General features: G+C 46.8%; 2 protein-coding genes across 11 annotated transcripts; one reads left to right on the top strand and one right to left on the bottom strand.

Annotated features, from left to right (window-relative positions):
- Positions 1-24,867: 24,867 nt before the first annotated feature.
- LOC119977118 (neurite extension and migration factor-like) lies at positions 24,868-48,992 on the bottom strand. Of its 7 annotated transcripts, none has more exons than XM_038817734.1 (3): positions 48,519-48,992; positions 46,642-47,219; positions 24,868-29,743 (listed from the first exon to the last, which is right to left on the bottom strand). In XM_038817734.1, the coding sequence occupies exon 3, from the start codon at positions 29,547-29,549 to the stop codon at positions 26,232-26,234; it is 3,318 nt and encodes a 1,105-aa protein (XP_038673662.1). In that variant the 5' UTR covers positions 29,550-29,743; positions 46,642-47,219; positions 48,519-48,992; the 3' UTR covers positions 24,868-26,231. The 7 variants fall into 7 exon arrangements, with proteins under 7 accessions (XP_038673662.1, XP_038673664.1, XP_038673660.1 ...); XM_038817736.1 differs by lacking the exon at positions 46,642-47,219 and adding an exon at positions 37,678-37,758; XM_038817732.1 differs by lacking the exon at positions 46,642-47,219 and adding an exon at positions 32,608-32,903.
- A 3,237-nt stretch (positions 48,993-52,229) lies between these two features.
- Positions 52,230-136,180, top strand: angptl5 (angiopoietin-like 5). 4 transcript variants are annotated; one of them, XM_038819150.1, is made up of 9 exons: positions 52,230-53,093; positions 68,817-68,860; positions 69,605-69,788; positions 87,280-87,383; positions 87,960-88,053; positions 108,119-108,219; positions 114,919-115,039; positions 123,685-123,870; positions 135,772-136,180. In XM_038819150.1, exons 2-9 carry the CDS (start codon positions 68,828-68,830, stop codon positions 136,083-136,085), a joined length of 1,137 nt encoding a protein of 378 aa, XP_038675078.1. In that variant the 5' UTR covers positions 52,230-53,093; positions 68,817-68,827; the 3' UTR covers positions 136,086-136,180. The 4 variants fall into 4 exon arrangements, with proteins under 4 accessions (XP_038675078.1, XP_038675079.1, XP_038675080.1 ...); XM_038819151.1 differs by having other exon boundaries at positions 52,230-53,097; XM_038819152.1 differs by lacking the exon at positions 68,817-68,860.
- The last annotated feature ends 7,528 nt before the right edge of the window (positions 136,181-143,708 follow it).

Raw genomic sequence — 143,708 nt, 5'->3', positions numbered from 1 at the left:
ATACTGATGATCAGGACTGAAGAAGCCATAATGATGAACAAAAGCCAAAATTGAGGTAGAAACAAAAGCAGGGAGGGCACTAACAAGATGGAGGGAACTTGGAATAGAATTTGGAGTGGTGGCAGGAGCAAAGTGGTTGAATGAACAGCTGCTACCGATGGAGCAGTGCTAATTAAATGCAAGGGGATAAAAATTGGTAAGATCTGACAATTGGTACAGAGATTGTCGTGCATGATTAACCTATGCCCTTTCATTGATTGGCAAGCCTGCTTCGTGTTGCCTGCTGATTTCCATAATTGCTGCATGCAACTAGCTTCCTGAAAGTGGGAAATGTAAAAAGCATTTAAATTGTGTGTTTTGAATAAAATAATTTCATTTTTATTAGGGGTAACAAAAGGAGTCCACACCGAGTTGTAGAGAAAACAAAACTTCTTTTATTTAACACGATGTGGAGATGCCGGCGTTGGACTGGGGTGGGCACAGTAAGAAGTCTTACAATACCAGGTTAAAGTCCAACAAGTTTGTTTCGGATCACTAGCTTTCGGAGCACAGCTCCTTCCTCACGTGAATGAAGAGGTGGGTTCCACAAACACATATACAGACAAATTCAATGGTGCAAGATGATACTTTGAATGAGAGTGTTTGCAGGTAATTAAGTCTTTACAGGTCCAGACGGTACGACTGGAGATAATCACAGGTTAAAGAGGTGTGAATTGTCTCAAGACAGGACAGTTGGTAGGAATTTGCAAGCCCAGGCCAGATGGTGGTGGGCGAATGTAATGAGACATGAATCCAAGGTCCTGTTTGAGGCCATACTCATGCATGTGGAACCTGCCTGTCAGTTTCTGCTCAGCGATTCTGCGTTGTAGCGCTTCCTGATTTATTTAACATGTTAACTATTATCTACAGCTCCAGTAGTTCCCTACTGGATCTTCTCTACTTGGTGCCTAACTAGCCGACTCTATTTATACAAAGGCACATGAACGGTGTTAAGGAATCCCATCCCCTTATTGGGGGAGCCTGTATTCTGCAAGTTCCACGGGGTAGAGGATCATCCTTAACCCGTGAGACCTGTGCAGGTTATAACGTTAATCTTACATTTTAATCTATCAGATTGTATTATTTTACCAGCAGATCTTTTACTTTGAGAACAAATTTGAGAGGGTGAAGCAAAATCAAATTTGTTGGAAATTCATGGCTTGCTTTTGGCCACCAAGTTTGGTTCATGATAGGACCTTCATTTATTTTATACAAAAGCGACCAGCCTGGCAAGGAGAATCATAGAATTGTTATAGCTAGTCCCATTTCCCCACCTTTTCCCCAGAGCTTTCCCTGCAATTTCTATTTAATTTTCAGATAGTTAACCAATTTGTTTTTGAAAGCCACAGTTTGATCTGCCACCACCACACTCTGAGGCAGCACATTCCAGATCCTAACCAATCACTATGTAAAAACCTTTTCCTCATGTTGTATCTGTAGTTGTGTCTGTTTAAATTAAAGAACAGTGCCAAAGCTGTGGTCTGTAATAATAAACCAGCTCTGCACTGTTCACTGGCTGCACACAGCAGCATGGTCCTGATTTAGCAAGTTGATTTAGCTAATTAAAAACAGTCCCCATCTTTTTAAAGGGGAGATGCACATGGCCCCTGGATGTGATTTCAGAAAGTTAATTACTTTTGAAATATTTTTCAAGTTGGCTGAACATTTGAGAGAGAATGCACCAATGTTTTAGACATAGGCGTAGAATTTACAGTGCAGAAGGAGGCCATTTGGCCCATCAAGTCTGCACCGACCCTTGGAAAGAACACCCCAAACCTTCACCCTATCCCCGTAACCCAGTAACCCCACCAAACCTTTTTGGATACTAAGGGCAATTTAGCGTGGCCAATTCACCTAACCTGCGCATCTTTGGACTGTGGGAGGAAACCGGAGCACCCGGAGGAAACCCACGCAAACACGGGGAGACTGTGCAGACTCCGCACAGACAGTGACTCAAGCCGGGAACCGATTATTATTTTGTGATAATAAAATGGAGGCCTTGGTGCAAGACATGGAAAGGAGGAGAAATTTATTGGATCTTTACCAGTAAGAGGAGGAAGAGGAAGAAGGCAGTCAAAATTAAGTGATATTGACACCCGATCTTACACCTGTAGCCACCATTTCCAAGATTGACACTGGTGGATAGGATAAAGGAGGGTTTAACAAGTGATGAAGTATCAGGCGCAAGTGTGTGGAAGCCAGGATGGTGGGGTAAAGGATACCATTAGTGGCGGCTCACCATAGGGCAGCACGCCAATTTTGCTGCAAAGTATTCAAATGAGACTTACAGAAGGAAGTTGATGGGTGTAAATATCTAAATCAGACTTGTCCAAGCTTTTCACATTGCTGGAAGGGGGGGCACTACATTTCAAAATTTTCCTCACTCAAGAAGCCAACGAACAAATTTCAGAAAGATAAATTTTAGCACAACGCTAAACATGAATTTCAAAACGAAACTCAGGTTCGAAAAGAAACAACTCGATGAGCAAAAAAAAAAGAGTTAATAAGTAAAGTTGAGTATTAGAGTTTAATAACATGAGAGAATGCATTTTCCGGACACTCCCAGGCTCAGAGTGCTTACTTAGTCACCCTCACCCACAGTTTGGAATGTTCCAGTCCTTCATGCTGATTAAACAGATATTTCAATATCTTACTGGCCCTGCCACGGGGGTTCTCCCAGTTGTAAAATGGCAGTCATGGTTTCAAATCAGTATTGCACACTGATTCAACATGATCACATTGCAGTTCTACTTGTCATTGTGCTTGTGCGCACAACGAATATGGCATTATGCACACTTCCCATGAGAAGTGTGTGCACATCTTGGCTCCCATTTTCAAGTCTGATTTAGCCACTTAGCACTTAAAACATGCCCGAACAGGCGCTGAAATGTGGCGACTGAGGGGCTTTTCACGGTAACTTCATTGCAGTGTTAATGTAAGCTTACTTGTGACAATAAAGATTATTATTATCGTATGCTGCTTAATTAATTCCCAAGATGTTCCAGCCCAGGAACTTAGTGAGTCAAAGCAGATTCCTAAGGTAGGATAGTGTCAACAGAGGTGCAAAATCAAAGATAAGAATAAAAATCAAAGGTAAGAACCTCAAATTCAATATGCTAGAATATGGGGAACCATTGGAGCTTGGAAATGGGGTTCACAAATATGATGGATTGTTGGGTTGTGAAGGCTCCAGACTCAACCTTGCTGCATCCTCCATGGAAATCTGGCCCATTGAGTAAACAAACATAAAGTTATGGTGAACGTTTATACAAATCTGGTTCAGCTTCAATTGGAGTCTTGTACCAATTCTGGACACCACATGAAGGATATGAAGGCTTCAGAAAGGGTGCAGAAAAAAATAGAATTGTTCCAGGAATGAGTGACTTCAGTTATGTGGATAGATTGGAGGAGTTCAAAATCCTAAGTGATCTAATGAGAGTCGATCGAGAGAAACTGTTCCCATAGGCAGAAGGGTCAAGAGCCAGAGGTCACCAACTGAAGGAGATTGGCAAAAGAACCAACAGTGGCATAATGATTTTTTTTTTTACACAGTGAATGACGAGAGTCTGGAGTGCACTGCCTGAGAATGTGATGGTTGCCTGATGAAGGAGCAGCACTCCGAAGACCAGTGATTCGAAACAAACCTGTTGTGACTTTAATCTGGTGTTGTAAGACTTCTAACTGTGCCCACCCCTGTCCAAGCCAGCATCTCCACATCATGAGAATGTGATGGAGGTGGATCAAATCATGGCTTTTGAATGGTAATTAGATAAGTACCCGAAAATTTAAAAAAATGCAGGGATTATAGGAAAGCAGTGGGACAGTGGGAGAGAGCTGGCGCAGGTCCAAATGGCTGCCATCTGGGCTGTAACCATTCTATAATTTTGTTCCCATTGTCATGTGCCCAATCTCCATTTTCCTCTTATGGCCCTCTATACATCCCAGTTAGCCAAGAATTGGAGAGCATATGGCTGTAAATCACTGAGGCATGGAGCCACCAAGGCAAAGCTTTGCTCCATCCTGTGTAAGCTGGTCTGGAGCAGCACAAACTGAGTGCCCTGCTCTGTCTTATTTTCCATGCAGACTGCCACACTTTCCATGGGTGATCATCAACACAAATACCTGAGACATCATGGCACTCAAGCATACAAATTAGGACAAGGGGTAGGCCACTAGGCCCTTCAAGTTTGCTCTGCCATTCAATAAGATGAAGGCTGATCTAATTGTAACCTTAACTCCACAGTCCCACTTATCCCCGATAACTCTTCTTGCTTACCAATAATCCATGTAACTCTGCCTTAAAAATATTCAAAGGCTGTTTCCACTGCCTTTTGAGGAAGAGTTCCAAAGGCTCACAATCCTCTGAGAGAAGAAAAATTCTTTTCATCTCGGTCTTAAATGGGCAACCCCTTATTTTTAAGAGTAGCCCCTAGTTCTAGATTCTTCGCCAAGAAAAATAAACATCTTTTCCACATTCACCTGTCTATAATTATCAGGATCGTATATGTTACAATTAAGTCGCCTAATTTCTAACTCCAGCTGATACAAGCTGTCTTTACACTTTAGACACTTCGACCAGCTACCTTAAAACCAGTTTACTCAGTTGTCCTTAACTTATGAGCCAAACAATGCCAAGAGTGGATTTGCGGTTCAGCCAATTGTATTACTGAATCTTTCAACAACAAACTCTAAATCCTTAAGGACTCTTCGCTGAGCTCTGCAGATTCCGATGAACTTGCTTCTGAACTCAGAAACTCAGGACCTTCTCCACAAAGGTGGTTTTGCATGCCCTCGCCTCTAGTTGCTGGGTCTTCATTTTGCTGGGGTGGTGTTGAGGCACCATTGATGCTGATCGATACTGGACCTGAGGTGCCTGCGAGTCTGGTCGATACTAGCCAATACACAAAATACTGACCTTATTTGGCCAAGGTCGATCACCTCCAGTCCCAGCTTCCAGGACTAGTTAAGACATGGCCTTATTCATCTCTGATCAGTGTCTGTTTTTATTAGGCCTGTCCGAATTCCCATCAGGTCTGCAGTTCAAGCTGTTAGCTGCTGTTTAATTTAGATTGTCCAATTCTGTATCTCGCCTAGCTTTCTAGGCTGTTATCCATTTTGTCACACTAGCCTATCCAATCTTTCCTCAAAAGGTAACCCATTCATTTGAGGTATTAGTCTAGTAAACCATCTCTGAACAGCTTCCAACACATTTATACCCTTTCTCAAATAAGTATACCAATACTGCACACAGTATTCCAGATGTTGGCTCATCAATGGGTTGATAACTGAAATATTCCTACTTTTGTGTTCAATTTCCTTTGCATTAAATAATAATATTCTATTAGATATCCTAATTACTTGCTGTAGCTGCATACTAAACTTTAGAGATTCATTCATTAGAACACCCAGATCCCTCTGCATGTCAGATCTCTGCAATCCCCCATTTAGATAATATGCTTATTTTTTATTCTTCCTGTCAAAGTGGACAATTTCACTTTTTCTCACATTATACACCATTTGCCAGATCTTTGCCAACTCATTTAATCTATCTATTTTCCTTTGTAGCCTCCTTATGTCCTCTTCACAACTTACTTTCCCACCTACCTTTGTGTTAGTGTTAGACTTCTCCAAGTTCTCTCCATGCTGAAGGATGCACATTTTCCATTGCAGCTCCACAAGTTCCCACCTCCTAGATGACCCCTGAGGTTCAGTATTTACATCCAGCTAAGTAGAGCCTGGAGTGATTTTCTGGATTCGGGGAGGTGGTAAGGACAAAATAAACTTTTTCAGCATTTGGGAGCGATTGATATCCTATGCATTTAGATTGCACTGGGCTGTAGAGCGTTCAAGATCTTTGGGGATTAGGATCGGTGTCAGGGATAGATCTGCATCTTGGAGAATGGGCAATGAAGGTTGGGAAGCATTTGGAATTTTGATCAGGGATCAGCTCCATTATAACTGAATGTGGGCAAACTGAAGTAGTTCCCCTTTTATTTTTAATGTCAAGTAGCCCTATGAAGTTAAAATTTCCTGCTTACTTTCTCTTTCATTGCTGTTGTTTTCATTTTCCAAATTTTTGCTCTGTTCACTTCTAAATTTTAAATGTATTGAAATCTGGCTGTCGCACTATAAACCACTGGGCCAGTTCTACCAGCCACATTGCACCTGACCGGGAGTGTGACGTGACCGGAAGATGTTGCATCAGGCCTCCCTCGGGCTTCCTGGCAGCTCGTGGGACCTACCCAAATCTTGCAAGGCAGTGTGACCAGATTCCCATCCACAATGGGCAGGACCAAGCCTCGTTCACTTAAGTAGATTTTAAACCTACAAAGACCTACTCATCCAGGATCTACGGCCTCTCAGCATCTAACGGCCTCCCGAGGGAGTCCCTAATCGGGTGCCGTTTAGTACTGGACCACACAAACATGGACCAGACTGAAGGGCATGCGGGGCCTCCCGGGCCATCTGAGGCCTCCAGAGTAGCCAGGGCTAGAGCATGATGGTCCCCTGGCTCTCCATCTGGAAAGTAGGCATCTTGGCACTGCCAAGGTGCTGGGTGGCACTACAAAGCCAAAAGAAGCACTCACAGGGTTTTAGGGTGGTGGTGCTAGGTTTCCCAGGTGCCAGGGTGGCACTACTTGGGGTCAGGGCCTGAGGGGGCCAAGCCCATGAAAGGAGGGTGTGGGGGGCGGGGGGGGGGGGGGGTTGCTGAGTGGATATGAGGGGGCCTCTGGAAGGTTGGGAGGGGTGAAGGGAGGGAGGCCTGAAAAGGGGTGTGGGAAGACCTAAATATGGAGGGCACACCGTGACCCCATAGCGGGGTGTCCTCACTTGAGGTGTGAGGCACTTCCCATGTATGAGGGGGGATGACATTGCCCATGGGTGGGGGGTGCACACACTCATTTAGAGATCGGGGCACCAGTCTGGCCAATGAGTTCAACTCCCCAGTGATGAAAATAATTCTAAGTGTGGGCTAAACTGGTGAGAAGCTCCCCAGAGCCCAAAAAAGTGACGGATGGTTAGATAGCTGTGGGAAACTTGCCGACAGGAAACCTGCAGCAAAACCCACCACGAATTACACTTAGAAACATTTCCATTAGACCACACCCAGTATCTCACAATGGGCAATTGTTACAATATTCAAGTCTATTTTAGATATTCTTGAGTATAAAAGTTCAGGGCAATCACTTGAACGGCCACCGGGAGCGTGTGTCCTCCTTCATACCCCCGTGGTGCTAGTGTGCCACTATCTGGCACATGTGGCACGCAGTCTCCTTGGTGAACTGGAGTTGGTGTCAGTACAGGCAGTCTGGCAGCTCCTCAAAGGACAGGCACTGATGGTATAGATGTGCCCTGATGAGCGCCTCCTTCACACCTCCTCCTCGGCCTGTTGGATAATCGGTGCTTCAGCCTTACTGAGTGGCCTCTGCTCTTCTGGGGCAGGCTCCTCCCTGAGCTGGCCCTAAGCCTCCAATCCCCATCCGTCCACAATGGAAGCAAAGCTCAGGTAAATAGCGAGCGTAGCTGGCTGGACTCTGCTAGGGGGATGGAGAGACAGAGAATGTTAGCAACATGAGGATCACTTGACCAACCAAAGCAACCATGTTACATGGTCACCTTGAGTTTTACTGCTGCACCATCCCCAACACGTCCTTACCCGGCCCCCTCGATATGCTGTTGTCCGCACTGCACTGCTATCCCCACCAGTGAGTGGCAACTGGTCTGCAATGTGGTGATCCTCTATCATCACCATCCGTCCACGTAGCCTCAGTCCTGTTTCCCCGTGGGGTCCACTGTTTATCTTCTCACTAGGTAGGCCATGTTATACTGTCAGTAGGGTGGCAACTGGTTGTGTGGTGGAGATGATCAATGTGTGCGGCCAATTGCCTCCACGCTTCGAGGCTTGCATGTGGGCATTTCCTACAGTTGGGGTTGAGCGAGGGAAGTGTGTGTTTGCCGGAACCTTAGCTGCAATGTGATGTGGGGCCTGGGTACAGCACACAAGTTGTGACAAAGAGATAGTCAGTTTTTCTAGTCGGGCAGGGTAGGTGGGAGCAGATGCACAGTGACATGCAGCAATTGGAGACATCACGTTGATCCTGAGAGGTGAGCTAGCTGATAGTGTCACTGGTGAGGCTTCTACTCTGAGAGGGGCTGTGTGACAGGGAGGGTGCAGAAGTCATGAGATATGTGCCCATTGTTTGGGGTGAGTTCTGCCAGTCCCCTCCTTCCTGTGCTGCAGGACTGCGCTTCTGAGAAGTGCCAACACTTGGTGAGCCAGTAATTGAGCATGGCCACGTCCATCCCGTTGATGCATTCCAGTGGGACAGGCTTAGTGAGTTCCCAAATGACCAAAGGCTCTCTAAGCATCTACAGGATATAGTGAGCAGTTATCAATGTGATTAGCCAGGAGCCTGTAAATTGCACCAAGTGGTGCGTTTAAATTAGATACTGCAGCAATGGCGGCCTGAGCCAGGCTACTGGCCAGCAGGGGACCAGAGCATCATGTCAGAATCGGCACTGGGTGCAAATTCCAATTTTTGCTTCACCCAGTATTCCCCGTTGGATTGCAATTCTTGCTGTGGTGGACAGCGGAGAATCCAACTCTTTATTTTTGAACTCAACAAGTTATGATGATCTGGAATACATTGCCTGAAAGGATATTGATGTGGAGATGCCGGCGTTGGACTGGGGTGAGCACAGTAGGAAGTCTTACAACACCAGGTTAAAGTCCAACAGGTTTGTTTCAAACACTAGCTTTTGGAGCACTGCTCCTTCCTCAGGTGAATGAGGAAAGAGCAGTGCTCCGAAAGCTAGTGTTTGAAACAAACCTGTTGGACTTTAACCTGGTGCTGTAAGACTTCTTACTGAAAGAATATTGGCAGCAGATTTAATAGTGAACTTTGCAAGCAGATTGAATCTCTACTTGAAATGGAATATTTGCAGGGCTATGGGGAAACAGCAAAGGAGTGGGATTAATTCAGTAGCTCTTTCAAAGAGAACAATGGCTGAATGAACAATTCCTTCAGGTGTTATATGATTTAATGAGGGAATGCAATTCAAACTTATTTTTAAAATAAATACTGCAAAAATGTAATGCTTGCAAATGGTTTACTGCTATTTTCTATTAATATGGAACTGCCACAGCACATAAAATTTGCTAACTTGGTAATTAGTACCTTACAAAACTTCGAGGAGAGAATGTACACACCTGCAGACAGAATATTGATCCAAATTTTGTGGTCAGGGCAAATGAATGGTACTTGCTGTTCATTACATTTATATATATCATGGAGCCAACCAGAGAAGAGGTTATCTTAGATCTGGTAATGAGGCAGGTTTAATAAAATACCGCAGAGTAAAAGATCCCCAAGGAAGTAGCGATCATAACATGATAGAATTTTCTATTCAGTTTGAGGGTGAGAAACTTGGGTCAGAAACAACTGTGTTTAACATAAACATAGGGAATTACAATGAAGTGAGGATATAGTTAGCTAAAGTGAACTGAGTGGATAGATTAGCAGGAAAGACAGTAAACAAGCAGTGGCAGATATTTAAGGAGGTAATCTTGACTCTCAACAAAAATATATCCAAGTAAGGAGAAAAGATTCTAAGCGAGGGATAAGCCAACCTTGGCTAACCAAGGATGTCAAGGAGAGAATTAAGTTCAAAGAAGAAGCATATAAGGAGGCAAAAGTCAATGATAGCCACCAAAACTGGGATAAATTCAGAATCCAGCAAAGGAGCACGAAAAAAAAGAGAAAATAAGCTGCAAGGTGTTATGGGCCAGGGTTTAGAGAACCCCAAAGTGTAGCATGGAGTTCACCTGACCCACAACTTTTAATAGATTGTGGTATGGGGAGCACACGGCCTATTCTACAGGTGTGGTACAGCAGAAATGGAAAAGTATTTTTTAAAGCAAAACAATGTATGAACTCAAGTTAACCTTTTCAAAACATACAGTGAGCATCTTAGCAACCATCAATTCAAATACAACTCCCAAAGAATACAACACTAAGTAATCCTTAATAACTTCCCAAACAACATCCAGAAGTCAAAAGAAACACCTTTTAACAGAATCACATTGGGCGGAATTCTCCGCAAGGCCCGACGCCGTCGTGAAACCTGGAGAGGTTCACGACGGCATCGGAAGCCTCTCCCAGCCCCCTATTTTCCCCTCCCCGGGGGGGATAGGAGGGCCGCCGGGCCTTGTCCCTGGCTTCAAGGCCCGGCGCGCCAAGAATGACGCCGCGGCGGCGCCTAATGACGTCAGCCGCGCATGCGCAGGTTGGGCAGCTCAAACCCACGCATGCGCGGTTGCCGTCTTTCCCCTCAGCCGCCCCGCAAGATATGGCGGCTTGATCTTGCGGGGCGACGGAGGGGAAAGAGTGCGTCCCCTTGAGACGCCGGCCCGACGATCGGTGGGCACCGATCGTGGGCCTGTCACCTCCCGAGCACGGTCGTGGTGCCCGATCCCCGATCCGCCCCCCACAGGCCCCCACACTTACCTGGCGCACCATGTTCACGATGGCAGCGACCAGGTGTGGTTGCCGCCGTCGTCGTGAACAGGTCGGGAACGGCAGGCCGCTCGGCCCATCCGGGCCGGAGAATTGCGGGCCGCCGTGAAAAATGGCGGCCCGCGTTTCTCCGAGTGGCGTGTCGCAAAACCGGACACGCCATTTTGGGGGGGGGTGGGAGAATAGCGGGAGGTGCGGGGGCGGACCTCCCGCTATTCTCCCACCCATCGTGGTTGATGAGAATCGCGCCCATTAGGTTTACATTTACTACTGAGAACATTTATAATTCTGAATTCACCAAATGATCAAGAGATAGTATTTTATGGCAGAGAGATCAACAGTGCAACTGATCTGTCTGGCTTCAGCTCCAATACTGAAAACAAAACTAAAACACACCCTGCAGCAAACAGCCTAAAACAAAAGTAAAAAACTGACAGACAGCCCAGCTCCATCCACACTCTGACATCACTGATAAACACCCATTTCTTAAAGGTACATTTCTTAAACACCCATTTCCTAAAGGTACTTTCACATGACAGAGGGCAAACTAGCAAGGAATATAAATTGACAATATGATCCTGTTTAAATATATAAAAAGGAAAGAGAGATTAAAGTGACCATTAGGCACCTCATAAACTTAACCTGAGCAGATACCAACGGGGAACAAGGAAATGGCAGAGGAGTTGAACAGATATTTTGCATTGGCCTTTACAGTGGAAGATACCTCGAACATCCCATTAATACTAAAGTATACAGGAGAGCACTTAAATACCATCACCATCACTAGAGAAGTAGTATGAAACAAACAAATGCGGATAAAGGCAGATAAGTTCCTTGGCTCTGATGGCTTGCATCCTAGGATCCTAAAAGAGTAGCGACAGAGATAGTGAATGCATTGGTTGTAAATTTCCAAAAATCCTTGTATTCTGGAGAAGTGCCGGAGGATTAGAAACTGCCAATGTAACAGCCTATTCAAAAAGGGAGGGAGGCAAACAACTGGTTAATCGGCCTATAGCTACCCAACATCTATTGTTGGAAAATTTTGGAATCAATTATTAAGGATGTAATAGCAGCACATTAAGAAAATCATAATCTAATCAAGCAGAGTGAGTATGGCTTCATGAAAGGGAAACAGTGTCCGACTAATCTATTTGAGTTTTTGAGGAGTCTCAATCAGAGTGGATAGAGGTGAAGCAGTAGATGTGTTGTATTTGAACTTCCAGAAGACATTCAACAAGGTACCTCACAAAAGGTTAAGTCATAAGATAAGAGCCCATGGTATGGGTAGAGAATTGGGTAATGGGCAGGAAACAACGAGTTGGTATAATGGGTTCTTTTTAAAGTTGGCAACCTGTAACCAGTGGGGTTCCACAGGGATCAGTGCTGGGAACGCAACTGTTTGCAATATGTTTTGACTTGCAGGAGGGAAGCAAATGTACTGTAGCCAAATTTGCAGACGACACAAAAATAGGTGGAAAGGCAAGTTGTGAGTGGGATAGAAACAATTTGCAAAGAGTTATTGATAGGACAAATGGACAAAATGGACAAAAAGTTGGCAAAATGGAGAATAATGTGGGAAAATGTGAAGGTGTCCATTTTGGAAGGAAGAGCAAATGAACAGTATTATTTAAATGGAGAAAAATTGCAGAAAACTGCAACATAAAGGGACTTTGGGGTACTTCTGCACAAAACACAGAAAGTTAACAAACAGGTGCAGTAAGGAATCAGAAAGGCTAATGAAATGTTGGTACTTATTTCATGGGTTTGGAATATGAGTAAGAATTCTTTCTGCAACTGTGCAAGGAACTGGTGAGACCGCATAAAAAGTACTGTGAGCAGTTTTGGTTCCCTTCTTTAAGATATGGGGCGTGATTCAGCCACTGCATTGCATGGGTGAATTTCAGGAGAGGCCCAAATTCAGCTTTGCACTGATTGCAAGTCACTTGGCTCGCTATATTTAAATGACCATTAGGAGTTACCGGCCTTACCAGCAAAGCCTCAATCGGATGCCGATTAGTGCTGGTTTCCACAGCCAGTTGGGATGGCGACTCGGGATGGGGTGATGGTGGGGGGGTGCGGGGGGGGGGGGGGGGGGGGAGATATCGGAGGCTACTGGAGTCCCTGGGTGGTCAGGAACAGAGCATGGTAGTACCATGGCAGTGCCAACCTGGCATTGCCAGGCACCAGGTTGGCACTGACAAAGGTCAGAGTCTGAGAGGGGTATTGTCAATGAAAGGGGGGTGGGGTTATGAAGGGGCTTCAAAGGTTGTGGGAGTGAACGGGAGGTGTCCTGAAAGGGGAGTGTTGGGGGCCTGAACAGGGGGCCCCTCAGTGACCCCATAGCGGGGTGTCCTCACTTGGGAGGGGGAGGTGTAATGCCCAAATCTGTGGGGGGTGGCATTGCCCGTGTGGGGGTGGGGGCTTAAAGTCACTTAGAGTTCAGTGGGTTCAGCTGCGCACTGCAGAAAAAAATTCTAAGTGTGGGCTGGACCGGGGAGAAACTCCCCAACGACCATAAAAATGACAGTGTGAGTGAATACTGGTCTGGATCTCACCCAAAAAGCCAGCAGGAAATACTCTGCCAAACTCGCCCAAAACTTCAAAATCTTTTGATTGAATCGCACCCTTTATTTCATTGGAGGTAGTTCAGAGGCGTTTCACTAGGATGATACCTGGTATGGAGGGATTGTCTTATGAGCAAAGGATAGACAGGTTTGGACTCTCCTCGTGGAATTTAGGAGAGGTGATCTCATTGAAACATATAGGATTCCTAAGGGGCATGACAGGGTAAATGCTGAGAGGATGTTACCCCTTACGGGAGAGTCCAGAACTAGAGGGAATGGTCTCAGAATAAAGGAATGCCAATTTAAGACTGAGATGCAGAGGAATTTCTTCTCTCAGAGTTGAGACTGTTTGGAACTCCTTGCGAAAGTGCTGTGGGGGCAGAGTCCTTGGCGGGTTTCTCCTTCGGCCGACACCCGTATCGCGGCCAGCCAAAAATGGAGGTAGATGCCTGGTTACCAATGGAATGCCATGCCCGGGCATCTCCATAGCGGTGTGAATGTGGTCCACGCTGTGCCAGCCTGGCATGCAAAACGAACAGTAGCATGCATCAACATCTCATTAATGGGCCCAACCCGGTTGTCCCTTGCTTCCCTGTGATGCTCCGCCTCCGCCAGGTTCTATGTGACGACGACGCAGTTCAGTTTTGGTATTTATACATTCGGGAAACTGGCGCCATGGCTGCTGAGGGAGAGAGAGGAGGTAGATAATGTCCCCAAAAGCACAATGGTGGGCTCACAGTTGTGCCCCCCTGCTGGTGGGGTATCATCAAGGGAGCCCCCCCCCCCCCCCCCCGCCCCCCCCTGCCCCCCCCCCCCAGTAATAATAATCTTTATTATTGTCACAAGTAGGCTTACATTAACACCGCAATGAAGCTACGTGAAAATCCCCTGGTCGTCACACTTCGGCGCCTGTTCGGGTACACAGAGGGAGAATTTAGAATGTCCACTTCACCTAACAAGCACGTCATTTGGGACTTGTGGGAGGAATCCGGGGCACCCGGACGAAACCGAAGCAGACACAGGGAGAACGTGCAGACTCCGCACAGACAGTGACCCAAGCAGGAATCGAACCTGGGACCCTGGCGCTGTGAAGCAACAGTGCTAACCGCTGTGCTACCGTGCCACCTCAGAACATGCAGGAGGGTGCATGATAGGGTCCGCAGAGCATATAGCTGGCATGGGTACCCCTGCCAGCAGGTATGGGTGGCGTGGTTCGAGACCCACCGGTGCCAGGCATCAACAGGACCAGGGGTACGGTGCGGACGGCAAAGTGTTGCGAGAACGGAAGGGGATGGGAATGGGAGCAGGGCACGTGGGAGCAGGGGCTGCAGTGCTAGCCAGAGCCACCAGGCAGCCTGTTGGATCTAGTTTAGCACACGGGAGTACTCATAATGCTAACATATCCATCCTTCACCCCCTACAGATAATTGAGTTCAGTATCTAACCAGGAATGGTTGGAATCTGCTGGTAGCCACAGCATAGGCGGACACACTGCGGCTTCACGAGCAGGAGCTGCTGGGGGAGGGCCCAACAGAACTGGAGCCTCCCCAGAGGAGCAGGAGGCAGCCAATGAGGATGGAGATCCAGCTTTCCAAAAGGCAGAGGAGGAGGTTGTAAGGTGTCACATCAGGCCCCATGTATACCGGCAGATTGGCAGCACGGTGGTGCAGTGGTTAGCATTGCAGTCTCAATGGTTCGATTCCGGCTCTGGGTCACTGTCTGCGTGAAGTTTGCACACTCTCCCCATGTTTGCGTGTGTTTCACCCCCACAACCCAAAAGATGTGCAGGGTAGTTGGATTAGGCACGCTAAAGTGCCCCCTAATTGGAAAAAATGAATTAGGAACTCTAAATATTTATAAAAATGTATACCGGCAGCATTTCTCTTTCGAGGACCTGCCAGACTATGCGTGTCATCAAAGATTTTGGCTAGCCAGGGAGATTGTGCGGCATATCTGCCAGATCATGGAGCATATTGCACCATGTGGGTATCGGGGGAAATACACCCACTACCGGTGGCCGTTAAGGTGACAGATGCGCTGAACGTTTATGACATGGCGCCCTTCCAAGCGCCAAACGAGAAGCTGTCTGGGAACCGCCAGACCTCTGTGCACAGATGCATCCATGCCTTAACAGAGGCCTTATATGCCCGGGTGGAACAATATATCAATCTGAATATGGACCAAGTCCAGCAGGTTGCCTGGCAGCGGGATTCTCCGCCATCACTGGGATGCCCCAGGTCCAGAGGATGATCGATGAGTCACATGTCCACCTACAAGCACCGCTGCATGAGGGGATGCCCTTCAAAAACCAGAAGGGATTCCACTCCTTCAATGTGCAGTTGGTGTGTGACCACCGGCTGCACATCATGCACGTCTGTGCCCAATATCCGGGCAGCGTGCATGATTCCTTCATTCTGGTGCACTCAATAGTTCCCAACACCTTTGAGGCACTCCTTTAGGTGAACGGTTAGCTCCTGGATGACAGGTTATCCGCTGCGGTTGTGGCTGATGACACCTATGCGGAGGCCTCAGACCAATGCAGAGGACCGCTATAATGATGCCCATGCAGTGACCAGGAGCATCATCGAGTGGTGCATCGGCATCCTCAAGATACGATTCAAGTGCCTGGACTGTTCAAGTGCCCCAAGGAGGGGTGAACAGAGTATAGCCTGCTGCATACTCTACTATGCCGTGCAGCAGAGGGCAACATACTAGAGGAGGAGGATGAACGGCAGGCCTCGTCCGACGTGGAAGGTGTGGAGGAGGGACAGGATGGGCAGGGCATGGGGCTCGAGCAGCCACAGGAGGCTGCATGACGTGTGCACTGCGCACGAGTCAATCTAAACACCTGAGTCACTGACTAGGCAGCCTGGCCACCGGAAGGCCAAAAGTCTCATCCCACCCCACGTCCAACCACTCCCTCCCCACGTCCACCTCCCTCCCTGCACTCCAACACCCCCCCCCCCCCCCCCGCCCCCCACAGCACTTGCACCCCTCCCACCCACGCTTCCCACCTGCTGCACTCCAGGGTGTTCGCCAAGGGTTGCAGTGTCAGCGGGTCTGGTCCATGGGATGGAGGATGATGGCAACGTGCTGCGCAATGAGCTCTGGTGCTCCGCCTCATTTGACGAAATCTGGCCCCTGCCTCAGTGGCATATTCCACTGTCTGCCCGGGTGATCCCTGCATGCAGCCTGGCCATTCCATCTCACGGTTCCATCGAACCCTTGGGGTGGCGGGGGACATTGATGGGTCAATCACAGGGTAGACCCTATTACACATCGCCCTCACATATCTGGCCCCATCCCCTGCCGCCTCCAAGGACAACCCCGGGGGTAACCTCCAACTTCCCTGGGGGCCCTGACCCGTGTCCTCCTCCAACACCGCCCTCTAACCAAAACCTCCCCCGTCCCCCATAACCCGCCCACTCTCACCCGGCACACCCTTTGCTCCCAGCTCAGCCCAGCCCATCCCTCGCACTCATCAGAGGACCGAGGCAGTTCGGAACGTCAGTGAACAGGCATTTATTGTGATATGCACAATTATTGTGCCCTAACCCAATTCACTAACCTATGTGCTTCACTGACGTCATCTTAACTGGTGTCAGGGCAGCATGGTGGCACAGTGGTTAGCATTGCTGCCTACGGCGCGTAGGACCCGGGATCGAATCCCGACCCTGGGTCACAGTCCATGTGGAGTTTGCACATTCTCCCTGTGTCTGCGTGGGTTTCACCCCCACAACCCAAAGATGTGCAGGATAGGCGGATTGACCACGCTAAATTGCCCCTTAATTGGAAAAAATAATTGGACACTCTAAATTTACGAAAAAAATAAAAATAAAACTTAACTGGTGTCTACCTTTCTAATCATGCGTGTCGTGGCGCTCCTTCTAGGTGGTGTAGCCACCTAAGATGGACACTGGGCTAACAAAATGGAGAACTGCTAAGACTGCAGGGAGAAAGCAGTTTAGCCAAGACAAGCAGTCTGCAAAGACTGATTAGCATTTTGCACACAGCAAAACTAGTTTCTGGCCAGGTGGAAGATCTCAACCAAAGGTGTTAATAGCAAAACGCTTTGCATATTAATGAGGCAATCCAGATCTGGGCACACACAATAGCAACATTTGGTTTTGAATAGATACTTTAAGTGAAGGCCCAGACAAAACGGCACCAGAAGTATCCATCTCAAAAGACCCTAGAGACCGCCCCACACATCGAGAAGGGACCCTCAGATTGGGGAATTAGTGAGACATCGATTGGGAATTGATCCAATCAATGCATGGAAGGTAAAGCCCGCCCCGAAAAGGCACGGACATTGGGGACCACTATAAAGATAGACCCCCACACATGGTCCTGTCTGTTTTGCTCCGGCTCCGCTGTTTTGTTACTCCGGCTTGCTGTTTCGACTTCGACTCCAGTCTCCAGATCCTGTCTTCCATCACCAGCCGTTGAGCACCAGCCATCGCTCAGTAAGTCCCAAAACGACGCTCGCTACGTGAACTTATACAGTACTCTTCTAAGAACGAACAGAAGGTGCAGCTAAGAAAGGACCAAAGGCCTTGTCCCCTGACCTTGCTGGTTTCCACTTAGATAAGTATTTAGTCGTTTAATAGTAGAAATAGGTATTAGTCTTTAGCGTGTGCATGCGTATTTATTATATTTGTATAATAAATATTGATCGTTGGAACTTACTAATCGGTGTATAGTTTTATTACTTTGAACCTGACCTTGGAATATTTGTGAGGTGTTTATACGACACCTGGCGACTCCCGAGCTGAAAATTACACATACAGAGCCTAGCAGTGTTAAGCACACGGCCTTTAAACGGAGGCGTGTTAATACACTCCAATAAACACGTATTACACTCAAGTAAAACGTGCAACAGTGGGTCCCCAGGCTGTACATCAGAAGCAGAGGCGGCCTGCTGTGTATATTGACCTGCAACAAGACCTGGGTCCCCTTTGGTAATCATCTTGTGAAGAAACCAGGCCAGTGTTACTAGTTTCACAGGGGGCGTGGTGCTACCCTGTTTTGCACACTACCCATTGGATGCGCCAGGGCCAGATAGGGGAGGAGAATTCAAGGGCGCCGAGGTGTTCCAGCACCTCCCCTTCGGGTGTCACCAGCACAGACCCCATCACTTCTACTCCCTTGGGGTGCCCAATGGCCCCGGGGCTACTCGTAAGTACGGGGGTGCAGCAGAACAAGCTCGGGTGGCTCCCCACCATCTGCCGCTGCCAGTCCTGGAAGCCCGCTCCTGTCTTGACTAGGATCTCAATGCACACGGCCATGGAGCACAGTGACTGTGGGACTGTGCCACATCCCTCTAGAACTGTGCCACGTCACCCAGGGACTGTGCCACATCACCCAGGGTCCGGTTCAGGTCAGCCAGTGCCAGGCCAATGTTCGTAATGCTCACAGCCATGACCCGTTGTGACTTGGCCAGGTTCTGGGGCGCAGCTACAATGTCCATGTGGCCCTGGTGCATGGCTACCTGTGACATGGCCATTGCCTCAGTCACCGCCCAGACAGAGTGCTCCAGCCCTTAGACATCTTGACCCATGGCCAATACCTTTGAATTCTAGGTCTCCACCACGGAAACCACCCGTTCAGTGTTGGCCTGGGTAAAACGATGGTTGGCACCGTCTCCTGCTCCTCCAGGCAGTTGGGACTCATCCAACTGCATTAATCTTGCGTGTCCTAGTGCTGGATGGTTGCTGACCGCCCCTCTTGTCGTCCCCAACTCTGCGCCTGCATCTCCGACATTGATGGGACTGCCCTTTCCAGATGCCGAAGGCCCGTCTGGATGGCAGCTAGTCCCTGGGGTCAGGCCGCCTTTCGACCGTCCGCCCCCTCGGGGGCTACTACCTCTACCTGATGTGCCGCTGTGTTTGTGTGGTTCGCACCAGATAGTGCCCCAGGAGCCTCTTCTAATTTGTCAAGTATATTCAGGAAGAATTCCTCATTCAATATGTGGATGGCCCGACTCGAGAGAGGGCAAAACTTGACCTCCTCTTGGGGAATAAAGAAGGACAGGTGACAAAAGTGTTAGTGAGGGATCACTTTGGAACCAGTGACCATAATTCCATTAGTTTTAAGATAGCTATGGAGAATGATAGTTCTGGCCCAAAAGTTAAAATTCTAAATTTCGAGGGTATTAGGCGGGAACTTTCAAAAGTTGATTGGGGGAGCCTGTTTACAGGCAAGGGGACAGCTGGTTAGTGTGAGTCTTTCAAAAAGGTGTTAACTAGGGTTCAGGATGAGCACATTCCTCTTAAGATTGAAGGGTAAGGCTGGTAGAAGGAGGGAACCCTGGATGACTCGGGATACTGAAGCCATGATCAAAAGAAAGAAGACGGCATATGACGTGCGTAGGCAGCTGGGATCAAGTGGATCCCTTGAAGAGTATAGGGCTTGTCAGAGTAGAGTTCAGAGAGAAATCAGCAGGGTAAAATGACGACATGAGATTATAGAACATAGAACATAGAACAGTACAGCACAGAACAGGCCCTTCGGCCCTCGATGTTGTGCCGAGCAATGATCACCCTACTCAAACCGACGTATCCACCCTATACTCGTAACTCAACAACCCCACCTTAACCTTAAATTTTAGGACACTACGGGCAATTTAGCATGGCCAATCCACCTAACCCGCACATCTTTGGACTGTGGGAGGAAACCGGAGCACCCGGAGGAAACCCACGCACACACAGGGAGGACGTGCAGACTCCGCACAGACAGTGACCCAGCCGGGAATCGAACCTGGGACCCTGGAGCTGTGAAGCATTTATGCTAACCACCATGCTACCGTGCTGCCCTATCTTGGCAGATAAGGCAAAGGAAAACCCAAAGAGCTTTTACAGATACATAAAAGGTAAAAGATAAAAGGTAAAAGGGTGACTAGGGAGAGGGTAGGGCCTGTTCAGGATAAACAAGGTTATCTATGTGCAGATCCACAAGGGATGGGAGAGGTCCTAAATGAATATTTCTCATTTGTATTTACTGGTGAGAAAGGCACTAATGTTAGGGAAATTGTGGAAATAAAAAGTGATGTCTTGAGGAGTGTACATATTACAGAGAAGGAGGTGCGGGAGGTATTAAAGCGCATCAAGCTAGATAAATTCCCGGGACCTGATGAAATGTATGTCAGGACGTTGTGGGAGGTTAGGGAGGAAATTGCCGGCCCTCTAGCTGAGCTATTTGAATCATCGACAGCCACAGGAGAGGTGCCTGAAGATTGGAGAGTAGTAAAGGTTGTGCCCTTGTTTAAGGGCTGTAGGGATAAGCCTGGGAACTACAGACTGGTTAGCCTTACTTCTGTAGTGGGTAAACTGTGAGAAGGTATTCTGAGGGACAGGATCTACAGGCAATTAGACAGGCAAGGGCTAAGTAGGGAAAGTCAGCATGGCTTTGTAAGGGGAAAGCCATGTCTCCCGAATTTGGCTTGGCAACCTTGGTTGCGGAGTGTTGTTTTTCAAACTGGAGGCCTGTGACCAGCAGTGTGTCTCAGGGATCAGTGCTGGGTCCACTGTTATTTATTATATATATTAATAAATTGGATGAGAATGTAGGAGGCATGGTTAGTAAGTTTGCAGATGACACCAAGATTGGTGCCATAATGGATAGTGAAGAAGGTTATACAAGATTGCAGCATTATCTTGACCAATTGGGCCAGTGGGCCGATGAATCGCAGATAAAAGTTTAATTTGGATAAATGTGAGGTGATGCATTTTGATAGATCAAATCAGTGCAGGACCTTTCCTGGAGAGAGTTACAAAACAAAGAGATCTAGGGGTACAGGTTCATAACCCCTTGAAGGTGGTGTCACAGGTGGACGGGGTAGTGAAGAAGGCATTCAGCATGCTAGGTTTTATTGGTCAGAATATTGAATACAGGAATTGGGACGTCTTGTTAAAGTTGTACAAGACATTGGTAAGACCACACATGGAATACCGTGTTCAGTTCTGGTCACCCTGTTACAGAAGGATATTGTTAAACTAGAAAAAGTGCAGAAGAGATTTACGAGGATGCTACCAGGACTTGATGGTCTGAGTTACAAGGAGAGGCTGGATAGGCTGGTACATTTTTTCCCTGGAGCGTAGGAGGCTTAAGGGTCATCTGGAAGATGGAATTGATGGCACGGTTGCTAAGTTTGCAGATGATAAAGATCTGTAGAGGGGCAAGGTGAGGAAGCAGGGGGGCTTCAGAAGAACTTGGACAGGCTAGGAGAGTGGGCAAAGAAGTGGCAGATGGAATACAATGTGGAAAAGTGTGAGGTTATGCACTTTGGAAGTAGAAATGGAGGCATAGACTATTTTCTAAATGGGAAGATGCTTAACAAATCAGAAGCACAAAGGTACTTGGGAGTCCTTGTTTACGATTCCCTTAAGGTTAACATGCAGGTTCAGTCGGCAGTTAGGAAGGCAAATGCAATGTTAGCATTCAGGTCGAGAGGGCTAGAATACAAAACCAGGGATGTACTTCTGAGGCTATATAAGGCTCTGGTCTGACCCCATTTGGAGTACTGAGAGCAGTTTTGGGCCCCGTATCTAAGGACGGATGTGCTGGCCTTGGAAAGGGTCCAGAGGTTCACAAGAATGATCTCTGGAATGAAGAGCTTGTCGTATGAGGAACGGTTGGGGGATCTGGGTCTTTACTCGTTTGGAGTTTAGAAGGATGAGGGGGGGGGGGGGGGGGGGGAATCTCATTGAAACTTACAGGATACTGCGTGGCCTGGATAGAGTGGACGTGGAATGTTTCCACTTGTCTAGATTGTCTCAGTGAGACTGGGAGTCAATCTGGTGGAGGCCCGACAGGATTGAGGCAACCTCGTAAGGGGTGGGGGGGGGGGGGGGGGGGGGGGGGGCGTTGTTATCAGAGTTAAAAGTTAGTTACTTTCCAGAGAGAATTCTGTCTGCAGACTCTAGTTGAAGACCACCATTAGGAAACCCCAGTAGCACAGTGGTTAGTACAGTTGCTTTCCAGCTCCAGAGTCCCAGGTTCCATTCCCGACCTGGGTCACTGTCTGTGCAGAATCTGCACGATCTCCCCGTGTCTGCGGGGTTTCCTCTGGGTACTCCGGTTTCCTTCCAAAGATCTGCAGCTTAGGTGAATTGGCCATGCTAAATTGCCCTTAGTGTCCAAAAAAAAGGTTAGGTGGGGTTATGAGGTTACAGGGATAGGGTGGAGGTGTGGGCTTAAGTGGGGTGCTCTTTCCAAGGGCCGGTGCAGACACAATGGGCTGAATGGCCTCCTTCTGCACTGCAAATTCTGTGATTCTATGATTACAAGATCATTGACTACAAAGATCACAACCTTAGCAGCAAAGTGACTCACCTCCCGTTCCCCAGCTTAATCCGTTGTTTTGATCCTTTCCTACCTCTCACCTTGCACCTGTCTTGTGCGTGTCTGGGGAGGTGGGACAGGTTTGGGGAATAGTTAGATTCACAGATCTTTGTTTCATTCTTACCATTACACGTTCATCTTTTACTCATTACAAATAAAGTATTGTTATTATTTTACTAACAATTATGGTGCCTTTAACTCATTGGAGCAGTCAAGGGTCAAATATCTCAGGAAAATACATAAATTATTTGTTAATTCACTTATATTGAGACTCCAGGTTTTGTGGGGCTGGAATTGACCGCCAACGTGCCCAGGGTGTCGTAACAAAAGGGTTGTCACAATTCATTGGGGGCTCACTTGGATCTCTGATGCCGACATCCGTCTCTCCAACCCCACCGACCAGATCCGTCGCCCTCTACTCTACAATGGTGAGGGGCCGCATGTGCAGGGGGCCCCCTCCAGTCTTCTCCCTCTCCCTGTGGTTGTGGGCCGCCTTCTCCTGGGGAGGGCGGGAAACAGATAATGCAGTGTAAGACACTCGGAGGCAGACAGCGCAGAGGGTCTGCAGCCAGTATGTGCACGGCACGCAGCCATGGCGGGCAGTATAGGTGTTAGCATGTGGTGTGAGTTGAGAGTGTGGTTCAATTGCTTTAGGTGAAGGGGGTTGGCTACGGGTGTGTGTGAAGGGGCTTGGAGCCAGGGACACAATGGTTGAGGGGACATACCCTGGTGGGCCTGCCCATTCTCACCCAGTACTGCCTACTGGTGAGGGCCACTCAGGGTGGGAGGAGGAGGGTGATGGGTGTGGGGAGTGTGTGTGTGTGGGGGAGGGGGGGGGGTGGGTGGTACCAGTGGCATGGTGGTAGTGGTGACTCATCCCGAGGTTATGCAGCTTCTCCCTGCACTGCTGCCCGGTCTAGGCAGTGGGGCCCATGATGCTCATGGTCTCTGCCACCTGCACTCGGGCCCAGTTGACATTGGTGGGTGACAGTCTCCTTCCCATTCCCGGACAATATGTCCCATCTATCCTCAATGGCATCCAGTAGTGGCTCCAGCTCTGCGTCGGTGCCGCTCTTCATTTGGCATCTTCATGGCTGATGTCATGGGAATGTCCCTTTAAGAAAAGATTTTGTCTCATCACATGGCTTCAGTGATGTCATTTTTGTGGGTGGAGCTGAGCTGTGGCTAAGAGTTTTGCTTTCGCTTTCACATTTGGCTCCTGTGGGTTCAGAGAACAGAAGTGTTTTCACCTGTCTCGCTATTGTCATTTGAAAGAGTTGTTCCAAGGAAAAATCCATTCATTATAGCTATCTACTGTTTTAGTAACTTAAAAGATAATAGTTTGCTTTCCGAAAGGGTTTAAACCTGATGAGACGTGGTCAGAATCTCAGGAGAAGCCAGGCTTATTCAAATGAGAATGCAGAGTGCTGAGCCATGCCCTTATAAAGTGTTTTTTGGTTTATGGGATTTTGCTTTTGAATTGGAACAGTTAAGGGGGAATTCATTAACGGTTATACATAGATTACTGTAGCTGTGTGCGGTCTTTTTGCTTGTAATTGATAAAAAATTTCTTGTTGTGGGTGTTTATACAAATTTTAACTAAATTCTTAGAATAAAGCTTGTTTTCGATTAAAGTGTCTGGGAAGACTGTTGAATAATACGTGAAGGGTAGGCTCTTGTGCTCACCCTAGCCATATTCAACATAAAAAGTTACAGATCAGGTGAACTCCATAATATACTTTGGAGTTTCTAAACTCTGGCCCATAACACTGGAATGAGGGTGTATGGGGAATGGTGTTCTAAATGTGGCTTCAGCTGGTCAGACCCTCGAGCGCCAAGCCTGACTCAGTGAATCACACACCAGCATGCGTCGGAATCACACTAGTTCCATGTGGCGCTGGCCCATTAACGCTTCCTAATGGCTCCCGAACCGCGATTCAGTCCCGGCATCAGCACTCTGAAATGGAGAATTCCGCCACTTGTGTATACTTGAGGCTGAGATAGACAATATTCTTGATCAGTAAAAGAATCAAGGGTTATGGGAAAGGGCACGAATATGGACATGAGGAATGCCAGATTAGCCATGCTCCTATTGATTGTTGGAGTAAGCCAAGGGCGTCGAACAGTCTACTCCTGTTCGTATTTCTATGGTCTCACATAGGATTGCCACTGGAGTGAATCTGCACGCTGCTGAGCAATGTATTTAATATTAACCATTAACTGCCTCATTATTAGACTTTTACCAATGTCTGGATAGAGCGTACAACGAAATGGGAAATCATTTATATATCAATGCTGTACATACCACAACTCAAATAAACCGACTGAGTTATTGCATCACTCACTAGGTTAAATTATGCTTTCAATTAAGACAGACAAAGAAAGAATCATGAAGGAGTGATAAGGCTGTAAAAGTTGATTTTGTTTTTTATTTTACAAGTGAAAGTAATGGCATAGATCATGTTTGATGAACTGTAATTCTTTTTACTGAGCTTCAAGTGAAATTAAATTGTATGAAATGCTGCTACATGCAATATTCAGCACCAGAAGTGCAGTGGAGAGATTTACTGTGACTGTAAAAAGTTAATTTTGAACTCAAAACTACTTCCCCTGGCAAATTGAATTTCTGCCAATGTCTTGAGGTTTATCTACATACATTCACAGCCTATGGTCAGTAAGGAAAATTCCCTAAACCCATTTACAACCATAACTATTTAGTACTTGTTTTATTAGAATTTATTTTCATGCTACATGTTAGACAAAAGAAGAATTTTCTATGGGATTTAACAAGGACAGTAATTCACATTGGCCAAGTAAATCTTTGTAAGAAGTTTTTTTTCAAATAAATCAAAATATCAAAACTTATAAATTTATATGGGTTTCAGCACAAAAACATTGAGAACAAAAACATATTGCACAATTTTTTCACAATTTAAGTTCTTAAAGTATGTACAATTTTATTGTTGGTTACCTTCTAAAATTAATATTTTGGTCAAAATGCTCCTGATTAAATTGAAATATTTTGGTAAGTTTGACAACAAAAGACAGACTACAACTTGATTCTTAAAAGTTGCATAGAAGAGCAGATTAGACAACGGGATCATACTACAATAGGTGAGACACATAAATCAGGGTCATTTAATTTACAGTAAAGCGAGACAGTGATAGCTTGACTATTAAAAAGGTGTCCTTTTTCAATAATAATCATTCCAAATACACAAGTTCAATAGTAAATACATTAAAATATGTATCCCTTAGTTACATATATATTAAACAGTCTGTATTAGCGTTGAGCTAAATGCAAATCTGATTGACAATACCTTCAAAAACATGTCCTAAATTTCTCCAAGGCGTGGTATTCCCTCAAGCAAAGCATAAAGGCAGACTTTTCAAAGAGCGATATATCCCAAAACAAACTCTGCAATTCTTGTCCAATATCTTGTACCAACATTGTACATTTTAGTCAGCAAGGTTTCAAAACACTCAGTACACTGAACTGTACTATAAAGGGACCAATGCTGAGTAACAGCAAATCAGTTAAGAGTTCCAAGTGTATAAACAAGACATCATTGTCATAAGTAGAAGTAAAAAAAATAAGTTCACATTATATATTTTTCTTCGTTATTCACAAAATGTATTGCTTGGACAGTCGCAGTCAGATATTTGTGTAGAACTAAACACACTTTGAACATAGCAAGAAGCAAAGTGAATTACAGGGTAAGTATTGAGACTCACATTGCTTGGGTTACATTCAGAAACACACTATGGCTTATTTTTTCAGATCTTTTGTACCAATGTGCAATATCTGCAATGGTTTGGGTTTCCATTTGGAACTATTTTGCACTTCCAAAGGCTGATTTATAGCAGAGAGAGCAATTTCCCCATGATTCACTATTGGTTCCACTGAAGCCATTATAAACTGATTAACTGCTGCCATTCCAGAAACTATATTGGAAAGGATATTAACAGGTTCCTCAAATTCTCTCTGACCACCATTTAATAATCTACTTTCTCTAGTAACGTCGCAAGAAATATCATCATAGGACTTTGCAGATGTAACTGAGTATTTACCTTTTCCATTCAGTTTTGCTTCCTTTCTCGGAAGTTTGTTTCTTGCATTCATCAAGCCCTTCTTCACAAACTTTCCACACCTTTCTAAACCTTTATTAGTAAACCTTTTTACAGGTTCATAAGTTTTTTCAGATTGGCATATTTGATTTCCATATAATGCATCCAAAGAGTTCCCTTGAACTTCAATGGTTTCATAATTTTCTGGTGATGCACTGTCCTTTTTAATATTCTCTACTTTTATAGTTTTGATCTCAGTTTTGCAATTCTGGTACTTCTGAAGAGCTTTTTTGTCCCAATGACCTCCATCTGATTTTGCAAGTCTTTTTCTTGCAATATTTATTGCCTTATTAATTTTGGAATGATTACTTGAATTCACATGATCAGAAGTCTGTAAATGGACAGAAGATTGTGCACATTGTGAAAATGAAACACATGTTGGATCACTGTTGGCACGGTAGGCATGAATATTTGTACTGTACAGTTCACTACAAACCTGCCACTGCTTTACACACAAATTTGGTGATGTAGCCTTGCTGGAAAGCTGATCATGGCTACATTGCTCCAAATATTTATTAGACTTGCTAGTTTTGGAGAGGATTTTTGGTGCATATTCCTGTGAAAATTCAGAACCAGGGCCCTGTTTTACTTTTGCTGGTGTAAAGTTTGAAATGTCTAAAATACATGGAGAATCTTTTGACGGAAACTGTTGCTTTGTTTCTTCATTCAACATTTTTTGACTGAAGTTGGCATTTATTTCATATTGACCACTGTACATCTTCGAGACACACTGACTTACATTACTGCTTACAGATGATCGATCCACATCTCCAATCTGCACCACTGTTTCATTTTGAGAGTCAACTGTGTACGAGAGAAATGGATCTTTTCCCATTACATTATGTGGATGTTCATTATGACCAGTCTCTACATTCCAAACTTCCTGGATGCTTGGTTTTTCTGCCAAATGAAGCACATTTGATTTATTATGGTTGCGCTTTGTGGAGGCTTCATCACTTTGTTTGTGCAGTGAAGAAATAAGTGTGTTTTCTGTTACAACTTCGTTGGCACAGGAATGATGGACGTTTTCGTTAACTGAAGAATCATCCCCATCCAGCAGAGACCGGAAATATCCTCCAAGAATTTCTGGAGCCGACCGTGTATTGTAAGCAGATGGTATAGACCAGTCTGAGCGACTAGCAGCTTGAACTGGAGAAGGTAAACCACTATCTGTTTCTACTTTGCCATTGAACGTTGGGGAATGTAAGCTAGCAGTGTTGAAATTAAGTAAAGAAGTAGAAGCAGAATTCCAGTGACCTGGAATTTTGTGCATATCTGCATTTGAAACTTGAGGCATTTCATTTGCACCTTCTAAAGAATTACGATCACAGATACCTTTACCATCCTGACCATTTGCTCTGCTTTTCTGTGACAGTATGTTGTGTTTCTTCTTTAGCTTTTGTAATGAAGAGTCTTCTTGCATAACTCTTAACTGATTGGCCTTACTCACAGTCCGAATGGTGATGCGCTTTAGTTCTATTTCATCTGTAAATTCATAAACCGACTTATCGTATTTTGGTACTTTCTTGGGTACTTCTGTATTTGTAGCATCTGTTTCAATGACACGGTCTTTTTGGTGACTCAAAGTACATCCTATTTTAATTGATGACATTCCATTAGCTAGTGTTTGTTGTTTTTTATTTTTAGAAGCAAAGAACATATAAGACATTCCAGCACCAGAACAGACTTTTAGTTTTCGATCAAGTTTTTCTTGGTTATGACGCATTTTACAATCATTAGGAATTGGAGACCAGAATTCCTTAAGTGGTGAAAGCTTTTTATATTTTTTTACTACTTCATCAGTCAGTAATACTTGTCTCTCTGTGCAATCTAATCTACTGATTTTTACATGCATATTTTTGTGGCCCTTAAACCGATTGACAATTATATATTTGATAATAACAGGTGGTTCTTTTTTACCAGCTTTTCTCCTTTTCCGAGGGCACCAGTCATCATCATCTTCTCGTACAGCATCAATTAGGTGATCTTTTTTGCTGAAATTTTTCATGGTCTCTAAAGAATCAACATCATATAAATAATCATCACTATACCGTATTTGCCGCTTTGCCCTCAAGGTATAATTGGTTTGATTTGAATACCTTTCAGCGCTTTTCCTTAATAGCTTCCAATTTCCTCTATCCTCATTGAGAATGGACGATAAACAGACCGAATCTACTGCATTCTCACCATCTTTCCAGTTATCCATAAAAACATCTGACAGAAGGCATTTGTTACTTTCTAATTCATACAATGTGCTAAGTTCTGGACAATCATGTTCCCCTCTCTCTTCCTGAACAGTAGCAGAATTCTTTTTCATGGGGCTTTTCATACCTTTTTTGGTTCCATTGCATCGGGTACTGGGAAAAAAATGAAGCTGAGCATCATCTTGAACAGCATTTGTTTTCTCTCTCACATTGTCTTGAAAAGATTCATATCTTATCTTCAGTGAACAGATATCACTACTTAGTGTTGATTCATCATCAAACAAAAAACTGTCACTGTCTTCTTCACTAATTAGGTTAGTTGAAAAGTCATTTGTTGCACAGAGATCTAAAAATTCTTCTTTGTTTTCATTTATGAAAGATTCAAAGTAACTCCAGTTCTGGCTTGGAATAGGTAGTAATGCATCATCTCCATTAAATTTTTCTGTGAACAAACTCTCGTGAACATTGGTAGTGGTACCTGATTCATCAACCTTTGCACAATCAAATTTGTCTTCACATGTTATTCCATTCAAAGAAAAATTCAACATTTGATCGGAAATAGCGTCTTCCGGCTGAAAAACTGAAAAGTGTGTTTCAGGAACCATCATGTTTTCCTTGCTCAGTTTATTTTTGCATATTCTCCATTTGGCTCCAAATTCACAGCATTCAATTTCATCTGCCTCAGAAATACCTTCAGCTCTTCTATGAAGTTCACAGGGTTTTTCATAAACACAAGAAAAGTCCTTAGCTTCCATAATAAATTCTGCAAAATATTTTGCTACATGTAAAGGGATGTGTAGAGAAACATTATACTGGCTGAAGAAAGAAGGATTTTGATAAGACAGCACCAGTCTTTAACATCAATTTTCTTTAGCTGCTGTCATAGCAATGTTGCTGATCACTCTATATACCACAGAGTAGTTATCCAGCATTTAATATGAGTAAACCCCTAAAATAAAAGAGAGAAAAAAGCAGTCAAAAGAGTTTATGCCTTTGCAACGACATCTAGGTTGCTCAAATATGTTTCTGCAGCTTTTACAACAAAATCTTTCAAATACCATAAGTATAACAAATATTAAAAGGGAAATTATACCAACAGATAATATTACAATCCTTAAAATTACTTTTGGTGACAGTTTTAAACAGGTGAAGATGCATGTGATAAGTTCCATTGCTTTTTAGTAAAGGTCGGTCACTGGTAAATACATTTGTTCATTGTTTTGGCTGAAATTTTATGAAACATTCTTTGGTATAAGGTCCTGAAGTCTCAAATGAGATGCATCTTTTGGACACCTAGGCAAAAATTAATGCATGCCTACTGGAAAACCTCTTATAAACCAAAATCAAATATGCAAATACCAGATCTGCATTGATTTTCTTGGGTAATAGCAAAGTTTTCTTATTTAATTTGTAATTTACAGTTACAGGGGAAGGAAATCACAGAATACGACAGTGCAAAAGAGGCCCTTCGGCCATCGAGTCTTCACCAACACATGAAAGGCCCACCTAGTGCCACTTGCCAGCAATTGGCCCATAGCCTTGAATGTTAAGACATGCCAAGTACTCATCCAGGTACTTTTTAAAAGACACGAGGCATCCCGCCTCTACCACCCTCCCAGGCAGTGCTCTCTATCCACCTGTCCATGCCCCTCATAATCTTGTACACCTCAATCAGATCACCCCTGTCTTCTTTGTTCCAGGGAAAACAACCCAAGCCTATCCAACCTCTCTTTGTAACTTAAATGCTCCATCCCAGGCAACATTCTGGTGAATCTTCTCTGCACCCCCTCCAGTGCAATTACATCCATTCCATAATGTGGCGACCATTAATGTAGTATTTACAAGAGCAGAAAGTATTTTATAAAACAAAGTGATAAATTATTGAAAACTTTATCATTAACCTGCCTCCACATAGGCAGCTCAAATGAGACCTCCCTCCCTGTTGGGCCAAGAGTCACTCAAGGAAAACCGTTGGTTCAAGGGATGAGGGGCCTTCAGTTAGAGTTACATGGACAGATTGGAAAAGTTGAAGTTGCTTTTCTTAGAGATGACTGACAGATTCACTAGAGGTGTTCAAAATCATGAAGGATCAAGACAGAGTAGATAAGGAGAAACAGTTCCAATTGGTCAAAGGGTCAAGAACCAGAAAACATAGATTTTAAATAATTGTCAAAAAAAATCAAAAGTCGACAAAGAAAACCACTTTGACCGAGATTCAGTGGCCTAATTTCACCCAACTTGGTAGTAGGATAAGGCCGCCTCTCGCGGGGGCGCGGGGTGCAGGCCATTAGAGACCCCAGGTGGTTGGGGACATGGCAAGGTGGCACCCTTGCATTCCCTCTGGCACCCTGGCAGTGCCACCTCAACACTGGCAGCTGGCACCTCCAGGGATCAGGCCCAGGTGGGCCTTACCAGGTGGCGAAAAGGTGTTCCGAGGTGCCTACCCAAGGTTGGGAAGCTTGGGTCTGCCTTCCAAAATGGTGCCTCATCTGCGAGGAGTCTTTCCTGCTCAGTTGACCAACAGAAAATGACTTCAGTGCGACCTTGCTGCCATTGAATAGCGAATTGTTTCTCAGCACTGCAGAAACCAAGAAACACCCTGCTACATGCACCCAAAACTGGACATAATTTGTTTTATGGTTGAATGGTGCCCTTTATCTGCAAATTATCATCTTGAATGCAATCAATGCCTGAAAGAATGGTGTAGAAAGATTCAATCTTAGCCATCAAAATGAAAGTGGATGAATGTCTGAAAAGAAAAGTGCATGGTTTATGGGAAAGGGACATGGGAGTAGAAGTTAAATTGCTCTTGCAGAGTTGCCATAGGCTTGATGGGCCTCTGTGCTGTAACCATTCTATGATGATTCTAAAGCGTTTTCTTGCAAATAGCTTGGAGCACACAGTGGCACACTTCAAGCTTGCTTAAAGATCAGTATGGGGGCAGCACGGTGGCACAGTGGTTAGCATTGCTGCCTACGGCGCTGAGGACCCGGGTTCGAATCCCGGCCCTGGGTCACTGTCCGTGTGGAGTTTGCACATTCTCCCCGTGTCTGCGTGGGTTTCGCCCCCACAATCCAAAGATGTGCAGGTTAGGTGAATTGGCCACGCTAAACTGCCCCTTAATTGGAAAAAATAATTGGGTACTCTAAATTTATTTTAAAAAAAAGATCAGTATGGACCCATCCAACCCCTGTAAGCGCTAAGATATACATTCCCCATCTGTAGGTGGATTCCTCTTCCTGTGTAGCTTTGGAGAGGATTTCCGGTCACTTTCTCTCAGCCTTAGAGAGAAAAGTGACTGCAATTGTATAAGAAAAGAACTTTGATTTTGGTGCTATTTTTGATGAGCTCAGGCTCACATGGAATAAACCTAGAATATTATTACATAAACGTCTGTGGTTGTATAAGCCATGAAGGGTTTGATGTTACATAATAATTTGGTGTAGGGAATTGGATTCTTTACATTAGCCTCATTTGCTGCACAAAATTTCACCCTGACCGACATTTAAATCTTTTCTAAGTTCGCTACAGAAAAGTATTTTGAGAATAATTGCGAGTAGTCTCCCACCACTGACAAGTGGGCACAGGTCCACAGTATAAACTACCACAAGTCAACACAAATTAAAAACAAACATCTTAAGAATAATTAATGGGAGAAATGTAAATATATTAATGCTGGTGCAGTAGAAGTTTCTCTTTTGAGAGTGAATTTAAGACATTTCAATCTACGGTTTAAAAAGAACTTTGTATTCATTCCCTGGCTTAACTACCCAATAATTATTTTCTCTTTAAAACTATGGAAGTTTGATTCACCTTGTTTCTGGGAAGTGGGATCAGTCCTTAGACTCTAGATCGCTAATGTTCCTTTCTCAGGCACCATTTCCGGGCCTCTCCTTGGTGTTGGGTATCCTTGAATTGAATTGTCTCCCTTCAATCAGGAGATTTCTCCAAGGTCTCTTCTGAGCAAGGGTCTCCCAGGCATTGACAAGTACAAGATGGTTATCCTCCCAACTCTTCTATACAGAAGAAACTTGGACTATGTACAGATGTCACCTCAGGGCCTTGGAGATTTATCATCAAAGTTGTCCGAAACGGATTCTCCTCATCAGCTGGAAGGACAGGCATATTAACATCAGTATCTTTGAAGGAGCCAAGAGCACCAGCAGGAGGCCATGATCATCTGAAATCAACTCCGCTGGACTGGCCATGTGCTTAGGATGTCACACTCACTACTTTCAAAGCAAATCTTTGCCCAGCCCAAGGAAGGCTTCCAAACAAGAGGATGACAAAGGAAGTGCTTCAAAGAAACTCTGAAGGCTTACCTCAAGAAATGCAATACTCATCGGTTTCAGCCAAACTCTCCATATTCCCTGTGATACTCAGTCAAGCTCCTCTCCACCACCACCTCCAACAAACATTGTAATCAGTCCCTCTTGCACCACCCATAGCCCCTCTTCCCAAACCCTTACCTACTCAATCAACAGCCCGTTTCCTGCTCCTCCAGGCCCTTATTCTCTCAGCAGCCCCTCTCCCCAGACACACCCCGTCCCTCACTCACTCATACCCCTATTCCTAAATCTCTCTGACTCAAAAGCCGCCTCTCCACCATTAACCCAGCAGACCCACCTCCTGCTGAACTCCATGGAGACTCAGGGGCCCCCGCTACTATCCCCATTGAGCCCCCATGAGTCTACTAAGCGGCCAGGAGGGCAGTAGCCACCTTCCATTGGAATGCGCGATTGCAGCTGGGTCCGGGCCAGCACAACGCTGAGGAGAGGCCTCCTCCGTGTTCTGCACCCTCCCCCAGACCCCCCCCCCCCCCCCCCGACTTTGTTACTAACAGAGATTTCCCAGGCTGAGACCCTTTGCTTCCAGCTTTGGCTGCAATAGAGGCAGTGGTAGCCAAGGGGACTGGGAAAAAATGACAAGGCCAAAACTCCATTATTCAAAGTCGGAATTCCACTAAATCACTTTTTCTCAATCCTGAAAATATCTGGCCAGGATTTTGAGGACAGTCTGGAAGAACAGGTCATACAAGACTGAACAAGCACATGGGGGGCAACTTTTGCATTAGAAGTATCGCAGTCAAAGAAAAACACAAATGGCTAAATTAATTTCTTGATATCGAGCAGTACTTTTAAACTCATTCGACACTTGAGTAAAGACACAACCATACTGTCAATTTCACCAAATATAATTCAGATTCCCATCTTAATGCTGCTGTGTGATTAAATGCTCCTAACTACAGCAAAATAAATATAAGCATAGAGTTCTGTGTCAAAATAATGCACTCACTGTTATTTAAACTTAGATGGCACAGCAATAAGGGAGAAGGTACTGGATTTAACATGAATATCTAAAAGTTGCTGTCGAAGTTGGACTGTTCCGCTGTTTAGGTTTCCGAAAATAGCATCTTGCTCTTTACTTCAGTATTGGATACATTTAGTGGAAAAATTCCTATAGTAGATACTGTGTAGGGTGTAGATACAAACTACACTTGCCATAGACTTGAAATAACAAACTGTAACCTTCTAAGGTACCCTTAAATTACACAATAATTACCTGTGAATGAAGATCTCTACCAAAATCACTAGCTGTGGTGCCTCATTCCCGTAAATATTATTTGCTGTTCCGAGATTTTTTTAAAATGCAATTCTTAAAAATCTTTTACTTTTGTCTTTTTCAATCTCAATCTAATTTTTCTTTCTTTCAATTATTTCTCTCTACCTGATTTGTCATAGAATTCACCTCCTGGGTAGGTTCAGGGCCCCCCTCCTTGTGGTAGGTAGGTGTTGTGCCACTGGCCAGACCTGCCTTTGGGTAGTTAGGAGTTAGAAACATACCCATCTTCTTGCCCTAGTCACTCAGGTCCTTATTCTTTTGTTGCTACTTCATCAACTTGCACATTCAGCAACATGCCAAATTTTAAAAAATGATTAAAAACCTAAACATGCAGGGAAAGACGAAGAGCATGTGGCACCAGATACCATGCCACAGCAAATTATGGCCTCGAACATTGTTAACAGTTCCCCTTCTTTTGGCACTTTCCCTCAAAACAATTCAGAAAGTCAACTGGTGAAAGATAAGAGCAGAGGCCAACCGTTACCCTTTTTGAAACATTTTACAGAGATACACACCTCCTAATCCAACAACCACAGTTTTGGTTTGCTCCTATTAATTGGGGCACAAGTGAATCACCAGTTAATGCCCACCACCTTATTAAAATTAATATACAAATTAATACCCTTTACATTGCCAAAGTTCCTTCTTCAGCCTCTTTTCAATAAAACTTCTATCCAATTATTGGCCTTGATCTAACTTTACTTTCTCCGAGGCATTTGAACATTTTACTGTGTTCCAACTTTTGTGCCTACTTATTCTGTAACTCTATTCAAAACCATCCAATTTGACTTTCACATCTCGTAGCAGAAAGCTCAAATTGGAATCTGTGATTATGGTACATTGTCTATTCTTACCCTATTTGCCCTCTTCAAATATTTCACATTATTAATAATGTAGTTTTTCTTACTACCCATGGAATCTAATCCCTACAGTGCAGGAGGTCATTCAGCCCATCTAGTCTGCACCGACTCTCCAAAAGAGCACCCTACCTCGGCCCAATCCCCCGTTCTTTGCCCACATAACCATTGTGCACTTAGGCGCAATTTAGTATGGCGACTCCACCTGACCTGCTCATCTTTGGACTCTTAAGCAACTTTATGGGATTGCCCTTGGATAATCCATTCCTGCCTATTTGGATATTACATCTCCAGCAATTGCATTTCCTCCCTCTCCTACACCATAACCTCTCGGAATTTAAAGATCTACCCTTGGTTCTCCTTCTCTTTATCTGCATATAATCGGTCAGTGGTATTTGTCATGTGTGTGCTGATATATCTACCCAACATTAGGTATTTAATGAGTTGCAACTTCTTTTAATTGATTATCAGTAAAGTTTAGACCACTAGGTTTGGTTTAAATGGGATATGCAACCTTACCACCACTGATTTTACTCCTCTGGTGATTCACCTTTGTGACAGAGTTTTACCCACAGCTGAGTTTCATATCCTAAACTCTCGCATCATTACAATAGTTTACTTCCATATTTTTCTCCAGCATCTGCCTGGGAATTTGGGGGCACATCTTCAAGAAGCACTTCCTGTGGTCACAGATCAGCTGGGCAATCATTAAGTAGAAACCTTTTCTGTTTGGGAATCTAGTTGGCTTGTTTATAAGCGCCTTGATAACTTAGTGAATATAACTGATAATCCCCTGGACCCGAAAAAATCCACAGCTGATGGCAAACTCCAATGCCACCTGAGCCCATCCAGGCCCAGCTGTTCAAAATGGATATTTTCTCCCGACTTCTGGAAGAGCACATCTGTGAATTGTCTGATGAGCTGCAAACTCCCTCACCTGCTGCTCATTGATTTGCCAAGGCTTCCTCTACCATCTATGATGCCCAAGTGATGCCAGCAACTTCACACTTATCTTCAATCATACCAGTCACTGTTCACAAAAGCAGGTTTTTCGGCATGATCAATGTCAATTCTGTGCTATTGGTTGAGCATCTGAGTTTAAGTCTCCCATTCCTTTCAACTGTTCAGCAATGCATCCATTAACCATCGTAGCTCCCTTCGGTGTTCCCCAAACTGTACCCTAATTGTCCTAGACTCTCCATCTTCCCCACGCCCCTCAATTGAAATTCACAAACTGTTGCTACAAAGATTGTTAATGAGCTCCATGAATTGAACAGGGTGTCAGTTGGGAGGCCTGTGGGATGCCAGCTCCTTTGAAAAAAAAATCAGTGTTCTGGAGGTATTATAACCTTTAATGCCACCAGAGGTTGCAATTTAAAAAAAATAAAATTTAGAGTACCCAATTCATTTTTTCCAATTAAGGGCCGATTTAGAGTGGCCAATTCACCTAGCCTGCACGTCTATAGGTTGTGGGGGCGAAGCCCACGAACACACGAGGAGAATGTGCAAACTCCACATGGACAGTGACCCAGAGTCGGGATCAAACCTGGGACCTTGGCACCGTGAGGCAGCAGTGCTAACCACCGAGTCACCTTGCTGCCTTCGAGATTGCAATTTTGTACATGTGGCATCACCCAACCTAGTGGACAACTGAAAATCCAGTCCCAATTACTGATTCTTCTATTATCCACTATCTATACACACAATTGCCAAAAATGCAATACCCTGTACTACATTAAACACTTGTTACATTCCCCGTCAAGACCAATAACTTTTAAACGGTAATACAGATTTCCCAGAGACCAATACAAAGAATTCTATGACAAGATTTCACGTTTTAAGACTTTTACTGCAACAAACTAAAAGCAGACGAAAAATCACTTTGTAAGAAACTAATACACTAAACTACAGAAAAAGTATTCTCCATTACCTTTACACAACCGAAAGCCTGATGCCACATTTATACATTACAACACACTATCAGCAGAAACGTAGTCTTGTATACAAATTCCAAAGCTCCTCCATTATCTCTGTCCCTCCTGTCCCATGAGGACGAATTTTAAAGTGCGTTTTTAAAGTCCCTCACTCAATCTTCTGAGTACAATCGAATCAACTTCAGTAGCAAAGCACCCTCTGGCAACTCATTCGTCTTTTATTCTCCACAAGCCTCGCTTCTTCAAATTGGATATGTCCTCACCAGCACCATGCTTGATGGTTAACCCCAAAAAAAACTTTTCCCCTGCCTGGAACAGCAGAACCTATTTTCAGTCGGCTTCTCCAAAACTCTCTGACTGACTCGAATCTTGAATTTGTATGCAGCAAGACCACCTGCCTCCTTTGTGCTCAGGTATTAAACCTTGCACCTTACTTTCAATAAATTTGACTTGAATTTCTGTCTCCATACCAAGCAGGTCACATGGGTTTGTCTTCCAGCAGATTTAGTTATGAGGTCACATTGGCTTGTTTCCAAACTATTCCATTTTACCTTGAATTAAAGAAGACATTTTAAAACATAACTGTCTTATAAAGTTCTACACACTGCAACTCATTTAGCAATAGGTCCTTGTCTCCCAATGCCTCTTTGTCACCATTTTCCCAGAGATTACAATTTTTTTTGACAATACCTTGTCAAGTCTAAAATGATGAAGCTGAAGAGATCTTAATAAAGTCACATGAAAATGGTGCAATTCTATTTTTAAACTTAAAAGTACTTTCATTTCTAAAGTCATTTAAGCAAAATTTCTACTATAGCCCCCTTGCCAAAAAAAGTTAAATAAGTCAATCAGCTTGTTGGAGGTGAAGGTGGAAAGGGCAGATGAAAGGGGTTTCCACTGGCAGGATCAGATGGGTCGATGATTGGTGAGGTGAATGGGACAAAGAAGTTTGCAACATTAACAGCCAGCAGGTGCGCTGGATGGGAAAGTCAATGAGATAGAAGGATGTGAGAATTGTTGCTCACAAGGAGGCAATGCTTGTGATTTGATGGGCCTTTGGGGGATGTTCAAGAGGGGTACAGAGGACAGTCCCTTCAATTTTTTAAATCACCTGAATATTTGACCAATTCATATTGAGCTTTTGATACCAAATTAGTTTGAAAAATTAGAAAGAGCATTAGCCCCAATACAGAGTCCTCAAGCACTTCACTCAGTGCCCACCACTCCCTCCATATTTTGGCATTACTCTCCACATGCACTGTTTATTTAACATTTAACAAATTTCCTATTTGCATTCAATTTTTGGCTAGAATTCCCACCGTTGAAATGAAATGAAAATCGCTTATTGTCATGAGTAGGCTTCAATGAAGTTACTGTGAAAAGCCCCTAGTCGCCACATTCCGGCGCCTGTTCGGGGAGGCTGGTAACCTTTCATTACGATCGTTATTAAAATATGTTTTGGAGTTTGAATTACATAATTACATAACGTCATGGAGTTTAACACACTTAATTTGGATTGTAACTTTCTCAAAGAATCGAGGATCTTCAAATTGGATTAAAGGAAAAATGAAATACTCTATTGTGTTACTGTTCTGTAATAGATTTTGTACATATAATCCTCAGCTCAATACTGATAATCAGAATTCCATTACTTTAAGCAAGATTGTAGATGTACATATCCATTTTGTCGGCAATTTAAAAATATACATTTCATTTTTCCAATAGTGGTGCATCTTCAAGTATACATATCTCAAAAATTTCCCTGGGACAAACAACATATTTGTATATATTTATTTTAAACCTTTCAACTTGTCTAGTTCGTCCAATAGATCTATATTCAAGCCCTGAATTTTGTTACGCTTTTTTTTTTGAACTAAAGGATGTTCTTCCCATATTATATCCATTGTGAAATAAGTTGTTCCAAACCTTACCCTCAGCTTCTGGCTCACAAGCATATTTTAATGTCCTCAATTCTCCTGACTGTCCTCTTGCTAAAGTAATTTTGGAAGAATATTCTACTGTTATGTTTTGCTTCTGCACCTTGTTTTGCTACTATTTACCTTGTTGAACCAAAGTTTGATGCTGTATAACCTCATTACATAAAACACAGGTAGCATTCTCTCGCCGTGAATTTAAATATTCCTAATGTAAATCTTTTGTGGAAAAGAGTACAAATACCTTCTAGCAAACTTCAAGGACTTTTGACATATGACTATATACTTCTATAAAGCATAAATGAGTCACATTACAAGATCAACTTGTATCTTAAATTGGTTGCTAGTGCAGCTTTTTGCACACTCAGGATTGTTTAGCAAGTGCTGCCCAATCGCAGAACCACATTCAACAGATTTTTTTGTTTTGGGTTTTGCAAGTGTAGGCTGGTTGAATGCTGTCTGTACTCTGCCTATTACAAGCAACAAAACAATTGGGCAGCACTTCTGAATAATTCTAAGAGTGCTAAAAGCTACACTAACAACAAAATTAAGATAATCAGTTGAGTTAATTTACTCTTTGTAGAACTGACTGATATTCTTATGTGGGGCCATGATCTCTGCAAACAAAAGGAATAGATCCAACCCCTTTTTGAATTACCCAGGAGTTTGGAGTCTATAGTTCCCCGTTGCTTTCTGCACAACACACAGCCAGATTCAGCTTGTCAAGCAATTAACACCTTTTTCTCCTGTAGTGAATTATTGTGGTCATTTGAAGTTCTTGCATTTGTCCTTAGGAGTGCAAGATGAAAGGTTTTGGCAACACGTCTCACCTTTCAGCAACAATTCAATACTATCAAGCGACATTGAAAGGAGTTGAAAATTTCACTGCTTGTTAGTTTATGGATGAAATCCAGACATATTTCACATATCACTTCCTGCCCTTTTCCACTGTTCAACTGCTACAAAACCCATGGATCTCAAACACCCAATATTCCTACACTTTTGGGGGGAAAGGAAGAGGAGAGGATGCAATAAAGGAGAACACTTACCAGTCATCAACTGAAGTCACAATGTCAGTAGCAGGCAGCACTAGAGGGGGGGGGGGGGTCTTGTCAGCCATCCAGTGACAAGAACTAACAACCTGAAGGTCAGAGGCAATGCCAGAGAAGACTGAGGCAGTCCCAGCAATTGATCACCAAAATATGTAGGATTATGCAGCAAGATCTGCAGTCACGTGGATTTAGCATATACCAATAGTCCTCAAGGTGACTGTCTCTTTCAATTTTTTCCACTACTGGGTGCTTTCTAGGGTTCCATGAGTGACAGATCACAGGCTGCCACACACCAGTGCATAAAAAATTCTAACCAATATCTTCTTACATCGTACAAGTGAAATCATCAACTTTTTAATCATAACTGGGTTGTTAGTGCAGCTTTTAGCACACTCAGGATTGTTCAGCAAGTGCTACCCAATCACAGAACCTCATTCAACAGTAGATTTTTGGTTTTGCAAGTGTAGGCTGGATGAATTCTGTCTGTACTCTGCATATTACAAGCAGCAAAACGGTTGAGAACAGCTGGACAGCAATGGTATTGGGCTTCAGGGCCCCGTTCATTTCCCTACAATGCAAGGAAGGGGTCAACTGCAATCCTGTGGCCATTAGAACTGCCTGTGACCAACCGGCAATATTTGCGAAGGGCAAGGGCTTTCGCTCTTTGCCCGTGTAACCAGTCTCCATTCATAGGCAAATAATCATGCATGTCTGTGCTCAATTCCTAGGGAGTTCGCATGCAGGTCCTAGAACTTTCGCAGGTGCCATTCCAGGTTGACAGTTGGATCTTGGGTGACAAGAGCTATTCCCGCTGAACCTGGTTGATGACATCAGTGAGGCATCGCAGAGTGCAACACAATACCACCACAACGCAGCCCAGTCCTCCACCAACGCTATCATCAACAAACCACTAGTTTGCTGAAAATGTGCTTTTGTAACATTGACTGATCTGGAGGAGCTCTGTAGTATGCACCACTGAGAATAATAAATAAATGGTCTTGCAACGTGGGGAACTGGTGAAACAGGAACATAAGAACTAGGAGCAGGAGTAGGCCATCTGGTCCCTCAAGCCTGCTCCACCATTCAATGAGATCATGGCTGATCTTTTGTGGACTCAGCTCCACTTTCCGGCCTGAACACCAGAACCCTTAATCCCTTTATTCTTCAAAAAACTATCTATCTTTAGCTTAAAAACATTTAATGAAGGAGACTGCTTCACTGGGCAAGGAATTCCATAGATTCACAACCCTTTGGGTGAAGAAGTTCCTCCTAAACTCAGTCCTAAATCTACTTCCCCTTATTCTGAGGCTATGCCCCCTAGTTCTGCTTTCACCCGCCAGTGGAAACAACCTGCCCGCATCTATCCTATCTATTCCCTTCATAATTTTATGTTTCCATAAGATCCCCCCTCACCTTTCTAAATTCCAACGAGTAGAGTCCCAGTCTACTCAACCTCTCCTCATAATCCAACCCCTTCAGCTCTGGGATTAACCTTGTGAATCTCCTCTGCACACCCCACAGTGCCAGTATGTCCTTTCTCAAGTAAGGAGACCAAAACTGAACACAATAATCCAGGTGTGGCCTCACTAACACCTTATACAATTGCAGCACAACCTCCTAGTCTTAAACTCCATCCCTCTAGCAATGAAGGACAACATTCCATTTGCCTTCTTAATCACCTGTTGCACCAGTAAACCAACTTTTTGCGACTCATGCACTAGCACACCCAGATCTCTCTGCACAGCAGCATGCTTTAATATTTTATCATTTAAATAATAATTTGTTTGCTGTTATTCCTACCAAAATGGATAACCTCACATATGTCAACATTGTATTCCATCTGCCAGACCCTAGCCCATTCACATAACCTATCCAAATCCCTCTGCAGACTTCCAGTATCTCTGCACTTTTTGCTTTACCACTCATCTTAGTGTCATCTGCAAACTTGGACACATTGCCCTTAGTCCCCAACTCCAAATCATCTCTGTAAATTGTGAACAATTGTGGGCCCAACACTGATCCCTGAGGGACACCACTAGCTACTGATTGCCAACCAGAGAAACACCCATTAATCCCCACTCTTTGCTTTCTATTAATTAACCAATCCTCTATCCATGCTATTTTACCCTTAATGCCATGCATCTTTATCTTATGAAGCAACCTTTTGTGTGGCACCTTGTCAAAGGCTTTCTGGAAATCCAGATATACCACATCCATTGGCCAACGTATCTACTGCCCTGGTAATGTCCTCAAAAATTCCACTAAATTAGTTAGGCACGACCTGCCCTTTATGGACCCATGTTGCGTCTGCCCAATGGGACAATTTCTATCCAGATGCCTCGCTATTTCTTCCTTGATGATAGATTCCAGCATCTTCCCTACTACTGAAGTTAAGCTCACTGGCCTATAATTACCCGCTCTCTGCCTACCTCCTTTTTTAAACAGTGGTGTCACGTTTGCTAATTTCCAATCCACTGGGACCACCCCAGAGTCTAGTGAATTTTGGTAAATTATCACTAGTGCATTTGCAATTTCCCTAGCCATCTCTTTTAGCACTTTGGGATGCATTCCATCAAGGCCAGGAGACTTGTCTACCTTTAGCCCCATTAGCTTGCCCATCACTACCTCCTTAGTGATAACAATCTTCTCAAGGTCCTCACCTATTATAGCCTAATTTCTATCAGTCACTGGCATGTTATTTGTGTCTTCCACTGTGAAGACCGACCCAAAAAACCTGTTCAGTTCCTCAGCCATTTCCTCATCTCCCATTATTAAAATGCCCTTCGCATCCTCTAAAGGACCAATATTTACCTTAGCCATTCTTTTTTGTTTTATATATTTGTAGAAACTTTTATTATGTTTTTATATTCTGAGCAAGTTTACTCTCATAATCTATCTTACTCTTCTTTATAGCTTTTTTTGTAGCTTTCTAAATGGAAGGATGACCGTGGAAGCAGCACTCCTCAAATGCAGGTGAAATGAATGTGCCAGAGGAGCAAGCCATGAATGTGCAGGAGTTTTTATGCGTGTGCCTTTGCTCCAGAAGCCAAATCACTGAGTGTCTTTAAGACAGAGATAGATAGGTTCTTGATTAATGAGGGGATCAGGGTTTATGGGGAGAAGGCAGGAGAATGGAATGAGAAACATATCAGCCATGATTGAACGGCAGAGCAGACTCGATGGGAAGAGTGGCCTCATTTTGCTCCTGTCTTATGGCCATTGAGAGAAGTGCACAGGATACAAGGAGAACAGCAAACATCCACCAGTTTGCCCAAGAGTGAAAACCTACATGACCATGGTCCCATCACAAGAACTCCATTGCCCAACTTGAGATGCAGGCCAATCCCTGCCAGCATCTCTGAAGGAGCTACTTCTAACCTGCTTTCTCTACCACCTATAAGACTATGGGGTGGAGCTTTGTCATACACATATGAATACTGGTGTCAATAATATGTCGTACATGAACATACGTCAAACAGCTGACATGACCAAGAAATCTGATCCTGCGCCATCCTTAAAGGACCGTGAGTGCAGCTACACCATTTCAAATATCCCCGCTGAGAGTGACCTTGGACAATCTCCATTACAATGCATAGGGTAGAGGCCCAGCTGAGCCTGCAATTTCAGACATGTTCCACAAACTGATAAGTACAAAACTGGACACCAACATGATCATTAAATAGAGTGAACGCAAGCACACACCATTTCCACAATAAAGTCTCTCCATCTCCCTGGTAAACATCAATGCATGCAAACCACAGGCATGTCAGTATATTTAGCTTTCTGATTAAGCTATTGTCAACAAATGACAAGGATGTACACATGAAAAGTGAAAGCAATGTAATATGAAATATTTAGAAATCTGAAAAAAAACCCTGCCATCTTTGTTCTCTCAATAACTTATATGTTCAAGCTTACAGCCCTATGTCTTTGTGCATCCCAAACATCAACTGTGGAGCTTGAGGCAACATGTTGTACTGTTCCCTTTGCTGACTATAGCACAGGTCCTCTGGGGAATCCAAGGACATAAGGATTTTGGCCGTACAGCTGTCTCCTGCACTGATGCAAAGGCATCCTCCTTGGCCTCATCAAGTGGAGGCAATGGTGTCGATGACTGCGGATAAAATCTTGCCAGTGATCTTGGTGGTGCCTTGAGAAAGGGCAGGGTACCAATTGGCAAGGCCAGGGTACCAATTGGCACATAATCCATTTGGGTCTGCAATGGCATCTCCCTGTTCCCAGCGAAGGGGCACCTGAAGGGAGGTCCATGTAACTTGTTCCTCCTCTTGCCCAGCCACTATTTGCCTAGCCACTATTGCACTGAGCCCACGGCTTGAGCAATGAAATGTAGGTTAGAGTGCATATGGATCAAGTACTTGACCGGATCTCATGGTTGCTAACCTCTCCCTAGGGGAAGCAATGTGAATGTAGGCATTTCAGATATATTGCATTATATTTATCTATAAGTTCAAAAGATATAGGTACAGAATTAGCCATTTGGCCCATCAAGTCTGCTCCGCCATTTGATCATGGCTGATATATTCCTCATCCCATTCTCCCTGGAACCCCTGATCTTTATATTAAGCAAGAAATCCACTTATTGATCATGAACATTTAGTGCAGTAATGGTTAAAAGCCTGGGTTAGTGTGTGTATGACTGCTGCAGTAGTGTATTTAATACAAAATCCTGGTTAGCAAGTCAGCTAAGCTTTTTGGAGCCAGAGGTGCAATTAAAGCATCATAAAAACTTTGGGTTAATTTGTATTAAGGGGATTTCCCACAGAATAATTCATTAGACATTGTGTTCAGCTTAGCAAGATGTAGTTAATGGGAGGGTGAAGCAGTCAAGTGTTGAGGTTCACAGTTTTAGTTTGTGGCTGGAAGGCAAGTTGAGAAGCTTCTGAAGAAATACAGCCAGAGGTTCTGCATTGTTCTGACAGGGTTCAGGTTGATCTTTTCAAACAGTCTTAAAAGACATCTCTGTACAGTAAGTATTCGTGAGTGCTACCTATATTTAAAAGTAGATTGTAACCCAAGATGGTTCAGTTGTTTGAGTGGAAGTAAAAATAGCAGTTGGGTTATTGTGTCACTGTGTTTATTAGCATTGTAATTATAAACTATTTTCTTGCGTGAAGTTAAAGATATTTTAATACTGTGTTAGTAATAAAGTTTGTTTTAAGATACCATATCCCTATTTTGTGTGAAATCACTCCTGGAGGGAGGTATTCTTTTCTCAGTCTTACAAAATTAAAATATTGGGGTTTCTGTCCAGTATCCTAGCCACTGTCTAGGGTCTAGTCCAGGATTGTAATAAAGCTATCCGCTCACATGCCCGAGCCACGGAAGACCTTCTGGCTTGCATGAGCCTCTCCTATTTCCAATACAAAGTTGTGCATAACCTCTGGCCATATGTTACACTGCATCTCCAGCAGGCTTCTTGTGGCTACAACCAAAGGCACATCATCGGCAGAGGCCTGTTACCCAGCAGTCCTCAAGAGTATCAAAGGAGTTAGCAGTCACATTCTTAATCAGTTGCAGGGTGGTGTCTATGCTTGATCACCAGAATGTGATATCAATTCTAAATGCATGCCTCCGCAACCCATGTTGGTAAACTGTGCTGGTAGAGGAAGTGGGTGCTGCATCCTCTGGGACAGTGGTGTCTTTGTCCCAGAGGTGGAATCTTCAGGTTCCTGCTTTGCTGTAGCCTAGCCTTGGGATCATGAGGACCTGTATTGGAGAGCAAAAGGAACCACATTAAGGATCATCAGAGTATGAGCACAGTGTATGTGCTTGCGTGCCCATATACAAGCACAAGGTTGGATGCATTTTTACACTTAGGCTTGATCATTCCAGCCTCTCTTTCTGTGATCACTTGTCCTCCCTCCTCTCCTGCAAACTCCTCTGCGGGGGCGACAACCTTTATTTCAGAACACCACCTCCGGTTGTTCATCTCTCCTTCACGATGTTGGTCTGTTTGTCCTGCATGACAACGTGCAGAGTTAGTGACATGCCAAGTGACACCTTATTCTTCTCTGCAGGCATTCCCATGACATAGATACTGGCTTGTCAGTTGCACATTGCATCCAAGGGCACATATAATCTGAATTTCACATGCTTTAGCCTCAATTGTCATACTGCACTGAGGCTGATCAAAAATTCAGCTACTTGACACGAAAATGAAATAAAAATCGCTTATTGTCACAGGTAGGCTGCAAATGAAGTTACTGTGAAAAGCCCCTAGTCGCCACATTCCGGCACCTGTTCAGGGAGGCTGGTACAGGAATTGTACCATGCTGCTGGCCTGCCTTGGTCTGCTTTCAAAGCCAGCGATTTAGACCTGTGCTGAACTAGCCCCTGGCTAAACCAGACATTGCTGCCCACTGACAAATATAAACTAATGGATGACCCCACAAGAGACCCTTTAGAAAGATGCAACTCTGACACTTACCCTGGCTGATTGGAGCAGATCAGTGACCCGTTTCTTTCATCAGACCAAGGTTCTGGAATGGGTCCTCTGGTTGCTTACTTTCTCTGTGGTCAGACAGGAGGATCCTCTGCTGCCATCCATTATAAAGAGCACCTCCCGTCTTTTCCTGACTGCCTGAGGGAGAACTTGCAAGGAGGTATAGCTAAATCGTGGGGCCCGTCACTGTCTAGCCTCAGACATTAGAGGGCTTGGGTGTGATGCGGGGCTGTTGATTGACATGATATATTGACAGGAGTGATAAGGGAAGTTTATCCCAAAATTACAGAAGTGTTCTAGCAAGAGTTGAGTAGGAAAGTTGCCATGATGCAGTAGACCCTCCATTTGTCTAGGAGGCTCCTTATAGCCTGCCCAATGAAGAGCTTCCTTTGCCATGTGATAAATGGATCTCTGTGCTTGCTGCCAGCAGGAATTGCATGGTAGCCACCCCCAGTAGGAGGGGAAGTGCTCTCCATTTCTGTTTCCACTGTCAGGAATGGTGCGCCTTCGATAAAATACCACCCATGAACTCTTTGTGTATTTCCAGCATTTTCTGTTAAAAGCTGTTAAAGAAATGATAATCTTTTATTATTGTCACAAGTAGGCTTACATTAACACAGCAATTAAGTTACTGTGCAAAGACCCTAGTCGCCACATTCCAGCACCTGTTTGGGTACACAGAGGGAGAATTCAGAATGTCCAATTTACCTAAGAGCACATCTTTTGGGACTTATGTAGAGAATTCTAGTGACCCATGCAATTTCAGTATTAAAAACTAAATACCTTCTTAATTTAAGTAAATTCATGCATTTTTAAATTACTTTCTACTTTGCAAATTATCTATTAAATGTTATAGATCCGATCATATAAAGCAGGTAGTCAACCTCATCCATAAAAATACAGTTGAATAAATGTCACTGACACAGATTGCATCCATACTCACTGCACGTTTTTTCTTCATAGAGCACTTTACTCTGTAACTGCTTTGTCAAATTTCCAGAGGTGCTGCCGCATCTTTCACTTGGGTACCACACAAACTATTGGGAGTACATACACATTTGGGTACCCAAAGGGGTGTTATCGGTAATGAGGAAGAACAGAAAATGAATCTGTTGCTCAGATCGACACCCTCGAAAAAAAAAGTTTACTTCAACTGACCCATCGGGCTCCATTTAACTATCGAAAGGAAATATTCCCCAAAGGCCGTAAAAACCATTGGCCCATCAGCAAAATCGCATGCGACTTAAAATGTTCCAAATTCTGTGAAAATATATATTATTCTTCCGAGCAATGTGCGCGCCGGAGATCCTTGCGACCTTGGTTGAACTATTCAAATGTTGGTACCAACCAACCATTAAAATTAAATCAACTCATTCCAAGGACGGTGAAAACAAGCGGGCGTGGAAAATCAATCGTCTCCAGTGGCGGTCCTTAAAACTTTCGCGATAAAAATTAAAACTTATCGCTGCTTGCCAAGGGAAACGGATTCCCTCCAGGGCGAACCGCCGTTGCAGAAACTACCTCCTCTTTCCGAACACACTTTGCAGAATTTTAAACTTCATTGTGCATCGAAGTGGCCTTGCAGGAGTTCCTTCAGGTCCCGTCCCCCCCGCCCACCAAACAGGCTGGATGTGGGGAAGGGGCGCGGGTTGCTGCAACAACAGCAGCACTCCCCCTCCCACACTCTGCCAGCCTCCCCCTCCCCCTCACTGCGGACCCTGAACTGCAGCAGCCCTCCAGCGAAGCGAGAGTCGCCGTCCATCACAGCGACACACAAAGAACTGCTGCCGCCTCCCCTCCCCTCCGAGATCAGCCCCCGCCCGCATCGTTTGCCTCTCACCGCCACTCGAGCGCGACCTCACCTCAGCTCGCGCCTCCCGCGCACCAACCGCCGGTGATTTGAAAAATGTGCTCGCGCTCAGTCCTGGTTCTCTGTCCGACACACCGAGCCCGGGCTATACCGGGCAGGCGAGGGTCCGGGGGGAGGGGGTGTGCGTGTGTATGTGTGTGTGGAGGATGGACCAAAGTGGCCAGGGGCGGGGAAGAGGAGGCGGAGGCACATTTGCCAAAAGGAGATGAGGACGCTTTGCATTTCGGAAGCTGCAGTTGTTTTGGTTCAGCTCTGCAGACTCTCCTGTTTATTGCCAGACTACAAATCCCAGAGGGTGCGCGCGTCGAGAAGAGAGCCATCTATTATGTCCACTTGTGCTTCACATTATTTAAAGAGTCTGCTCACAGGGTGGCTGGCGGCGGTGGTGAAATTCGTGCACAAATTGAACATATTTTCAGTTGCTTCAGTTGACTGAAAACGGATGCATTAGAAATGTTAAGTTCCATCTTTCTTTAATAATCAACAATATACTCACCCCCTGCCTGTAGTTTGAAGATCAAGACTGGTCGACTGAGTGAAGAGCAGGAAGTTCCCATAAAACACAATACTGGGGATGCTGGAAATTAGATAGGGAAATGCAGGAAACTCAGTAGGTCAGGCAGTGTCTGTGGAGAAAGTTAACATTTTAGGTCGATAACGGATAATCAATCATCACAAACGAGTAGGCGGAGGGAAGGAAAGAACAAAAGGGAAAGTTTGTGACAGGCTTCCCTTCCCACGACGCTTTCACCGTCTCATTTTCCAACCTCCAAACGTTCTTTCCGGATGAAATAGCAATTTAGCTCCCCTTCGGACTTGAAAAATCAAGGTTCTCATTCTTGTGCAGTTCTACGCAGGGAGTGCTGCACTGTTGGAATCTGCCGCCTTTGAAATTAGACATTTAAATCGAAGTCCCGCCTGGCCTCTCAAGTGGACATAAACGACCCTTTGCACTATTTCGAAGAGGAAGACGGGGTTTATCCGAATAATCATCTCAATCAACATCACAAAAGGAGATTATCTGGCTAGTATTTTGTTTGTGGGTGTTTGCCCTCTGCAGTTGGCTACCCAATTCTTTCCTGCCTTACAAGTAACAACTGGACTTTAAAAAAAGTACTTTGTTGACTGTAAAGCACTTTGAGACATCCAGGGGCTGTGAAATATGCTATATAAATACAGTTTTTGCTGTTCAGAATGTGATCTCCTCTACATTGGGAAGACCAAAAAAAGTTGTTGGCCCTCAGCCTTACACAGTATTCCAAGTGTGGCCTTACTAATGTCTTGCACAACTTGGACCAGGCGTCCCAATTCCTGTATTCAATGTTCTGACCAATGAAACCAAGCATGCCAATTACCTTCACCATCCTTTCCAACTGTGATTCCACTTTCAAGCGGTTATGAACCTGTACCCCAGATCTTTTTGTTCTATAACTCTCCCCAACACCCCACCATTAACAGTGTAGGTCCTACCTCGATTCGATTTACCAAAATGCATCACCTCACATTTATCTAAATTAAACTCCATCTGCCATTCATCGGCCCACTGGCCCAATTGATCAAGATCCTGTTGCAATCCTGGATAACATTCTTCACTGTCCACTATTCCACCAATCTTGGTGTCATCTGCAAATTTACTGACCGTGCCCCCTAAATTCTCATCCAAATCGTTAATATAAATAACAAATAACAGTGGACCCAGCACTGATTCCTGAGGCACACCGCTGGTCACAGGCCTCCAGTTTGAAAAACAGCCCTCTACAACCACCTGTCATCAAACCGATTTTGTATCCAATTGGCTACCTTATCCTGGATACTGTGAGATTTAACCTTATGCAACAACCTTGTCAAAGGCCTTGCTAAAGTCCATGTAGACAATGTCGACTGCACTGCCTTCATCTACCTTCTTTGTTACCCCTTCAAAAATCTCATTCACAAAACAATGCTGACTATCCAAAAGTCTGTTGATGCTGTCTCTCAGAATACCATTTTTTAGAAAATATTTTATTGAGGCATTTATAATTTTAACATTTTCATATTTTAAACAACAACAGAGAGATTCAACACACAGAAAACCCCCCACAATAACATACCCAACTCCCCCAGCCCTAAACCATGACTACCCATACATTAGATTCCCTGCCCTTATTCATCACTTCCATGCCCCCACCCCTGCTCATGGTCAATTCTTCTTGAAGAAGTCGATGAACGGCTGCCACCTCCGAGCGAACCCCTGTACTGAACCCCTTAAGGCATACTTAATTTTTCCTAGCCTAGAAAACCCTGCCATGTCACTAACCCAAACCACCAACTTTGGAGGCTCCGAGTCCCTCCATCCCAGCAAAATCTGTCTCTGGACCACCAGGGAGGCAAAGGCCAAAATGTCGGCCTCTCTACCCCCTGGGTTCCCGGATCTTGCAACACTCCAAATAATGCCACCTCTGGACTCAGAGTGACACATCTATAAATCCCTGCCATAATCCCCTCAGCCTCAGACATGCACAAAACAGTTCTTCCACCACACCGCCCACACCTGTCCTCCACCTCCTCAAAAATCCTACTCATCCGGGCCACAGTTATATGAGCCCTGTGGACCACCTTGAACTGAATTAGGCTAAGCCTGGCACACAACGATCATGCATTGACTCTTCTCAGAGCCTTCTTCCATAACCCGACTTCCAACTCCCCTCCCAGCTCTTCCTCCCACTTCCTCTTCACCTCCCCAATTGGAGCCCCTTCCCACTCCATCAGTTCCATGTATATTTTCCAGACCCACCCCTCCACAAGCCCAGTGTTTTTGAAATCACCTTATCCTGTAGTCCCCTTAGTGGGAGGCGGGGGAAGCTCGGGACCAGCCTTCGAACAAAATCCCGCACCTGCATGTACCGGAACCCGTTCCCACCTGGCAACTCTAATTCCTCCTCCAGCTCCTCGAAGCTCGGGAAACCCTCCTCAATGAACAGATTCCCAAATCTCTCAATCCCTGCACGCTGCCACCTCCTGAAGCCTCCGTCCAGCACCCCCCCCCCCAGCGAACTGGTGATTATCACAGATCGGTGACCACACCGGCGCCCCCTCCAGTCTCATGTGTTGCCTCCATTGCCCCCACACCCTCAGGGCTGCCACTACCACTGGGCTTGTGGAGTACCGAGCCAGTGGGAACGGCAGAGGTGCCGTTAACAAAGCCTTCAGACTTGTGCCCTTGCAAGAAGCCGCCTCCACTCGCTCCCACGGCTCCCCCTCCCCCACTACCCATTTCATAATCATCGATATATTAGCCGCCCAGTAGTAATTAATAAAGTTCGGAAGGGCTCAGAATACCTTTTACCCACCACAATTTACCCACCACTGATGTTAGGCTCACCGGTATGTAGTTTCCTGGCTTTTCCCTGCGGCCCTTCTTAAACAAAGTAAGAAGTCTTACAAAACCAGGTTAAAGTCCAACAGGTTTGTTTCAAATCACTGGCTTTCGAAGCACTGCTCCTTCCTCAGGTGAATCGGAAGGAGCAGTGCTCCGAAAGCTAGTGATTTGAAACAAACCTGCTGGACTTTAACCTGGTGTTGTAAGACTTCTTACTGTGCTCACCCCAGTCCAACGCTGACATCTCCAAATGAAATGAAATGAAAATGGCTTATTGTCACACGTCGGCTTCAGATGAAGTTACTGTGAAAAGCCTCTAGTCGCCACATTCCGGCACCTGTTCGGGGAGGCTGGTATGGGAATTGAACCGTGCTGCTGGCCTGCCTTGGTCTGCTTTAAAAGCTAGCGAGTTATCCAAGGCACCACATTTGCTGCTCTCCAATCTTCAGGCACAAGTATGACAGAAAAGTCTAATAATAGAGATCTAGGCACCTGATATGAAAAAGGTACACGCTGCCTGATCAACCATACAAAGTCTTCTCATGAATATCTGGGAATGTGTGCCAAAATTGGAAGAACTGTCCCACAGACCAGTGAAGCAACAGCCTGACATACTCAAATAATCATACTTTTCAGCCAAAATCCCAGATTCCTCCATCACCATCCCAATGTATTTCATGTGCCACTGATTGAAGACTCACCAGAGTTGGCAGCACAGCAGAGTATTAAAGGGGAGGGCGTGGCTTTTGGAGCCCTCAACATGGACTTTGGACCATAAGAGGTTTTATGGGCAAGAAACGTGCTACTAATTGCCACCTCCTGCCCAACCTCAACTGATGATTCAGTGTTCCTCATTGTTGAATACCATGTGGAAGAAGCATTGAAAGAGCAAGATCACAGAAAGATTGGGAGACTTCATTGCTCATCACCAAGAGTGCCTCAGTAGCATTATTACTGACCAAGATGTCCAAGTCCTGTCTGCCATACTGAGCTTGTGGCAAGTGGTGAGAGAACCAATACAAGGGAGAAAGCTACTTGACTTCATCCTCACCAATCTACCTATTGCATCTCTTTTTAACAGTATTGGTTATCACTGCAGTTTTGGAGACAATGTTCTGTCTTCACATTGAAGAGGTGTGGTCTGAGTGAGGGAACAAGCGTTAGTGAAATCTGAGAGCTGAAGTCTGATGGCATTAATTGGATGAGCAGGTAGGTGGGTCTTACAGTTTTCATTCCTTTAAAATGGGCATTAATTTAACCAGCACTAGGAAGTATAAATACTGTATCAAATTAATAAGTTAATTATTTCAACCACATCATATAACTAAAAATAATCGTTGAGCAATATTTCAAAATTTAAAAGCCTATTTAGGTATGTAAAATACAATGAAGCTGACAGGGCAGGTAATATGTTGCAGTTATGGCTGGTGACACCAATGTGATCCACAGCAGCCACATCTACAACAAGTGCCTGCAATGCATGGAACATTGACTCAAAGTTGATGAACTGGAGTCCAGTATTTTGTTCCAGTAAGCAGTCATACCACTTAGTTTAAGTGTTTCAGATTTGGTCAGGGCAGGAGGGTGTGACTATAAGTGAGGTAGGTATGGAGATCTAGAAGGTAACACTGCTAGGGGAAACAAGTTTTGCTGTCTACCCATGCCCCCCCCCCCCCCCCCCCCCCCCTCATTCAGAGCTTCTCTGACCCTCAGTCAATGAGGTCGCTGGTGGGGGTCACAACACCCAATGGAGTTGCTGATTGCAACACTGCTGGACTCCAGGAACTCCACCTAGAGGTCTTTCCTCAGGTGCATTGTATTCACATAACCGTATCCCATATAAGGTGATCTATGTGCCAGAAAATCTGGCTTAATCTGGACAATCCACAACAATCGATCCATTTAAATGGGGCCGATTGTCTTCTGATGTCCTGTTTACAGGACAAGCCCAGATTTGCATTGGTTGATTGTCTCTGTCCAGGGTATTCGAGTTTGGCTGTTCAAATTCCCATCAGACCAGTCTGTGGTTCTGACTGTAGTTTCAATTTAAAGTGTTCAATTCTTAGTTTAAGGTGTCCAATTTTGTGTTGGGCCTAAAATTCAGGCCATTGGCCATTTTATTACAGTATAAAGACCAAGTTGGGTAAATTGGACTTGGAATATAGGTTAAAAGGTAGATAAGCAGCAGCTACTTAAGACAATATTAAATATCATTCAACAAAAATATATTCCATTGGGAATGAAAAACTCTATAAGAAGAAGGTCCATCCAGGGCTAACTGAGGTAATTAAGGAATCATCAAATTGAAAGAAAAGTGGTACAAAACTTAAGATCAGTGATAGGCCAGAAACTGGGTAAATTTTAGAAATCAGCAAAGAATGAGTAGGAATAGAAGAAAGGAAAAATTAGATTATATGTAAGTAAACTAGCATGGAATATAAAATTGGACGGTAAGAGCCTCTACAAGAATATAAAAAGGAAAATAATAGCTATGGTAACTATTGATCCACTGAAATGAGACTGGGGAATTAATCATAAGTAAGGAAGAAATGGCAGAGGCATTGAACAAGTTTTTTTAAAATGGTAGAAGACACTTAAAGCATGCCAAGGATGGTAGAAAACTGAGAGATAAAAGAGAGAGAACCCTAAAACAATCAGTATTACTAAATAAAAATATTAGTAAAACTAATAGGACTAAAAGCTGACAGGGTCTCTGGATCTGATGGCTGCATCACAGATCACACGGATTGATCTGCATCACAGTACAGTGGTAGCTGCGTGTGTTGAGAATGCAGTTGAGAAAGTCTGGTGATAATCAAGTCCAGATGGTGCCAGTGTCCCGATCTTGGATGTCCCCAGCGCAGCTTGTGGCATAGTTTGTTGTGAAAGAAAGTGTCACACAGCTTGTAGTAGCAGAAAAGCTCAATTAGTCTCTGTTCTCATTGATCTTTCCAAGCCATGCTGTCTGAGGCAGGAGGGCTATGCCTCCACTCCCATTCTTGCGTTGAAATCCGCTAGTGGGAAAAGATGTTCTGACTGAAGGATTCTGCTGATGGCAGTTTCACACTGCTCATAAAACTGGTCTTTCACCTCTGCAGTGGAGCTCAGCATTGGATCATTTTCACTCATGAGGTTAATTGGCCCTCTTGGGTTGAGACGCAGATGGAAAGGACATACTCTGAACTATTTGTGAGCGGTTTTACCATCAGAAGCAGCAAGCCCTAAACTTACAGCGAATTCTGCTCTCATGCTACCTGAACTCTTGCATGCTGGATGAATGTGTAATATTTTTCTTTCAGTGATCTGCTTTAGGTTGGCTTATCTCTTGTAGGAAAGCTATTTCACTGTTCAGCCTATCAAATTTTATATACATTACAGCTGTCTTGTGTGTGTTATCAACCAGCTGCAAGTCATCAGGGGCTGTTTAGCACAGGGCTAAATCATTGGCTTTGAAAGCTGACTAAGGCAGGCTAGCAGCACGGTTCAATTCCCGTACCAGCCTCCTCGAACAGGTGCTGGAATGTGGCGACTAGGGGCTTTTCCCAGTAACTGCATTGAAGCCTACTTGTGACAATAAGTGATTTTCATTTCATTCATCTGTCAATCCCCTGCACATACTCCTGATGTCCCAATTGAGGAGTTGGTATCTTCTTTCTTTTTGTTTGTTTTGCCCGCTTGTTGAGCAAAGACTCTTAAGCTCCAAGCACCCATTAAAACAGATAGACCATGGCGGGTCAGCACTTTACAGGTTAGGGACTGCCTGATTTGAGGCGGGCAGTGGCTGACCAGTGGGATGAAATGGTTTCTCACGTAGTCAGAAACAGCTGGTAGCACCCGTCCTCTCTGACAAATTGGGCTTATAGCTTATAGCTGCTGCCTCCTATGTTTTATTAAGGCTTTGCAGTGAAACTGGAGTGTCCTCTCCTGGAGACTCTGGGCTGCCCAAGTGTCAGGGTCGCCCACTTGACCCCTCCCCCCCACACTAGATTTGTATCTAAAGGAACATATAGCACTATGTTCGGCACCAGCTCAGTTTCATGTGTTGTTGGACAGATGGCATATTTGAATATCAGTCCACCTTTGGGTTCCATTCCAGATTTTCTGCCAGCATTTACACCTTTAGCTTTCAACCCCCCTCCCCGAGGCATACCACAGTAGATCTGTTAGAATCATAGAATTTACAGTGCAGAAGGAAGCCGTTCGGCCCATCAAGTCTGCACTGGCTCTTGGAAAGAGCACCCTACCCAAGCCCACACCTTCACCCTATCCCCATAACCCAGTTACCCCACCCAACACTAAGGGCAATTTTGAACACTATGGACAATTTAGCATGGCCAAGCCACCTAACGTGCACATCTTTGGACTGTGGGAGGAAACCGGAGCACCCGGAGGAAACCCACGCACACACGGGGAGAACGTGCAGACTCCACACAGACAGTGACCCAAGCCGAGAATCGAACCTGGGACCCTGGAGCTGTGAAGCAATTGTGCTAACTACTATGCTACCGTGCTGCCCGTTTGCTGGGAGTTTGGTTTATAAAAGCCAGGGTGTGTCCACATGGGCCTGCACACTGTGTGCCCCGGGGCTAAATCCCTTCTGAATTCCTTTGAACGTTTAGCCTGGGCCCATGGAGATAGAATTTTGACTGGAAGTTAGGAAAGAATTTAAAAAACTGTCCAACAATCTTGAAATTGAATTAGAAGAGCCAGAGATAAGAGTTGAAAACTAGAAACGGACAAACTAGCTTTAGCAAAAATACAGTTGGAACTGAAGACAATAGAGTTAGGATTCCAGGCAAGGGAAAGAGAGAAGAAAGAAAAGCAAAGAGAGGCAGAAGCGAAAAGAAGAAATTAAGAGAAAGGAAAATGATAAAGAGGCTGGAACAAAGGGAAGAAGGATAATTTCAAGTAAAACATCTCGATCTAAGAGGGGAGACTCCTTCTGGACCCAGGGAAGGTCCCAAATGGGAGGGACCTGCCTCAACTCAGGATCTAAAGTGGAGCTGTTTAAATTTGCCTGAGCAATTCCAAACCTGAGGAGAGGGACATTGAGGCATTTTTCACTTCATTTAAGAAAATAGCAAGGCAAATGAAGGATCCCGCCGAAAGCTGGCACTACTAATGCAAAGAAGGTTAGCAGGCAAAGCACTCGAGATGTCTGCCATGTTCTCTGAGGAGTCCTCAGATTTAATATGACTAACCAGGCTATTCTCGGTGCTTTTCAGTTAGTGCCTGAAGCTTACAGATGAAAATTTTGAAACCTCAGAAAACAGCCCAAGCAAACTTACAGGGAGCTTGAGAGGGTTAAGCAACTTTCCTTTGACCTCTGGATGCGGCAATTTAAATTAGAAACCATCTATGAAAATCTCAGAGAGGTAATCTCCTCAAAGAATTAAAAAAACTCTCTCCCCCCATCTGTAAGAACACACATGGAGAATCAAATGGTTTTAAAAACTAGACAGGCAGCAGGTGGATGACGATGAACTTGCCCCCAAGCCCTTACCCCAAGGGAAACCTTTTTTCCATCACTCCCACAAGCCCAAGAAGGATGGAAGGTGAGTGAATGAAAGGAAGTCGAACGGGTGAGAAGGGAAAGTGGGAACACAAAGGTGTCCCCTCCTCAGGCTAAAAAAGAAAGATGTTGAGAATAATGACGCCCAGGAGCTTTTGTGTTCATACTGCAACAAGGTAGGACACCTTTGCGCTGATTGCTGGAAATTATGGAACAAACGCACAGATTTGTCAGGGTAAATCAGGTCAATACAGGAAAAGAGACCCTGACGGAGAGGACAGCAGGTATGACTCTGTCTAGGGCATTTTGAATGGCAGAGGATGTGGGTGGGGGGAACAATGGGGGAATGGACTGGCCCTGGATGGAAGATACCGCTAGCCGTCAGTCTCACACCCTCTCCAATTCCTTGCAGATATTATACGGGATGGATGATATTTTGGACCCTGTGGAGGCTGCTCTCGCAGTGCTGCTGGCAGGCCACGCGCTGGAGCAGGCGGCGGGAGCAGCATCGACAGAGGGTCGAGGCGATGGCCATGTGCAGGGCCCCGCCCAGCACCCTGAGGATCTGATTGCCCATCAGGCCAGGAAGGGACCCAGAGGGGGAAACCTGGGACGGCTCAAGGTGTACGGCCATCGTTGGTGTTTCAAACAGATTACGGACAGCATGCAGGAGGCTCCACCTCAACAAGGGACTCTGTAGCACCTTTGCCATGTCCTTGTGGACTTTGCACCACTGCCCTGTTTGCCCGGGCAGTAAACTAAATAAACCTTGACATGGACCAGGCCCAACACGATGCCTGGGCAGCAGGATTCACTGCCATCAACAAGATGCCCCAGGTCCAGGGGGCATGCATGTTGCCTTGCGTGCACCTGGCCGTCAGGGAGTGCCCTCCATCAATGGGAAGGGGTTCCATTTCCTGAACATGCAGCTCATGTGCGACACCACATGAATATCATGCACGTGTCTGACATCCCCGGCCTCTTCAAGGACCACCCAAGGATGGCCGGTTGGATGTTGGGGGATAAGTGCCTGCTGAAGAGCTGACTAATGATGCTAGTACAGAGACCGGTCATTGATACGGAGACTGATACAACGAGGCCCATGCGGCCACCAAGCTGTAATTGAGCGGTGCATCGGATTCTTCAAAATGCAGTTCCAATGCCTCAATCGTTCTGGTGGTGTATGCAGTATACCCCCTGGAGGGTTGCAAGCTTCATAGTGGTCTGCTATGTCCTGCGCAACCTCTCACAGCAGCAGGATGACATGCTGGACGTGGAGTGAATGAACATGAGGAGGAGGATGAGGAGGCCTGGGACTAGGAAGGGCTGGAGGACGAGCCTGGGAAGACCCGCAGGACCAGCCAGAGGATGGAGGACAGGTGGCAGTGTGAGGGTCCGGCAAGCCTGGAGGGCCAGGGAAACCTTCATCCTCGCTCGCTTCACATAGGACGTGGCTTTGTCTGTCACCTCACCTCTCCCCCTCCCTCATCCCCACCCATTGCCAACCCCCTCTATCCCCCACCACCACCCTCCCAGGGTCTGTGTAACAGCATCCAGGCTGACAGGACTTTGTCGAGGGCAGTGGGGTGATGATAACCTGCTGAGAGCTGAGCGCTCTAGAAATCTATGCTTCAAACTGACTCCTGACTGTCTGTTGAGTGCTCGCTCACACCCATTACCTGTACATAGTGATCCTTTACTTGTTTAGCTTTATGTGATCTCCCGCTACATCTAGAAAGCACATCAGAGGTGGAGGCAGCCTTCTGCTTACCGCATCCCCTATTATTCATCATTTATATAAATGACTTAGATGATTATGTGGGTGGTAGGATCAGTAAGTTTGCGGATGACACAAAGATAGGCCGGGTTGTTAACAGTGAGGCTGAGAGTCTTGGGTAACAGGAATATGTAGACGGGATGATCAAATGGGCAGAAAAGTGGCTGATGGAATTTAATCCTGAAAAGTGTGAGGTGTTACACTTTGGAAGGAGCAATTTGACAAGGCAATATTCAATGAATGGCATCACACTGGGAAGTCCTGAGGATCAAAGAGACCTTGGTGTGTTTGTAAATAGATCTCTTAAGGCAGAAGGGCAGGTAAATAGGGTGGTGAAAAAGGCACATGGTACACTTGCCTTTATCTCTCGTGGCATAGATTACAAAAGCAAGGAAGTCATGTTGGAGTTATGCAGAACATTGGTGAGCTGGAGGACTCTGCAGGTCAGATTGCCACATTATAGAAAGGATGTGATTGCATTGTAGTCAGGATGTTGGCTGGGATGATACATTTAAGTTATGAAGAAAGGTTGGATATGCTTGGGTTTTTACTGAAGCAGAGAAGACTGAGGGGGCAACCAGATCGATGTGTACAAGATTATGAGGTGCATGGACAAGGTGAATAGAGACCAGCTGTTCCCCTTAGTTGAAGGGTCGGTTACTGATGTACCATCAATTGAACGCGAGACGAGTTGCTGAACAAAAGTATGGCTTTCATCTGCTAGATGTTAGCACTGCGGTCGATTACAGTAGAAGGACGACCGCCGGGAGTACTGGGTATTTATACCCCGCCCTGGAGGCGGGGTTAACTCAGCCTCTCGACCAATCGGGGAGCCGTCACATGACTGGTCTCAACCAACCGGTCAAGAGGCACATGACCGGCCAGGGCCAATGGTAAGCCGGTGTTCTGCACCAATGGCAGGCAGCTATGCTAATCATACCACCACATTCACCCCTTGCGGAGAAAGAAGCCGGGGGGGGGGGGGTGTCAACGAGAGCTGGGGGGGGGGGGGGGGGTGGAGGAGAACTGGTGGTATGAGTAGTAAGGAGAGAAGGGAAAAAAATGCATCCTTGGCTTCCCACTGGCCCAGATATTTAGCAACAGTACATAGTGTCCATACAAGGTCCATGGTGGTGTTGAAGTCAAATGGACTCGATCAGCCTTTTCGTTGCCCGTGACATCCTGGCAGACCGCCGCAGTGGAGTTGCTGACGTTGGTTCAGCCGATGGTGGTGGTTCAGCTGATGTCCTGGACTCCGGGAGCGATGGTCCTTGAACTGTCTCCGTACCCCGGGCTGGTGAGGGAGACGCCATGGATGGGGGTGGGGTGGCCTGGGTGGGGCGCTGAGGGAAAAAGGACAGGTGAAGGGGGGGAGGGCCGCACGCCAGCGGGTGCCAGGTCCCGGAGAGAGACCGTGTCCTGCCGACCGTCGGGGTACTCCACGTACGCATACTGCGGGTTAGCGTGGAGTAACTGGACTTGTTCCACCAACGGGTCGGACTTGTGCACCCGCACATGCTTCCGGAGCAAGATGGGTCCGGGGGCGGCCAGCCACGTCGGGAGAGGGGATCCGGAGGACGACTTCCTGGGGAAAACAAGAAGGCGTTCATGAGGTGTCTGATTAGTTGTGGTACAGAGGAGGGAGTGGATAGAATGTAGGACATCGGGGATAACCTCTTGCCATCGGGAAATAGGGAGATATCTGGACCGGAGGGCCAGTAGTATGGTCTTCCAGATGGTACCATTCTCCCGCTCGACCTGTCCGTTACCCCGGGGGTTACAGCTGGTCGTCCTGCTGGAGGCAATGCCCCTGCTGAGCAGGAATTGACGCAGCTCGTCGCTCATAAATGAGGACCCCCGATCGCTATGTATGTACGCGGGGTAGCCGAACAGGGAGAAGATGGAGAGGAGGGCCTTAATGACGGTCGATGTGGTCATGTCGGGGCAGGGAATGGCGAAGGGGAAGCGGGAGTATTCATCGATCACCGTCAGGAAGTAAATGTTGCGGCTGCTAGAGGGAAGGGGCCCCTTGAAGTCTATGCTGAGACGTTCAAAGGGGCAGGATGCTTTGATCAGATGCGCGCGCTCGGGGCGGTAGAAGTGCGGTTTGCACTCTGCGCAGATGTGGCAGTCACGGGTTACTATCCTGACTTCCTCGATGGAGTAGGGCAGGTTGCGGGTCTTTATGAAATGATAGAAACGGGTCACCCCTGGATGGCAGAGGTCCGCGTGGAGGGTGCGGAGGCGGTCTATCTGCGCGCTGGCGCAGATACCGCAGGACAGGGCATCAGGAGGCTCATTGAGCTTCCCAGGACGATACAAGATATCGTAGTTGTATGTGGACAACTCGATCCGCCACCGTAAGATCTTGTCATTCTTAATCTTGCCCCTCTGTGCATTATCGAACATGAAGGCTACTGACCGTTGGTCTGTGAGGAGGGTAAACTTCCTGCCGGCCAAATAGTGCCTCCAATGTCGCACAGCTTCTACTATGGCCTGGGCTTCCTTTTCCACTGAGGCGTGGCGGAGTTTGGAAGCCTGGAGGGTTCTGGAGAAGAGGGCCACGGGTCTGCCCGCTTGGTTCAGGGTGACCACCAGAGCTACTTCTGATTCGTCGCTCTCGACCTGGAAGGGGAGGGACTCATCGATGGCGCGCATCGTGCCCTTTGCGATGTCCGCTTTGATGCGGCTAAAGGCCTGGCAGGCCTCTGACGACGGCGGGAAGGTCGTGGACTGAATGAGGGGACGGGCCTTGTCGGCGTAATTGGGAACCCATTGGGCGTAGTAAGCGAAGAAACCCAGGCAACGTTGAAGGGCTTTGAAGGTATTGGGGAGAGGGAGTTCCATCAGGGGGTGCATGTGTTCGGGGTCGGGGCCTATCACTCCGTTACGCATTACGTAGCCGAGGATGGCTAGACGGTCGGTGCTAAACACGCACTTATCCTTATTGTAAGTTAGGTTAAGGAGTTTTGCGGTTTGGAGGAATTTTCGGAGGTTGGTGTCATAGTCCTGCTGGTCATGGCCGCAGATGGTGACGTTATCGAGATACGAGAAGGTAGCCCGTAATCCATACTTGTCGACCATTCGGTCCATCTCCCGTTGGAAGACCGAGACCCCATTTGTGACACCGAATGGAACCCTGAGGAAGTGGTAGAGGCGCCCATCTGCCTCGAACGCGGTGTACTTGCGGTCACTCGCGCGGATGGGGAGCTGGTGATAAGCGGACGTGAGGCCCACCGTGGAGAAGACTTTGTATTTCGCAATCTTGTTTACCATGGCGGAAATACGGGGGAGAGGATACGCGTCCAGTTGCGTAAACCGGTTGATGGTCTGGCTGTAGTCGATGACCATCCGGTTTTTCTCCCCAGTCTGGACCACCAGCACTTGGGCTTGCCAGGGACTGTTGCTGGCCTCGATGACCCCTTCCTTCAGCAACCTATGGACCTCGGACCTGATGAAGGTCCGGTCCTGGGCGCTGTACCGTCTGCTCCGGGTCGCAACGGGTTTGCAATCGGGGGTGAGATTAGCAAACAAGGAGGGGGGTCCACTTTGAGGGACGCGAGGCTACAGACAGTGAGGGGGGTATAGGGCCGCCGAATTGGAAGGTCAAGCTCTGCAGGTTGCACTGGAAGTCCAGTCCTAGGAGTGCCGGTGCGCAAAGATCGGGGAGGATAAGGAATTTATAATTTTTAAAAACCTTCCCCTGGACCGTGAGGTCCACGATGCAGCACCCGGTGATGCGGACGGAGTGCGAACCTGAGGCTAACCCTATTTTGTGTTTTACAGGGTGGACAGGGAGCGCGCAGCGTCTTACCGTGTCAGGGTGCAGTTCCGTGCTCCCGGAGTCCAGCAGGCAGCCCGTCTTGTGCCCGTTGAGGTGTATTTGCGTCGTCGTCTTGGCGAGCGTGCGTGGACGTGACTGGTTGAGCTGAATGGCCGTGAGCCGTGGAGAAGATCCGTAGTCGGCGGCGGCGGCGGCCGAGTGGGTGCTGGCAGGACCTTGTGTGCCAGTCCAGGATGGCGGTGCCCAGGACCCGTACGTGGAGTCGGGGCCCCAAGATGGCGGCGCCCAGGACCCGCATGTGGGGTCGGGGCCCCAAGATGGTGGCTCCCAAGGCCCGCACGTGGAGTCGGGTCCCCAAGATGGCGGCGCCCGCAGGGCCCTCGTGGTTGCTGGGGGCGGGGTTAGCAGTGCCGGCGGGCCGATCGGAGCGGCTGAGAGCGGAGGCAGAGAGGCGCGCAGGCCGGGCGCAGGGGCCCAGGGGCGGGGAGGAGGGGGGTGAATTGGTGCGGTGCGCTGGAAGGGCTCGGAGGAGGAGATCCCCGGTCGCTGCGCGGCACAGCAGCGACCGATTTGGCCTGCAGACCGACGAAAAATGGCCCTTCTTCCCGCAGCTCTTACAAAGGGCGGAACGGGCCGGGCAGCCCGGGCGGGGGTGTTTGGCAAGCCCACAGAAATAGCAGCAGGGCCCCGCGGACTTGTCGGGGCGTCCCGCGGCGCAGGCCTGAGGGGGGTTGGGAGCGGCGGATGGCGGTGGGGAAGTGTGCCAGGAGGCCCAGGGCGCTGCAGTGCGGCTGGGGACATAGGCGCGGGCGTTTAAGTCGGCGACCTCCAGGGAGGTGGAGAGAGTCCGTGCCTCAGTTAGGCTGAGGTCGTCTTTTTCCAGCATCCGCTGGCGGATAGCGGTGGACTGCATCCCAGCCACGTAAGCATCTCTGATCAAAAGTTCCATGTGCTCAGTGGCTGAAACTTCGGGGCAGGCGCAATTCCTCCCCAGGACAGCGAGGGCCCGGTAAAAATCGTCTAAGGACTCACCGGGGAACTGTTGTCTGGTAGCCAGCAGATGTCAGGCGAACACTCGGTTTACCGGCTTAAGAAATTGTCCTTTTAGCTTGTCCATGGCCACGTCGTATTCTTTTTCTTCCCCTATCATCGCGTAGGCCGCCATGCCCACGCTGGAATGGAGAATATGAAGCTTCTGTGCCATGGTGGGGGGGCTGCTTGCGGTCGTCAGATAGCTATCGAAACATGCCAGCCAATGCTTGAAGATTTCCGATGCGTTCGGAGTTTGCGGGCTGTACTTTGCGGGCTAATCATACCACCACAGTTACAAGGGGACACAAGTTCAAGGTGAGGGGTGGGAGGTTCAGGGGGGTTCTGAGGAAAATCTTTTTTACCTAGAGGATGGTGACGATCTGGAAAGCACTGCCTGAGAGTGTTGCCTCACATCCTTTTAAAAGTACCTGGATGAGCACTTTGCACATCTTAACATATGAGGCTATGGGCTCAGTATTGGCAAATGGGATTGGGATTGGCAGATTAGGTACCTTTCATGCGGCGGTGGAGACTCGATGAGCCAAAGGGCCTTTTGTGCACTGTATTTTGCTGTGTTTCTGTCCTGTGGCCTTCGATGCCCCTGGTGGGCGTCCTCTTGGGCCAGAGGGCCCCGACCCACTTAATGGCAGCATATGCCTTGCCATGCCACCCTGTTCCGGGGGCTGACTCTGAGATACGCTGTTGTCGGGGGAGGGGGTGGTGGCGGGGAACCTTGGGCACTCAGCACCCCTTCCTTCCGGTCGGTACCCGTAGGGCCCTGGGGGTCACCTCGGGACGGAGGGGCAGCTGGATTGAACCCCAGCTGTCCCTGTGTCCCTGGCTCTGCCAGCCCTGGCGGCTCCCAATGTCTGCATCATGCTGTCGACGTCCTCGGCAATGCACCTCAGTGACTGGAACATGCTCTGGAGCGCCCTGGCAATGCCCACCTGAGACTGCGACATGCTCCACAGCACCACAGAAAGGTCCGACTGGGACTGAGTCATGTCTCCCCAGCGTCCGGGACATGCTCTGTTGCGTCTCGGCAATGTCCAGCGGAGACTGGGACATGTTACGCAGCACCTCAGAATACTCCACAATAATAATCTCCAACCACGCATCACACTACGTGGATGTGAGGTTGGAGACAGACCGGGCCTAGCGTCCCCCTAGGCCTTTGGACACAGCCCTCCTCGCTGACAAGGCATCCTGCAAAAGAACGTCACAAGCCATCGATGGATATGTAATTTGCAAACAAAATGGGGAGCTCTCAGCCTCCACACTCTGGGAGGCACTGAAGACGGTGATAATGTGGGATATAATAGCATACAGGGCGCTCAGGGACAGAGACCTTCGCGACTTTCTACTAAGAGCTGTACACCTCTGAAGCCCCGGAGGAGGACTCAAAGGTGAAGCAGTTTCTCGACGGGCTGGACTTACTAGCTTTGGGGAGGAAAAGAGACAGGGACTGGAAGCACCACCAGTAATGGGGGAAGTCATGAAGAGCATCAACTCCATGCAGTTGGGGAAGGCATCGGGTACAGACGGATTCCCGGTGGATTTCCATTAAAAATTGCTGCAGCACTGACACTGCACCTGTGGGAGATGTTCAATGACCTTGCTTTCAAGAGGACCCTGATGCCCACACTGACACAGGCCTCAATATTGCTGATCCCAAAGAATGACAAAGACTTGACGGAGTGCAGGTCATATAGACCTATCTCACTCCTAAACACTGAGGCCAAACTTCTGGCAAAGGCCCTGATGAGATGACAGGAGAGTTGTATGCCGGAGGTCATCAGGGAATATCAGACAGACTTTGTCAAGGTCGAAAAGCTAATGGCAAACATCAGATGCCTGCTGAACATGATTATGACTCCCACCTGGAGGGGGAACACCAGGAGTGATCACCTCCCTAGATGCAGAGAAGGCCTTCAACAGAGTTGAATGGAGGTACTTCTTGGAAGTACTGGAACAGTTTGGGTTTGGGCCAAGATTCACCTCATGAGTGAAACTACTGTGCAGCACTCCCATGGTGAGTGTACGGACAAATGCCACCAGTTCTGAATATCTCCGGAGACACAGGGACACGGTGAAGGGTTGGCCATTGTCCCTGCTGCTATTTGCTGTGGTAATTGAGCCACTGGCTCTTGCCCTTAGAGCAGTGATGGGGTAGAGAGTCATCCATAGGGGAGACAGGACGCATAGAGTATTACACTATGTCGATGACCTGCTCCTCGACATCTCAATCACCCAAGCCAGCACAGGTGGAATAATAGAATTCCTAAGGGAGTTCGGAACCTTCTCAAGTTAAAAACTCAACCTGAGCAAAAGTGAAATCTTCCCTGTGATGCCGGAGTGTTGGTGGTCGTGGTGGTGGGGAGTGGGGTGGTGGGTGCGAGGGGGGGGGGGGGAGAGAGAGAGAAAGTGGGGGGGCAGAGCTGGGAGAGCTGCCGGTCAAGCTGGCCCAAACCAAATTCCGATACCTAGAGAACCAGGTAGCCCATGGCTGGACACAAATGCACAAATCAAACCTATCAAGTCTAGTGTAAGAAGTTAAGAGGGACCTGCAGAGGTGGGACCCGCTCCTACTTTCCCTGGCGGGAGAGTGCAGACAATAAAATGAACGTGCTGCCAAAGTTCTTCTTCCTATTCAGATCACTCCCAATCTTCATCCCCAAGGCCTTCTTCACCAAAGTAGCCAAACTATTCATGGTGTTAGTGTGTGTGTGTGTGTGTGTGTGAGGGGGGTGGGGGGGAGGATGTGGAAGGTGAGGGCAGTGTTGGGGAGAACCCTAGAGTATATAAGATTGACCTGCAAAGAAGGAGGAACATGGGGGTGATTGGCTCTTCCAAACCTCCTATTCTACCACTGGGTAACTAACGCAGAAAGGTTACGTGAGTGGATGAAAAAGCCAGAGGTGGAATGGGTGAGACTGGTGGAGATTTCCTGCAGGGGGACATCCCTCTGAGCATTGCCACGGTCCCACTCCCATTTCCCCCCAGCCAAGTACTCAAGGAGCCTAGTTGTAGTGTCTACTCTGAGGAAGTGGAATCAACTCAGGCCCTATTTCCATCTGGGTGTGATGTCCACTATGGCCCCCATCTGCAGAAATCATAAATTCACCCTGCAACAATGGACGCCTCCTTTAAAATGTGTAGACAGGACCAAGGGGTACTGACGGTAAGGGACCTAAACGTAGACAGCAAAGTAGTGACCATGGAGAACTTAAAAACAAACTGCAGCTCCTGAAAGGAAATGAACTCCGGTACATGCAACTGAGGAACCTCCTCTGCCAGGAGACAGCAATGTTCCCCCAAGACCCAGACACACCCTACCAGACAGACTTCTGACCGGACGACCTAGGGGACAGTAGCTGCGCCGACATGTATGAACAACTGTGAGAGGAGATAAGGGCACCACTTTACGAGACACGGGGAAAGTGGGAGGAAGAGCTAGGCATCGATATAGGGGGAGGACTCTGGATCGAAGTACTGTATAGGGCAAACTTCACCTCCTCATGTGTAGGGCTGAGGCTAATGCTGCTAAAGGTGGTACGTAGGGTGCACTTGACCATATGTGCAGGTGGGGACAAATGTGAATGTGCAAGGGAGGCCCAGTAAAGCACACCGATATGTTCTGGTCCTCTCCCAGGCTTGTCACTCTTTGCTAGTTTAGCTCAGTGGGCTAGACAGCTAGTTTGTGCTGCAGAATAAAACCAGCAGCGTGGGTTCAATTCCTGTGCCAGCTGAAAATTCTGAATTCTCCCTCTGTGTACCCGAACAGGCGCCGGAATGTGGTGACTATGGGCTTTTCACAGTAACTTAATTGCAGTGTTAATGTAAGCCTACTTGTGGCAATAATAAAGATTATTATTTATTCACTGTCTTCTTTCTCCCTTCTTTCTTGAACAGGGGCATTACATTTGCAGTTTTCCAATCCTCTGAATCCATCAAGATTGGACTGCAGTGTCTGCTTTGATTTTGTCAACCTTGTGACTCAGAGGCAAGAGTGCTCCAACTGAATCACAGCTGATAACTGTCAGTAACTAAGGCTAATGGTGCAATTGGCAGAATCTGGTTTTTGAAGAATCATTCATTGACCTTGGCCACTTTTATGAGGTTATGACAATAAAAGAGAGGATTGTCACATGTCACATGCTATATTCCAAATAATAAACAGTTCAGGTTAAGGTTAAGGCTGAGCACAGCTATTTGCTAAGAAAACGAATAAAGGTTTCGGGCATAAGCCTGATTTGTAGCCATCTTGCCTTCAAAACTAAAAACTGGATGCACAAAGTGTACTCATAATATAGTCTCCATAACAGGTTCTGTTGCCAGATCAAATAGAAAGAAGGGGAAGAAATAAGTTTAACTAAACACCCTGTGGTTGCTCCATTCTTCCTCTAATAAGGTCCATTCAGCATCTGTGTTCGATTGTTTTCACCAAAAAGATAGAATCCTTTTTGTGTTTCAAGGTTTTGAATTAATCTGTGTTTTGTATTGCTATTTTCAAATTTGAAAACAGACGATAACAATGGGTATGATTAGAACTAAAAGAACTCTGGGTTAATATTTAATTAATTAATATTTAATTTTGTACCTTGTTTGAAAATAATGCAATTCAAATGCTTTCCTTATTACAACCAGATGCAAATGCACTATTGGCCACATTCCCTCTTTCTCAGATGCCAGAAGACCATTTTATCATAAAAAATGTACTTCAACAAAAATCTCTACTGCTGTAGGAAGTTAAGAATTGTGTTAAAATCAAAATGAGGCTGTGGGGGATAACAGTGAGCATACAAATCCTTATTTGTTTCATTTCAGAAGTATCATCGATGGGAAACAACACACTATCGGTTAATTCCATGGTAACAAATACTTTAATCTGTTATTTGCCATTTCTTGAGTTATATGCTCTTTAGTCCTTGGCTTTTTACCAGATGTTATGAAACTTAACTTTTTAATGCATATTTCAGATTAAGTAGAGATATATGTAAATAGTTTTTAACATTGTTTTGAAGTGCACCCTTACACTCGTTATGAAAAATGTCAAACTAGTCTGCCTCTAAAAATTTCTTATCAAAAGCAGACATTCTTTCCTTTATATCGTTCAGTTTCTGATGATTTCCTGCACTTTAGATTAGTCATAATTATTACTAATCTCAGTCTTCTCTTCATTTTTTAAATGGATGTTACTGCTGTTTTACTTGATTTAGAGTTAATCTCTGTTTAGTTAAGTGCCTTGGCTCAACTGATAGTACTCTTGCTCCTGATGCAAAAGGTTTGGAGTTTAAGCAGCACTCCCAAGAATTAGTCTGCAAATCTATTCTGTGATAATTACAGAATGCTGTATTGTTTGAGAAAGTGGCTCCAAACATCCACAATCTTTAGGGTGCATCTGGGGTGCTATTAAGGTGGCTGGTACAACAATGTTCTAATCTATAAAGTGTGTATTAAAATGTAATGCTTGTCATCAAATATAACAAAATAGTTTAAGCCAACTGAGTTCGCTTTTATAACTTCAAAATTGCTAGAAAGGTCTTATTATTACGGTAGGAAATCAAACATTGTGCACATACCAGCAAGAATTAAAATATTTATTTACTAAACAGGATATTGGAGAACTGTCATATTCAAACAGTTCTGTCGCGAACTTCAATCCAACAAGTAGAAATGAAGCTGAGTCTAAAGCCAGTAGCCACCGGATTCTTTCAAGTATTCCAAAAAAAACAAAGTGCAGCATGCCATGTCAGATACAAAGACGAACATCAAAACAAGAAAAGAATTACTTATGCAGTATGTAATATTCTATGTACAATGTATGGATGCACAGTAATAGCAAAATATTTTTTTGAGCACAAACTGTTTACAGTCATTAAACTATAAATAATGTGGTTCACAAGAAGATTAAAGCAATGTGATGTGAACATTGCTAATAGATTGAATTAACAGAAGTTAGGTTAATAAGACCTCATTAAATGTATTTAGAGACATCTTAAGTTCTTCCTAGTTCAACAACAATTCAGAGACCTTGGGCTGAATTTTTGTCCCTCTATCCACATTGGAATGGAGGCGGGCCAGCAAAAAACATGGTGGGCAGACTCTTATTCTGGGATTCTGTTCCCACTGGCAAAAATTTTTAGTGGTGTGGAATAAAGGTGTGGGAATTTGGCCAGCATGCAGGGGTCCCGACATTGCTGGCTCTATCCAGAGTGTGGCATTTCATACTCCTCACAATTTTGCTGGAGTGTTTCCAGCTTCCGAAGGCAAAGTGATTCACATCAGCTCAGAGGTTTCATGAGCTACGAGGGAACTGTCGTGTGGAATTGGGAATCTTTTATCAGGAAAGTTAAAAAGTGTCTCCATTTTCAGATGTCATGAAATGCTATATCATAAGTTAAATAATTCTTAACGTAATGGATTGATGATAGGGTTTTGCTTTTAAAACATCAGTGAATTTTAAATCATCCAGCATTGTGAAAAAGGAAGAACCTTAATCTGCATCAGAAGATATTATTGCCACTGGATAAAGTTTTCTTTTGCATTGAACAATGTTAATATTCAGATTTTGAACGTATCAATTGTCCCCTGTGAGTTGAGCTTTCCATTGATTGACAGCTCAGATATCTGTTTCTCTGTGTAAAAGCTTGAACAGATGGTTAATCTATTTTAATACCTTCAAAGATTTTAATGTTTTCAGCTCTGGAAGTTTATTGACACATTTATGCAATGGAATATTATTATGAATGCTTGGCTGAATTCCAAGCCCCACAAATAGATTCAACACGGCGGGGATGTGATATGGCTGTCAAGAATTCTGTGACTTTGTTTATCTTGACAGTTTCATGACTGCTAAATAGGATTTTTTTAAAGTGTTTTTGAAAATATGCTTATTATGTCAGTCTTCAGACCACTGCATAAGATATTCATTTTTTGAAGTGGTTTTTGAATGACTATTTATCTTGACAGTTTTGTTAGCATCTCAAAGACTTCCGAATGTTATAGAGCTCAGGAGTTCCCATTGAATCCAGTGTTGCTAGGGCTTCTTGTTGCCATACTTGGTTAAATATTGCTTTGATGTCAAGGAAAGTTATTTTACTTCATGTCTAGAGTTCAGCCTTTTTGTTCATGTTTGAACAAAGGCTGTATTGAACCTGTGACCATGGCAGGTTATTTATAAATGGATATGGATAGTTAGGTGAGTGGGCCAAAATTTGGAAGATGGAATTTAATGTGGATAAGTGTGAGGTTATCCATTTTGGTTGGAAAAATACAAAGGCAACTTATCATCTATATGGAGAGAAATTTCAGAGTGCTTTGGTGCAGGAGGTTCTCGGTATCCTTGTGCATAAATTGCAGAAATCTAGTATGCAGATACAGCTGGGGAAGCAGTGGCATGGTGGTACTATCACTGGACTAGTAAACCAGGGACCTAGAATAATGCCCTGGGAACCCAGGTTCAAATCCTGCCTCTGCAGATGGTGAAATTTGAATTCAATAAAAATCTGGAATTAAAAGTCTAATGATGACCATGAAACCAAGGTCAATTGTCGTAAAAACCCATCTGGTTCACAAGGGAAGGAAATCTGCTATCCTTACCCAGTCTGGCCTACCTGTGACTCCAGACCCACAGCAATGTAGTTGACTCTTAACTGCCCCCTCAAGGGCAATTAAGGATGGGCAATAAATGCTGACACAGCCTGCAATACCCACATCCCATGAACACATTTTTAAAATCGTAATAAGACATTTTGGCATTTATTGCTATAGGAATAGAGTATAAAAGCAGGGAAGTGTTGCTGTAACGTACAAGGCATTAGTGAGACAGCACCTGGAGTATTTTGGTTCTCTTACTTGAGGAGGGGTGTAGTTGCATTGGAGGCAGTTCACTAGATTGATTCCAGAGATGAGAGGTTTGTCAATGAAGAGAGATTGAGCAGTCTAGGCCTATACTGTCTAGATTTAGAGGAATGAAAGGAGATCTAATTGAAGTATATAAGATGATAAAGGAGGTTGACAAAGTAGACATAGAGAAGATGTTTCCTCTTCTGGGGCGATCTAGACTGAGAGGTCATAGTTTTAAGATAAGGGGTAGCAGATTTAAAACAGACGAGAAGAAATTATTTCCTTCAAAGTGTCGTGAATTTGTGGAATTCACTACCCCAGGGTGAGGTGGATGCTGGGACAATAAGTAAGTTTAAGGAGGAGTTAGACAGATTTTTAATTAGTAATTGGTTGAAGGAGGACTCGGTGATGGCCACGAGCTGATCGGTCACACACAAGGAGCCTCCCACTTGGAGTTGTTGGTTTTGTCCCTTTCTACACATTTAATGGATGTTTTTTGTAGAAAATATGAGAAGTAAGGTGAGGGTAATGGCTTTTCCTCCCAAGGTGGTATGTCAACAGGATATCACACCCAGCAAAATTCAGTGAAAGCCCTAGCTCAGGATTTGGAGCAGTTGGCGCAAGGGAGACTTTCATCAACAGCAAAAGGAAATGCAGGGGGACTGATCCAGTGTGATTGAGGGAGCAGTACCCCCTTTTTGTGGGACTTTGGATCAAGTGGAGAAGGACCTGGAGTTGCAAGATGTCATGATCCAAAAGGTGTAAAGGATGGTGTCCAATCATAGTGACCGGATTGTGTCGTTGGAGGTGGAGATGGTGATGCTGGGGAATGCAGGCGGCAGAATCGGTGAATTTGCAGTCTGCTGGAGAGTGTCGAGGGAAAGAGTGCCACAGGCTGCGTTTTGGCGATGTTTGAGAAGTTGGTAGAGGCGGGTATCTTCAAGAAGGCCCCAGAAATGGATCTTGCTCATCGGTCACTGAGGCAGAGGCTGAGAGCTGGGGAGCCGTATTGTGCCTATGCACAAGTTTCATGACGAGGAGATGATTTTGAAGTGGACCAAGGCAACTCGAGAGTGTAGCTAGGAGGGGAATCGGGCCTGGATCTATCAGCACATTGGTGCCGACCTGGCTAAATGGCGGGTAAGGTTCAATAAGGCCAAGGCAGCGCTCTTTTGGAGCAAGGTTCGGTTTGGGGTGTTGCACCCGACCAAATCTTGGGTGACGTCTAAGGGCAGGGGACATTATTTCACGAAGCTGGAGAACGCAGTTGACTTTGTCAAGGAACATGGGTTGGGGAGGGCTAATGTTGGGAATTTTTGTATGTTTTATGACCTGCTATATATATGCTCGTTTTGTAATTGATATGTTGTTTTTTGCACATGTTGGGTTTTGGTATAGGTTCTTTGGAGATATATGTGTATACATTATGTGTGTGTGTTTGGTTATTTGCACATCATAGATTATCATAGAATTTACAGTGCAGAAGGAGGCCATTCGGCCCATCGAGTCTGCACCGGCTCTTGGAAAGAGCACCCTACCCAAGGTCAACACCTCCAGCCTATCCCCATAACCCAGTAACCCCACCCAACACTAAGGGCAATTTTGGACACTAAGGGCAATTTTTCATGGCCAATCCACCTAACCTGCACATCTTTGGACTGTGGGAGGAAACCGGAGCACCCGGAGGAAACCCACGCACACATGGGGAGGATGTGCAGACTCCGCACAGACAGTGATCCAAGCCGGAATCGAACCTGGGAACCTGGAGCTGTGAAGCAGTTGTGCTATCCACAATGCTACCGTGCTGCCCACATGTTGGCTTAGTATGGGATTAGGTCAACGAGGGGCTGGGACAGTTTTGGGTTGGTGAAAAACGGTGAAGCAGTGTTGGAGAGATGTGGTCTGAGTGGGGTTCTTTGTTGGGATCTCTAGGGGGAGTCGCGATGCTGGCAGGGAATGGTATTAAGCAGAAACAGAATGGTGCTGGTATCGCGGTGGGTGGCCAGAGAATGGGGAGTGGTGAGGTTGGGGTGTGGGGATGTGGCAGAAGAGGAAGTTTGGGGGGGGTAGGGACTTGGGGGGAGGGTGAGGGGAGAGGCTGGTGACGTAGTTGGTTTTTTGGCTGAGATTAGGAGGGGATGGAGGAGTTGGCCATTATGAGCGGACACAGGTGAGAGAGGTGCCGGATGGTTGGGTGGGATCTGTGCTTGGTGGGAATGCCGAACGTCAGTAGAGGTTGGGGGTGCCAAAAACCCTCAGTGAAGTTAGTAACATACAAGGTGTGAGGTTTAAATGGTTGTTTTAAATGGTCCCGGGTGTTCCAACACCTAAACGGTTTGAGGGCAGATGTGGTTTTTCTTCTGGAGACAAATTTACGAGTGAAGGACCAGACGCGGTTCAGGAAGGGATGGGTGGGACACGTTCTATTCAGGCTTTGACTCTAAGTCAGTAAAAAGATGGCATTTGTGATGGCTAGGGAGTTGCGGGGACCCGGGGGAAGGGGCAAGTGCGGTTTGGGGTGGTGAGTGGAGTCCTAGTGAGGGCATCTGTGGTGTTAATGAATGTATATATGCCCAATTGGGAGAATACGGACTTCATTAACAAGCTGGTAGTGCCATCCCAGACTTGGGCCGAGATTCTCCCCTTCCCAGCGGGGTGGGGAGTCCCGGCGTGTTGGAGTGGCGTGAACCACTCCGGCATCGGGCCGCCTCAACGGTGCAGAGGTCTGGGGGTACTGCACCGCCACCCTCACCATCCAGGGCGTAGAGTTCAGCGACTTCCGGCTCTATGTCCTCCCCAAACTGCTGTTGTTTGATCTTCTTGAAAGCCCTGTCTTGGTGGGCGGACCATTCCCAGACTTGCCCCTTTTTGAGTAATTGGTGTAGGGGGCCAAGATGGAAGCCCTGTTTTGTGTGAACTTTCCGTAGTACATCACCAGTCCTAAAAAAAAATCTGGATTGTGGTTTACATAGAATGTACAGTGCAGAAGGAGGCCATTCAACCCATCGAGTCTGCACCGGCTCTTGGAAAGAGCACCCTACCCAAGGTCAACACCCCCACCCTATCCCCATAACCCAGTAACCCCACCCAACACTAAGGGCAATTTTGGATACTAAGGGCAATTTATCATGGCCAATCCACCTAACCTGCGCATCTTTGGACTGTGGGAGGAAACCGGAGCTCCCGGAGGAAACCCACGTACACACGGGGAGGATGTGCAGACTCCGCACAGACAGTGACCCAAGCCGGAATCGAACCTGGGACCCTGGAGCTGTGAAGCGATTGTGCTATCCACAATGCTACCGTGCTGCCCACGTGGTAGGCCGGGTCATCTTTTATCACCCTCACCCGATCCTCCAAATGGTGTCGCCTTGACTGGTCAACCTTGTACACCAGATAAGTTACTTGAGGTGCTAGAAAAACACATTTCTCCCTCTTTAGGTGCACGCCTGCTGCTGAAAACCTAAGGACTTACTCCAGGTTTTGCAGGTGTTCTGTTGTTGTTTTTCCCATAATGAGGACGTCGTCCAGGTAAATGGCGACCTGTGATAGCCCTTGTAATATATTCTCCATTGTCCTCTGGAATATCGCACAGGCTACCCGATGAGACCATCAATTCACGCGACACGTGGTTAGAAAGAACAGTGGTTCTAATCGTCTTACAACAGAGCCTGCCTGTGACGAGATGAATTCTAGATGAACTGGCAGGCAGGCTCCGACTGCCAAGCTTTATACAACCAGTGGGGGGGGGGGGGGGGGGGAGTCATGGGCGGAGCCAAGGGTGGATCCCAGTACAAACTTCCGTACATTCCCAGTACACCTCCCCCTAGGGGCAGAGCCGCGCAACTGCTCGTGTGCCGAGCTTACAGAGGCATGGTACAACATGTGTGATAACAGTGTGAATTATGATTCACCACACTACCGATACCCTGAAGGCTAATCTTGCGGACTGAAAAAGGCCCTTCAGTACGTTGATCATTGAGAATTTTTCTAACTCTTCGTCCAGCTTCAGCTGTAGATATGCATGGCTCATGTCCAGTTTTGAAAATAAGAGCCCTCCTGCCAGCTTTGCATATACATCCTCAATCCAGGGATTTGTCCAGTTGTGAGTAGCGATTAATCGTTTGTTTGAAGTCTCTACAAAGGCCGACCGAGCCGTCCAGCTTAAGAATAGACACCACAGGTACCAGCCACTCTGCAAACTGGACCGATTTTATTATTCCTTCACGCTCCAATCTCTTGATTTCAGTATCAACTTTTGCTCTTAATGTGAAGGGTACCGGTCGGGCCTTGGAGAATATTGGGACTGCCTCTGCATCTATGTGTACTGTTGCTGTTGCTCCCTTTATTGTTCCGAGCCCTTCTCGGAAAACCTCTGGGTATCTGCACAGGAGTTCGCTCAGGTGACCATTTTCCAGCTGGAAAATGTTTACCCAATCCAGCTGGATCTCTTTAAGTCAGTTTCATCCCAATAAGCTCAGTCCTGAACTTTCCACTACCATTAAAGGCAGCCTAACCAGTTGCCCTTCATAAGCCACAGGTACATGTGCTGTGCCCAACATTCTCAGTGGTTCCTCTTTATTTTGTCGAGGTACTGGTTAGGGATAAGGGTTGGAGTCTAGTGCGAATTTTATTAAATATTGTTTCTCCTATCACTGATGCGGCTGCTCCCGTGTTGACCTCCATTATTGTTCGATATCCGTTCAGCCTTGTGATTAATTTAATGGGTTTTAATTCAACCATCGTTACACAATTTAGTTGTTCCTCGTCGGGGGTAGGTGGGACTTCCAGGGTGTGCATTCTCCTGTACCCCGGCCTACTTGTCCTTCTCTGAAATGTTGGTTTTGGACTTCTATTTTTCCTTTCTGGCTCAGAACTCTGACAACAACTACAATTTTGTGTCGGGTGGAAGTCTGCAGGGGCTGCCGTCTGTCTGGTCCTAATATTCCCTTGCTTGGGAGCAGTTCTGCGAGTCAGTCCGGGTTCCTTAGTAAATGAGGCGTTCCTGAGGGTGGCTATGCAGTTGCCTAAACCCAGTGGTAGTCCCTTAACTCAGTTGCACCGGTGTGGGCGTCTACCTCCATCGGAGTACCCTGTAACTCATGTACTCCGCTTGCCGCTTTTTCCAAGGACAAAGCCAGCTGCAATGCTTGTTTGCAATCCAGCTCGGCCTCTGCTAACAGATGTTTTGGTATTGCTAAATTATTTATTCCGCACACCAACCATCTCGGAGCATCTCATTTAACATCAGGCCAAATTCGCATACCTCTGCTAATCGTCTTAATCTTGTGAAAAAATTAATAACTGACTTCCCCCATGTTTCGGAATGCTGAGTAAAACCGGTACCTTCGCAGGATCAGAGGTGGCTTAGGGTCATAGTACTCTTTTACTAAGTCCATCAATTCGCGGAAAGTTTTCATGTCCGGGGCCTCCGGAAAAATGAGACTGCGCATAATGGCAAAAACTGCTGGCCCACATGCGGTCAGCTTGCTCTTCACCTTCACCCGTTGCTCTTCATCCAGAACTATATTGTTCACTCTGAAAAAGTACTTAATCTGCTCTACATGTTGGGCCCAGTCTTCCACTCGAGGGCCCAAAAAAATCCGACTTCTCAAATAAAGGCATTTTGCCTGTCAGTGGCTTACCCTCAATATATGGCGGCTGATAATGAGCAGGTTCCTTTGGGTCATTCCTTTTTCCTCGTCGCCACTGTAATAAGTCCACAGAGGCAGAAGTCCCTTCACCAGAATCCCTTTTATAAATCAAATCAACAGCAGCATGACCAGGTGCATTCAGCTTGCTGTCTACAGTGGGCGTGCAGAGACTCTGACACTCCCTGTTATATACAGAGAAAAGGGTTCCCTGATTGGGCCTCTAATCAGGGAACTCATATTCCAATTGGCCAATCTCAGAGGCCTGATCTAAGTTGTTACACTATGTCTAGCCCCAAGTCAATGGTCAGGTTGGGGATGGCAAAGGAACTGGGGGTATTTATGGACTAGGTGGAGGGGGTTGGTGGATCTGTAGAGGTTTAGGCATCCGGAAGAGAGGGAGTTCTTTGCCCATTTACATTGTGTATATTCCCATATTGATTTCTTTGTGGGGGGAAGGCAGTGCGGGGGTCATGAGGGCGAAGTATGCAGGGATGGTAATTTTGGACCATGTGCCGCATTATGTGGACATAAGGTTCGAAATGGGACGGGCACAGAGACCAGGGTGTTCCTGGCAGATAAAACGTTCTGTGAGCAGGTGGCATTCGGCGAGAAAGAATTGCGTAGAGCTTAATCAGAAAGGGGAGGTTTCCGTCTCCGCATTCTGGGAGGCAGTGAAGATGGTGGTCAGGGAAGAACTTATTTGTCATAAAGCCTATAGGGATAAAGTTGAGAGGGAGCAGAAGCAGAGGTTGGTGGAGGTTATGGTAGAGGTGAACTGGACATACTTAGGGGCACTGACTAAGGAGCTGTTGGCGAAAAGGAAGAAACTGCAGGGCAGTTTGACGGGTTGGCAATAGGGAAGTCGGTGGGTCAGCTTTGCTGCTTAAGGAGGATCCAATATGAGTATGGGGAGATGACCTGGTGGCTGCTAGCCCATCAGTTGAGACAGCAGGTAAGGGAGGGGGGTTCGTGATGAAGCCGGAAAAAGATCAATGAGATATTTGAGGCCATTGTATTGGTGCCGGTGTATGTTGAGCCCCAGGCTAGGATGTGAATATGGGGAATTTTTTGAATAGGCTGGTGTTTCTGGAGGTGGAGAATGGGAAGAGGGATCGGAGGCACCATTCGGGGTGCAGGTGATAATGGAGTGTGTGGGGTTGATGCAGTCAGAGAAATTTGATGCAAATTCAGGGTTTTTCAGGCTATGTCGGGAACAAGGCAGGGAAGCAGGCTTCCAGAGAATGGGAGAATTGTGGTGGGAGGTAGAGAGCATAGGGGCTGGATTCTCCGGTTGCCGACACCAAAATCGCGTTCGGTTATCGGCCGGAGAATCAAAGTACCCGACTGAATCGGGAGCAGCGCCACTTTCGTGAAGTTCCATCCCCCTCCAAAGCGGCATACTCAGAGAGTGCGTTGCGTGGCATATTGACGGCCTCAGGACATTGCCTGAGGCCCGACCCCCAATGCTCCACCCCGACCGTCTGAGTTCCCGACGGTGTCGGTCGCGTGTGCACTCATTCGTCGGGAATTTGGCGTGGCTGCTGCAGACTCAGTCCAGTGCCACTACAGTTGATGGGTGGGGGGGGGGGGGGGGGGAAGGGGTGATCCGCCAGCAGGGGGGGACTTTATCAAGGGCTGGGGGCACTGTGGGGGATGGTCCAGGGCGCGCCAGCCGGTCAAAGAGGGGGCACCATTTCATGGGCCGGATCCACGAGCGGTCTCCGCCACATAGCACGGCTGTAGGCCGCCACCATACGCATGCACGGCCACGGACCCGGCAATTTTCCGGACAGTATCGGCAGGTAGAGCCGGGTGCTCTATGCTGCCGGCATGCTAGCCCCCATTTTGTCTGGCATAAAACACCATCGTTCCCACGCCGGCATTGGGACATAGCCTCAGAATCGGAGAATCCAGCCCTTGGTGTCTATCATAGAATTTGCAGTGCAGAAGGAGGCCATTCGGCCCATCGAGTCTGCACCGGCTCTTGGAAAGAGAACCCTACCCAAGGTCAACACCTCCACCTTATCCCCATAACCCAGTAACCCCACCCAACACTAAGGGCAATTTTGGACACTAAGGGCAATTTATCATGGCCAATCCACCTAACCTGCACATCTTTGGACTGTGGGAGGAAACCGGAGCACCCGGAGGAAACCCATGCACACATGGGGAGGATGTGCAGACTCCACACAGACAGTGACCCAAGCTGGAATCGAACCTGGGACCCTGGAGCTGTGAAGCAATTATGCTATCCACAAGGCTACCAGAGGACGGGGTAGTTTGGGGAGAAAAAGGGGAATAATTGACAAACTGTTTGAATTATGTTTATATTGGGTCATTGTATGTGTATGTTATTGTGTTTGCAACAAAATACATTTTTCAAGAAGTACTTGGTTGAAGGGTTATGGAGAATAGGCAGGAAAGTGGAGTTGAGGCCGAGATGAGGTCAACCATTATCACATTGAATGGTGGAGCAGGTTTAAGGGGCAGAATCTTTCCATAATTTGACCAAGTGCAGTTGTGAGCGGGAAAAGCGATGTTTAACCCACCCACATTGGTGGCAGGTTTTTGTGCCATTTTTTAGGCACTCTTTAAAAAAAATTATCCACGGGTTTCTCAGCCTTTTGGTTATGATAAAGGATCAGATTGGGGCTTACGTGCCCCGGACCCCCACCCCCCCCACAGTGCCCCCAGCCCCGAATAAAGTCCCACCTGCCCGCGGATCGACCCTCCCCTGACTGTGGCAGTGCTGGACTGAGTCCGCAGCGGGTGAGACCATGAGAGTGAGTTCCCGATGGGTGAGACCATGAGAGACCCCGGCGTTGGGAACTCGGCCAGTTGGAGACGGAGCATCGAGGGGTGGGCCTCAGGCAATGTCCTGAAGCCGTCGATACATGGCGCGGCGTAGTCAGAGACTACGCCGCTTTGGTGTGTGTGGAATATCGTAAAAGCGACACAGCCACCGATTTGGTTGGGAACTCTGATTCTCCGGCTGATCGCCGAATGCGATTTCGGCATCAGCGACCAGAGAATCCAGTCCAAGGTGTTTTTCTTATCAGCTTGGATCTTGCATGTCTTTCGTTTGTGCAGGCAATGAATTGGGTTCAATCTGAATTGTTTTTTTGCAGCAAGCAATGAAATGGATTAAGGGTTTACCGTGTCCACTCTGCACATTAGCTTTGTAAATTTAAGGATAGACAAAAAGAATTTCACACCACCTCCATGGCGAGTGGCCTTTGATTCGCCCCGCCCCACCATCACCTCAGTGTCTCAATCAGTGGCCACTCCATTGAAAGGCCACCCCAGTGCTTCCAAGCCAATTCTTCCTGGTCCCTGCAAAGGATGGCTGCTAAAACGTCTGCCCCAAGACTTTCACCAGGCTGTTAGATGTCATGGAGCAACGTCATAGGAACATAGGAATTAGGAGCAGAAGTAGGCAATTCAGCCCTTCGAGTCTACTCCGCCATTCAATCAGATCATGGCTGAACTCTTCCAGGATTCAAATCCACCTCCCCAGCTGTTGCCTATATTCCTTTAAACCATTTATAAATCAAAAATTATGTCTCTCAATTTATGTCTGTGACCTTTCATTCTAGATTGCCCTACAAGGGGGAACATTTGTCGATGTTTACTTTATCAATCTCTTTTAGTATTTTATACACCTCAGTCAAATCCCCTCTCATCCTTCTAAACTCTAGCGAATGTAAGTCCAAACTGTTTAATCTCTCCTCATACATCAACCCTTTCATCCCTGGAATCAATCTGGTGAAACTCCTCTGAATTGCCTCCAATACCACCACATCCTTCCTCAAATAAGGAGACCGAATCTAGACACAATACTCCAGATGTGGTCTCACCAACACCTTTCCAATACAACAACACTTCTCTACTTTTATACTCTCGTTCTTTTTGCAATAATCACTAACATTCCATTTGCCTTTAATTACATGTTGTACCTGCAAACCGACTTTCTGCGATTGACCAGGTCCCCCTGCCCAGATGCATCTTGAATCTGCTTTCCATTTAGATAATAATTTGCCTTTCTTTTATTCGGCCAAAATGGATAACCTCACACTTATCTACATTAAACTCCATCTGCCAAATTTTGGCCCAATCTTCTAGCCTATCTATATCCATCTGTAAAAACGTTATCTTCTCTTCGCTGCCTTCTTGCTCACCTATTTTAGTATCTTCCGCTAATGTTGCTATATTACACTCTGTCCCTGCTTGCAGATGATTTAGGGATGTCCTCCAGCCACGCACAGGGAGGAAACTAACCCAGCGTGGGAGGCGGTGGCAGCACTGGTAAGCGGCAGCTGCTTGCAGAGATGGACGGGCATCCAGTGCTAGAAATGGACAAATAATCTCCTCTGTTCTTCCAGGGAGAGCCATTCCCCCCATAACTTTCGCATTCGCCCACCTATCATATATCCACAGGGAGCTCACTCATAGCCGCCTCAAGGGAAACCACCACTCACTCGACCATAGACATCTTCATCTCTCCTGCAGTAATTTCCTCATCACCTCCCTGCTCCTGCTTAGCATCCACACGTGCCAGGCATCCTTGCCATCTGTTCTGGAAAGCAACCTGCTCACACTCTCTCTATCTGTTTAAATGCAGGACAAGTTGGTTCACAATAAGAGGAGAGGGATTCCAGACAGATAGAGGAAAGCCCAAGCAGAAAGTCCTCTCTTAAGCCCTCCAGATGGCTGGGGAGGAACTCAACCGCTCGTGTTGAGAGCAAGGTGAGCGTCAATAAACCAAGTGAAGACCCAGAATACCATCATCCATCACACTAACTTGACATTATGTCTCCTCTATCTGAATGCCCCTGCCACCCACAAATAAAATCTCCCCTCTCTTGCAGGGGAGAAGTTCAGGGCATCCACCAGACAGGTCCAAATGTCCACCTCCAAGACCAGCATAGCTGACTTCTCAGAAGTGGAGATGGAAGCGCCGTCACAGCTTTCACCAGCACCGTCCACCAGTGCAGGGTCACACACCTCGGTGGCACTTAGTATTAGAGAGGCTTCAGGGTCACAAACCGATGACTGCTTCACTCTGTCTGTACCACAGCAGGCAGAGGCAGGGATGTCCCAGTGCTGGACACCAGAAATCCGCTGAGGCCCAGTCAGATGACATGCCTCTGAACTTGGCCATGCCTCAGTGCTAGAGCTACAAAGGCAAAGCCGGGAACATCAGGAAGAGATGTTAGCTACACTCCTCAGATTGAAAGACAGAATGATGCATGACTGCGCTCCATGATGCAAGACATGCATTCTATGGTGCAGGAACTTGTGGGCATCCATGAGTGCCAACGCCAGAGGATGGCGGGGCATATGGAGCTCACTCCAGCTGCTTCCTCTATCCTAAGGAGGAAGCTGGAGCCCACAAATGGCCATATGGAGGAGGTGAAGGCTGTGCACAGCCAGGAGCCATCCACCCAGATGACTCCAGGTGTTTCCAGCTCATGGGAATCCCCTCTTTCTGTGACCGCTTCATCTCCAGCCCCACAAGCCGAGAAGGATGGCACTGTTACAATGCAGCACTCCAAATGCAGGTTAGGACCCTCCAGGTCTCAGACATCCAGAGGATGCCTACCAAAGTAATCACAGACAACAGGGTGTTCAGACAGCAAGCTACCTCCACCTCCACTGTGGATCTTGGGGATACACCAAGATGTAGCAGCAGCGTTAGAAAGGTTAAGAAGTTGCATGGGTCTCAGGTATTTGTAGATAACGTCCATCTCTGTAAGTAAGCACTCACCTCTGCAAAGAAACTCAGACTTATTACAACCTCTATGTGGCTCCTTGTTTTGATGAGATGTCTCCCTGTCATGCTGCTCAGACAACTGCAATCCTGTTCCACGGAAAGACTAGATGCTCAGTCCAGAGCGTCCTTCATCTGCTCTCTGTAAGGTTGCCAACTCATTGGTGGTGTTCTCTCACTGACAGGATACATCAGTTATGTTGTTTATCGTGGGATTTCGGACGGCTTCCACAATGTTCAGGGCTACCGTCACTCAACCCAGTTGTTCACAATGTGTGCCCTTGGCACATGACTTGCAGCTAGACTCAAATGGCAAGTGAGTCTCGGCCTCTGGTGATACTGAACCTCAGAGATCACCAAGGAGGAGCCTAGATCAAGAGAGATGAAACTTTCCGCATGATACTGCCATGATATGACCTTGGTCACTGAGAGTAAGCAAGCTGCCTTCAGCCAGATGGGAGTCCAACATTCACAGATATTGAGGAACCCTATACTGCAATGTCACCACTCCAAATTATCATCATCCTACTGCAATTTGGGACTATAAGTAGCTGCTCCCCCGCCCCCCCCCCCCACCCCACCCCCCACCCATGACACGAGCCCTTATTAGTGAGGATATGCACTCCCAGCAGTCATCAGTACTCATGAAAGAGACTTCAGCATAATGGATGTGATGGCCCTAATTGGCACCATCCATGAATGAGCGTGTCCTGAGCTCTTCTGCCCCTCCTGGCCGTTGCCACTGCCACATGGCTGACCTCCTCACCCTCTATCTCGACATCCTCCTTATCTGAAGATATTTGCCACTCCTCCATCTTCACATCAGGCAGTTCCTCCCCTGGTTGAAGCACCAGGTTGCGACGGGCGCAGCAGATGACCATGATGCATGATGACCTCTGTGGACTGTACTGCAGGTCTCCGTCAGACAAGTTCATGCACTAGAACACCATTTTCACCATCCTGATGGTCAGCTCCGTGAAAGTGCGAGTAGCAGCATCAGCTTAGTTGTATCTGGTCTCAGCTGCACTCTGTGGTCTCCACACAAGTGTCATCAGCCATTTCCTCTGTGAATATCCCTTGACCCAAGGAGCCAACTCTGTAGCTGCTGTGGACCCTCAGAAATGTCAGGATTTGAGAGCGGCTCAGGATGTAGGATTCATGTACGCTCTGCAGGAACCTAGCACACAGTTGGAGGGTGTGCTTCGTGTGGCTGCAGACTAGCTGAACTGAACTCTTTGATGCCAGGGAGATTGAGTAGCCATGTGAGTACAGTCAATGCATCCTGCACCTGTGGAAAGTCAGAAATCTTGGAAAATTCCATGGCGTTTGCATCCTGGCTAGCCTGATCGCAGTCAAAAGGGCACATCCATTACCTCCTTGATGCACTTTTGAATGGAGGCTTGTGAGATGCCACAAAGGTCACCCGGGGAGCCCGGGAAGGAGAAGTTGCATAATGGTTTAGGGTGGCTATAACTTTCAACGCCCCAGAGAGTGGATGCTGTGATGAATGTAGTAATTTCAGATATATTGTGTTATAAATGTTTGGTGAAGTGAGGGTTAAAAGCCTGGGTTAGAGTATGTTTGACTGCTGATATCATGATTGAAAAATAATCTTGGTTTGAAAGACCAGGGTCCCAGGTTAGATTCCCAGCTTGGGTTACTGTCTGTGCGGAGTTGGTGCGGAATCTGCACATTCTCCATGTGTCTGCGTGTGTTCCCTCTGGGTGCTCCTGTTTTCTCCCAAAGTCCCGAAAGATGTGCTTGTTAGGTGAATTGGACATTCTGTATTCTCCCTCAGTGTGCCCGAACAGGCACTGGAGTGTGGTGACTGTTAGCTTCCGGCTGCTGGTTCTGCTCCTTTTCACAGACACCTTTATTTTCCTTTAACACACTCTGTACAAAACTCTATCACCACTCATGTGCCACAAGAGCCTTCTGTAACCTCTTTACATATCAGTGTCAATTATTGGATATTTAGCATCAACGGGACATCTAATTGAAATGTCTCTTAACCCATTCTTTAACAGTGACTCGGGGATTTTCACAGTAACTTTGCAGTGTTAATGTAAGCCTACTTATGACACTAATAAAGATTATTAAATATAACGAAATGCTGTTTGACCCTTCTAGTCGCTGTTGGTGCTTAAACTCAATGTGCAACCTCACATGCTTGATTTGTTCCCTCAGCCCTATATCCTATATTTCTTTTGCTCTTTTGCTCAACCACCTACTTTAAGGGCCCTTCCTGTTGATTCATTTATATCGTATTTCTTTTACTTTGTCATTATTGTTTTTGGTCCACGGATCTTTTTTTTCTTCGTTTTTTTTGGTCTACGGTACTTTAATGTACATAGACCTTTAAGTTGAGCAGGGGAAGTGAGGAACTCAAAAGTTGCAAAATAGTACACTCTGCTATAAAGATTTAGATTTTGAACAGAAGAAGTCTTTGAGCATAAGTGATGGGAGAGATTTGGTTCGATTGGTTGGCTGGTGGCCAAAGGGCAGTATCCTGCCCGACACCAGACAGCGATTGGATCCTGCCAGGTGGGGTTTTCAGAGAAGCCAGAGAAAGCTCCTGGATGCTGAGAGGAGAGGTTGTGCGGTGCCCTCTCTCTCTCTTTCTCGAACAAATGTTTCCTGCCTGCTGTTTCTGAGTCTGCACAGACGTCTCCAGACCCTGCTGAATCTACAGTGAAAACCATTACAGACTGGAAGCAAAGACTTCATCCAACTGGAGACCTAGTTTAATAAGGCAGGGGGAGTCCAAAGTAAGGACAAAATAAAAAACATTTATTTTACAACATTTATATACATGAGAACCTCACCAGGTACTGTCTCTGGTTTATCACAGTGGACTAAACAGCTGGCTTGTAAAGCAGAACAAGGCCAGCAGCGCGGGTTCAATTCCCATACTTGTACCTCCCCAAACAGGCGCCGGAATGTGGCGACTAGGGGCTTTTCACAGTAACTTCTTTTGAAGCCTACTTGTGACAATAAGTAATTTTCATTTTTCTTGTCAGTCGGTTCCAGACTGGCCGGCCTTTTATGCAAGTACAGGTAAGCTACTACGTCACTGGTGGGAGAGCATATACTTCAAGGAGCACAGGGAAAATAATCATCCCCACACCATATGTCTGGTGAAGTTGTTACACCTAGACTGAAGAAAGATGTAAGTGGAAGACGTCATAGAATCCCTACAGTTCATAAGGAGGCCACTCGGCCCATCGAGTCTAAACCAACGCTCCGAAAGAACACCCCACCTAGGCCCATGCCCCCTATCCCTGACCCAGTAATCCCACCTCAGCTTTTGGACAATTAAGAGGCAATTCAGCATGACCAATCCACCTAACCTGCACATCTTTGGACTGTGGGAGGAAACCGGAGCACGCAAAGGAAACCCATTCGGACAAAGGGAGAATGCACAGACTCCACACAGACAGACTCCCAAGGCTGATATTGAGCCAGGGTCCCTGGCACTGTGCGTCTGCAAAGCTAACTACTGTGCCACCATGATGCACCTACAGTCCACGAGATTCTTAAGCTTTTACTTTTAGTACTTTTTTTACATTCCTCTTTCCCCTCTGCGTTTGTCTGTGTTGTGTGTGTGTTGAGAATGGGGTGAGTTGAAGAGGGGAGTTAGAAATTAAATAATAATTAACCAGTTGGATTTGCTGCCTATTTAATTATAGTTATTCTTATTAATAAAAGTTAATTTTGTTTACATTTACAAACTTCATGACTATAATTATTGGGCAGCCAAAAACTAAAAACTTTGGGTATTTTTTAAATTAAGAATTAATTACAATTGTGCTGCAAATCTGGATCAAGTGGGGTTAGAATTGACCGTGCACTAGCCCAGGGTGTTGAAACACTACCTAACCTATTCTTCAATGTTCACATTTTGGCAGTTCTTTTGTAGCCTCATAATCCTTTGCTTAAAAAAAGGTTTTACTTGAAACTATAGTTTTGAAACGTGTCAAAAGATCATTACAGTAAAGCATTAACTTAACTTTTAAAGGAAATTTGCATGCGACTATTGTTTCCCATACAAGAAACACCAAGAAATTTATTCGAAATATGATGGAAAATCAGCAAAAATCCTTGGATGACCTTGCAAACCAGGTAAAATCATTACCACTATATAATTTAGTTTGATATAGTTCCATTTTTTTTGGCTATATAAAGGTGAAATAGCTAATAACATAGCCAAGTGGGAGAATTTGTCGGTCCAGTAAATTGTAAATGTATAGAATAGAAGAAATCAAAAAAGAATATTTACACTTACCCTTCGCACACAGATAAATTGTGAAAATTTTAAAAATAAATGGTCAATTTCCATCTCATACCACCTTTAACACTGAACATGTTGACTAAACTGTGATAATGTTTGAAATATGTTGGTCATTCCAAGATACCTATCCCATCTCCCCAAAGCAAAAGCATTGAAGCCATCTGTAAAATAGACATCAGGCTTGAGGTCTTTTTGCTTTGCATTGCTGAGTGCCATTTAAGGTAGTATAATCACCAACCGAACCAGCCGAGATATTTAAGGGATTGTTTAATCTGTGAATATTAGAGTGTGCATGAAATGGAAGTTGCAACAGTAATTTTGCAATGCTTATTTTAATTATTCTAAGATGAAATATAGATAATTTAGTAGCTTTAAATGTTTGGAACAAATTATGAATCTTTTAACAGATGACGGAACTGATGAGCAGAGTCCTTCTTTTAAATTCACACTTTCTGGCAACCAATATTGAGGAATTTCCGACCAGACCAGTGCAGTCACACGGTGAGTGACCGTTGTCAGTCAGTGCCAGAAATGCATTGAAACTATAGTTACTGTACTCATGCTAGACTATTAAATTTATGGATATGTATGAAAAGTCTTGTATTGCAGCCAAATGTGTGCTCAGGGAGTTCCTGATTTTGGATGCTAGTTTGGATCTGTGGTTGCAATTTGGACAGGGAGCCATTTAATTGAGTCCCCTCAGTCTCCCCACCTCTAGGATATTCCATTGGACAGGAATATATCAGGTGGATTATGTGCATTGTAATAGTTCTTCCTGTTTATTTCCTTTGCTCCCATTTCTCTTTTGTTATTTAATTATTTTGGTCTGTGGGCACATAATCAGAATGTGTCTTGAAGCAGAAGACGCAAGGTTGAAGCCATCAGCTTAGAACAACATAGAACATAGAACGATACAGCGCAGTACAGGCCCTTCGGCCCTCGATGTTGCACCGACATGGAAAAAATCTAAAGGCCATCTAACCTACACTATGCCCTTATTATCCATATGCTTATCCAATAAATTTTTAAATGCCCTCAATGTTGGCGTGTTCACTACTGTTGCAGGTAGGGCATTCCACGGCCTCACCACTCTTTGCGTAAAAAACCCACCTCTGACCTCTGTCCTATATCTATTACCCCTCAATTTAAGGCTATGTCCCCTCGTGCTAGCCACCTCCATCCGCGGGAGAAGGCTCTCGCTGTCCACCCTATCTAACCCTCTGATCATTTTGTATGCCTCTATTAAGTCACCTCTTAACCTTCTTCTCTCTAACGAAAACAACCTCAAGTCCATCAGCCTTTCCTCATAAGATTTTCCCTCCATACCAGGCAACATCCTGGTAAATCTCCTCTGCACCCGTTCCAAAGCTTCCACGTCCTTCCTATAATGAGGCGACCAGAACTGTACGCAATACTCCAAATGCGGCCGTACTAGAGTTTTGTACAACTGCAACATGACCTCATGGCTCCGGAACTCAATCCCTCTACCAATAAAGGCCAACACACCATAGGCCTTCTTCACAACCCTATCAACCTGGGTGGCAACTTTCAGGGATCTATGTACATGGACACCGAGATCCCTCTGCTCATCCACACTACCAAGAATTTTACCATTAGCCAAATATTCCGCATTTCTGTTATTCTTTCCAAAGTGAATCACCTCACACTTCTCCACATTAAACTCCATTTGCCACCTCTCAGCCCAGCTCTGCAGCTTATCTATGACCCTCTGTAACCTGCAACATCCTTCCGCACTGTCTACAACTCCACCGACTTTAGTGTCGTCTGCAAATTTACTCACCCATCCTTCTGCGCCCTCCTCTAGGTCATTTATAAAAATGACAAACAGCAACGGCCCCAGAACAGATCCTTGTGGTACGCCACTCGTAACTGAACTCCATTCTGAACATTTCCCACCAACTACCACTCTCTGTCTTCTTTCAACTAGCCAATTTCTGATCCACATCTCTAAATCACCCTCAATCCCCAGCCTCCGTATTTTCTGCAATAGCCGACCGTGGGGAACCTTATCAAACGCTTTACTGAAATCCATATACACCACATCAACTGCTCTACCCTCGTCTACCTGTTCAGTCACCTTCTCAAAGAACTCGATAAGGTTTGTGAGGCATGACCTACCCTTCACAAAACCATGCTGACTGTCCCTAATCATATTATTCCTATCTAGATGATTATAAATCGTATCTTTTATAATCCTCTCCAAGACTTTACCCACCACAGACGTTAGGCTCACCGGCCTATAGTTACCGGGGTTATCTCTACTCCCCTTCTTGAACAAAGGGACCACATTTGCTATCCTCCAGTCCTCTGGCACTATTCCTGTAGCCAATGATGACCTAAAAATCAAAGCCAAAGGCTCAGCAATCTCTTCCCTGGCTTCCCAGAGAATCCTAGGATAAATCCCATCCGGCCCCGGGGACTTATCTATTTTCACCTTGTCCAGAATTGCCAACACTTCTTCCCTACGCACCTCAATGCCATCTATTCTAATAGCCTGGGTCTCAGCATTCTCCTCCACAATATTATCTTTTTCTTGAGTGAATACTGACGAAAAGTATTCATTTAGTATCTCGCTTATCTCCTCAGCCTCCACACACAACTTCCCACCACTGTCCTTGACTGGCCCTACTCTTACCCTAGTCATTCTTTTATTCCTGACATACCTATAGAAAGCTTTTGGGTTTTCCTTGATCCTACCTGCCAAAGACTTCTCATGTACCCTCCTTGCTCGTCTCAGCTCTCTCTTTAGATCCTTCCTCGCTTCCTTGTAACTATCAAGCGCCCCAACTGAAACTTCACACCTCATCTTCACATAGGCCTCCTTCTTCCTCTTAACAAGAGATTCCACTTCTTTGGTAAACCACGGTTCCCTCGCTCGACCCCTTCCTCCCTGCCTGACTGGTACGTACTTATCAAGAACATGCAATAGCTGTTCCTTAAACAAGCTCCACATTTCCAGTGTGCCCAACCCTTGCAGCCTACTTCTCCAACCAACACATCCTAAGTCATGTCTAATGGCATCATAATTGCCCTTCCCCCAGCTATAACTCTTGCCCTGCGGGGTATACTTATCCCTTTCCATCACTAACGTAAAGGTCACCGAATTGTGGTCACTGTTTTCAAAGTGCTCACCTACCTCCAGATCTAACACCTGGCTTGTCAGGATACTGTGCTCCCAGGTTTTGTTTTTTGAGAGGAGAAGCCAGAATCCTCAACATCAAGTGGATTTTAGGAATCAGGTTTGGAGGGAGTCGGATTAATTGGTTCTTGGATTGGCCAGGAGCAGTGTTCTGCCTGAAGAGGATCATTGATTGATTCCTGTGTGATGCTTTCTGAGATAACTGGGCAGAAATATTTAGACCTCGGAAGTGAAAGGGATGCTTTCTCTCCCTCCTACTTGTTCAAGTGAAAGAACTGCTTTATTCTGAAAGCCATGGGTGCCCAGCGCATCCTTTTCAGTGAAGCTTTAATGATACTGAGTCTGCTGAGAAGGTAGACAATCTTGCCAGAGAAAAGTATCTCATGCATAGAAAGAATCATAGAATCACAGAATTTACAGTGCAGAAGGAGGCCATTCGAACCATCGAGTCTGCACCCGCTCTTGGAAAGAGCACCCTACCCAAGCCCACACCTCCACCCTATCCCCATAACCCAGTAACCCCACCCAACACTAAGGACAATTCTGGACACTAAGGGCAATTTAGCATGGCCAATCCACCTAACCTGCACATCTTTGGACTGTGGGAGGAAACCGGAGCACTCAAAGGAAACCCACGCACACACCGGGAGAACGTGCAGACTCCACAGACAGTGACCCAAGCCGGGAATGGAACCTGGGACCCTGGAGCTGTAAAGCAATTGTGCTAACCTCTGTGCTACCATGCTGTCCCAGGAAGAAGGAAGAAGTATCAAAACGGAAATGATCCCAGTGCTTCAAAGATCCTTTTATTTTTATTATTCCCCCCCCCCCCCCACCTTTTCAGCACCCTTTCTCCTCTGTGTATATCTGTGTGTATGTATGGAGAGTGGAGGGTAGTTAGAAAGGGGGAGTTGGGAAAGGGATATTGGATAGTCGGTTACATTTTATGTCTGTTGAATTCTAATACTGTACATAATAACAGATTACTTATGTTAATGTTACAAACCTCGTGACTGGAGTTTATTTGGCTCAACAAAGGATCTCGGATATATTAAATAAAATCTTAGTGCACCTGTGTTGCTACTCTAGGTCAACTTGGTTAGAATTGACCACGCACTGGCCACTGTGTTGTGACAGCATGTGTTCATGTGATACATTAATAGCTGAAAATATAATATGATACAGTAGTCAACATTGATGCCACATAGATGTTCGATGACAGGAGTACTCAAACAGTCATGGTGGTACAAAACTTGAACATTGCTAAATAGGGAGACATATTGTGGAAGTTTTTCATCTTGTGCTCATCAGGACAAATGCAAGGGTGCTAAATGATCACAACAAATTATTCTACAAGAGAAAAAGGTGCTGATTGGTGGGCAAAGTGACTTTGATTGGTCGAGGGTTTGCCAGCGAGAAATCAAGGCGTAACCATGGGCTTCTCAAGCTCCTGGGTAATTCATAAAAGATACAAGGCTTGAAAACATTTATTTTGTTTGCAGAGAATGGGTCCCTGTTATGAATGCACGTCACTTCCAGAGAGTGTAAATGAGCCACATTACAAGCTCAGATAATTAACTTAAATTAGTTGTTAGTGTAACTATTAGTGTACTCAGGATTGTTCAGAAATTGCTGCCTCATTGAGAATTTCACCTAATGGTAGATGTTTTGTTTTGGGTTTTGCAAGTGCGGGTTAGACCATAAGACACAGGAGCAGAATTTAGGCCACTCACCCCATTCTCCTGCCTTCTCCCCTGATACTTTTATTAATCAAGGTTGGTTGAGTATGGGTCTGTAGTCTACCTATTAAGAACAACGGAAGGAATATGCTGTTTAATTTGAACAGCCAATTAATGGGATGCAAGGCCTATGTACCTGATATCACACCAGCATTGAAATTCACACATGAGAGTACTCAATTGTGTGGTAGGCAGAATTTCTTTTTGGAATGACAGCATCCTGTTAGTGGGAAATATCACTTGCATTGCCATTGCATAGTAGCAATGTGAAATAGCTATTGGGAAATTATTTTAATTGTTTGAAATGTTGTATTCTTGAATTTATCCTGATGAATGAAGTTAAAAAGCCTTGGTAACTTGTCTCTCTTTTCAGCAATAGAGGAGTAGCCATGCATTCCTGGTAGTCAGTGTTGCTACGCTAGGTATGGTAACATTTAGAATTTAAATTGATTACATTTCCTTTGCTGGATATTTTTCAAACTGAAAAACATTGTGGTAGCATGGCCCTTATCAGGTGTTAGGACGTGGACTTGGCTGTTGGGGGTTGGTCAGAGCTTGGGAGTCAAGGGGATTAGACCTGAGTAGTAGTTGTACTGTTTATAAATTTCTTCTTAGTTAAGTAAATCACCGCTGTGATTTAACACTGTCTTGTTGCCTGCTTCGCAATGCAACTTATTATAATAATGATAATTTTTATTAGTGTCAGAAGTGGGCTTACATTAACACTGCAATGACGCTACTGTGAAAAGCCCCTAGTTGCCACTCCATGCCTGTTCGGATACACAGAGGGCAAATTCAGAATGTCCAATTCACTTAACAAGGACTTTCAGGACTTGTGGGAGAAAACTAGAGGAAGCCCACACAGACACGGGGAGAACATGCAGACTCTGCACAGACAGTGACCCAAGCCGGAACCGAACCCGTGACCCTGGCGCTGTGAGGCAACAGTGCTCACCACTGTACAACTGTGCCACCCTTAGAATAAATCAATCCAATCGAAGGAAACTCATCGAACATTCTAAGGGAGTGAGGAGTGGTCTCTCAGGGTCCTGAAAAGGTAGAAGATCATCAGCAGTCGAATAACCATGCCACTATTCAGGAAAATTGATCCATTTGATTCGGAGATTGAAAGTTGGCGCCAGTATGTTGATTGTCTTCGATACTTTTTCGCTACTAATAAAATCATAGAATATAGAACATAGAACACTACAGCGCAGTACGGGCCCTTCGGCCCTCGATGTTGTGCCGACCTGTGAAACCATCTGAAGCCTATCTGACCTACACTATTCCATTTTCATCCATATGTCTATCCAGTGACCACTTAAATGCCCTTAAAGTTGGCGAGTCTACTACTGTTGCAGGCAGGGCGTTCCACACCCCGACTACTCTCTGAGTAAAGAAACTGCCTCTGATATCTGTCCTATATCTATCACCCCTCAATTTAAAGCTATGTCCCCTCGTGTTGGTCATCACCATCCGAGGAAAAAGACTCTCACTGTCCACCCTATCTAACCCTCTGACTATTTTATATGTCTCTATTAAGTCACCTCTCAGCCTTCTCCTCTCTAACGAAAACAACCTCAATTCCCTGAGCCTTTCCTCGTAAGACCTTCCCTCCATACCAGGCAACACCCTAGTAAATCTCCTCTGAACCCTTTCCAAAGCTTCCACATCCTTCCTATAATGTGGTGACCAGAACTGCACGCAGTACTCCAGGTGCGGCCGCACCAGAGTTATGTACAGCTGCAGCATGACCTTGTGGTTCCGAAACTCAATCCCCCTGCTTATTATGGCTAGCACACCATATGCCTTCTTAACAGCCCTATTAACCTGGGTGTCAACTTTCAGGGATTTATGTACCTGGATGCCGAGATCTCTCTGTTCATCTACACTACCAGGAATCTTGCCATTAGCCCAGTACTCTGCATTCCTGTTACTCCTTCCAAAGTGAACCACCTCACACTTTTCCGCATTAAACTCCATCTGCCACCTCTCAGCCCAGCTCTGCAGCTTATCTATGTCCCTCTGTATCCTATAACATCCTTCAACACTATCCACAACTCCACCGACTTTTGTGTCATCTGCAAATTTACTAACCCATCCTTCTACACCCTCTTCCAGGTCATTTATAAAAATGACAAACAGCAGTGGCCCCAAAACAGATCCTTGCGGTACACCACTAGTAACTGAACTCCAGGATGAACATTTGCCATCAACCACCACCCTCTGTCTTCTTTCAGCTAGCCAATTACTGATCCAAACCGCTAAATCACCTTCAATTCCATACTTCCTTATTTTCTGCAATAGCCTACCGTGGGGAACCTTATCAAACGCCTTACTGAAATCCATATACACCACATCAACAGCTTTACCCTGATCCACCTGTTTGGTCACCTTCTCAAAAAACTCAATAAGGTTTGTGAGGCCTGACCTACCCTTCACAAAACCGTGTTGACTATCGCTAATCAACTTGTTCTTTTCAAGATGATTATAAACCCTATCTCTTATAACCTTTTCCAACATTTTACCCACAACAGAAGTAAGGCTCACAGGTCTATAATTACCAGGGTTGTCTCTACTCCCCTTCTTGAACAAGGGGACAACATTTGCTATCCTCCAGTCTTCCGGCACTATTCCTGTCGACAAAGATGACATAAAGATCAAGGACAAAGGCTCTGCAATCTCCTCCCTGGCTTCCCAGAGAATCCTAGGATAAATCCCATCTGGCCCAGGGGACTTATCTATTTTGACATTTTCCAAAATTGCTAACACCTCCTCCTTTTGAACCTCAATTCCATCTAGCCTGGTCGACTGAACCTGAGTGTTCTCCTCGACAACATTGTCTTTCTCCAGTGTAAACACTGACGAAAAATATCCATTTAACGCTTCCCCTATCTCCTCTGATTCCACACACAACTTTCCACTACTATCCTTGATTGACCCTAATCTTACTCTAGTCATTCTTTTGTTCCTGATATACCTATAGAAAGCCTTAGGGTTTTCCTTGATCCTATCCGCCAACGACTTTTCGTGTCCTCTCCTCGCTCTTCTTAACTCTCCCTTTAGGTCCTTCCTGGCTAACTTGTAACTCTCAAGTGCCCTAACTGAGCCTTCATGTCTCATCCTAACATAAGCCTTATTCTTCCTCTTGACAAGTGCTTCAACTTCCTTAGTAAACCACGGTTCGCTTGCTCGACAGCTTCCTCCCTGCCTGACAGGTACATACTTATCAAGGACACGCAGTAGCTGTTCCTTGAAAAAGCTCCACATTTCGATTGTACCCATCCCCTGCAGTTTCCTTCCCCATCCTATACATCCTAAATCTTGCCGAATAGCATCATAATTGCCTTTCCCCCAGCTATAATTCTTGCCTTGCGGTATATACCTATCCCTGCCCATTGCTAAAGTAAACATAACCGAGTTGTGATCACTATCACCAAAGTGCTCACCTACATCTAAATCTAACACCTGGCCGGGTTCATTACCCAGTACCAAATCCAATGTGGCCTCGCCCTTGTTGGCCTGTCTACATACTGTGTCAGAAAACCCTTCTGCACACACTGCACAAAAACTGACCCAGGCTTTTTCATGGCAGAAGATAAACAGAAAGTAACATTACTTACAGTTTGTGCCCACAAAGATATAACCTCATGTGAAGCTTAACATCTCCAGAGGCTCTGGACTCCAAATTCTTTGATCAATTGGTGCAACTAGCAAGGGACTATTACAAACTCCAACCCTCCATGATTCTACAGTGCTATAAATTTCGTACAGTCATTAGAGGTCTTGGAGAAAGACATCAGCTTTTGTAGCCAGATTTCAACATATGTCGGAACATTGTGAATTTGATATTTCTCTCAGCGATATGCTGCATGAACGATTGGTCTATGGGATCAACAACTTAGATATTCAGAAGAAGCTGTAAACCAGAAATGAAGATATCCTTGGATGAAGTGGTTGCGTTGGCTCAGGCGACTGAAAACGCTGAACAAAGCACTTTTGAATTACAAAACATGTGAAAACGAGGTGAACCAGTTATGGTGGGAAGCGGCGGCCACTCAACATTCCCGAAAAAGGGAGCAGCAGTGTCAAAGAAGAAGAAAAGTAACCAGCAGTCACAAGGGTTAGAGGCCTGTTACCATTGTGGGGGAGAGCACTGTCAGGACAGATATAGATTTAGATTTATTGTCACATGTACTGAAGTACAGTGAAAAGTATTGTTCTGCGTACAGTCCAGGCAGATTGTTCCATACATGAAGAACATAGGACAAATGATATATACACAATTTAAATACATAGACATAGATATTGGGTGAAGCTTGCGGAGTATAGTGCGACACAGTAGAGAAGATGCGTAGAGAGATCCATTCAGTCCATAGGTGGGTCATTCAGAAGTCTGGTAACAGCAGGGAAGAAGCTGTTTTTGAATCTGTTGATGCGTGTTTTAAGACTTTAGTATCTTCGATGGAAGAGGTTGGAAGAGAGAATAACCCAGGTGGGAGGGGTCTTTGATTATGCTGCCCGCTTTCCCAAGGCAGCTTTCCCAAGATAGATGCAACTGTAAGGAGTCCAAAGATGTGCATGTTAGGTGGATTGGCCAAGCTAAATTGCCCTTAGTATCTCAAAAGATTGTATGGCGTGACTGGAATATGGTGGAGGTGTGGACTTGGGTAGGGTTCTCTTTCCAAAATGTTTCCTTGCCAGATGGTGCCTTATGCTCGAAACCAAAAAGTGGAGGTGGAGATGAAGCATGTGGAAAACATGGGAGTAATTACTCCAGAGCAGTTTTCAGAATGGGCAGCACTGATCGTCCCAGTGTTGAAGCCGGACCACACATCTTTGGGGATTATAAGATGACGGTGAACAGGGCTGTTAAAGTAGATAAATATCCTACCTCAGGATAGAAGGTTTATATGTCAAGTTGCAGGGGGCCTCAAATACACCAAATTGGATTTAAGCCATGTATACCAGCAGATTGAACTAGAAGATCAGTCATGAAAGTTTATTACCATAAATACCCACAAAGGCTTGTTCTAATATACGAGATTGCTTTTCGGTATTTCATCTGCCTGTGCTTTATTTCAGCACATAACTTTAAACCCTTTGCAGAGAATTCCAAAGATTGGCATGTATCTGGATGATGTTCTAGTAAAGGGAATAGCACTGGAGGAACGCAGTGCAAATTTGGAAGATGCCGTGAAGAGGTTTTTGGCTGAAGTAAGAGAAGTGCTGATGAGGTCGCGTATTTAGGTTTCAGAGTTGATGCAAAGATAAGATAAAGGCAATCAAAGGGATACCTGAACCAAGAAATATGTCAGAACTGAATATTTCCATTTAAGGGATGGTCAGTTATTACAGCTGCTTTTTATCCAATCTGTTTACCAATTTGGCACCGCTACATCAACTGCTGAAGAAGCGCCACTGTTGGAAGCCTTTTGATCAGGTGAAACAGGTCTTACAGTCGTGGCTATTTTCTTCTACTTCAATCCAGATAAACCCATTGCGGTCACTTGTGATGCATTGTCTTATGGCATTGGTGCATTACTCTCACACAAAATGGAAGATGCCTCGACCCACCGCCGGGATTCTCCATTACGCCGGCCGGTCAATGGGGTTCCTTCCCCCTGTGTTGTCAAGAGTTTAAAAGATGGTTGTCACAGCTGACATTTTGAGAAGTCAGAACAGTCAACCTGGTCAGTCCAAGATGAAGATGCTGGCCAGGAGTTACATTTTCTGGCCAGGGATCAACAAGGAGATTGAAAATATGGTCAACCTATGTGAACAATGTCAGACTCAATACAATCTTCCACCTGCAGAAAGTTTACACTCTTGGGAGTGGCTTGGGCATCCGTAGACGAGGCTCCACATTGGCTTTGCTGGTCCCATTTTGGCTATGATGTTTTTGATTGTGGTAGATGCCCACTTGAAGTGGCTCGATGTTCAGCTTATGTGTTCAACCACTGCTGCAACCCCATGGATAAGCTGTGCCAACCTCCCCCCCTTTCCTTTCTCCCCTCCCCCCTTAACACTAATGGTAACCAATTCCTTGAAATAGACACTAAATGGCTGCCATCTTCGGTAACACTCCTCAATTGCTCGCCTTAGGTTTACTTGACTTTCTCAATGTATAGATAGATAGATAGAGATAGAGAAATACAGCACAGAACAGGCCCTTCGACCCACGATCCACTATCCACTTGAGTGGCAACTTTCAAAGATCTATGAACATAGACCCCAAGATCTCTCTGCTCCTCTACATTGCCAAGAACCCTACTGTTAACCCTGTATTCCGCATTCAGATTTCTCCTTCCAAAATGGACAACCTCACACTTGTCAGGGTTAAACTCCATCTGCCACTTCTCAGCCCAGCTCTGCATCCTATCTATGTCTCTTTGAAGCCGACAACAGCCCTCCTCACTATCCACAACTCCATCAATCTTCGTATCGCCTGCAAATTTACTGACCCACCCTTCAACTCCCTCATCCAAGTCGTTAATGAAAATCGTATAGGAACTGCATCAGAGCTCCTAGCCATACTGAGGCACTGGGTGGTGATGCACACCTCCACCCCAGCAGTCGTCGCCTCTGAAGAAACAGCAAAACTAAGGCCAGGACATAGGCCCCCATGCCCGTCTGCAGCTCCGGTGAGTCTGACACTTCAAAAATGGCCACTAAGGAACAGGGCTCCAGCTCAATTTTCAGAATTGTCGAAATGGTGCTAAAGAAGGAGACCCAGAAACCCACAAGCTTGGGGCAAGAACAGAACATGTGCCCATAGTCAGCCAGAACTCTACAGCAGCGCTCGTACTTGTCTTCCACCCCTGCAAAGAAACGACTCATTCTGGACTTAGTCAGATATACCCTACAAACTACTTTGAGTTGGATTAAACCAAGCCTCATGCACAAGGACATGGAGTTCACCCAGTGCAGGGCCTCACTCCACACCTCATCATCTAATATGGGCCCTTCGCCTCCTCCCACCTAGCCTTAACCCCGTCCACTGACACTAAGTCCTCCCACATAATCCATCTATAAATACTGGAAGTGCTCCCTTCCTCCAATCTGGTGAGCGAGAGAACCATCTCTATAAGGTTGGCAGCGCCACAGGGAACGTTAGGAAAATCTGTTTTGCAAAGTTGCGTACTTGTAAGTATTTAAATCAGTCTGAACGTGTGAGCCCAAACTTGTGGTGATATAACCACTGTAGTGATGTGTACTTGCAGTAGGGGGATGTATGCCTGTACCTGTAATACAGGTTCCTCCGGTAAGCCCCTGCCGGCTAGCTCCGCCCACAGGGAGCTTGTGTATAAATAGGCATGTGAGTCACTCAGACCCTAGTCTACAATTGCAGATGGAGGAATAGCATCGCACAGCAATAAAGCCTTGATTGTACATGTCTCTCGTCTTTGAGTATAATTGTTAGCGCTACAATTTATTGCTGTGCGATTTTCCGTTCACCATGGACATCAGAATCAAGCCTGACCGTCTGCAGCTGGATCCGCAGTCGCCTCACGCCAGAAAAGACTTTGTTCACTGGCTTGCAGTCTTTGAGGCCTACATCTCTTCAGCGGACCCTCCCCCGACGGAGGCTCAGAAAAAGCAACTCCTGTACTCCAGACTTAGCTCCAGCGTCTTTCCGCTAATTCGAGATGCGACTGACTACACCACAGCTATGGAACTGCTCAAGGAGAACTATGCACAGTCGGCGAACACCCTGTTTGCGAGGCATCAACTCTCTACTTGTATCCAGCAGCCGGGTGAGTCGATTGAGGACTTCTGGAGGGCCCTTATACCTCTGGTACGAGACTGCAACTGCCGGGCCCTCACAGCCATGGAACACTCTGACTTACTCATGCGCGATGCCTTTGTTACAGGCATTGCGTCGGACACCATCCGGCAACCACTGCTGGAAGGGGCTGCGCCCGACCTCGCGGCCGCAAAGGCCCTGGCGTTTTCCATGATGGCCACCTCCCGTAGTGCGCGATCTTATTCCGCTAGCCACTCGGCCCACCCGTCCTACCCCTCGTGGGCCCCGCAAACGGCCCCCCCAGCAGCTGCCCACGTGCACAACGCCTGCGCTGCTCGCTGCTTCGCGCTCCCTGGGGGTCCCCACTGTTACTTCTGCGGTCAGCAGAAGCACCCCCGCCAGCGTTGCCCGGCCCGCACCGTGACCTGCAAAGCTTGTGGCAAGAAAGGCCACTTTGCAGCGGTGTGTCAGTCCTAGACAGTTGCCACTATCGTGCCCCCGGTCCCCTCGCCTCAGCCGTCCATGGGCTCAATGGGCCCCGCCGTCCGCTTCCCCCAACCTCACGTGCGATCAGTGGGTGCCGCCATCTTTCGCCGCCCCCGCCACGTGCGCTCCATGGGCACCGCCATCTTCATCCACCACCGTCATGTGCTTTCCATGGGCGCCGCCATTTTGTCCCGACCCCACAACGTGCGCTCCATGGGCGCCGTTATTTTACCCACAGGTACTCCAGATGCCACCATTTTGTCCTCCCTGGGACGGGGCCACGGGACACGGGTCGCTACCACTCCTCGCCGGACTCATCTGACTCGACCGCCGATCGCCTGTTGCTCGCCTCCGTTCCGTTCGACCAGTCGCTTCCTCGTAGCCTGGCACCCTCTTCCACATCGATGCTGGTCAACGGCCACGTGACCTCCTGCCTCATCGACTCCGGGTGCACCGAGAGCTTCGTCCACCCGGATACGGTAAGGCGCTTATCCCTTGCGGTCCATCCCGCCAACCGGCAGATCTCTCTCGCCTCCGGGTCCCACTCTGTCCCGATCCGGGGTTTCTGCCTGGTTAAACTTACTGTACAGGGCGTGGAATTTGACGGTTTCCGTCTGTACATTCTCCCCAACCTCTGCGGGTCACTCTTACTAGGCCTGGATTTCCAGTGCAATCTCCAGAGCCTCACCTCAAATTCGGCGGACCCCTACCTCCCCTCACCGTTTGCGGCCTCGCGACCCTCAAGGTCGAGCCTCCCTCACTCTTTGCCAATCTGACCGCAGACTGCAAGCCCGTCGCCACCAGGAGCAGACGGTACAGCACCCAGGACAAGGCCTTCATCAGGTCCGAAGTCCAGCGGCTGCTTCGGGAGGGTATCATCGAGGCCAGCAACAGCCCTTGGAGAGCCCAGGTGGTAGTGGTTAAGACCGGGGAGAAGCACAGGATGGTCGTGGACTACAGCCAGACCATCAACCGGTACACGCAGCTCGACGCGTACCCCCTCCCCCGCATTTCTGATATGGTCAATCAGATTGCACAGTACCGGGTCTTCTCTACTATTGACCTGAAATCCGCCTACCACCAGCTCCCCATCCGTAAATCGGACCGCCCCTACACTGCCTTCGAGGCAGACGTCTGTACCAATTTCTTCGGGTTCCCTTCGGCGTCACGAATGGAGTCTCGGTATTTCAACGAGAAATGGACCGAATGGTGAAATGAAAATCGCTTATTGTCACAAGTAGGCTTCAAATGAAGTTACTGTGAAAAGTCCCTAGTTGCCACACTCCGGCACCTGTTCGGGGAGGCTGTTACGGGAATCGAACCGTGCTGCTGGCTTGCCTTGGTCTGTTTTCAAAGCCCGCAATTTAGCTGTGTGCTAAACAGCCCCTTGACTGGTATGGACTGCAGGCCACCTTCCCGTACCTCGACAATGTCACCATTTGCGGCCATGACCAGCAGGACCATGATGCCAACCTTTCTAAATTCCTCCACACCGCATTGCTCCTTAATCTCACGTACAACAAGGAGAAGTGCGTGTTACGCACAGACCGCTTAGCCATCCTCGGCTACGTAGTCCAAAACGGACTACTGGGGCACGACCCCGACCGCATGCGCCCACTCATGGAGCTTCCCCTCCCCCACTGCCCCAAGGCCCTCAAACGCTGCCTTGGGTTCTTTTCTTATTATGCCCAGTGGGTCCCACAATACGCGGACAAGGCCCGCCCACTTATCCAGTCCACACTTTTTCCCCTCTCGGCTGAGGCACAACAGGCCTTCGTCCGTATCAGAGCAGACATAGCCAGGGCCGGGATGCACGCAGTAGACGAGACACTGCCTTTCCAAGTAGAAAGTGACGCTTCAGATGTCGCACTTGCCGCCACGCTGAATTAGGCAGGCAGACCCGTGGCATTCTTTTCACGCACCCTCCACGCCTCCGAAATTCGGCATTCCTCTGTTGAAAAGGAGGCCCAGGCAATCGTTTAAACGGTGCGGCACTGGAGGCATTACCTGGCCGGCAGGAGATTCATTCTCCTCACTGACCAACGGTCGGTAGCCTTCATGTTCAACAACACGCAGCGGGGCAAGATCAAGAATGACAAAATCTTGCGGTGGAGAATTGAGCTCTCCACCTTCAACTACGAGATCTTGTATCACCCCGGCAAGCTCAACGAGCCCCCAGACGCCCTCTCCCGAGGTACATGTGCCAGCGCACAAGTGAACCAGCTCCATGCCTTGCACGAGAGCCTTTGCCATCCGGGGGTCACTCGCTTGTACCATCTAATCAAAGCCCGCAATCTGCCCTACTCCGTCGAGGAAGTACGGACAGTCACCAGAGACTGCCAGATCTGTTCCGAGTGCAAGCTGCACTTCTACCGGCCAGATCGCGCGAGCCTGGTGAAAGCGTCCCGCCCCTTTGAACGCCTCAGCGTGGACTTCAAAGGGCCCCTCCCCTCCACCGACCGCAACACCTACATCCTTAGTATGGTCGATGAATTTTCTAGGTTCCCCTTCGCCATCCCATGCCCGGATATGACGTCTGCCACCGTCATCAAGGCCCTGGATTCTATTTTCGCCCTGTTCGGTTTCCCCGACTACATCCACAGTGACAGGGGATCCTCATTCATGAGCGAAGAGCTGCGTCAGTTCCTGCTCAGCAAGGGTATCGCCTCCAGCAGGACGACCAGCTACAACTCCCGGGGCAACGGGCAGGTAGAGAGGGAGAACGGGACGGTATGGAGGGCTGTCCAGCTGGCCCTACGGTCCAGGAACCACCCAGCCGCTCGCTGGCAGCAGGTCCTCCCTGACACGCTCCATTCCATTCGGTCGCTACTGTGCACCGCAACTAACAGTACACCCCATGAACGTGTTTTTGCCTTCCCTCGGAAGTCTACATCCGGGGTGTCGCTCCCGACGTGGCTCACGACTCCGGGCCCAGTCCTTCTTCGTAGGCATGTCTGGCACCACAAGGCGGAACCACTGGTGGACAAAGTATGCCTTCTCCACGCCAACCCTCAGTATGCCTACGTGGAGTTCCCCGACGGCCGCCAGGACACAGTCTTGCTCCGGGACCTGGCTCCCTCAGGTGCCGATCCCATGCCCATGCTCCCTTTTCCCCCCGCGCCACCCTCCTTTTCCCCGGCGCCCCTCTATTCGTCCCCACCAGGTCTATCCCTCGTCCCCCTGCCCACACTGGAGGACACGGAAGATTTTGGCTCGCTCTCGGAAGATTTTGGCTCGCTCTCAGAGTCATCCCGCCAGCAGCCAGCACCAACACCTGCACCGATGTCGCCACCACAGCTATGCCGATCACAGCGGAACATTCGACTGCCGGTTCGGCTCAACCTGTGACCTGCAGACCGGATGGACTCTTGGTTTTCTTTGTTTGGACCCTCTTGTAAATAGCTCATCCTTTGTATTATAGTTACACGTCACTCCCGCCGGACTAATTTTTTACAGGGGGTGAATGTGGTGATATAACCATTGTAGTGATGTGTACTTGCAGTAGGGGGATGTATGCCTGGACCTGTAATACAGGTTCCTCCGGTAAGCCCCTGCCGGCTAGCTCCGCCCACAGGGAGCTTGTGTATAAATATGCGAGTGAATCACTCAGACACTAGTCTACAATTGCAGATGGAGGAATAGCATCGCACAGCAATAAAGCCTCGATTGTACATGTCTCTCGTCTTTGAGTATAATTGTTAGCGCTACAAAACGTTTCCATCAATTCCTCCAGACTAGCAAACCGCCTCTCTGGGAACAGATCACCCTCTCTAGCCCCTTCTCCACTCCTCACCCCACCAAGATGGCATCCAACCTCCAAAGCTCGAACAGATGATTAGCACAAATGGGAGCCAGCTTCAACACTGACCCCAATTTAAAATGCTGTTGAAATTGTCTCCATATCTTCAAAGTGGAAACAACCACTGGATTTGCCGAATACTTTGTCGGTGAGAATGGGAGTGAGGCCGTCACTCATGCCCTCAGACCAGACGCTCTACACGACTTTGATTCCATCTGCACCTACATGAGTTCCGGACCAGTACACCAACCCAACACCTTCTCCACATTAGCTGGCCTGTAGTAAAATATCAGGTTTGGCATTGCCAAGCCCCCTGACCATTTATCCCTTTGAAGACTGCCCTACGAATCTTTGCCATCTTGCCCGCCCATATAAAGGATGCAATTAATTTCTTGACTCCCCCAAAAAAAGGACTTAGAGAGGAAAATCTTAAAACACTGGAACAAAAACAAAAATATTTGCAAAATGTTCATCTTAATTGACTGGACCTGCCCCCCAAGGACAGGGGAGGTTATCCCAACTTTACAGATCGGTCTTGACTCTACCTACAAGGCTAGTATAATTCAGTTTGCAGAGATGGGCCCAATCCTAGGCCACTTGGACCCCCAGATATCTAAAGCTTGAAACAGCCATACGGAAAGGAAGTAACCAGAAAGCATTCACTCTTTTCCAAGTTTAGCTTGTATCTGAAAAAGAGTCAAAGTGCCTCAGTAGTTCCATTATATCACCCATGGTGGGCACCGTGTCTGTTACATAAAGTAAAAGATCATCAGCATACAGGGATACCCTGTGCTCCACACCTCCCCCATTATCCCACTCCACTTACATGAACTGAAGCCCTTAAGGCGATGGCCAATGGCTCTATCGCCAATGCAAACAGGAGAGGGGACATAGGGCACCTGTGTCTCGTTCCCCTATTTAATTGGAAGTGTCCTGAGCTCATGGTGTTGGTGAGGACACTAAATTATGGGCCCTGTTACACCAGTCACACCCAAGACACAAACCTTGGCCCCAACCTGAACCTCTCCAAGACGGCAAAAAGTACCTCCATTCTTACCTCCCTATCAAATGCCTTTTTGGTATCCAATGCGATGATTACCTCTGGATCAGGCTCCTCAGATAGGGAAAGCACCACATTTAGCAATCCCCATTCATCCTTTTAAACTCAATCAATTAAAAACTCAGAATCCTCAACAGCTCCTCATATGAGAAGTCTCAGTTCTTTCTCCTGGATCGTTAATTTATATTATGAATAATTGTGGTTCCAACGCTGAATACACCTTATTAAGTCAGCTCCATATCATCCAGCAACGAATATATTGGCTAAACATTTTGTGCAATCATTAAAGCATTCTATCAAAGCATCGAAGGACCAGGGAACATTATCAAGAAGAGTTAGGGTTATTTCGTAATATCGTATTGCAACATTGTACATGCTAACAGGCAAAGTTTGATTTGTTAACTCCACATATTATTTCAAAGATTGTCAAATGACAGCAACAAGTACAAGTTGCTCGGAGGGGAAAATCTCTAAAAGGGGAATATTTAACCAGGGAGAAAGAGAGAGTTCTAGCTAGGAGTTGTGGTGATATGCATCACTGTAAATACACAAGGGGTTAATGCAAATGCACACAGACTAGATGGACACTAGAGCGAGCACCAGAGACATGACACACAGACATTCAACCAATAGGCCAGTAAGATAGGACACGACCAATGGGCAGTCACGACACACACAGAGGTGACACTACCACAGGAGGGCATTACACCAACCCATATAAAAGGACAAAACACACATGATCTTCCTCTTTCCAGTGGAGACACTTAGTGAGTACATAGGGTTGATTGAAACACATCACACCCACCACGTGGATTGTAGCAGACTAGTTAGATAGTCTGAGTAGCTATAGCAGGATTAACAGGAGAGTCGAATCCAAGTAGGAGAATTGTTAACAGTTTAATAAATGTGTTAAACTATCTCCAAGTCTGAAACTTCCTTTGTCAGAGTGCACATCAAGGAAGCAGCTTATGCTACGTCAAGAGCATAACAAAACATGGCACCAGTGAGTGACTGTTAAATCCATATAGTTACAACTCAGCAAACAATGACACCAGCAACAGCAGCCAGGCAAGATGATGTTCGAGATTCCGGTCCCACAGCAGCTCAGGTACCAAGGCAATCTCAGTGAGAACTGGAGTGCGTTCAGGCAGAGAGTCGATATCTACCTGGTAGCATCCGACCTAGATAGCATGGCGGATGCAGAGAAAATAAAGCTTCTACTTACCATTGTGTGTCCAGAAGCAGCTGAAATCTTCCAGACCTTCAAATACTCCAAGGGGCAAAACAAGAGCGACTTCCTGGATAAATGTGTTAAAGCTATCTCCAAGTCGGAGTGCACATCAAGGAAGCAGCTTATGCTACGTCAAGAGCATAACAAAACATGAGTTACACCACCAATGAGAAATGGGTACCAACTATGATCCTAACAAAGACAGGTCCAATATTGTACATCGTACAGATGGATAATGAAAGAGTTTGGCAACGTCATGCTGCTCATTTGTTGCTGCACAAAGTTTGTTTACAGAAATATGTCAAGAGGTTCTACCTTTAGGGGCTATACTTTGGAACAGAGACAAGAGACAAGTTCAGATTCTGTTTCTGAGGACGTCTCAAAGCCTATAGTGCCATACTGAACGAACTATTCAAGAATGATCATCGACAGAAAGGAATGAGGATACTTCCGAGTTTGCAAGTAACCAAATTCAAGAATGCCAAATTCTACCAAAAAGTAATAAACATTCTCGACGGAGTCTGTCTTCTTGAATTGGATATAGCAATAACACATCAGGGGGTATGTTGTATAAATATTAATTGTTGTTGTTGCAGTAATAAAGTAAAGAAGGAGGGGTTATATGTATCTGGGAATACATTCTTGCTGGTTCAGCATCATGTGATTTGTAGTGACATCAACAGAGTATTTGCGCAGGCTTTGGGAAGATCACCATCTTGATTGTGTGTGCAACAAGAATCCAAAGTGTGGGCACCTCCATATCTTTTCTCTTTGCGGCAACAAAGAAATATAACACTCCCCCTGCTGTCCATCCAAAATTACATAGTTTCCATATCCATGTATACAAGTAGATAGTAACAGAGTAGCTGCATGTATTTTGCATTTTACTTTACGTTAACAAAAATAAATGTGTCTGTTTATACCTTAATTTTTATATATTCATTTATGTCTAAAGGGCAATAAATAGCATTTTAATTGTGCCGATTATGTTTTTCTTGATTTATCTGAATGAGTGTACTCTTTAACAGAATTTGTAGGGGCAGGAATAAAGCAAACCTAAAAGTTATTCTGTTGGATGAACCTTTCATGCAAAAGGTTCTAAAATTCAAATTTACAATATAAAAGTTACAGAGAAATAATAACAAAGCTCAAGATTCTTTTAAAACTGCTATTGCTAACCTAATGATTAATATTGATTTGTCTGCCACTTTGTTTTGCAAAGTCTAGCATATTTAATAACACAATAAAACAAACTAAAAGAGAGATTATTTAGGAATCGCAAACAGTTTTTGTCAACTTCTCTATATTAACAACTGAAAATATTATTTGTTTGTATTGTTGCAGGATTTGACTGCACTGATATTAAGGACACTGTAGGCTCTATATCTAGAACACCAAGTGGAATCTACATAATTCATCCAGAGGGAGCTGATTACCCATTTGAGGTGCTTATAAATCTCTGATACTTCTTGGCTTTTTCGTTCTTTGTTCTCTGTCTATGATATATTTTATCACCATCAGTCAGCTCTCTCTCTCAAAAAGGGGGAGAACAGCCTATGGTCCTGGGGGACTTTGGCGACTTTCATTATAAAATCTCTACAGAAGTTAACAAACGACTTTATCATTTTATTGTGTTCAATGTTGAAATAATTTAGAAAAATTAAACAAAATTGAAAAGCCCAGGTCCATGTCACAAAAATAAGGATCTGCTTACAAAGAATTTGACTTGAAAAATGTATAAGTCAGACGAGAATACCATATACCAAGAATGAGATTTGTTCCTGACACAGTTTAGAACAAGAATGAGTAAGACATCATGAATCCCCTAACCAGGGCAATTACTTGAATGGATGTAATGATGTGCTATCGTTTTGGATAATTACAGTTTATTTGATCCAGGAATGCATTGTTGAAATCCAATGGCTATTGTCTTCTTTATTATCATAGAATCATAGAATTTACAGTGCAGTAGGAGGCCATTTGGCCCAACGTGTCTGCACTGGCTCTTGGAAAGAGCACCCTACTTAAGCCCATGCATCCACACTATCCATAACCCAGTAACCACACCTCACCTTTTTGGATACTAAGGGCAGTTTAGCATGGCCAATCTACCTAACCTGCACATCTTTGGACTGTGGGAGGAAACCGGAGCACCCGGAGGAAACCCATGCAGACACGGGGAGAGCGTGCAGACTCCGCACAGACAGTGACCCAAGCCGGGATTCGAACCTGGGACCCTGGAGCAACTGTGCTAACCACTGTACTATGGTGCTGCCCGGGCATGATGGTGCTAGATCGTGCTCCCGACGCCATCACCCCTGATCCAGATAATATGTTAGGAAGGCAGGGCTAAAAATTGGAAGCCCACCTATGTCATTCAAATTTTATTAAATGGTGTAGCTAAATTTGTTAATCTCACAATTGATGCAATAATACGTGATGTAAGCAATAAAATGCTTGCCAAGTGTGTTTTATGCCAGGTGGATTTCTTGTTTTTATATGAGTCAGCTTGTTAGGGCAAGTTTACATGCTCTAGCTGACCATTAAGTTTCAATTAGGCAATTTATGCTGCTGTGACTGCTGGCACTGCTTCAGAGAAGTAGAGTTTCCATTTCAAACTTCTCTTATCCAGAGGCCTTAATTCTCCTGAAGGCAGGTCCATTTTGATCCTCACCATCACCTCAGCATTCTAATTAGGCCAAACATGGGAATTTGTGGAAGATACATCCTCTAGTGAGGAGGAGAGGAGGATGAGGAGGAGAATGAGAGGAAGAAGGGTTCAGGATGCTCATGAAGGTGACAGAGCTGTTTCAAATCAAGAATGTGATTAATCATGAATCTTTAACTGAGGAGCAAAAAGTGCCTTATAAGCCTAAGTCACAATGACTCAGGTTCTTGAGCGCCACAGTCACATCTCTTTGTTACATGCTGGAAGGGAAGATTTTGGCCACTTCTTTGCAGCAGAATCATTTCAAGCAGCATGTGGAGACCTGAGTGACGTTAAGCATAGCCTGCTGCACACTACATTTAAAAAAATACATTCACACAATGTGGTTGTGTCTGTGGGTCTGCATATTATTACCCATCATGAATTTTCCAGCTCTTGGGCATAGTGCCTCATTAGGCCATTTCAGTGTACACCACGTTGCTGTGGATCTGGAGTCACTTGTCGGCTCGGCCAGACGGGGTAAAAAAGGCAAATAGCGAACAAGTTTTTTTTTGCAACAATTGACACTGGTTTCATGGTCACCATTTGCCTTTTAATTCCAAACTTTTTTTTGTTGAATTCAAATTCCACCATCTGCCATGGTGGGATTTGAACGCAGGTCCCAGATCATTATAGATTCTGGATTACAACACCACTGCACCATCACCTCCCACTGCTATGTTTTGTTTTTATTTTTAAATTTGTTCTTCGGATATAAGCATCGCTGGCTGGGCCAGCATTTGTTGCCCATCTCTAATTACCCTTGAACTGAGTGGTTTTCTAGACCATTTCAGAGGTGGGCATTTAAGAGTCAACCGCATCGTTGTGTGGGTCTGGAGTCACATTAAGGTCAGACCTGGGTAAGGACGGCAGATTTCCTTCCCTGAAGGACATTCGTGAACCAGACAATCGGGATTGGTTTCATGGTCATCTTCTAATTCCAGATTTTTATTGAATTCAAATTTCACCATCTGCCATGGTGGGATTTGAACCCTGTTCAGAAGGACAGTCAATTACATTCCTTTCACAATGGATCGCCGGATTCAACTCTAAAGAGCCAGAGGGTTTATGGCAAGTGCAGATTTTCCCATGGTCCAAGGGGGCCATTAACTCCACAAAGTTAATCGGCACAAAGTCTATAGGTGGCCACCCCTGTATCTTTATTAACAGGAAAGGATTTCACTTGTTGAAATTCCAGCTAGTCTGTGACCAGAATCAATGGATAATGCAGGTATGCGCAAGGTACCCGGGCAGCAACTACGACACATACACTGTGCTTAACTCTCAGATGCCAGACGTATTCAGCAATCCTGATGCCTTGGATGTTTGGCCCCTGGGTGATAAGGGTTACTGATTGAAGAGATGGCTTATAACTCCAGCGAAGGCCACGGGAATAGATACGGAAAGGAGCGACAATGACAGACAGAAGCAACAGGCCCATTGTAGATCAGATAACTAGGTTGCTGAAATTGAGGTTTAAATGCCTTTACAGATCATGAAGTGCGTTGCAGTGTGTTCCATTGTGTTTGTCACTCATGGCTGTAGTAACTGTGCCTTCCATAACTTCACCATTCAGAGAGGGGATACCCTTGAAGAAGAGTGATGTCAGCAGCCATTCATCTCAAGGTGAGGGCGAAGATAACGCGAGGGGAAACTCTAGTGTACAAGGTCCTGGATGTGATCACATGGATTGTCGTGACACAAGGGATGTCTTGATATTGCAGAGGTTAAAATAGATTGTGAAGCTCCAGCCTCAGAGACGTGTGTACTCCATGTGTCCAAACATCAAACCATGTCAAATTTGAGAATCATGTCACCTTCCTGTCAACATGCTTACTTTTTAATTTGATGCACCTTTCAATTATTAAAGCTCATGTTGACCCCCGAGAAGGAATTGAACAGATATGACATGAGGGACAGTGAAGTTGGGGTTTATTCACTTAAGCATTATGAGACATTTCATTAACAGAGTAAATGCAGCCATGTGAGCAGCTTGATAGCTATTGTGGAGTTTCCCCATGCTTTGATGCACTGCGCCCTTTGTCTTGCTGCTGCCCTGGAATGAGAGGCTCTTGATCTGCTACTTACCTTGTCCTGGATGACTTTGGAAGTCATCCTCTGTGGTTGGCTTGAGGACACCGCCACATAAGCAGGCTTCTGCTGAATAGTAGAAGGAGCTTCTGTTACTGTGGCATTCATGAAGAGATGTCAATGCAGATTGGAGGAGAAGCTGTCCCCATCAGAAGTGCCTTGAGAGGTGTTCATACTCCACCACCAGGTCCGCTTGGTCCTCCCTTCCTTCCTGTGAGGCCCAGAAGCTGGTTTTGTGTCCCCTGTCACCCTGGCTCTCAGCCCCTGAGCTCACAGCCAGGATGATGATGTGCGTGTCAAAACACATGCCCATGATTGCGCCTGCAATTCATTTGGTTTGCCCCTCCAGTTAGTCATCAGTTTGTCCATACAAGACGCTTGGCAGTCCAAAGAGTGGGTAATCGCAATGCCCATGCCCTGGATGGGACCATCACAATCCAGGCAGGAGCACGCAACCCCTCTGGTATATCTGCCAAATCTTCATGTGCCTTATGTTGGACATCCAACATCTGTCATCTTAGGGACTCCAGAGACTCATCATATGACTCAAAATCAGTCTTTGGACCACCTCTGACAGTCCTCTGATTTATAGAACATAGAACAGTACATAGAACAGTACAGCACAGAACAGGCCCTTCGGCCCTCAATGTTGTGCCGAGCCATGATCACCCTACTGAAACCCACGTATCCACCCTATACCCGTAACCCAACAACCCCCCCCCCCCTTAACCTTACTTTTATTAGGACACTACGGGCAATTTAGCATGGCCAATCCACCTAACCCGCATATCTTTGGACTGTGGGAGGAAACCGGAGCACCCGGAGGAAACCCACGCACACAGGGGGAGGACGTGCAGACTCCACACAGACAGTGACCCAGCCGGGAATCGAACCTGGGACCCTGGAGCTGTGAAGCATTTATGCTAACCACCATGCTACCCTGCTGCCCCTCAAGGCCTCTCCACCACCCTCTCCAGCAGCTGCATGTGCCATTGTGAAATGCCATCACCAAATAGTGCCTGCCATTGTCACGATGTGATAATCACTGCCCTGGTGCCAATATTTGTGCTGGTTATTGGGGCAGAGAGAGGTTTTGATGGTGCTCTCTTTGAGTGTTCTTCATCATCCTTGGAGGGAAATGATGTGCGGGCATTGACATCTTGGCCCATGGAAGAAATTTCACTTGCACAAGAGAGACAGAAAAATGGTGTTAACTGGATTTCCAAACCTTTCAAGGGCACACTGTACAGTACAATTACAGTCATGTGCAATATGAGATATGACACAATGCAAACACTATACACACTTTCAGCAACATCAGAGGCTTTCCACTTGGAAGCTTCTATGGCTGTTAGTACCAGGGCGAGAATTTTAACATTCATTGAATCATGCCAAACATCAATCCACCTCCCACTTGCCCTATTCCCTTTTCTTCCGGTTTCAGCCATTTGCTCTCTCATCGGATACACGCCTTCCTCCAATCTCACTTCTGCTAATTAGCCTAGTGGATTCAGTTGGGAGAGCAGGAGAACCTTCTCCTTCTGCAGCATTAGGATCGCAAGCTCAGGGACAGCACTTCCAGTTTGGCCTCTCTCCCAGGAATTGTTGGGACACTTCTGAAGTAAGTGTAAAATTGCATTGATTAACACTGTTAAGTTAACTGATATAATTTGCCTATGCACAGATAGCACAAGGCTTGGTAACTTAAGACTGTCCACTTTCCTCATCTGTACAGGTTTCCACTCCTCCCCTATCCACCCCATCATGGCCCAAAATAAGTGCACAGAGGCATGTGCCCTATGACCAGTGCCTTTGCTGCTGTTGCCCTGGTAGTTACATCCTTAAAAAATAACAGGTTTGTCAAACGTTAAACCATTTTGACTCGGTCTAATTATATTATGATTTCCTATGTGCCTTGTTAATATTTCCTTAATGTGGAGATGCCGGCGTTGGACTGGGGTGAGCACAGTAAGAAGTCTTGCAACACCAGGTTAAAGTCCAACAGGTTTGTTTCAAACACTAGCTTTCGGAGCACTGCTCCTTCCTCAGGTGAATGATTCACCTGAGGAAGGAACAGTGCTCCAAAAGCTAGTGTTTGAAACAAACCTGTTGGACTTTAACCTGGTGTTGTAAGACTTCTTACACTATTTCCTTAATAATGGATTCAAGCACCTTCCCGATGATTGCCATTTTTACAGTGGGAGTTGCATGATATGAAATTCCCACAATGCAGTCAGGAAACTGATTTATATTTAAATACAGCTCCAGGGCTGGGGAATAGCAGCTAAATGGAAGTGGGAGAAACTGGCTTCAGTAATACAGAGAACCTAATTTGTGATTAATTGGGGATATTTCAGTGACATGGGAGAGGTGAGAAGGGAAGAAAATTGATTGGAAAAATTCAATCAAGGACTTAAAGGGGTGAGAGACATGAATTTAAGGGCTGACGATACTTTCATGGATCAAGAAAGGTAAGTTGGTGATAGATGGAGGCAAGAGGTATGAGGAAGCAAAATAATTAACTTACACTTGTTATTATGGCTAACTGGAACTTTGGGAAATGAAAACTGTTACATTCTTCTCTCTTACTTATTCATTCCAAGCTCTTAGTTTCTCAATTGCATTCTTTCTTACTTTTACATATTGTATGAATTCCACAATGATTAACACTTCCTCTCTTCTTTCCTCAAGGTGTAGATATGCTGTCCTACAAGTCGCTATTTTTAGGCGGCATGGTAGCACAGTGGTTAGCACTGTTGCTTCACAGCACCAGGGTCCCAGGTTCAATTCCCGGCTTGGGTCACTGTCCATGCGGAGTCTGTACGTTCTCCCTGTGTCTGTGTGGGTTTCCTCCAGGTGCCCCGGTTTCCTCCCACAAGTCCTGAAAGACATGCTTGTTAGGTGAATTGGACATTCTGAATTCTCCCTCTGTACCCGAACAGGCATCGGAACTTGGCAACTAGTGGTTTTTCACAGTAACTTCATTGCAGTGTTAATGTAAGTCTATTTGTGATAATAATAAAGATTAGTATTCTCTTTTTATTGTCATGAAATCAAGGCTCCATGTACAGTTTACCATTGTAATTCATTCTTCCCCAAAGTTTCACTAAATTGGAACTACAAATCTCGCTTAGTTTTTATTCCAGGATTTAAAAACTCAGCTCCTAGTCTACGAATCACTACTTTCTAATTGACCATGATTTTTCTTTTGCTCTTTCCAATCTTCAGTCTCTCGCAGCCTTTGGCATTTCAAATGGATCGCTCAATCAAAAACTTGACATTTTCTTTCTTCTCAACACAGCTACCAATTTCTAAAACCTAGCGACAATTCTATCTTATATTATAGGTGTTCTGTGAGATGGACTACATGGGTGGCGGTTGGACTGTGTTTCAGAAACGGATTGATGGAACTATTGAATTTGAACGAACTTGGGCAGAGTACATGGATGGCTTTGGTGACCTTGGTAGTATGTATTCAACAATACATTTCAATTCTTTTGCTTTAACTTGTAGTGTGGAAGAATATTAGGGTAGAGTTTTAAGAGTGGCAAACGATAGGCACTTGAGCGTTAATTGGCAGGCGGCGGACTTCTGTCTGCTCTTGGAAGGAAGATCCTCCCATGTCAGCGATGCTGGTGTAGTGAAGATCACTGCTGCTTCCCAAGCAGTTGATCCAGGTTCAATTTCTGGCTATCACACTTCGCCAGCTGCTGGCCAATCAGATTGTCAGACAGCTCTTCACCCTGGCCAGGCACAACACTGCAGTGGCTAGAATCAGTACTGTAATGTTTTGCCTCGGACGAAGTACTGGGACCGTTGAAAAGGTGAGTCCCGGAAGTCCTGGGGCCGGGAGGGGACGCCCGGTGGGGGAGGGAGGGAGGGGGCATTCGTGGCGCCTGGGGATAGGACAGGATAAGAGGGTGTCCCAGAGCTCAAACGTTCCAAGGTGGAGGGTGCCTCAATGCTGAGAGAGCCTTCAGAGTGATGGGTTTTTCTCCTGAGGTGGGGAAAAGTGCAAAAGTCACTTTCCCACCTCCTAGCACCTGCTCTCGCAAGCCTAAATATTGAGGCTGGGCGGGTAAGGCCCTTAAGTGGCTAATTCGTGACCACTTAAGGACCTTTAATAGGTGATGGGCAGGTTTCTAACCCAAGGCCCTGCCTGCCCATGCATGAATTTGCGTCTGGATTTGGGCAGGCAGGTTCCCCGAGGGATTCCCATCCATTCAATTTTATGTTCTCTCCTCGCCTCAGAACTCAACTTGGGAGGAGCATAAAATTCTGCCATTAGGGTTTAAAATCCATGCAGTCACCAACCTACTCCAGTGGTAACTCCAGCTGGAGTGGATTAGAATAATGCTGGGATTTGGTTACGCTTGGATCTTGGAGGTTTTGTGTAGGCCTGTGGAGAGGAGAGTCTCTGTAGCAGTGTTTCTATTGACACAAGAATTGGACGAATTGGGGGATCGCTAGAATTTAGGTTTCCCTGACCCTCAGAGACTCTTGCTTCATATATGATTGGCACCATTATTTCTGGTGATACCTGGTGAATTGATCAACAAATATTATGAAGCTGACTTCCGGTGGAGGCTATGGAGTGAGTAGTTGCACATTTGGTGGTTCCCTCTCGAGGTGGATTGTTTTGGCCTTAACCACCCGAATTATGCAGTATTTGTGGGGGAAAGGTGCATGAGTGCCCAGGGAACGTAATACTCCTCTGGTGGGGTGGGTGTATGGCTCATCGGATGAGGAGTGCCACAAGGATGAGAGAGCAGCTAGCAATAATGTTTCGGACAGGCGCTGGAATGTGGCGACTAGGGGCTTTTTACAGTAACTTCATTGAAGCCTACTCGTGACAATAAGTGATTTTCATTTTTATTTTTTCATTTTATGGTATGACACAGGAGAAGATTGCGGAGAGCAAGGGGGCAGCTCTCCCTCCCAGAGGTCAATGGAGCACCTGGTGGAATTCCTCAATGGGAAATTTCAGCAGCAGAGGAAGAATGTCTCCGAGGATTTGGCAAAGATGGTGGAGCCACTTAGGGTGGTGATTTTGAGCAGGTGGAGCAGAGGCAGGAAGGTTTGGGCCTTGAGATACAAAAGGTGGAGGAGTCGGTGGTGGAGCATGAGGATCGGTTTACCGCGCTGCAGGCGGAGATGGGGATGGTGTTGAGAGCCAGAAAAGGCTGAGGAAGAAGCTGGAGGACCTTGACAACTGGTGCTGCCAAGTTTGATAAATTATTGGGCAGCAAACATAGCAATGGTGAGGAAATGGGTGGTGGAGGAGGGATCGGTGTGGGGGCCGATAGAGGCGGTGTCGTGTAGGGGGGCGAGTCTGAGGGCACTGTTGTTGGTGCCCCTTCCATTCTTGCCAGTCCTGTGCTCTGTGAGCCCAGTGTTGGTTTCAGCGTTGTGGGTGTGGCTCCAGTGAAGGCAACATTTTGGGTTAGAGGGCATGTGGTTGTGGGTGCCGATATGTGATTATCGCAAGTTTGTGCCAGCAGGGTTGAATGCAAGATTCTGGGGGTAGCGGTAGGTGGAAATAGAGTACTTTAGGGACTTGTTCATGGGGAGCAGGTTTGCAGGTCTGGAGGAGTTGGAGGAAACGCATGAGCTGCCTAAAGGGAATGGTTTCAGGTACCTGCAGGTGAGAGATTTTGTGAGGAGAGAGGTGCCGTCCTTCCCAGGGCTGCCACCTCTGGTGTTGCAGGACAAGTTGTTGTCGGAGGGGAGGGCATCGGACATCTACAGTGAATTGATGGAGAGGGAGGACGCTTCAGTGGATGAGATTAAGCGTGAATGAGAGGAGGAGTTGGGTGGGAGGTGCAGGCCAGGGTGTGGAAACAGAAGCTGTGGAGGATGAACACATTCTCATTGTGTGCGAGGTTAAGCGTCATCCAGTTTAATGTGGTGCATAGGACCCACATGACCACAAGGATGAGTCGGTTCTCTGCGGGGTAGAAGATAATGGTAAGTGTTTGTGGTGTGAAAGGAGGCGTTCTACGAATCCTGTTCACACGTTCTGGGCATCTCCGAGGTTGAGGAGGTTCTGGCGGGGGTTCGCAGACGTGATGTCTGAGTTTCTGGGTGTGGGGGTAGCCCCAAGACTGGACGTGGCGATATTCGGTATGTCAGAAGATCCGGGAATCCAGGTGGGGAGAGATAGCAACATATTGGCTTTTGCCTCCCTGATAGTCTGGAGACGGGTCTGGTTGTGCTTGCAGGACTCGGAGTTGCCAAAGACGGGGGTATAGGTGAGTGACCTGGCAGAATTCCTGCGTTTGAAGAAGGTCAAGTTCGCTTTGCGGGGGTTGGTGGTGGGTTCATCCAGAGATGGAAAACATTCATTGATTTCTTCAAGGTGGATTGGGGAGCGGGTTGGGGGGGCGGGGGGAGGGGGGGGGGGGGCGGGGGGGGGGGGGGGGGGGTTGGGGTTGGGGAGGTGGAGTTCAGGGGCTTGAGTGGATAAGGATGAAAAATTAGGAAGTTTGGGTGTGATGAGGTGTTGGAATCGGGGGAGGTTGGGGGATGGTGGTTTCTGTTCATGTGGATGTTTGGTCTTCTGATATTTTCATGTATATATGTAAAATGCCTTGAATAGAAATATTGAAAAAAAGACAAATGTTATGAGGCCGTGCTTTATAAAAATTACTTTATTAATTTACTGGCTGGAAACCACTAATTACATTTTTAAAAAGACAAAAGCTATATTTCAATGACTTGAAATCACAGTCAGAGATGGGAGAATATTTGCATCACAATGCCTTCAACAATCCAAAGCCATTGAAACAAAATCAATCTGTCTGCCAAAATTCAACAGGAATAAGTGCCTTGAAGGAGAATGAATTGCCTCATTAGCAAAACATCCAGAAAGTCACGAGGATACTCAGCTGGCTGAAGACAAACCATTAGATGTAGTTACTTGGACAATGAGATTCTAGCTATGAAAGGTGGAGTGATCTCTGTATATGTAAATACATGAAGGGTTAATGTGCAGTCAGTACAGTCAGATGATCACTATAAACAAGCTCAATCTGTTTTCCCGCTCTCTTCAGGTGTGTTGTAGCTAGAGAACAGAAGTATAGTAAGCCCAGAGTATATAGTATAATATTCATAGTTAATCTAGATGCACAACATTTGGGCATCACTTGCTGGACCAGAATTTATTGCCCATCCCTAATTGCCCATTAGAAGGTGATGGAGAACCGCCTTGTTGAACAGCTGCAGTTCATATGGTGTAGGTAGGCCCACAGTACTGTCAGGCATGTAATTCCAGGATTTTGGCCCACCAAAGCTGAAGGAATTGTGCTATAGCTCCAAGTTAGAACAGTGAGTGGCTTGGATGGAAACCAGAGATGGTGGTGTTTCCCTGCACTCTGCTGCCCTTGTCCTTCTATGTGGTAATGATTGTGGGTTTGGAAGGTGCTGTCATAGAAACACAGAAAATAAGAGCAGGAGGAAGCCAATTGACCCATCGAGCCTGCTCCGCCATTCATTATGATCATGGATGATCAACCAACTCAATAGCATGATCCCGCCTTCCCACATAACCTTTGATCTCCTTCGCCCCAAGTGCTGTATCTAACTGCTTCTTGAAAACATACAATTTTTTGGCTTCAACTACTTCCTATGGTAATGAATTCCACAGGCCGACAACTCTCTGGATGAAGAAATTTCTCCTCTTCTCTGTCCTAAAATGGTCTACCCCCTATCCTCAGACTGTGACCCCTGGTTCTGAACACCCCACCATCGGGAATATCCTCATTGCATCTACCCTGTCTTGTCCTGTTAGAATTTTATAAGTTTCCATGAGATCCCCCCTCATTCTTCTGAACTCCAGCGAATACAAAACTAATGACTCAATCTCTCCTCATATGTCCGTTCTACCATTCCAGGCATTAGTCTGGTAAACCTTTGCTGCACTTCCTCTATAGCAAGAACAACCTTCCTCAGATAAGGAGACCAAAACTGCACACAGTATTCCAGGTAAGATTCACCAAGGCTCTGTATCATTTCAGCAAGATATTCCTGTTCCTGTACTTGAATCCTCTCGGTATGAAGGCCAACATACCATTTGCCTTCTTTGTCACCTGCTGCACCTGCATGCTTACCTTCAGCAACTGGTGTACCAGGACACCCAGCTCTCATTGCACATTCCCCTCTCCTAATTTATGGCCATTCAGATAATAGTCTGCCTTCCCATTTTGCTATCAAGATGGATAACCTTGCATTTATCCAAATTATGTCTCATCTGCCATTCATTTGGCCACTCACCCAACTTGTCCAAATCACACTGAAGGATATCTGCATCCTCCTCACAGGTCACCCTCCCACGCAACTTTGTGTCATCAGCAAATTTTGGAGACATTACATTTTGTGCCCTCATCTAAATCATTATTTTGTGAATAGCTGAGGTCCCAGCACCAATCCCTGCAGTACCCCACTAGTCATTGCCTGCCATTTGGAAAAAGACTCTTTAATTTTTACTCTTTGTTTCCTGTCTGCCAACCAGTCAAAGGAGTCTAGGTGAGTTCCTGCAGATCATCTGAAAATAGTGCACACTGCTGCCACTGTGCAATGGTGGTGGAGGGAGTGACTGTTGAAAGTGGTGGATGGGTTTTCAATCAAGCGGGCTGCTTTGTCCTGGATGGTGTTCAGTTTCTTGAGCATTGTTGAAACTATACTCTTCCAGACGAGTGGAGAGTATTCCCTCACACTCCTGACTTGTGCTTTATAGATGGTGATGAGTCAAGAAGGTGAGTTACTTGTCACCATTCTCAGCCTCTGACCTGCTCTTGTAGTCACAATATTAATATGGTTAGTTTAGTTCAGTTTCTGGTGAACGGTAATGGCCAAGATGTTGGTAGTGGGGGATTCAGTGTTGGTAATGCTATTGGATCTCAAGGAAAGATGGTTTGCGTTTCTCTTGTTGGAGATGATCAATGCCTGGCAACTTGTGTGATCTGAGTGTTCTACAAGCTCAAACCTTGTTTGCTATGTTTTTTAAAATCATTCATGGGATGTGGACATCGCAGATTGGGCAAGCATATATTGATCATCCCTAATTGCTCTTAGTGTCATGGGGGGCGATTATTGGGTTGGTGAGGAAATGAATGAAATGAAAATCACTTATTGTCACAAGGAGACTTCAAATCGTGCATTCCGACGCCTGTTTGGGGAGGCTGGTACGGGAATTGAACCATGCTGCTGGCCTGCCTTGGTCTGCTTTCAAAGCCAGCAATTTAGCCCTGTGCTAAACCAGGCGATTGTCAAATGAGGGTCGACGGGGGATCATTTTCGGATTAGGTCCGGATATTGGGGGATGGGGGTATATGGTGGTCGGGTCAGGGGTCCCATGCAAGGCTCGGTCTGGGTCTCTAAGATAATTATTCTGAAGTTAGAAGTGCTTTTTTTCCTCTTCTAACTCTCTTGGAGTCACTATGAGGGGAAACTGGCCGAATCATCAGAAGTTAGTGATTTAAATTGCTTTGTTAAACAGTTCCCAACCCAGCCCAATTGTCCAGGGGAAGTTGGCCCTTCTGGACAATTGCCAGGTAAACCCTTATGTGGGAACTTCCAAGAGGGATTCTCCAGCGTACCCTCCAAAATCCGATGTTGGGGAGTCGGGTGTTACGACTTTGGCATTTTTCATTGAACTGTAAAATAGAGACTTCCGTTGTCACCACAATATTTAACAAATCTGTTGTGAAGTTTCCTGGTGGCAGCACCTCTGCTAGGATATACTCCTATGGATTTTCAGCACCATATATGTTAAGCTTGAATTTATCCTGTTAGAAAATTTAACTGGTGACTTTCAGGGCTCACTTAACTTCTAAATACTGCAGTTACTCTCGCACACGCACCAATGCTACCAGCTTCACAGTCATTTCTCACTGCATCCACACACCTCTCGCTATTTAGCTATGGCAGACACATTGTCCAAACAAGGTGCTGCACAACCACTGACATTCTGCCCTCTCTCTTGCAAAAAATGGCACCAACAGAAAGGGGTGGCCTGCAGGTGACAATGATGTCTGCATCCCCTGGGCATTACTGTGGAGATGGTTCCCTGGATTATGGGACCAGTTGTGACAGGTCCCAAAATATCCAAAGTTGCTGAGAACATTGAGGATGGAGGGCTCATCCTGCTTTTATACCCCTTCTTAATGACCAGCACATTCTCAGTCTGTGTTCTGGCATGATGGGCAAGCTGCTGATGGTGTGACCTTGAGCCTCCTGTTTCCCAGCTCAGCCTCCCCCACGACCCCTCTCTTAAACCACTCTTCCCCTTCGGAGTTCCTGCATTCAGATACCCAAGAACTACCACCTACCCAGCCACATGAGCCCAAGGCAGAAATCGGACAACATCCATGAAGAGGTCCCCTCACCTCTAAGGAGGAGCTGGTGACATAGTGATATTGTCACTGGACTAATAGTCCAGAGACCAGGGGTAATGGCCTGGGGACCTCGGTTCGAATCCCACCAATGCTGATGTGAAATTTAAATCTTGTAAAAGCTGGAATAAAACATTTAATGATGGCCATGAAACCTTTGTCGTAAAGAAACATCTAGTTCACTAATGTCCTTCAGTGAAGAGAATCTGCCATCCTTACTTGGTCTGGCCTACATGTGACTCCAGGTTATGTATGAATAATAAATGCTGACCCCGCCAGCAATGTCCACAATCCATAAATTAATTTAAAAAATCTTAGACAAATTTCTCCATTGCCCAAAGCCGTTACCGTAATTGGGGGCGGTGCCAGTCTGACGCTGGTTTTCGATTCTTCGTCCCCTCCGAAATGTCGTATTCGCACGCCGTTGGCAGTCATCGGAAGGCCCTCCCTCGATGGACCGAGTTCCCAACTGCATGGTTGACATGTGGTCTGAGCGGTAGGGAACCCGGTGTGGTGGCTGCGGACTGTGTCCAGCATCGCCACAGTTGGCTGGGAGCCTTGCTGCTTGCGCCGTCGGCCTTTGGAGGTGGCTGGGGGTGGGGTGGGGGGGGGGGGGGGGGGGTGGGGGGGGGGCGGCCAGGGTGTGTCCTGTGTGGCCGTATTTGGCAGGTTGGGTCTGCGCACGGCTGGAATAACTGTATATTACTCAGCACAAAGCTTCAGTTATAGGAGTTGCTTCCTGAACACCCTGGGTGGATATGATCTCTTACTGAGAGCCCTCTTCTCATCCTCCTTATTCTCTTCCAGCAGTTTGCCATAATCTGTGAGACTTCTGCTCTTTGTCCTAATTATACTGTATTCCACAGGGAATGCCTAATAATGCACCTATGTCTGGGAGCAACTATTTTGTGTGGAAGTGTTGAAGTCAAAAAAGTTATTCAATTGCCACACACATCCTTGTAGACTTTGGCAACTTGAAACACTAGTAAAGCAAACCATAGCCAGAGGAAATTAACCCCAACATGTAAGTAATTGATGATCCCTTTAAATAGCTTGTGGAGTCCTTCCTGTTGCTGGTGGGTGCACATGTGTACATCAGTATGAGGTTAACAGAGAGCACTGGTTGGATTGTTGCTTTCCAAAATGGGACCATTACCAGCTGATCGAGGTTCTGATCTGCCTACTCTACATATTTTCAGCAGAGGTTGACTGTCCATTTGCTAATGTGTGCACCGATATGCTGTCCAGAAGGGTAGGTCTTGCATGTGTTCATGCACAACTAACACCATTTCTTTTTATTCTTTTACAGGATGTCACTAACTAGGCAACATTTATTGCCTCCCTCTAATTGTCCTTGACAAGGCGGTGAGCTGCCTTCTTGAAATGCTATAGTGGTGTAGGTGCACCCATTTTGCAGCTCCTAGAGTTCTAAGTCCACTAATAGTGCTCAAAGAATGGACACCAATGAGCCCAATATTTTACTTTTTGATGTTTATCTGTTGTTCACTCTTGCAGCATCTTTATTTTGCTTAGTTCTGTTTCATTTGTTCAAATTGTAGTTGATTGCTGCTATGAGGCATATTGTCCAACTAAAATGCTAAACTGTCTTTCCTCAATATACATGCTGGCAGACTCCGTCATTCTGTTTTTATTTACAGTTTTAGGGTCAGGAGAAGAAATTTAATATTTCATCACAAATTTATTTTCTGATTTTTAAACAGGTGAGTTCTGGCTGGGATTAAGAAATATCTTCCACATAGTGAATCAGAAAAACACCAAGTTCAGTCTTCTTGTGGCCTTCGAATCAGATGATGAAAATACAGCTTATGCATCTTATGAGGATTTTTACATTGATGATGAAAACGAACAGTTCAAAATCCACATTGGACAGTTTACTGGAACTGCGGGTAATTCATTTAGACTCATTATGGATTCCTTTGCAGTTTCACCTGAAGTAACCAGTATATACCTCAATTGATGCCATAAGTCATGAAGTCAGATACTACGTTCTCCTTTTGACTTAAATGTACCAACTTTACATAAGGTTTGGTGAAACAATTATGCCCAGCACAGGCAACCTGCCACCTAGCACCTTGGCACTGCCAGCCTGGCAGTGACACATTGGGTGGCAGTGCGAGGGTTCCTGGGTGGCAGTGCGAGGGTTCCTGGGTGGCAGTGCGAGGGTTCCTGGGTGGCAGTGCGAGGGTTCCTGGGTGGCAGTGTGAGGGTTCCAGGGTATCAGTACAAAGCTGCCAGCCTGGCGGTGACACCAGGTGGCAGTGTGAGGGTTTCTGGGTGGCAGTGCGAGGGTTCCAGGGTATCAGTACAAAGCTGTCAGTCTGGCAGTGCCAAGGTGCCCAGGTTGTGTGGACAAGTGCTAAACTGCGCCAAACCTGAACCTTGCCCAGCGAGGGCGGTATCCAGATCGCGACGTCTCTTGTTGGATCACATGATTCATCCCAAGCGCCACAAATCTACGGTCTCGTCACATCCCGAGTTGTGCGTGACAGGCCCGTTAAATCTTGCACCCATGGTCCCTTACAGATACACATCATCATATCACCAGAACTGAGCTAGGTAGTTTGAGCCAGGAGATTTTGGATTCGGCAGATCTGCCTTGATAAAAAGGGCCTCATTACTCTCAATTCTCACCTTGGTGGAGTGCGTAGACATGATCAACAATAGCCTGCTGACCCTGGAGGCAGATCAGAGGCGGGCTCTGATGGTAAGGGAAGATCATGACACAGGCCTGAAATAAAGAGCCCCCTTAGACAGCGTTCATGCTTTAATGAAGAGTACAGGTTATGGGCAGGATTCTCTGGCCTCCCTGTGGCGTGTTTCCTGGCGACAGAAGGTGGTCTTCTGGTCCTGCCGCTGTCAATGGGATTGCCTATTGATTCCATGGCATACCACTTGGAAACCCGCAGTGGGGGTGCACCATGACATGAAGAGCCAGACGATCTCTTTGTACTGAACGTAGCGAGAAACCTTACTTGCACATGTGGCTTCATTATTGTCATGCCTAAATCTCACAGAGGGCAGCTCCAGAAGGTATATAAGAGAGATGACAACAAGGTTCTGTGATCAATGCCTCAAGATCTCAAGATCCTGGTCCAGGAGGCAGAATACAGAAGGAAAATGCTCTATCTAAGAAGGAGGAACGTTTCCAGCATTTCCAAGGGAGTATGGCAGGAGATAGCCCATGCAAATGCAGCAAGCAATTATATATCCGCTGCCATAATTTGTTCCATAACCTGCTGTGCTCCCCGGGCTACTCTATGGGATGGATATGAGGTCAGAGTGAACTCCGGATGCTCACCACCACTTGGCGCTAACAGTCCTGGATTTAAAAAAAATAAATTTAGAATACCCAATTATTTTTCCAATTAAGGAGCAATTTAGCATGGCCAATCCACCTAACTTGCAAATCTTTGGGTTGTGGGGGTGAAACCCACGCAGACATGGGGAGAACGTGCAAACTCCACACGGACAGTGACCCAGGCCCGGGATTCGAACCGGGTCCTCAGTGCCATAGGCAGCAATGCTAACCACTGTGCCAGCGTGCTGCCCTGCTAACAGTCCAGGATGCCCGTCCTCGTGTGAGCCATGGTCACAATGCCCTGAGCCATGGCGCACTGAGACTGAGTCATGTCCCTCAGCGAGTGAGACATGTTCCTCACGACCACTGTTAAGTCCCTTACTGCCTTGGCTATGTCCCTCTGTGCCTGTGACATGTCCCTCCGTGACTGGACAAGGTCAGTCAGCACCCGGCCAATGCTCATGATGCCCTCAGATATGAGCATTGCAGCAATGTCCATGGGGCATGTACGCCTGTGAGTGGTCTCCCCATCCTGTGCCTCAGTCATCACCCAAAAGTGTACCTCAAGCCTTGGACATCATGACCCAGGCCTTCCACTGCAGATGCCACCACTGCAGATGCCATCTTTTTAGTGTTGGCATGGGTACCAAGCATTGTTGGCAACATCTCTACCGTTTGAATGCAGTTGGACTCCTGCAATTACACCTGCAGGCGCTGGAAAGTGGCTGCCACCCTCGCCTATAAATTCTGCCTCTGCATCTGCATCTACATCATTGATGGAATCATTCTTTCCAGAAGTGCAACACCTGGGGTTGTCAGCCCTCCGGACGTCCGCTCCCTCAAGACTCTCTACCTCCAGCTGATGTGCTGCAGCATGTGTGGTGCCCAGCAGAAGGTGACCCAGGAGCCTCATTACTTAAATGTGCCACCAAAGTGATAGTCTTTGCGATGGTGGAGGGTGCAGGTGACAGCAGTGTCAAAACATCGGTGTTTTCCTCGGATTGGTGGTCCAGGGTTGTTTGGGAGGACAGCAACCCCAGATGGTCTGGTCTTGTCTGGTCTTGTTGACGGTGATCCTGCAAGACAAGGGATGGGGCTGGATTTGTCATTTCTGAGGCTAAGTGCCAGCGCCAATGGAGAATCCATGGTGTTCCACAATGGAAAAATCGGAGTGAAACCCTCATCGATTCCAGTGAGGGACAAGCACTGTTGCCGTGAGGAACACTCGGGGATCGTGCAGAAAATGGCCAGAGAATCGCGCATGAACAGTGCTAAACAAGCTGCAGCCGTGCACGCCTATACCTCCCACATGCACCGGTCATGCTGGAAAACATGGCACTGGCCATGCTGGACCACGGACCTGCCCATATAGCCCAGCACCTAGCCACCCTCCACCAATCCTGCCATCCCTAATAGAAGCCCCCCAGCCAGCGGCATGGATCCCGGCCTAGTGTGGCGACGCTGGACGCTGTCCACAGCCGGCATGCCAGGTTCCCGACCGCTGGGGCCACACATGGCCCTCGCCATCAGGAACTTGGCCCATCGGGAAATAGAGCATCGTGGGTGGGCCGGCTGATAACGCAGCAACGGTGTTGCGACTGCGCGTGATGCCGATTTGGAGGGAGGAGCATTGTGAACTGGTGTAAAATTGGCACCTGCCCTGATTTCGGCATTGAGTGCCATTCTCCGCCCAATTGCCATTCTCGATTTCGGCGTCAGACGACGAAGAATCCCGCCAATGGGATGAGAAAAGGTCTAGTCTGTGTGAGACGGGCTATAAGGCCATGAACTTTGCATTGGGCTCTCACTTGTTTGCCGAATGCTGACCTCCACCTCAGCCACTGCCCTCTTCTCACCCACAAGTTGCATAGCCCTTGCATCAGCTGAAGTGTGGACCTGAAGGCCAATGACTCCCACTCCCATCTTTTGGCAAGCATTCCGATTATGTGCCGCCTTATCCTAAGGGACACAAAGTACATAGTGAAACGTTGGGAAGTGAGTTCTATGGGGGCGGGGTGGGGGGTGGGGTCTGTAGCTGGTGGCATGTGTGCGCAAGGCCCCTGGCCAAAGAGGGCAATACATGTATTGAGGTTTGGTGGAGGGTGGGTTGTAAGGGAGATGCAAGGCAGGGTGGGTGCTGTTAGCCTCTTGGGCATTGGGGCAGATATGAGGAGTGAGAGACAGGAGTGATGCCAGGGGCACAGAGGTAGTGACTCGGCTGAATACCCTAAGGAGGTCATTCATTGATGCTGGTCCTCTTAGTGATGCCCACAGCACTGACTGCCTCTGCCACCTCCTCCCAGGCACGGTTCAGGAGGAAGGGCTTGAGCCTGCGGCCCACCATGGATAAGAGGGTGTCACTCCTCTCCTGAATGGCATTGAGCAGTTGGTCCACTCCTGAAACTGGGAGGGGTGGGGGGGGGGGGGGGGGGGGGGGGGGGGGGGGGTGGGGGGCAGGTCTTCTATGAGCTGTCTTCTTGGCTGGAATGAGAGTGAGTATTGAGTGAAGTGCTTATAAACTGCACCAATCTCTTTAATGCAGATTCTGGCCCCAGCGAATCAGACGACAGCAGGGCTGGGAGTTGCTTACAATTCATGTGAGCAGAGTGCTGGGTCCATTTGCATCTCCTGAATTTTGTTCAAACAGCACCCCCAGCAGGAACTGCACACAATACAGCTTCGGCAGGAACTCTTAAGCCTCCCAAATGGAGAATCCAGCACCTTGGGCTGGATTCTCCAGTCACAGACGCCAGAATTACGTTCGGCGAATGGTCGGAGAATCACATTTCCCGACCAAATCGGGGGTGGTGCCGCTTTCGCGATGCTCCGCCCCCTCCAAAGCGGCGTACTTAAGAGCACGACGTGCCACGTATCGACGGACTCAGGCCATTGCCTGATGCCTGCCCCCTGATTCTCTGCCCCTTACCGGTGAGTTCTCGACGGCGTTGGACACGTGTGGCCTCACCCTTCGGGAACTCAGCATGGCGGCTGCGGAATCAGTTCAGCGCCGTCCCAGTCGGGGGAGGGCCAGTCCGGGGCGCCCGAGCCAGCTGAAGGTGGGGGTGGGTGGATTATTTTGAGGGCCAGGTCCGCGAACGGCCCCCACCATGAAGCACTGTGCGACCGCTGCAGGCCGCCGCCGTGCGCATGCTGATGCGCTATCAATTGCACTAAAGACTCGAATGGGTACAAGAGAGGCTTTATTACAGTTAGATGTTTATCCTCCGACTGCAGATGGTAGAATGGTTGCTCAGGAGAACTCATAAATATTTATACGGCTCCTTGTGGGCAGAGCTAGCCAGCAGGGGCTACCGGCGAACCTGTAGTACAGGTACTGCTGTACGTTCCCTAATACAAGCACACACACAATTACTCAGTGGATCACCACATTCACCCCCTGTTAAAAATGAGTCCGGCGGGGGTGACGTGGAACTATATACAGAATTTGTGAATTATTTACAGAGGGGAGGAAAAAAATATGTGTCCATCTTGTAACCCGGTGCCCGTCAGAGGTTAAGTCTGTCCGGTGATCTGAAGGTTCGCTGGGAGCGACGTAACAGTGGTGGAGATGTCTGTACAGGCAGTGTCGGCGTCGACAGCGTCGGTGCTGGGGGTGTTGGTGCTGGCGGTGTTGGTGCTGGCCAGTAGCTGGATGACTCAGGGAGCGTGCTGAAATCTTCCTCGTCCTGTAGCGTGGGCATGGGAAGGAGGGATGGACCTGGTGGGGCTGGTGCTGGGAGCGCGGGTGGCGCGTGTGTGGGGAGGTGTGTGGGAGTGGGAGTGGCACCCGAGGGAGCCAGGTCCCTAAGCGAGACCGTATCCTGGCGGCCGTCGGGGAACTCCACATAGGTATACTGGGGGTTTGCGTGGAGCAGGCGTACCCTATCCACCAAGGGGTCCGCCTTGTGGAGTCAGACATGTCTACGCAGTAGAACCGGCCCTGGAGCTGCGAGCCAAGTTGGGACGACACCCCGGATATGGACTTCCTAGGGAAGGTAAAAACACGTTCATGGGGTGTGTTATCCATGGCAGTGCACAGAAGAGACCGGATGTTGTGAAATGCATCCGGGAGGACCTGCTGCCAGCGAGCGGCTGGGAGGTGTCTGGACCGTAGGGCCAGCTGGACGGCCCTCCATACCGTCCCGTTCTCCCTCTCTACCTCCCATTTCCCCGGGGATTGTAGCTGGTCGTCCTGCTGGAGGCGATACCCCTGCTGAGCAGGAACTGACGCAGCTCATCGCTCATGAATGAGGATCCCCTGTTGCTGTGGATGTAGTCGGGGAAACCGAACAGAGCGAATATGGAGTTGAGGGCCTTGATGGCGGTGGCAGACGTCATATCCGGGCATGGGATGGCGAATGGGAACCTGGAGAATTCATCGATCACACTAAGAATATATGTGTTGCGGTCGGTGGAGGGGAGGGGCACTTTGAAATCCACACTGAGGCTTTCAAAGGGGCGGGATGCTTTCACCAGGCACGCGCGGTCTGGCCGGTAGAAGTGCAGCTTGCACTCCGCACAGACCTGGCAGTCTCTGGTGACTGTCCGTACTTCTTCGATGGAGTAGGGCAGATTGCGGGCTTTGACGAGGTGATACAACCGAGTGACCCCCGGATGGCAAAGGCTGTCATGCAGGGCACGGAGCTGGTCTACTTGTGCGCTGGCACATGTACCTCGGGAGAGCACGTCTGGGGGCTCGTTGAGCTTGCCGGGGCGATACAAGATCTCGTAATTATAGGTGGAGAGCTCGATTTTCCACCTCAAGATTTTATCAATTTTGATCTTGCCCCGCTGCGTGTTGTTGAACATGAAGGCTACCGACCGTTGGTCAGTGAGGAGAGTGAATCTCCTGCCGGCCAGGTAATGCGTCCAATGCCGCACTGCTTCAACGATAGCCTGGGCCTCCTTTTCAACAGACGAATGTCGAATTTCAGAGGCATGGAGGGTGTGGGAAAAGAATGCCACGGGTCTGCCTGCCTGGTTTAGAGTGGCTGCAAGGGCGACATCTGAAGCGTCGCTCTCTACTTGAAAGGGCAGTGTCCCGTCTACTGCATGCATCCCGGCCTTGGCTATGTCTGATCTAATACGGACGAAGGCCTGTTGTGCCTCGGCCGAGAGGGGAAAAAGTGTGGACTGGATAAGTGGGCGGGCCTTGTCCGCATATTGTGGGACGCACTGGGCGTAGTAGGAGAAGAACCCCAGGCAGCGTTTGAGGTCCTTGGGGCAGTGGGGAAGGGGGAGCTCCATGAGGGGGCGCATGCGTTTGGGATCGGGCCCCAGGAGTCCGTTTTGGACTACGTAGCCGAGGATGGCCAAACGGTTAGTGCTGAACACGCACTTCTCCTTGTTGTAAGTGAGGTTGAGGAGAGATGCGGTGTGGAGAAATTTGGCAAGGTTGGCGTCGTGGTCCTGCTGGCCGCAGATGGTGACATTATCTAAGTACGGAAACGTGGCCCGCAGTCCGTACCGGTCAACCATTCGGTCCATTTCTCTTTGGAATACCGAGACCTCGTTAGTGACGCCGAAGGGAACCCTAAGAAATTGATAGAGCCGACCGTCCACCTCGAAGGCAGTGTAGGGACGGTCCGATTTGCGGATGGGGAGCTGGTGATAGGCGGATTTAAGGTCAATCGTTGAGAAAATCCGGTACTGTGCAATCTGATTGACCATATCAGATATGCGAGGGAGGGGGTACGCGTCAAGCTGCGTGTACCGATTGATGGTCTGGCTGTAGTCCACGACCATCCTGTGTTTCTCCCCAGTTTTAACCACTACCACTTGGGCTCTCCAGGGGCTATTGCTGGCCTCGATGATGTCTTCCCGAAGCAGCCACTGGACTTCGGACCTGATGAAGGCCTTGTCCTGGGTGCTGTACCGTCTGCTCCTGGTGGCGACGGGCTTGCAATCCGCAGTCAAATTGGCAAAGAAGGTGGGAGGATCAACCTTGAGGGTCGTAAGGCCGCAAACGGTGAGTGGGGGTAGGGGCCCGGCGAATTTGAGGGTGAGACTCTGGAGGTTGCATTGAAAATCCAGGCCCAGTAATAGTGTAGCACAGAGATTGGGGAGAACGTACAGGCGGAAACCGCTGAATTCAACACCTTGCACGGCGAGATTGACCACACAGAAACCCCAGATTGGGACAGAGTGGGATCCGAAGGCCAGGGAGATCCGCTGGTTGGTGGGATGGACCGCGAGGGAGCAGCGCCTTACCGTGTCCGGGTGGATGAAGCTATCGGTGCTCCCGAAGTCTAGTAGGCAGGAGGTCGCCTGGCCGTTGATTAGCACCATCGTTGAAGCGGTAGCCAGGTTGTGAGGACGGGACTGGTCCAGCGTCATGGAGGCGAGCAGCAGGCGATTGTCCGAGGAGTCCGATGAGGGGCGGCAGCGACCCGGGACCAGCGGTCCAGTCCTGAGGGGGAGACAAAATGGCGGCGTCCAAAGGACCTGTGGGGGAGAAGATGGCGGCACTCATGGTGCGCACGTTGTGGGGGCGGGGCAAGATGGCGGCGCCCATGGTGTGCATGTTGTGGGGGCGGCGCAAAATGGTGGCACCCACGGGCCGCACGTGGACCTGGGGGGAGAAGATGGCGGCGCCCACTGGTCGCACGTGGCTCCAGGAGCAGAGGATGGTGGCGCCCATTGTGCGATCGGCTGAGGGAAGGGAGAGAAATCGGGCGCGATAGCGGCAACTGCGTGGGCCTGGCTCACCGCCGCAAAGTGGCCCTTTTTCCTGCAGGATTTGCAGGTGGTGGCGCGGGCTGGGCAGCGCTGGTGGGGGTGCTTCTGCTGGCCGCAGAAGTAGCAGTGGGAACCCCCAGAGTGACCACTACCACTTGGGCTCTCCAGGGGCTATTGCTGGCCTCGATGATGTCTTCCCGAAGCAGCCACTGGACTTCGGACCTGATGAAGGCCTTGTCCTGGGTGCTGTACCGTCTGCTCCTGGTGGCGACGGGCTTGCAATCCGCAGTCAAATTGGCAAAGAAGGTGGGAGGGCAGTGTGGCGGGCAGCGCAGGCATATTGTGCAGGAGCGGCCCCAGTCGGGGGGGGTCGGTTGCGGGGTCCACGAGAGGTAGGATGGGTGGCCCGCGCGGCGAGCGGGGTAGGACTGTACATTATGAGAAGCGACCGTCATGGAGAGCGCTAAAGCTTTCGTCTCCGTTAGGTCGAGTGCGGCCCCTTCCAGCAGTCGTTGCCGGATGGGGTCCGATGCAATCCCCATCATGAATGCATCACGCATGAGGAGATTGGAATGTTCTGTGGCAGTGACGGTCTGGCAGCCGCAGTCCCGTATGAGAGGGACCAGGTAGTTGTACGCGAGTGGCGAGTACATGCCTTGCAAATAGAGTGTTCGTCTTCTGGACGTAGTTTTCTTTAAGGAGTTCCATGGGGCCTGCGTAATTCGGCGCGTCCTGTATCAGCGGGAACACGCTGGAGCTCAACTTTGAGTAGAGAACCTGGATTTTCTGAGCATCCGTCGGCTCGGGAGTCGCTGAGGTGATATAGGCCTCGAAGCAAGCCAGCCAGTGATTAAAGTCCTTTGTGGCGTTCGGTGATTGCGGATCCAGCTGCAAGCGATCTGGTTTGATCCTGATGTCCATGATGCGGAAAATCTAACTGTAATAAATTGATGCGCTATCAATTGTACTAAAGACTCGAATGGGTACAAGAGAGGCTTTATTACAGTTAGATGTTTATCCTCCAACTGCAGCTGGTAGAATGGCTGCTCAGGAGAACTCATACATATTTATATGGCTCCTTGTGGGCAGAGCTAGCCAGCAGGGGCTACCGGTGAACCTGTAGTACAGGTACTGCTGTACATCCCCTAATACAAGCACGCACACAATTACTCATTGGATCACCACACATGCGCGGCCATGGACCTGGCAATTCTCCGGGGCATATCAGCAGCTGGAGCCGGGTGCTCTACACTGCTATCCTTCTAGCCCCCAACAAAACGAGGAATTGGTGCCCATTTTGCACCAGTCTTTCTGGCGTTAAACGCCACCATTCCCAGGCCGTCATGGGGACATAGCTCCAGAATCGGAGAATCCAGCCCCTTGTCTTTCCTACTTCCTGCAGCCCCAGCTGTGGCTCCAATGGTGAAGTTATGAACTGTTGGCCCTCCGGATGTGCTAACTGTTCTTGGAGGTGGACACCTGTACTCAGTTGGACAATGGTTCCGGATATTGCCGCCAATAAAATTCTGCCCATCTCCAAGAGCTCAGGCCCCACTTACGATTCTTGGTGGGGAAAAATTCAGTCCAATGTTTTAAATCTCTGCTGATCCCTCTGGATTTCATAAATTAGAATGTCACAAAATCCAGATCGGAGCTGGATTCTCCGACCACTCGCTGGGTCAGAGAATCGGCGGGGGCCGGCGTGAATCCTGCCCCCGCCATCTCCTGAAGTCTCCGGCACCGGAGATTCGGCAGGGGTGGGAATCATGCCGCGCTGGTCGATTGGGCCCCCCCTCCCCAGCGATTCTCTGGCCCGCAATGGGCCGAAGTCCCGCTGCTGTAATGCCGGTCCTGCCGGCATGAATCAAGCCTCCTCCCTTAACGGCGGGACCAGGCGGCGCGGGCAGGCACGGGGCGATCTGGCCCTGCGGGGTGCTTCCACGGTGGCCTGGCCCACGATCGGGGTCCACCAATCCACGGGCGGGCCTGTGCCGTGGGGGCACACTTTTCCTTCTGTGTCGGCCATAGACTACGCGATGGCCGACGCGGAAGTGACCCCCTCTCCTGCGCATGCGTGGTGATGACATCAGCAGCCGCTGACGCACCCGCGCGTGCACGGACTTCCACCGGCTGGTGAAGTCCCTTCGGCCCCAGCTGACGTGGCGCCAAAAGCCTTACACGCCAGCTGGCGGGACGGGAAGCACTCCAGCGCGGACCTAGCCGCTCAAGGTGATGGCTTAGCCCCGAAAGGTGCGGAGAAATCCACACCTTTGGGGCGGCTCACACCGGAGTGGTTCATGCCACTCCATCCCGCCGGGACTCCCCGCCCGCCGGGTAGGGGAGAATCCAGCCCCAGGAGTTTGCATGTTGGGTTTCCTCCAGGTGCTCCAGTTTCCTCCCATAGTTCAAAGATGTGCAGGTTAGGTGGATTGGCCATAAAAGGTTATGTGGGGTTACAGGGTTATGGGAATAGGGTGGGGGAGTGGACTTAGGTAGATGCTCTGTCAGAGGGTCGTTGCAGATTCAATGGGCTGAGTGGCCTCCTTCAGCACTGTAGGGTTTCTATGAATCCATTTTGAATTTTTACAAATAAAGTATTGTAGTTGTGTTTTTTAAATTGATATGTTAGCAAAGGAATTAAGAGACTCGAATGTGGTTCTAATTTGTGTTTTGATTTTTGCGATCTCAATATTCTATGTCAGTGAGAAGGAAAGAATTGCATTTACAGAGAGTCCTTCATATCCCCAGAGCATCCTTAAAGCTTTATGTGGTGAATGTCACTCAGTAATTCACACTTTATTTACTATTGTACTATTGTAAACGCAGAAGCGTTATCCAACCACTAGGGGGAGTAGCTCTGGGAATGCTCAGGAGTTTGTACAGGGCTCCACCCTTGGCTCTGCCCACGACTCCTCCCCTAGACTGCTGTATAAATAACCATGTCCAGAGCCAGCCTGAGTTCATCGAGAGTTCAACAGGTAACAGCTGGCTCTGAAGTAAGTAGATTAAAACCACTGTTCATATCTGAAAGCACGTGTCTCGTGAATTGATGGTTCCATCACTTTACAACAAATTATTAGTTTTGCAGTTGAATCACTTTTCTTATATAGGCAAATTATAATTTAATGAAACTTCTAATGGAAGATGAGGACCTCAGAATGCAATCACTTATATTATAAAGTGTAGTTTCAGAATGGGGATCTGTTTTTTTTTCCTTAAGTGATACTTACACCGTTCTTTGGGAATGGTTTTAGTTTATTGTCAAATTCTGTCACCAAACCTTTCACGGTGGCATATTACTGGAGCATAAGCTGGATGCATTTTAAATACACAGAATTATTTATCTGTTTTTAAATTAGTTTGGAGTATGGCTTAAGTATATAATGTACCTACTTCAGAGAAAGAATATCACAGAACATATAACACAAGTGAAAATCTTGCTGGTAACCTCTATCTCTAAATTATTATAGGAAAATATGTAGAATTATCAGCACAGTCACAAATCCATGCAGATGGTATCACAACAAAAAAAAGTTCCAGATCAAGAAGGGATCATGTATGCTTTTTGACTGCACCTTTAAACAACTTTTTATTTTTTAGCAATGATGATGCAATTGATGAATTTATGAAGCTAAAGCGAATAGTTGTAAGTAGAATCCTATATAGGTGAATCACTGAAAACAAAAAGTAGAATTTAATTAGATTTAATTCTCTCCATATTGTATATAGAATATTACAACGTGAAGAAGTCTTTTTTCACACAAAGGTTTCAGCTTTGTGGGATTCTAATGACATTTTTTGTTTATTCCAGGGGATGCCTTTCGAGGGTTTGGAACGCAGGATAATCAGAATGAAATGCCATTCAGCACTTTTGATCGTGACAATGATGGTTGCAAATCACAGTGTAATATACAAGCAAATGCTGTGGACAGCTGCAGTGTTTATCAGAATAAAACTGGCTGGTGGTACAATCAATGTGGCCTAGCCAACCTGAATGGGGCTTACCTAGTGACAAGAAAGTCACTTACTTCCCATATTCGTTGGGAGACATGGAGACAAAATGGGATACCATTCAAGATTAAGTCAGTTTCAATGAACCTCCTGCGATCCAGTCCACATTTTTAGAGCCTGCCATTGTGTAAGATTCTCTGAAGATGACAGGGCAGCACGGTGGCGCAGTGGGTTCGCCCTGTTGCCTCATGGCGCAGAGGTCCCAGGTTCAATCCCAGCTCTGGGTCACTGTCCATGTGGAGTTTGCACATTTTCCCCGTGTTTGCATGGGTCTCGCCCCCACAACCCAAAGATGTGGATTGGCCACACTAAATTGCCCCTTAATCGGAAAAAATGAACTGGGCATTCTAAATTTTTTTTAAAAGAAAAAAAAAACTTTGAAGATGATTATTGGATGTTGTTGTTTTCATATTGACACATTTTTACCAGCTCGAATTTTTCATTTTATTTCAATTTCACTTTCAGGATTGGCTATTATCCTATATAGTCCACATTGTAAAGCAATATACTGCTGACTAATAGCAATATTAATCACAATTTTTCATCACTCAAGTTGTTTTTAATTTTTTTATATCTGGTCATTTTACAAGCAATATATTAATAACAATATGCTAAGCAATACATACATGATATTGATTAGGATTGCAAACATAACAAGTTCTGTGGCATTTATAAAACTGGAAAGAATTAAATATCTTGAGCTCTGCATTCATTGATGCAGTCCAGCTCGCAGAATGGGTCACATTGATGTCTTGCTGATGGCTGTGTAGATTTGATGCACTATGGTACGATATCAAGGTATGTTTCCTGTCTGTAAACATTAGTGGGATTTGCTCATTGGAGACTGGGAATTTGGTTAGTGGTTGCTCACACACAGTTCTGTTTGTGAACTATCGTGTTAACATTTTTCTTTATGGTGTACACCTATGTTATTCCATCTTCTTTCACATTCATGCTAAATAAATGATCAGGTCCTTACTAGTTCTGTTGAATCTCCCAGTGCTTGAGTGAGAGTACTGTGAAAGGTAACTTGCTTTGCTAAGTCAAAGGGCCAAGTTTTTTTAGGGAAATTATTTGGATTTATTTTTCATATAATTCTTGAAGTCATTTTGGATGCAGTTTTCTCATGGTTCAGAACAAACTGCTACATCTTGAGTATCTTTTATTCAACTTCAAAATGTGCTAGCTTCAAATCTTGGGTATCTGTATTGGTGAGTCCCAACTCCCAGTGCCTTTGAGAATATCTTTAGAAACCTTAATATCAAAGTGAACTTTTAACAGCATGGCCAGGATAATTAACATTTCATTCTTTTAACTATTGGAATTATGCCACGGGGACAATTGCCTTTTCTGACTTCAGTAACTCCACGATATACTTATGGTTATTGCATCTGAATTTACAACAAGCTCACATCAGACAATCTCAGCAAAATTTTAACAAATGGCTATTGGGTTCCGTTTTCACAGAAAAAGTAACCAAATTGTGGAATGTATTTCAGAAGAGTAGTGAAAATATTGGAATAGCATGTAACAAAACAGTTTCACTTATTTCATCCCAGTAAAACAGTGGCCTGGTCCTAAGTCTATATGCAGGACTTCTATCACTTGTGTTAGTGTTAGTTTTCTGGTGAGGGGGACTCACCAGAAAACTGGAGGGACTGTATCAGTGTATTGTGAGTTGTTTACCCTAAATGAGTTTCTGTTAATGATAATCTGCACATTTCCTATTTCCAATATCAGAGAAAGTGATTGTAAATAACACTGACCATGGTTTTTTAAAATAAACATTTTATTAAGGTATTTTTTGGTATAGTAACAACAGCAAAATAAACAATATACATGAAACCATCAACATAGTGCAAAAGGCATTTACCTCTCGTACAGGTCCCACCCTTATTAACTCCCTAGTCTAATCTAAACTACTCCCCCCCCCCCGCCACCATTTGCTGACGATTAATTTTCTGCAGAGATCGACGAACAGTTGCCACCTCCGGGTGAACACTAACAGTGACCCTATCAAGGCGAACTTGATTTTCTCCAGAGAAAGCTAGCCATGTCTGATAGCCAGGTCTCCGACTTTGGGGGCTTTGAGTCTCTCCATGCTAATATTATATGTCTCCGGGCTACCAGGCAAGCAAAGGCCAGAACATCTGCCTCTTTCTCCTCCAGGATTCCCGGGTCTTCTGGTACCCCGAAAATCTCCACCTCTGGAGTCAGCGCCATCCTTGTTTTTAACACCATGGACACGACATCCGCAAACCCCTGCCAAAATCCCCAAAGCTTTGGACATGTCCAAAATATGTGGACATGGTTCGCCGGTCCTCCCGCACATTTTGCGCACCTGTCCTTCAGCCCAAAGTATCTGCTCATCCGGGCCACTGCCATCGGAGCCCGGTGAACAACCTTAAATTGTATCAGGCTGAGCTTGGCACATGTTGCGGACGTGTTGACTCTACTCAACACATCTGTCCATAGACCATCCTCTATCTCACCTCCCAGTCCCTCCTCCCATTTGCGCTTCAGCTCCTTGGTCTGTGTCTCCTCCGACCCCATAAGCTCCTTATAAATTTTCGAGACGCTCCCTTCTCCTACCCACCCTCTCAAAACTACCCTGTCCTGAATCCCCCTTAGCGGTCGGAGCGAGAAGGTTGACACCTATTTACAAAGGAAGTCCCGCATCTGCAGATACCTGAATATGTTTCCCCTCACCAACCCAAACTTTTCCTTCAATGCCCTAATATTCGGAAAGCTCCCCTCTATGAACATATCCCCCATCCTCTCAATCCCCACTCTCTGACATAACCGGAACCCCCCCGTCCATACTCCCCAGGACAAACTGGTGATTATCACAGATTGGGGCCAAGACCAATGCTCCACTGCTCCCACATGCCACCTCCACTGGCCCAAAAATCTCAGGGGGGCCACCACCATGGGGCTGGTGGAGTACCACACCAGAGGGAGCGGCAGAGGCACAGTTACCAACGCCCCCAAACTGGTGCCCTTACATGAAGACGCCTCCATATGCACCCATTCCGACTCCTCCCTCACCACCCACTTCCTGATCATGGCTATATTAGCCGCCCAGTAATAGTTGCTAAAATTTGGCAGCACCAGCCCGCCCTCTCCCCAACTCTGCTCAAGCCTTACCTTCAACACTTACCATGATTTAGTCAAACAGGGAACTCCTTCAAGAAATGGAGCCATTTAAATACCTCCTACAATACCAATACAAAAGCAAAATATTGCAGATGCTGAAAACAAGAATTGAAAACAGAAAATGCTGGAAACATTCAGCTTGCATCTGTGAAGAGAAATTCAGGGCGCGATTCTCCCAAAACGGGAGAAATCGTAAGGCTGGCGTCAAACCCGGGCGGGTTTGACGCCAGCGCGCCCTTTCCCGACCGGGAATCGATTCTGGTCCCCGGTCGGGGCTAGCAGCCCGACGCCGCAAGCTCCGGCATCACGGGCTTAACGAATTTCGTTAAGCCCGCTTGCCGGAGTTAGCGCCGGCTGACACGTCATATGCCGTCAGCCGCGCATGCGCGGATTGGAAGACTCCAACCCGCGCATGCGCGGATGACGTCATCGCGTATTTGCGCGAAACCCGCGCATGCGCGGGCCGGGATGCCCCTCAGCCGCCCCGCGAATGGATACTGCGGGGCGGAGGAAGGACAAATAGTGCGCGGGCATCTGGCCCGCTGCCCGCGATCGGTGCCCACCGATCGCGGGCCCATGGCACCCTTGGCACGGCCGTGGTACTGCCGTGCCAATCGGTGCCATGGTTATAAAAAGCGAGTTGTTCCCGCCGTTTTTACGAACGGCCAGACCAGGTCTGTTTGCCGTTCGTAAAAACAGCGTAAAGGGCTGGGACTTCGGCCCATCGAACAGCTGTGAATCGCTGCCGGCTGTAAAAAAACGGCGGCAGCAATTCGTGTCGGGAGTTGGGCGGGGGGGGGGGGGGGGGGGGGGGGGGGGGGAGAATAGCGGGAGGGCGGGAAAAATGTCGGGAAGGCCCTCCCGCTATTCTCCGACCCGTCGTGGGGGTTGGAGAATTTCGCCCTCAGTGTTAATGCTGGGAAAATCTTTAACTTAATTGAGCAGGAAACCAACTAAGGAAGAGGGGAGTCTGATTTGGAGGAAGGATTTAGTTGTGGAAGTTTCCGTCTCTATTTTCAGTACATGCCAATGGTTGCGGGTGCAGAGAATACAACTAAAGTCTGGGGACCTTAATACCATACATTAAATATCATTAGCGGGCTTTCCCTCTCTTATTATTCCCCACCACATTAGGATTGCACTGCCCACTTGGTGATATCACATGGCAGGCTTTACAACAACTTTTGACCTTGTGAAGAGAACCCATTGGGGCACACAGGTAAGTACAGTCCCTAGAGGGCAGAGGATCATGCCCTGGCAGTACTCTGGTAGTGCTTGGGCACAGGGAGGCCCATCAGAAGGGGGAGAGGGGACTTCTAGTGTCTGTGGTGTAGAATTTTATTTTAACCCTACTGATCCCCCCCCCCCCCCCCCCCTCCCCCCCGCCACCCCAAACTAAACCCCACAACCCGATTATCTTCCCGACTCTCCAACCCTGACTGCCCCCTCAACTGCCTGGCCATTCCCTCTGACTACACCTCCATCTCCCAACGACCCCCACTACCTGACCTCCCTGGCCTCCTTGACTATCTCCAACCCCAATTACTCTCCCAATAATAGTAGTCTGGTAGAAACCAGCATGAGGACAGTTCCTAGGAAGGGCTGTACCTTGGAGATATATATATATAGTTATTTGTTACCAATAATTACTGAGGGTGGAATTTTTAATCTTTTCCAAGTGATGGTCCTAGCGAGAAAACCGAGGAGAATCCCTCCTGCACCAATGGGAAAACTTGCTGTATGTTCAGCCGCTTTAACAATTTTTTTTTTCCATGTGATTTCCATCGGGCTCATAGCAGCTTGTCTCTGATGCGCTCACCCCGGAAAACTTAATCTCTGTAATCAGTGAGATGCTTCTTTTGCCTGCCCAGCACTCCCCAACACTTGTAGCAGGTCCAGTCGAAGTGTGCCCCTCTTCAAAGGTTGAATACCATATATTAGAAGTTGAGTGCAGGAGAGCTGGAAGCTGCCAGGAAAACAGTACCACGTTTCACTGAGGGGGCCACCACCAAACTTCTGAATTATGTGTGGGTTTCCTCCGGGTGCTCCGGTTTCCTCCCACAGTCCAAAGATGTGCGGGTTAGGTGGATTGGCCATGCTAAATTGCCCGTAGTGTCCCAAAAAGTAAGGTTAAGGGGGGGGGGGGGGGGGGGGGGGGTGGGGTTGTTGGGTTACGGGTATAGGGTGGATACGTGGGTTTGAGTAGGGTGATCATTGCTCGGCACAACATCGAGGGCCGAAGGGTCTGTTCTGTGCTGTACTGTTCTATGTTCTATGTCGAGCAGAAGCATGGCATCCTGTACCTGCGATTGGCCAGACGTCCAGCAAGCAAGGTCACCAATCCCGTCTTGGAAGTTGTGGCAGCAATAGTGAGTCCCAGCTCTCTCCATAAGAGGATGGGCCTACAGTGATGAAAGATGAATGACCTTCTTTGTGCAGCCAGGTTATGTTTGTCTCCTCACGTCTCCCACTGCACTCCTTCACAGACCCATCACACCTTCACAGTACTCTTTCTCCTCGCCACCTCATGGATTCCCAACACTTGTCATTATGCCCTCCCTCTACTCCAGTAGATAATCTGCTGTTCACATCCCTGCTCCCACTCTCTACCCACACATGCCAGACTTCATCAGCCTATCGCCTGCTGGACCGGTATGTGCATTAAAGCATGACTCATTGTAGAGTGTATCTGCAGGTGTTTGTGCCTCTGCACTGGCACCATCAGCCACTTCCTGAGTGGGTACCATCTATCCCTGAGGAGCCATCCCTCCAGCCGCTGTTCTCTCTCAAAAACATCTGTGAGTGCGCAAGATGTAACCGTCATGGACGACCCCTGGGAAATAGGCACACACCTGCATTAGGTGCATCATGTGGCCACAAACGAGTTGGACCTTGAGGGAATGGAATCCTTGTGGTTCATGAATGGCACCACATGATGACATGGTGACTACAGGACCACATAAGTGCAGCCTATCAGATTCTGCATCTGGGTTCTGCCAGCTAAGCTCCGGACCCAAGACAGAGGTGCCCAGCTTTAAGCACTGGGCGGAGAGGGAGGCCCTCCTCGCCACCACCACACAATAACCCAGCTACTAGGAATCCCCCGGTGAATCATTGGACCCCTTAGGGCCATGAGGTGGAAATTTGGGGGTTGTGGCCTCAGGGACCGTACCCACTTCAATTTCCAAGAGACCTCGCTCGGGGCGCTGTGAGAGTTTATTGTGGGTTGTTCCCCGCTATGGAGGGTGAAATTATGACCCACTGGAAGGGGTCGCAAAGACCCCTGAACCGGGGAGGGGGAAACCTATTTTGTCTACTGGTGGGGTAATGTCCCACCCCCTCCTCTAGAGAGTGGTGTCTCTTCTGGGGGAAGTCGGGGGTTACTGAGACCTCCATGGGAGTGAATCGCCATCCCTCGTTCACCTCACCCCGATGTTCCACCCTCTGTGTTTTGGGCCTGTCTGTGTGGCCACTATCCCAGGGTCACACCCCATCGCCACTAGACCCGGGATCCCATGCAGACCTGGAGCTGACATGTTGACTGGCCCGGGACCCGGTGTGAGCATGACACTGGGTCCGGAGTCCTTATTCCCTCTGAGCTGATGTTTTGTGTTGTCTTGGGATCAGGTGACAGTTTGGTGTTCGGGGCCACCTTAGTATTATAGAACCCCTATAGTGTAGAAGGAGGCCATTCGACGCTTTGAGTCTTCACCAACCCTCCGAGAGTACACCCTACCTAGGCTCCCCACCTATCCCTGCAAACCCATAGCCCCACCTAACTTTTACAGTGCAATTTAGCATGGTCAGTCCACCTAACTTGCACATCTTCATTATGTTTAGTCTTTCTCCACACCTACTTTTGGCACAAAAGTTCCTCTCCCACCTTGCTGGCAGTCGTGGTCTCATTCATTGTCAGCATCACTCTTCCTTCCAGGTGGGGGGTGGGGGTGCAGGGGGAGTGTGGTGGTACCAATTGCGGATGTCACGGTATTTTTAGCGGCCTTAGAGTGGGGCCGTTCTTCTGACCATGCCCGATGAACTAATTGTGCAAATAGACTGAAATGGGTATGATATAATCGGGATTATGGAGACATGGCTGCAATGTTCAGGAGTATTCAATATTTAGGAAGGACAGACAAAAAGGAAAAATTGGTGGAGTGACAGTGCTGGTTAAAGAGGAAATTATCACAATAGGGAGGTAGGATAGTAGCTGTGACAATGTGGAATCTGTATGAGAAACAACAGGGGGCAAAAAACATTAATGGGTGTAGTACATAGAACCCCAAATTGCAGTTGGGAATGGCATTAAACAGGCTGCATGTGTAGCACAGCAGACAGCACTGTTGCTTCACTGTGCCATGGTCAATTACCAGATTGGGTCACTGTGTGCGGAGTCTGCACATTCTCGCTGTGTTTGCGTGGGTTTCCTCTGGATGCTCCGCTTTCCTCCCACAAGTCTTGAAAGACGTTCTGTTATGTAATTTGGACATACGGAATTCTCCCTCCATGTACCTGAACAGGCGCCGGATTGTGGCGACTAGGAACTTTATTGCAGTGTTAATGTAAGCCTACTTGTGACAT

The sequence above is a fragment of the Scyliorhinus canicula genome, chromosome 14 (assembly GCF_902713615.1).
Source record: "Scyliorhinus canicula chromosome 14, sScyCan1.1, whole genome shotgun sequence".
NCBI classification, from domain to species: Eukaryota; Metazoa; Chordata; class Chondrichthyes; order Carcharhiniformes; family Scyliorhinidae; genus Scyliorhinus; species Scyliorhinus canicula.
The sequence above is the reverse complement of the archived record's forward strand: the minus strand, read 5'-3'. Positions and strand labels throughout refer to the sequence as shown.

What these genes read in the sequence shown, in the direction of transcription:
- LOC119977118 (XM_038817734.1), bottom strand. Translation starts at nt 29,549, where the DNA reads ATGGAAGCTAAGGACTTTTCTTGTGTTTATGAAAAACCCTGTGAACTT.
- angptl5 (XM_038819150.1), top strand. Translation starts at nt 68,828, where the DNA reads ATGGGAAACAACACACTATCGGTTAATTCCATG. An exon ending in TGGATGACCTTGCAAACCAG is followed by an intron (nt 87,384 to 87,959) that starts GTAAAATCATTA and finishes ATCTTTTAACAG; the next exon opens with ATGACGGAACTGATGAGCAG. An exon ending in CAGACCAGTGCAGTCACACG is followed by an intron (nt 88,054 to 108,118) that starts GTGAGTGACCGT and finishes GTATTGTTGCAG; the next exon opens with GATTTGACTGCACTGATATT.